Source organism: Athene noctua, chromosome 1, assembly GCF_965140245.1.
Source record: "Athene noctua chromosome 1, bAthNoc1.hap1.1, whole genome shotgun sequence".
NCBI classification, from domain to species: Eukaryota; Metazoa; Chordata; class Aves; order Strigiformes; family Strigidae; genus Athene; species Athene noctua.
In genome coordinates this window covers 81,410,674-81,554,852 of record NC_134037.1, presented here as the reverse complement: position 1 = coordinate 81,554,852, position 144,179 = coordinate 81,410,674, and positions in this window count along the sequence as shown.

The window sequence follows — 144,179 nt, the reverse complement described above, 5'->3', positions numbered from 1 at the left end:
GAAACATATCCACAGTTCAGTTCTAAGACATTCATCAGACTGCAGTTCTGGTTCCAATCACTACTTTTGGAAGGATGAACTTAGTGGCTTAATCTTATTACTAAAATAAGGTGTTTAACCGTGTCATTCCCCTTGTTGTAGCTCATTACAACTTTTTTAAGGCTGAATGGAAGGACATTATGGAATATTTTCCTGAGTAGCCATTGCTTTTCTGCACACTTTTTTATGTGCAAGGCATTTAAGAAACTGCTTTTATGTCAATATTAAACAGTGTTAGCTGACCTCCTTAATTACTGTACCTCTGAATAACATGAGATGGAAATCAATCTTGATGATTTTCACATTCACCTAAGGAGACAGGGAGACATGAAGGGTTGTGTGGTCTACTGTTTTAAAAAGAAGACTGGGACCTTACTTCTGCAGCTGGTAATTCTTAGTTTAGCTGCTGCCTTACCTTGTGATTTTAGGGATTATTGGGTTTTACTGTTACTATGTTAACTCAGTTTTATTAACTGTCAGATTACTTCTAGAGATTTTCAGGACGGGAAGGTGTGCATATGCACCATTTAGTACATTTAGGCTGCACCATGAAATTAAAATGGCCCAGAAACAGATATGGGCATGGGAATTCATTCATCTTTACTGGTAAATTATTAGAACAACTCTCAGGCATAGTTCAGGACCTGGCCATGAATTAGTCATGGACTATTCCTACTGGTTAATTTGGATGCCACTGATCTATCTGGGAGAACAAGACAGTTTTATGATATGGATGTGGATCACTCCATATCAGTTGTCTGAGTGCCAAAGAATAACATATTTAGTTTATTAGCATAGATGTAGCCTCAGTGTCCAGTGCAGAAGATATGCAACACATCTGCTGCAGCTGCAGACGGACCTCCGTGTGCTCAGTCATTCTCATACAGCCAAGATATATGCAATTAGTCTGCATGCTTACTGATTATGCATTTGATGTACAAAGGATGCACGGGGCCTGTGTGCATCCGCTGGGCAGATGCATAGTGTGCAGATTTGTTACACAGGCTGCATATGTGTAATAAGATATATCCACTTATAGCACGCATATAACTGGTTTGAGATGTCCTATAAACATAGATTCTTTGCATGTGCTATATCCTTGGTAGACAGATATTTACTATTCCCAGGCAAAAGGCCAAATTTACCAATTTCAGTTTTCTTTTTCCCCATGAACAACTTTTCTACATAGAAACAGAGATGTGTTAAATGCATGTTTTTGATACCACCACATAGTAAGTCAGGTTCAGGTGTCTTTGCTTCACTCAGTCTGTGACTATGTCAGAGTTAGAGAAACAAAAGAAACAGGGTATGTCAGGAGACAAGACAATCCTGATAGTTGGCAGTCCAGGTCTTTTAGTTGGAACCTACTGAGACCTTAAGCAAAATATATGGTACTGCACAGACCTTGTGCTCATTAGAAAGCCTAATTAGATACAGTATAACTGCAATGGAACTCATAACTCAGCTCTTAGATGAGATTTCTGAAAATACTGAAAGGAACCATGTCCACAATTGCCATTGAAAACCAGTGGGAAAATGGCAAGCATCTAACTTACCTCAAGAACTCTTGAAAATATTGTCTTTGTAACTTTTTATAGCCTTGTATACATTTCATAGTTGCAAACACTGTATCATTTCACTTCATAGGTACAAATATGCTGCAGAGACCATAAAAACTTTATCCAGTATTGTATTTCTGAGCTGTTTGTTTCTTTTGTCACAAACATGGGAAACACAAGCTACAACAAACATAGTGATGATAAAGGCACAGGAAAAGATTGTCACAACAATATCTACTGCCAAATGCTTTCACTGAAAACAATGTGCTGCAAACTTAATGAGATTTACTGTATTTAAAATTAATTAAAAGTCTTTAAAAATCTTCTCCCAGTTAGTTTTATAAAAAAATGATGAGACTACTAATCCCTGTAAGAATACAGCTGGAAAGATGTCCCTGAAAAATATTTTTAAAGCAACAAACCTGTAATTGGTGTAAATAACATGCCCAGTAAATGTGCAGTTACAAGCTTCTGGCCTCATTACTAGAGTATTTAATTACATTTCTGTTGCATAAGATCTTTTCTCTGTCTGTCTTCCTTTGTGTTGAGGACTCCTCTGCACTTGTGTGTATCCATCTGCCCAACCACATCCTAAGGGACCCAGAGAGTGAGAGAGAATGAGAGACTGTTTTATGTCTATGTAAGCAGTTGTTCCACATCTACTCTTCTCTGCACCACGCTGTAACTGTAAACCTATTCATTTAAGTCTTGAAGTATATATTTCAAACTGCATTCATTAGCAATGAATCTCCTTTCCCTTTCTTGACCGCATTCTTACAGGGCTATTGAAGCTTGAGCACTGAGTTCAGTCTTGGCAGGTCCCCACCCCCCGCTTCGAGGTCCAGGTTCAAGCTGTATTTGGGTTCTTTTTTGCTGATGCCTGCAAATTCAGCAGGGAAGTTCAAGAGAGGATAGATGAGACCTAACACTGCCTAGGCCAGTCTCTATTTCAGAGATGAAAGGTGACAAAAAGTGCAAAAGTGAAGCTGGTCCAGGAAGGTTTTAAACAGCAAGCCATAAATTATCTTTTTTTTCCCCCTTTTTCCATTCTTTCCCCCTTCTCAAGAGAAGGCATTTCCAGTAAAAGCTAAATTTGTCTCAGAAATTGGCTCTGTTCTTTTCAACACCACTGAATGCTTCACTGTTAAGAAGGACCCCTAGTGTTTTTTGTCAGGTTTCGTCTCTTTCACACTTTAGTATTTTCATGTATAATATACACATAAATACATAAATAATTACATGCATATTATATACACATCATATACATATAAATGTAGACAGTGCAGGGTCAATTTTTTTCCACAGTGGGCTCAAAGTATTCATCTAATCTATGTCTGGATCTGCAGGGCTGGCTGTTTTCAAAGGCATACTGCATCCTGGGGAAAGACAGTTTTATAATCTAACAATGACTGTAGACATGCTGCTCAGGAATACTTGGTTACACCATGTGCCACTCCAACAGCAAAAGGCGTTTTGTCTGAGAGACATGCCAGCTCCTAAGGATGACCACTGAGGGCTCAAGCTTCTGAAGAACTATAAATAAATATCTATGAGAAAGGTTCGTGTACATATTCTGTTCAGTAATACAGGGAATACAGGGGAAAATACAGGGAAAAAAGATAAAGTGCATTATTTAGAGGTGGAGTAAGTAGAATCATATCTGAGGAAGAGGCAGCTATAGGCTGAAGGAGAAGGGAATTTCAAAATCCTTATCAACTTTTCTTAACAGTGGTACTTGGTCCTAATCATGCCTCTATCCAAAGTAAAGGCCAAGTAAGAGCTTTTCCAACATAAAAAAGGCTGTTTCAATAAAAGAAGGTGGGTTGAAAGAGTTTAGCTGTAAATTGCAGCCTTCAGAAAAGAGAGCACAGGTTTGGGGGGGGGGGGGGGGGGGGGGGGAAGTGTAAGCAAGAAATATACCAGAAAAAAAATACTATGACATTTTTGGTGCTATTCTATGGCATCCTTTTACTAGGAATTTTTAAGAGGATAAGAAGAAAGATAACATAAATCAACAAAAGACTCTGTGAAAGATGCCCATTTAGTGACAAGAAGGGACAGCTGTCCAGAGATGGGCTGGCAATTCACTTAAGCCCACACAGGTGTGGGGGCTGTGGGGCTGTATAGCCCCCACTAGGGAGAGGTGCGCATCTGGTGGGGGCTGCACCCTGCTATCCCTGGGGTCGAGCCCAGCAGCCTCAGGCCCTCGAAACATGCACCTTTCCCAGGCTTACCTGGCACAGGCACAACTCAACTGCACCAGGATGAAGGCAATGCAAAACTCTGGTGGAGGAAGCAGCAAGTTGGCTCTCTGGGCAGCAGGGTGCCAGTCTGCAACGGAGCCTTGGGATGCCTGGGGAGCCCCTGTCACCTTCCCCAGTGAGTGCACTCTGAGGAGTGACTGCAGGGCTGATGGCCTGTACCACCTGTACAGATGCTGTTTCTACACAGTCAAGACATTCAGCTGTATCAGGCTTAGATGTAGTTTTTCTCTGTTATTCACTACACGCAGATCACTAACTGGGCAAAAATTGTTTAATCGGAGTCCTTAGATATGCCTTACATATTTTGATGAATTTTTTTTTGACCTGAGAAAATACCAATTAGTCAAAACAGAAACATGCAGAAAAATGAATTTTGACACACAGTATATATTCCAAATTGCCAAAAAATTTTGACCTTTTGTAAGCAAAATGTTCTCATTTTCCAGCTCAAAATGTTTTAACAAAACAGTGCACACTGAAAACATTTAGAAAGGGTGAAATTCAGTTATAACTGTGTCAAAAATAGCTAAAAAAATTAAAATATCTGATCTAATTAATTCTGACATTTGGTCATATAAATTTTCAATATTTAGTCTTCTTCTGCCTGTGGTTAGTGGCTTTCATCCATATGAAATTTTGATGTGTGGCTTCTCCTAATTTAGATGGGAACTTCTTCTCCAGTGTCTCGATGAGATTTTTTTCATATATATCAGTAGTTTTCCTAAAGTGAAGCCTGTTTTCTAATTATGAGCAGTGCCCACTTCTGAAATTTAATCTTAACTAAATAAAACCACTTAAAATTTTCCAGTAATTTTCCAACATGTAAAGTTTCATCTTGTGGGCTAGAAAAGTGATAACTTTTTCATTAACTTGACTACAAGAACTGTCTACTTAATTATATCATCAGTAAAAAAGGAAATACACATAAAAAGGTGAAATTTCTGTGTCAAATCTTCTATAGTAAAGCTCTATTACCCACATATTGGAAATCATCTCCTAATTTATATCCATGCAGGCAGTAAGACTTTTGACCCAAAGTTAATTTCTAAAGACATCTTAGCAAATGTCTCCTCCTCAGATCACAGCTTTTTCCTGTGGAAACAAGTTCATTGTTAATTTTCTGTTGACACTAATTAAAAAAAAAAACCCACACAAATGAATAATTAACTTATACACAGTATAAAGGCACTTAATTACCTAGCAGAAAGCTTCTGTTTCTCATTATCCTGATAGACAACAAACTCCTGTAACACAGTAAGATAACTAATCTATTCTTGTTCCCAAATCCATATACATACAATAAAAGTTAGCAACTTTGTTGGAGATATTCAAGGAATTTTTATGCTGCCTAAACTCATCTGTGTTCTGTAAGCCACAGTGCTGGAAAAATAAGCATGCAATAAAAAACAAACAAACAAACAAACAAACAAACAAAAAAACCCAATAAGACAAAGTAACAGTAATACATTAACTTTTGCAGTATATGTTGTAACTCTTTCTGCAGGTAAGGTGGCTCATCAGTGTCACAATCTCTTGTCACAAGCTCTTTCTCTTCTGCAAGTGCTCCACTCCTAATCTCTGTCAGCCCTAGAATCATATACATATCCTTTTATCCAAAAGTTTTTTCTTTCTTGACCATGAGAGTTGAATACTGGTATTAGGGAAGAACATAAGAAACAAATTTTTAAAAAGCTTTTGGCTGATAAGAAAATGAACAAGAACCAATCACACATGTCTAAGTATAGCATATTTATTAAATATTTCTATGTCGTGTTGACAGGAGATTGTTAGATCACCTGTACCTGTTTGGTAGCTAACTCACTAATCATTAAGTGAGAATGGACTAAGTAAACGGACCACCTGAAATTTTTTGGTATTTGTCACCAAATTTATTGGTGTTTGTCACCTAGTATCTTAAAAGAAACTACAGTCAAATAAATTATGAACCTCTGATCTACTACTTAAAATACAAAGTCTTGACTGAGCACAGTGTCTATATACATGTTTAATCTGAAGTCATGAGATTTAAGAATATGCTTAAAGCTAAGCACATGGTTCCTGGGCTGATCGAATTAGCCATCTACTTACCATTGATTTCCATGGCAGTTTAGTACTGTTAACACTTTGAAATGTTATGACAATTGCATCACCCTTATACTTATTTGAAAATTTGTATCATTGGTTACATCCATGCTCGTAAATTGAGTAGTAACCCAGATATGTTCTCTGGCCTTATGACCAAATGGCACACTCTGGCCACATCCTCACAGCTAACCTCTCCAAATTCAAAACTGTGTATCTGCATCCAAACTGGGTAATAGGTCTCTAACAACACTAACCCCCCCACATGATGCCTATGGATTTGGGAGAAAATCAGGTCAAAACTATGCTTGTTCTAACATTAATGGGTCAGAATATTGTGTTTCACTTCCCAGTAATATTCCCCAGCTCTGTTTAATTTATTAATATAGACACAGCCTTCATGTCCTGAATTTTCTGCAAGATTTCTCATAAAATCCAGCATTGGATACCCAAAGGGAGAAGCTTACTTTCTGAGCAAAATCAGGCTGTTCATCCTTAGATGCCAGCTATCAGATGAAGAAGTGTTGATTTCTTTGGCTTATCAGATGAATAGTTGGAAGTGGGCTAGGAATGTCTTACAGAACTGGTATTTGGGGAGCAGTGATGTTAAAGCAGTGCACATCTAATGAGGAAGAACTATTAATTCCTTGCTACAAAAACTATGGAATAATTTTGCCTAGTTATTAAAAGTCCAGCACTTGGGTGGCAAAGATGCTTTGAAAGTCCTAAAATCTGTAGGCATCTGTAAAAAAGAGTACACAATGTCAGCCTGAAGGAAAGACGTGCTTTATGAGAATTCTTCACTTCCCCTAAGCAGCAAAATTAGCCAATGTCAGAGACCTCGTTCCAAACATAATGGAAGCATAATCACATCTAGTTTAATAAATTTTATATCCTTAAGTAAATTTTTTGAGGATTTTATTTCAGCTGTTGGATTGTTCCACTTCAACCTTTGTTTCACATTTAATTTATCTTTTTTTCTTCCTTCAAAAGTAGATTGATCAGGCAGCTGACCTATTTTCACAGGAACATATGTAATATAGAGCATGGCTATGCATTTTCTTGTTAATGAGATTACCTAGAATAGAAATCAAGGGAGCTAGTGCTGCAGCTTTTTTAACAATACCTCCAGCGTGCTACTGGCTTTTAAGATATATTTAGAGAGTGGAGAGTGTGCCATCATATGGAGCAATGCTGTCAGCTGGCAGACCCTGAAGAAAAGAAACCGTTTCATTAATCATTCCCAAACCCACAGAAAGTATCTGCTTCAGAAAGAAAAGCCTGAAATCTAAAACCTGAAACAATAATATAAGTGCTCAGCAAAAGAGGATACAAAAAGCCAGTAACTTTCATTTTCTAAAGACCTCAGGGGTTTGGATGGACTGAGATACCTCAGCTCTTTCCTGGAAGGCAAGAACATAGACAAGACGAGGGAAAGCGAGAGAGGAACAGAAGCTGTTACAAGTCTAATGAACATTATTTGACTGAGTCATTGTATAATTTACAAAATCAAAATCATGTGGGTTTTGTCCTTCGCCTACAGTTTGCAAATTTTTTTAATGTGATCACAGAGTTCCCATTTTTTAGGAAACCTAAGTGCTTTCTCTATGTTTTTCACATTAAACCAAATGAAATTATTTTACTTTCCACTGACATTCTGTGCTTTCTCCTTATCCTTTTCCCTCCCGACTTTTTGGTAAGCAAATTCCCTCTGACTTTCTGGAGACTTTTAAAAAATTATTTTCTTAGGAACTTAAATTTTCCAGATGTCAGAGATTTTAAAACATGCAGTGTATAGTGATCTGATCAATGTTTTAGTAGTTTAAAAATGTTGACATAATATGTAGAGAGAATACATGATGGCATGTGGAGATATAAAGATTTTATTGGCATTAGGTTGTACTGGCTGCATTGCTTACATGTGGTGAAGTCATGAGTGTATTTTGTTAACCCTATTTATTATTTATATAGTGCCAAGAATGTTCTCGGCAGCACCTTGTTACGGATACAATAAAACCTTTTTTACAACATGGCTATCATGCATTTATATTAGACTCTGTTTTAGAGATATTTCAGAACACACGGTAGAGTTTTAAGTTTGTGTTGGTTTTATTTTCCAGTATCCTTCTCCTTCTAAATTCTGGCTGCCTTTACTACTTTTTTTTTTTCTTTTTTTTTTTCCTTTCATCATTTCTTTTCCTTTTTTTTTTTAGCACATTAAGATTTACTTTTGTGGTGTTAACCACCAGTACTTTGCAATTTGCCTGGAATAAACATTGGTACATCTTGCTACAAAGCTAGGAATCTAGATATCCACTGGGACTGACCTAGTATTTCTAGTTTAAAATACCTAATGCTCCCAAACAGAAAATGTCTGGTAGTAGATGGGGGGGGGGGGGGAAGTCTAGTTTTCCTACTTTAATACAGGAAAAAGAATAAATATGCCAGGGTTTTTCTCTGTTGGCTTTCCTTTTTTTCAAAGCAGTTAGCTTTTTCTTATAGTACAACCATGCACACTTAAGACAAATGGTTCTCCTTGTTTCAAAAATGTGTTTTGTGTATGACCAAAATATTCTTAGTAGTAGTGCTGTAGTGGATGCGTGCCATGGATCCTGTATATGAGTCTCTCATACAATAGAGTATGAGGTTGTGGTTTAAGAGGAACACAATAAAATTAGGGAAGAAAAGGTAACGAGAAACTGTGGTGATTGCTGCTCACACTTCATTGTCAGAGCTGCAGGGCTAGTGGTAAGCATACAGAGGCTGTCAAACATTTTTGGAAAGAACCTGCCTGCAGTATAGCTGTTTTACAAGACAATTCAGACAAAGTAAAACTGCAAAGGCAGTGAAGACATGTGGTGAGGGAGACCTGGATGTTGATTGTACCTTCACCCTAGGCTGGGGCAAAAGGGAAGGAGGTTGCTGCCCTCGGTGCCAAGTAGATCTAGGGAATTAATTAGGTGGTTCTGAGTGCAGTGGCGAGGAATCAACACCAGAGAGGGGACTGCGGAATTTCAGCCAGGAGCAGGCAAATTCAACTGCAATCAGCAAGGCATGAAGATCATTTCAGGAAGTAAACTGGAAAGGCAGCGGTACGAAGGAGCATGTGCACACAGCAAGCCGTGACAGGGGAAGCATCAGTACCTGTGTGCAGCGCTGCACTGGACCGTGCTTCAGTGACTCTGAGACTGCATACCTATAGCCATAGAGATACCTGCTGTATTCCATTTAAACATAAGGGACATTGCTTTCTGTGAGTATCTTCTGACAATTTTCTGTCATTAATAACTACTAGCTTAGTGAGGTGTGAAAAACAGGTGGAAATTTAGAGTATGTGAAACAGAAGTCTCTGACAGCTCTAATATGGCAAGAGTGCAACTGCTTACAAAGAGTTGGCAATGGGCAAGCCCCACCATGGGAGATTCCGTGGGGTTTTTGCTTTCCTTTAAAAATCAGGTTGTGCCTGATTTTGCAGCAGCAAATGTTTAGCCTACCCATCTCCAATTTTGATAACAAACATTTTAGTTAAGTCCAAGATAGTTCTACTTTCAGGCCAAAGGCACCTGCTTGTCAGCATGAATGTGCCTATCTCCTTAAGCTGTTTGTGCTTATGAAAAATGACTGACTAGAAAATACTACTTTTGAAAAAGTAGGTATCTGTGTATAGCAGCACTGATGTTAAAATTCTTTAAGTGTATTAAGAATTCATCATGTTACAGAATTATTTTTTTAACAAATTCTAAGAAGAGTAGTAGTAATTCACAATAATCTACTTCATAAAACCATAGACCTCAAATCTACAAGGGAGTATTTGACATTATCTTGTCTGATCTTCTCTATACCATATATCATAATGCTTCCCTAAATTAAATTGTGCTTGTCCTGGTTCAGCTAGGATAGGGTTAAGTTTCCCCAGCAGAGAGGGGGGAAGGGATCTCCAGCCAGATTATTCATACCATGCTGATGTCAGGTCCGGTGTGGTAGCTTGGGAACTTTGTCCTTTGTGGCTTTGGTCACAAAAAGCACACGCGGCGGGCTAGCCGTGTCCTTGCAGTATTTCTCTGTATATCTTTTGTCTTGTTTACTGTTATTGCTGTTTACGGTTGTTATCATTGCTACTGTTGTTGTTCAGATTGCTTATTACACTGTTGTATTAAATTTCTTCTTATTTTAACCCGGGGTTTGTGCCCTACTTGTGTCCGAGAGTGGGGGAGGGACAACAGCAATGTGGTCTCCGGTCCCGGCAGGGCTTAAAACTATCACAGTGCTTAAATTAAAGCGTGTCTGTCTCTTTCTCTCACACTCTCTCTCTGTGCTCCCCTCCATGCCCGATTCAGTCTGTGTTTTCAAACTATTGCAAAGAGAGATAATCCACTGCAAGTTGAGGTAATTTGTTCCAGTGAAACATTCTTTCCCTGTTAAAAACTTGCGCCTTATTTATTGCCGAATTAGTCATGTATCAGCTTCCAACTATTTGATTTTGATCCATGCCTTTGTCTGTTAAGCTGAAGACCTAGCTCATTGCTGAAATTATTCTTCCATGGAGGTGCTTATTTACAGGCAGTGATCAAATCAGTTCCTAATTTTTTGTGGCAAGGTAAATAAAGTTTCTGGAATCCTTGACTAGAAGGCATGATATTCAGTTATTTATTCATTCATTGGAAGGAACATCATGCAGTAATTTAATCATTCTTATGGCACTCCTCTAAAATTTTATCTATCCACTAACATCCTTCTTGAACTATGGTCCTCAAAGTAGACGCAGTGTTGCAATAGCCATCATCTCAAGTTCAGGGTTATGGCAAAGTCTTCCCCTCTCCTATTCCATACTCCCTGTATCCCAGGACTGCACCCAAGGATGCTGCAATCCCTTGGGAGATAACATTTTTTCTGGTATGAACCATGGACCAAAAACTCTTTTCAAAATGCCATCTTAATGATTATGCTACTTAACTTTAGCCTAATCATAGGGAACTAGACTCTAGAAGTTCCCTGTATTGTATATGTGAGTGAGAATTTCTATGGAACACATCATAACATAACTGTGCATCTGTGACTTCTTCTTGACCATACAGAACCTAAGGAGGTTAAATCCTAATTTAGGCCCTTAAAGCTAAACAGTGTGAAAACCATCTGCTTCCACAGCTCCAATTGTATCTCATGCAATAAACGCTATATTCAGCCCATACATACCATCCCTTGGTTAAAATCCCCTTTAAACCCACTCATTAGTATTGGTGAGGTAGTATTTAGCAGTGTAAGTAATCTACCTGAAGCTAAACTCATTTTAGAAGTTCACTCCACTTAACACATGAGCAGCCCTGGCCACTCCTGAAACATTCTGTAACTGCTGACCCGCAGTTTTCACATTACATGCACCCAGCAGGCATCTTCCTTGTAATAATAAACCAATTTGCACAACGAACTGTGCCTTCAGTGCTTATCTCTACAGGATCTAGCACATTGTGTGCTGTCTGAAAGGACTCAGACTGCTGGGTTCTGTTTTTTTGGTCTAAGATCCAAGCTGGAAATTGCTCTTTCGGACTGTGGAAAAAAAATGACACCCTGTGATTCTTGTGTGGAAACTGTGCTTGAAACTCTTTGGCTTCATATATTTATAGTAATAAAATGTGTCTCTGTATGGCTAATCTCTGTTAAGGTCTGCTTCATCCTCAGAATTGCTCTAAATTATTTTCAGTGGTTAAATTATTGCTAGAAATTAATATACAGCATTTAATAATATATGACACGTGTGTTCCTTTTTTCTTAACTGCATCTGTGACGTGCTGAAGGGTGCTTTGTTTTGTAGTATCTTATGATATAGGGTTTTCCCCCAAGAGGCCCACACTTCAGATGGTGGGCGGCGTGGGACACTTTCCCTTGCTGACTCTCATCAAGTCTGAGAGAATGGAGGAAGAGAGAGGACCAGTGTGACATTTCCATCTGGTTTCCTCTGAGATATGTTGTGCTTAAGAAACTCCATTAATCATGGCGTGGGGCTGGTCAGACATTCATAGTTTAGTAATATATAGACCACAATGACTGAAGGTATGAAAATTACATTTTAATTTCTTGAAACAGTTTATAGTTTCAGGATGAATGATTGTAGAGAGGTCTGTGATGGAATGCTAGACTTGAATTTCTCCCACAGAGTTTGCAGTAGTTTGGATTTGGCTCTATATTAACAGTGAAGCCAATGTATGATCTTGAGACTTTTCTGTCAGAGTCTGAAACAATTCAAGCTAGAATCACCAGGGCCAGCACACTACACACACACACACATATCCCTACTGAACTCCGCCTTAATGAACTTTACAGCTTGGATCTGGTTTAGGAAAACTAATGTCTCTTGTCTTCCTGGGAAATGTGGTTATTAGAACATCTTTACAACAGTGTTTGACCTTCCGCCCATGATGAGCACCTAAGGTATATATTAATAGAACATCATTTTGGTACTAAAATCATAAGCAAATTATTTTTAATTTGCAGCTCAAGGAGTAGTATCTGAGGTGCACTTTTGGAGTCAAATACTCTTACATCAAAACAGATTCTCAGTTTGGATTAAGTTCCCTATAAAAATGAATCGTTGTCCCTGTGTCAAATAGTGCCATTAACTCTGAAGAAGAGTTTTTATTGAACTACTGACATTCCTATGAAAGCTAAGGTGCTGGTAGGATTTAAGAACTGTGCCCAAGCACCATTTTTTGAAACACTAGAAATTATAGTCATAATAATTGCAATACAAGAGTCTGTAAACTGGACTGCCAGTGCATTCAGTTCTTACCAAAATGTGCTGGGAAATCATTTACTGTTCACGTGTTTGAAACATTCCCAGGAGCTTAGCTGACTTTACACTGTAAATTATGTCCAAACACTGTAAATTATGTCCAAATTTGTCTGGTGTGTACTGGCTAATGCATGCTCTGATGCCCCACAGAATGGCCAGTCCACATTTGCCATTTCTTTGCAGGAGGTGGGAAATCCTTCTTCTTAAATGCTGATTCAGTTCTGAGCTGGTTGCAAAGACTGGATGTGTCAACAAAAGGGAGAGAAATACTTTATCTCAGCGGGCTGGCAGATGATGACAAGCAAGTCCCATCACACTCAATGTAGTCATACTACCTCGCTGCTGGGGAAGGTGCTGTGACTATCATGAAAGAGGAGGACTGTGGTAAGACAGCCTCTAAAAAGACATGTGTCTATTCTTTTTCTTAGTGAATTAGAAACCAGACTAGATTCATATATGCACAATTTAAACATACATACACATGAAGTCCTAAAGGGTCGACCATTCACTTGTTGGTAATCTTCTCATTTACTTCTTACGCAGTGCACTTCTTAAATAAAATTTTAATATTTGGGGAATCATTTTATGGAAATTGTTAGCAAATTAAAATTTAATTTTTTATACTAGTAAAAACATACAGTATCAGCTTAGATCAAGAGGCTTACTTGAGTAAGTAAGGCTCAATCCTTACTTACATAACATAGACTTAGCTATATAAAGATGATGCAAACAATTCAAGAACCTGGTCTTTCTTATTTGGCAAGATAGATGTTTACTGCACACAGATAAAGGTACAGTTTATATTGTACACAATTCTTTTTGTGTTTTGTAGAGAAGAGAACAATTTCAACTTCTCTATGTGTTAAGAACTAGCTCCTTTTTTTAGCAATTTCCCAATGTTTGGCAACCCTTCTGTTCTTGATAATGAGCACTAACAGATTTAGCTTGTGCTGAGACAGTTCTTCTCCTGGACTGATTTAATTACTGTTGTTATTGTGAAGAAATAAACACTGACTAATGATTGATATATCTGTTTGTCTGTTCAAATCTTGTTGTTTATGAGCATACTGTTTAATCTTCTTGCTAGTTGCAATTTTTAAAGTTGATCTCTCTGAAATCTCTGGATTTCCGTTTCTTCCCTACAGCAGTCTTATTTGGGCTCTTATTTTTCATCCTGTTCCTGTGATTTGTGATAGTAGAACTCCTTAAGGTAGAAAAGCTTGTGTTAAATATAACACGTTTTCTTGCACTAATTTACTTTTCAAACATGTAAACTTTTATAATTTTAAATGTCCTGTGGCAAAAAGTCACGTGCTTAAACTATGAATTATGTAAAGATAAACCTCTTTAGCTTTTATTTTGAGTGTTTCTCCAGATGATCTTTGTGATAGCTTCTAGTTCTTGGATTGGAACCTGTATTAAAAACATTGGTAAGTCATTTTATGGTTAAGTGCATAGAGCTGTCCCTGAGTTGGTATAACCATGTCCTCTTTACAGTAGTATCCTGGAACTTTTGCAAACATGATATCTATTTACCTTCTTCTGCAGGCTGAAGTCCTGAAAGACTCAATGGGGTGGAAACATGGTGTAAAAATATAAGAAATCCATCAGATGTCAGACATTGATGTATCTGTGTGGGTGTGAAATAAAAAAAAAAAACAAAACCAAACTATAAAACATGCATAGCTGACTCTTTCTTTGAGGCATTGAAAAGGCTGTCTTTTTCCACTTTCTTTCTTGCACTAATTAAGTATAGATAAGGTTTCTTTCTTAAGAGGTTAACTTTCTCTCGCTTTTCAGATTTATTTTCATATATAGGTTGTTATAAATGTACCCAGGCGTCATCGTTAATTGTGCAGAGAATATTATTTAGCAAAAGCCACATTGTTAGGTCTCTTGTTCTATTTTCCCAAGCTATGAAGTGATTGAAATTGACTTTTTGCAGGACTCTTAGGAGTCCCGTTAGTATGTAAAATTGTCACATGCATTATTTGAATTATTTTGGCAAAGCACCGGTCTAGGTTGAGGAATCCATGTTATTAAATTCACAGAGAAGAGCTATTCCTGAATCAAACAATTTGCAATTAGAGAGGAGTATTCAAGGACCAGTTAAAGATTCCCAGAAGATAGCCTTGATTTGCATTGAATATATACGTTGTTGAGAGGCTAAGTTCCTTGCAGATTCAGGCCTAATTTATCTTTATTACCCTAAAAAAAGACACATCAGTAAATATATAAAAAAAAAAAAAAAAAAAAAAAAAGTTGAGTATTTTCTTAGCAATCATATGGAGGTGGGGTGAAGTTATGGTAAAAAGTCCTTACCGTGTTTCATTTTCAGACGAGAGGATGGTAACATAGTATGACTGATATAGAACATTTGCTCACCATGGGAATTGCACACTCTACAAATGTGTTATGCTCTTTTGCAACGGTGAATTTTAAAAAAGTATACTCTGCTGATACTGCAAAACTGCATAATTTCAAATGACAGAGACTTAGCATTTATTTATGTAAGAAGTAATTCTGATGTGAATGAGTCAGATCACACTGAACTGTACTGATTCTTAAGACTCCTGAAAGATACTGGATTTATTGCTTTGTAAGAAAATGTAATTTTTTGCACTAAAAAAAAGTAAAGCAAAATTACCAGTGGTAGAATGGTATCTCTGTATAAATGAGAAATACCCTCTTAACCTGTAGATGCCATGTTTGTAGAGAAAATCTAGGTAGAGGCAAGTGACGGTCCCAATGTTTTCTTCGTTGAGCTGAAAGCTTAAGTTGGCAGGCCTGGGGCATAATGTCTCTCCCTTTTCATTTCAAAGAGTATTAACTTACTAAGTTTTTACTTCTTTGTTTTGCTGTTCATAATAATAAACTAACAAAGAACAGTACATTATGGACACACAGATGTTAACCTCGTTGTTCTATGATTTGAAAGATGGGGAAGAGAGTCCCTGAGTATCATGCAGGGGTGTTACCAGTGGTGGGGAGTGAGGCAGGGTAAAAGGAGAGCTGGGCTGATTGTGATTTTTGGCTGAGAGTATGCTTAGATTTCCAGAGTTTAGAAAGTGATCCTTTGGAAAATACTACCTACTGGTTGTCTCTTAAGTCTGAATTGAGAATTTGCAGGTGTTATGTAGGAAGATCATATGCTCTGTGTCTTTAAAAGCTGTAAGTCAATGAATGGCATGTATGCATCGTGTTGACTAGATACTATAACCTTCATTTCCAGGGAATGCCATTATTGTTATGAATAAATTTCTGTATGTCTGCTATTTTCCTGAAAAAATAATAGACATATATTTTCAAATAAACAAATTGTACAGTGAAGCCCAAGCTAGACACTCCAAGATCCTCTCTGGAGAACAAAAAATAGGTAGGGAGTAATATGGTTGGCATGAGGATGAGATCTAAGGGAGCAGGTGTATCTTATCCTTAAGCAAATAAAGTTTAGGGCCTCTTACAGGCTTCCTGGGCCACAATGAGCTGTCATTTCTGGATAGTGATTTGAGTAATGAAGAACTGATCTTCCTAAAGCCAGCAAAGATACTTTTGTTGTGACAGTTTTGTTAGATGTTCAGAAGTTGGTGAACATACGCGGCAAACTCTGAAAGCAATTCAGCCCCACCTCGGCAATGGAAACCTAACTCCTGCATAATAAACCACTTGGCTTGGTCACTTTTTTGGATGCATGTCCGTCAAAGAAGAGCTCAGTGGGTTCTTGCTTCTGCTATAGACTAATTTCCTACAGGTTTGTGCTAGAAGCAAGCTCTAGCAAAATGTTGCAAATTTTCTGGTGATGAACAACTTCCTCAAATCCCCTAATCCTGGAAAACCCCTTCAGCTCCTTCTCTGTTTTGCCAGTGCTTTTTGTGTAACTGTGTTCTAAATTCAATTAGAAAAATAAACCATGTTTAAAAAAAAAAATCTTACTGCAGGCTTGCCAGCAAAACAATTGCAACAGAGAACCACTGCCTGAGGCTGAAAGCTATAAAAGTGAAGGAAACGGGAAGTTAGCAAACATGACAGCATACATAAGTGAGAACCTGTAGAGACAAATGCATGGCCCCAAGTTTGGTTTTACTTTGTTTCTGGTGATAATTAAGAAGACAGAAATGGCAGCCATGCCAACAACATGTGGAATATCAGATTTGTTGCAGGAAATAAAGATGATAGGATGTAGGAATCCCAGAGGATTGGCAATGCTGCTGAAAGCAACAAAGATCTCTGTACAGGGCTTTGGGGAGATGATGGAAGAAAAACCTCTTAAGGTCAAGCATAAAATTGCAAAGCTGGAAATCACATCTGTGAAAACAGGTCTATGTGACACATAGCTATAGGGTGAGCACAACAAAAAAAAGTAATAGTGTGGTTATGTATTTTGGCTGGGTTAGAGGTTAAAGCAAGCAATATCAGATCATGGTTAATCCCCCAAAGAGGAAGACGACAACGAGTGCAAAGAGATACAATGGAATTCAACGAGGAATGGTGTTCATGTCCTTTAGACATATCAGAATAAAGTTCAGACAGAAGACAAGCTAGAAAACAGAAGTCAAGAAAGTATATCCTCACCAATAATAATCAGGTCTAGATTACTGAGGGTATATGTATAGGAAGAATATGAAACAGCTCTATAAGAAGCACTGGGAAATAGATGCATATATTGACCTGAGGCTCAACAGGGTTATATTGGGAGTAGTAAAGAAGGCACAGATGACTAATCCTAGTGAACAGAAATGTTAAAAAATAAGGCTGTAAGAAATCTAGGGGAGGATAAAACAATGAATGTAAAAAGTTATGTGGAGGTGTTCATAGAAGATTTTGAAAAAAGAGGGATGGAGATTGTCTGATTTGTTGCACAGAAATCAGTCTGGTTCTTGAGACCTGTCAATTTTATTTATACTACCTTACTATAAGGGCCTAGGACACTGAGGATATCTTTGACTCTTCTGTGTCCTGTGATAGCATTTGACCTTTTATTGCAGATTGTGAGTTTGTTATAGACTGCCGAGACATGCACTGAGGCCTAGGATGTGTAGAAAAATGCAGAGCACCTATAGAGTGGCTTTCTGGAACTGCCTGGTAGCTTCTGACTGTAGAGGATTAGACTTACTAACCAAGGTTCTTCAAAGCATTTATTCCTAAATATATGACTGTTTTCTTTCCTTCTGTTTTTTGTTTGGTATTACTTAGCCTGTGCACACTCAGAAATATTCTTCACGAATGGAAGGAGTAATACCAACATCCTAGTACTTGCAGATCAGTTAAGTGTACCATATACATTTGTTTCCAAATACATGGTTTAAACTTCACATTTACATAAAAATACAGAGGATAGAAGAAAAATATAAGGTAAGTGGTGGAAGACCTATCAATTAAATTACATAAAATATTACCCCATTTAAATGGTTCAGGCATATATTGTAGGGAAGAGTCATACATTGGCCAGGATAGGACAAGATGACCTAAGAGCCCTTTTATCTATAATTACACGATTATGTTCCCAGTGGTTTCCCATAGTTTAGTAACAAGACAAACATGCTACCGGATTTGATGTCCAAACAACCTTTAAGACGTTAAACATGCTGTCTACGTGAATAGAAGAAATATAATGTATATTTATTGTAACAGATCTTTTACCCAGAAATACCATACTGAAAAAAATCAGACATGTTCTTAGTATCATCTGATTTGCCAAGTTCATATTGTTACCTATTCAGTAATACTTTAAGTCAAGTTATGGTGCCTATGCTGTAACTTGTGGATATATCTGTATATGATTCTGTACACATGTACATACACCTACACACCCTGGTAGTAGAACTACGTGTTCACTGGGGTCCTGTTTAGTGTGATCTCTGATCTCTATCATTTTCTACAAACCCTGCCACCAATAAGTCTAAACAGAGGGAAATGATTAGAATTTAAACTACTTTTAATGAGAAATACAAGAACACAGAACTATTAAAGTAGAGACTTATGATATCAAAACTCACCAAACCTATTTGCAGAAAAACTTTTCCAGTAATTCCTTTCAGAAATTTAGGAAGATTCCCCTTTAAAACTAACTAGGTTTCCTTGCTCTACTATAATCAATGTAAAGTTGTTTCAGAACTGTGCTTATGAAAAATGACACTCCTCTCCATTTGTAGAGGAAAAGCATTCATTGCTAATCCCTGTCTGCATGTTTTAGTTGCCATTTTTGGAAGATATTTTTCTTCCCATGTCCCATTTCTTTCTTTTCCCAAATGTCTGCAGAAAAGAATCGTATCTTCCTTACCCTTTGTTGTGACAGGCTATGTGCAACACAGATCTATCCTTTCACATGTTTTCTTTGCTTTGGTACAATCAGTACCATAACTTTAAATAATATTAAGATAGCAACATACTTTATCAAAGCACTAGTAAAATTTTTAAAAATATGGTCTTCTGTCATGGTAATGGCAATAAGATAACCAACAATTAAGAATCGTGACATTTCATAGGCAAAGTTCAGAAAGTAAGCTTGATTTTTAGCAACTGTTATGTTAATTTTCCTTAGCTAGAAACAGATGAGACTGTACTAACAATTGGTGTGTTTGTTTTTACAGATTAGGGAACAGGTTGCTAGGAATATCTGCTTGATTTATCAGAAGTAAGACAACTACATGTTTGTGGTAAAATAACAAAACCAGCACTGTTTGGAGGTGCATTCCTATGGCAATAAATCTGTGCTCATGATGATTTCCCACCTGCAGCTGCAGTACAGCATGAATTGAACACTTTTCATTCTGCAGCCAGTCAGTACTGCCAGATCTTTTTTCTGTGTAGTCACTTTCAGCTTATGCTTATTCAGTTTACAGGATAAATTCTTATTTGTTCTTTCTTGCATTGACCTTATCTGCGTACAATTTTTTTTTTCATCCTATTTCCATCACTTTTATACTCAGGTGCTTCCAGCTCATGATATCCCATGCATTCTCTGGACTGGTGATGCTTCCTGGTTCTGTTTCATGTGCAAATCATGAGCTTATTTCTGCTGTCTTTAAGACAACATCATTAATGCAAAAGTTTCAAGATCAATCCCCAATCCAGTCCTGAGACACCTCTCCTGGTAAACTCCTACACCTGGATTCAGCACTACTCTTTTCATGTTCCTCTCATTAGTCCCTTTTTCATCAGAGAACCTACTAATCTCCAGTTAACTAATGACTTCCCATATTAACTGAGATCTATATTTCTGCCTTTGGTGAGACAATCAGCTGTTTCATCAAGAGAAAACACCAATCCAGTGTTACGTATTTTACCTCTGATAAACTCATGTAATTTTTTTTTCGCTATTTCTGTCTTATATTTGATTATTTCTTGAAAATTTGACTCCAGACCTGATATACTACGAGGAGTTAGGCAAACAAATCTTTTAAATAAGTGCACAAAGCTTGCTGCTCACAAACCATATGACATTACCCCATCTTGAAGCAATAAAAAAAATGGCAAAATATATTCTGATAGCTTCCAACAAACTAATGTAAACAAACAGTCCCAATATTCTCAGGCTCATACATTTTCTCCAGAGATTTACATTCTTTCTCATATAAGATAAAATTGGTGATAGGGAAAATATGTTGGCAAGAAAATTATAATTACTTTATTTTAGCTATTAGAATTGGATAATCCTTCAGTCCTGAATTAAGAACATTCCCTTTGTAGAGTCTGGCAGAGTAGACTCTCCATATCATGTATTTCCTTTCAAGTTAAGGCCTCAGGCTGATGCCTTATTACATCAGCCCATCCCACATCTGGGCTCTGGAATTAAACTTGCACATCAGGACAGGGTCTTAAAGATACTCTTATGGGTACATTGTGTATTCTGGAAATGCTTGTTATTAAAAAAGAAATTATGAATAGACTCTTTTTTTATTAGTTCTATTGTCTGTGTACTGGTAAACCTTTCACAACTGGGTGCTCAGAAGCTCTCTGTGTTTCAGTGTTATTAGGTCAGATTCAGCTGTTCTTAAACTTTGCAAGGACACCAATAGTGTCTTTTCCTTTGGAGTTTCTGGTACACTTGTTTGTCTCATCTTGTAACGCTCCATTTTGGAAATGGTACCTTGTGGTTCTCAGGATGCATGCAAAACCATCTCTTGACTCAATTTATGCAAGAACAACTTGCCAAAACCCAGCCTTTGTGTGTATTTGGTTTAATATGCCCCTTTTCAGTTTTCTTCCTTTTCCGCTCAGTCCCTGGTACCTCAGCTCTTTCTCCTTTATTTAGCCTCTGTCTACTTTAAGACTAATATCAAGTTTCTCTGTTTCACAATTAAAGGAATTTTCAGTCCTTCAGGCACAAGATATTAGCAAGGAAAATGGTGTTTTCTGTTTTGCTGATTTTCTGTGCTCATCAACCTATGAGAAAAATATACAATTTCTTCCAGCTATATCTAGATTCAATGCCCTATCAGGCATTGTTCACCCTTATAATGCTTTGTTTCTAACAGACGAACATATTTTTTTCTAAGTAGAAGGAAAAGTTTTACATATTCTCTACAGGTGGAAATACATATCTACCGGTTCTCAGTGAGAATTCTTTTTAACTTCTCTAGGTCTTTCTTTTTTAAGGTGAGTGCAAAAATAATGAATGCTTCCTTTGTTCACCTGAAACGAAGCACTTCAGTACTGTATCTGAAGTGAATGTCTTAGTGTGAAACTAAAAAGGTTATTTGTTCTTAACTTAAAGATAGTTAATTTTTGAAAAGAATTGTGGAAAATGGCCAATTAAAATGGAGAAGTGTGATCCAATTTATTTTTTTTTTCTGTAATCCTAAAAACTACGTTTTGGAAAACTCTTGGCAAAATATGTTCCTCATTTTGAAGAGCAGACAGCATTATAGAAAATGTTTCTGCTTTGCACTGACAAGCAATTACAGATACTCAGTGTACTCTAATTACACGGTACATTGAAACAATTATATACATATTGTTTCTTTATCCACATTCAGAATCTCACACTAATTTACTTATCCAATTATTCTTAATGCTCTTCTGCTTTATATTTTCCAGCACACAGAGCAATATTTAGTTTACAAACTTCAGAGCTAGGCATTAAAACAAATGTTTAAAAATACCAAGTATGGAAGACATATTGCATCAAAGCCTGGAGAGTTCTACAGTCTAGATGCTTCTATCACAGCTAAGAGCTGCTGCATCTGCATGTGCAAAAGCATCCTCAGGAAGCCCCTCAGCCTCTGATCCACAATTAGGTCACTTGCTTTCCTAATTCCAGAAATTTTCTGGATCATATGATCTGCATATGAATGGCCAAATTTTGATCCTTTTAAGCCAGATTTATCACACTGTTTAGGAAAATCAAAACCAGACCAAATCCTCCTAAAATTTGGTTTATAGAACAATGAAGGATGGTATTATATACTGTCTCATAAATAAATGCTCAGGTCACTGGCTGGTAATTCTCTAACGTCAACTCATTTTAGATGTATATTTACTATCAGAGAATGACAGGTTCATTCCAAGGGTCATAATCCTAAAACCTGACATATTTAGGGTTGATTATTATTTTGCTATCAAATTAAAATAGGAGTTTTGAACCAAGTGAAAAAAAATGTTCCTATACTTGTGAAAGTGGATATAGAGGCTTAGCTACTTGTTCACAAATATTTGTCACAAAAGAACCACTATAATCTGAATTGCTTGATTTTTTTTTTTTTTTTTAAATGTAATTTCATCTTTGCATATATTGTAAGCCAAATGTAGACTGGGGCTTTTAGGGGGTGGGTTGTTTGGGTTTTTTTAACAGGTATCCATTGAGGTTTAACTCAAATCTGCTTCATAACGTGAAATTCTAATAAAAATTTTAAGAATTAAAGAACATCATCTTAAAATATAAAGTGTGCAAAGCCTTCAGCTTTGAAAAATCAATTTGCATTTTCCTAGGTGATGTTTTTTAAAAAAAAAACACAAAAGAAAAAAAATGTCCCAAGTAAAGGCAATTTAAGCCACTTCTTACAAATATATTTTAAGAATATGAGTGGTGTTTATAGCCCATATGTTAAATTTTATTCTGATAGACCTGAAGATTTTGGCAGTGTAAACTCATTAAAAAAAAAAAAAAAAAGTTCATATCAGAAATTCTGACACACTTGTAATTTTTGTGGTGGTGCTGGGTGTTGCTTTAATGTGCTTTCCATCACACCAGACACAAAATACGTTAAAAAATGGTATTTTATCTGCTGAAGTTCCAATAGATTATTAATTCTGTGGATTAATTAGCTGGATCTTTTTTTTAGGTTATAACTCTTCACATAGGCACATAGCTGCAGCTGCATCCTCCTTTTAGAGTTTGCAGCTATTCTGTTTCCTATGTCTAGATGTAAACTCATTCCATAACGGATTGTCATGGAGCTCAGGTAGCCCTGAAAATAGTTCTTCCTTCAGTTTGCAGAAGTTGGAGGGTTTGTCTTTTATACTTTACATGTGGTTTAAAAATATTTTTTGGTCTATTTTCATAGACAAATGTCTCTTCCTTTTCAGTCTTTGCTTACTTGATATTTTCCAAGCCCACAATAAAACAGCAGCTTGTAATAAAAAGGAAAAAAAAAAAAAAAAAGAGGATAATTGAAACTAGTCAGGTAAACCAGGGTAGGCTTTCTGTAGGCATGCATATTGTATTGGTCCATAGGGCTGCCAAAGGCCCCAACTCGGTTGTCCCACAAGGCATGCAAACACGCACTCATATTTCAGTAGCCACAGAAAGTGTGCTTTAAGATTATATGTCTTTAGAGAAGAGAATAACTTGCATTTTATTGATATGGGTCCATGGTATGGCACATTTTCTTACATGAAAATACTCTCCCAGAAGTGTTGTGAGGGAATAGTGGGAAAATCATATTACTAGGCCTTTTATAAAACCCAGAAATACTTTATTTTAAAATACTTTTCTTTCCTAAAATTATCTTAACTGAACCAATGAGCAAAGAGGCAGAAAATCGTTCAGGGGGTTGTGTGTCCCAAAGTCAGTTGAAGTGAGTGAACACATATTCTCTTGAATAATATCCACTGTATTGCACCAGTCTCAAGAACTCCTGAGATCAAAGGTCAAGAAGATTTCTGTTCTTCTTTCTTTCATTCTAATAGATTTTCTCTGAGAGAAAAAAACTTGGTACAAACATTTTTAGAATCAGCTTGAGGCCACAGTTCTGACTGAATATAAAATATGAATAGCTGAAATGAAATAAAATAAATGAAAGGCTATTACCATTTGGATTTTCTTACTTGGCCTTAATATTAGCTATTTCTAACAGTGTAAATCACTATCACTAAATTGATAGATTACAATACTACCATTTTTCATTTTCTATTGCTCTTTCTTTCTTATGAGAAGTAGATATTCATTAAAACAGTTATTTCATAGATGTCCAGCAAGAAAAATCTTAAGTGCTTTTTACTTACAAAAATTTGTATGTTCATACTGTTTAATCACTTGAATGATTATTTAGATTTTTCCATTTTCTTGCTTAGGTACAGCTCAAATTTATAATCTAGGAGCATAACAGGGTGTACTGTCACAATGAACAATCTAAGCATAGTTAAAAAATTCTGAGCATTGTGTGCCTCTCTGGTTTCATGTATATTTACAATTCTGATGTCAATGCATGCTTTAAATGTTAAGAATTTCCATTTGTGACTGCCTTAGGGCAGGAAGGTTGGAAGATTTATAGCAGACAGTTAATCAATTTTCTTTTTGTAGTAGTGTTAAATGAATTAAAAATAAATCTGTTTACAGATTTAGTTTTTATATTCCTGTGTTTGAATTGGGTAATTTGTAATCTGAACCCTTATCAAAATGTAATTTGAGTAGAGTACATATTACTATTATTTGTAGGGCTGCATTTAGTCCCATATGGAGTTCAGATTTGTAATAAATTTTTGTCTGCCATGGTAAGATAATATTGTTTGATCCACTTATTTTTATTATCACTGGCTTCTCTGCAAGGATAAACAAACTGTTTAGCTTCTGTCTATCAATCTCTTTATGATATAGAAATAACAACTTGAAAATTAATTTCCAGTCAGACCCAAGCCTGGTTGTTTAGCTTTACCATTATTCTGGTATGTGGCTTCATAAATCATACATCACTACAAAAGTCTAACCACAGGCATCTCAGAAGGGGCATTTCTATGTATAGAAAAACTTCTTTAATATTAATTTCCTTTAACATAAACATTAAAAAAATCTATACTATAGCTTTTTAGTGCTACAATATCATCCTTATTTAGTTGTTCACAGGCTTTTACTATACATCTGTGTACTCAGTCGCACAGTCCCCTCAGGCAAAGGCAAATTGCCCTGGCAGAATTTACTTCAGTCTGGGAAGGAAACGGGTCGGTGGGTATTGTTGGTCACTATGAAAAGCTTCAAAGGAGCAAGATAGCCAGCAGTGAGCAGGCAAGAGGGGGAAATTAATCCCCGATCTCCTTCTGGAAGAAACGTACATCCAGTAACAATAAGACCTAACTAAAAAAAAAAAAAAATACGTATCAGACCTTGTAATCAAGTTCTTTCTGTTTTTACGTGTGTGTGTGTGTGAACACGTCTAGTGTTTTTTTGCATTAAATACAATTTTCCTTAAATGTTGTTTTTGGGGTTTTTTTGATGGAAACACAGAGACAGAATTAAGCTTTGCTATACTTCCATTTATGTCAGTGAAATGGTAAGGCTTAATCTGGCTTCCAGTACACAGTTTTGAAAAAGGTAAATCTGTGGTTGATCCCTGCTATTTTCAAGTTCCAGAGAAGATGCAAACCATCTGTATTTTAACATCAAAACTGCAGTGCAGAATCAGCTGTACTACAGGTCAGAGGAGGCCTAATTTCAAGGAGAACATGCCTGTTTCCCCAGTGATTTTTGAAACCTATTTCTATTTAGCAGCTGGTGGGTAGATTGAAAACTCAAAATGCACTACTGGCCTGGACCAATGGTTCATCTACTCTTAGTCTCAGGCAAAGCCAAATGGAGATCACAATGGGTAGAGAGCAAATGCTCTCATCGTTTCATTAGACATATTAGAGTGAACATTCCTGCTTTGTGTTTTTAATATCCATTTCCAGATGAATTTGTCTAATGTCTTTTTTAATGTGCTAACATTCAAATCTGCTTATCCACTGCCTCAGGCAATAAACTCCAGAAATACCTACTAAGTAAAGACATTTTCTACTTATTTGTGTCATGGACTGCCCCTCAGTGTTTTATTGCAGGTTTTGGTGAATGACAGCTAGGTATCCAGATTATTCACAGCTTCCATGGTTACATAAACCTCAGTCTTATCCTCATGCATGTTGCCCCTGAGACTTTTCCTCTTCAAACACGAGATGATTTTGTACAGCTCTCAGTGATTACACCAATACTCTTCTCTGATTGTAACCCTTTGTTCAACACTGAGTAGGCATGGTTTAGACTATTTTCCCCTAATGTATTATTTTGCTTGTATCTACAACAAGATGTCTCTGCTTTTTGCCCCTCCTCTGTTTCGTGAAGTTGGTTCCTCACCATCAGCACAACATCTGACTACCCAGAAGAATTCAGTATCACCCACAGACTTGGAGATTTCAATTCTCTCTTTCTTTTCCAGATCAATGATGAAGATTTTAAAGAAAAACAATTCCAGTAACTAGTGGGCTAGGACCAAACTTTATATTTTCTCTTCTCTCATCTCCAAGACTCCTGCTTGCTTGCTTTCCTAGTGGCATGGCTTCAAAAGAAAGTGGAGTACAGTCTTTTCCACAGATTGGCCCAAGGCTGATTGATAGACAATAAGTCTGTGTAGATCCCCAGTCACTTAATTCTTGAGTGAATCTTTTGTGCAAAAAGGTCAATATACTACCACTATGCAGTGGCATAGTTTGTTTTGGTACTCCTTGTGAGAAGCCATTAGACAGATCCCTAAATTTTCCAACTGGTTCCCTACACTGTAAATGGAAGTGATATATGTCTCGATAAAGTAGTTAATCTGGGGATACATAATTTTCTCTGCTTATGTCAGGTGAGAGTAGGGAAACACCTACTTGAAGCAGATAGTTTGTGGATCATCCAGGAGACATGTCATTTGCTGCCTTCATAGGGCAGGTAGGTGTTGGAGAAACCATGATAAGTACTAGCCTAAGCACTGCAGTGGAGCTGGATGGTTCTGCCTGCAGGGTTTTGCTCCACATGGAGGAACATAGGCTTTTGTTTAACATTAGCACTTCTGATGATTTGATCACATATGAAAAACATGACTTTGTGGATAAATTCAATGCAAGTTTATCTCCAAAAGATGTGATGGTGATGTGAAAGTTGATTTATTGTCTAAATTAATCACAGGGTGATAATTATATTTATCAGATCATTGCACATATGAATCATTCTGTCTTGTTTATCATTAAGTATTGTTTAGTTCTGGTCTGCATTATGTTTTCTTGCTGCTTTCAGATACTGCTTCTCTGTTTTGATCTGGAAGATTATTGTTGAGTGATTTATTTAGTTTCAAAGGAACTTCAAAACATTCTTGTCAAATCTAACAGTGATTTGTCAACACTGAGTATGTCAGAGAATTAGTGCTGCTGAAACTATGATGATTTAAAGGTAGAAGTGAGAAAAGCTTTTCATGGAGGACATCTTTTGTTAGAATATTTAATCCTGACAGAATAAAGCAAGCACTCTTTTTGAGTAAAATGAAGTGCACACTAGCAAGCTGATGTTTGCCTAGAGATAGCTGGTGGGTCTCTCAAAACTGCCTTATTTTTTGGGCGTCGGGGGGAGGGGGGGGACGGGACTGGGTTGCTTCCAATCTATACCGCTTGTCTATGAAAACATTCTGTTCCTGTGAAGAAATGTCTTCATTAAGACAGACTAAGATCTTCTATGGGAAATGTTCTTTAGAAGTAGATATTGCACTCGGTTCAGTCAGTTCAGACAGCATGAACACTGTATTGTGTTTGAAAAAGGCATAGTTTTACATACTTAATATATACATATTGACTTTCAGTTTCTACCTGCCCCAGAAAAAGATGTATGCATAAGGGTGATAGTGCTGCTAAAGTTCTGCAGTGCTGAAATAAAGATGTTGAAAGGCGAGTAAAGGATACAGGATGGGAAGTACAATATAGAAGAATAGGAGTTGGTGACTATTTTTGTAGAGGGCTGGCACCTGGAACAATGGGGCTCTGGATACAGGCATTTGATTGATGATAATCACTATTACTACAGAATACCCAAGAGACTGCAATAAATGAGACCCTTGAAAGCGGAAGTTCAAATACCTGAAAACTAAACAAGAGGTTAGAGACAATAGGTAGATTCAAGGGAACATCAGAAAACTCACAAAACCATCAAAATGCAAGGACATCACTGCACAGATAATGTAATTGGTGTCAGGGTTGGTGTTTGGTTTGTTGGGGTTTTTTTTAACCCGTAATAAAGATTTGTATAAGGAAATCTGAGTGTGTTTAAGGAGGTTAGATATTACTGGGGAGATACTCTTGAATGGGACGAGTCACTGGAATAAGCACAAAGGTGCATGCTGCTATCACCACTAGAGGTTATAAGAAGATGGCCGGTGTTACAAGTCACAAAGTGTAAGTTATAGGTTTTGTTGCTCTGAACAGTTTTCAAAGTACAGCCAGATGCTGGATATTTGATGCTTTCCTCAGAATGACAGGACAGGATGAAACACTCCGAGACAAAGTCAACACCTGCAACTGCCTTGTCATAGCAAAGGGTATTTCAGACAGTGCCTGAGAGATGAGAAGACCTTCTGAGAGATTTTTACTTCTATGATAGATAAGGAAGTCCCCATTTGCTTGTAACATGTTGGGCATACAGGCTTTGCAATGTTTAGATACAGCTCAAATGTGATCACTTAGGGCAAGGACCAGATTCTGAGCAAAGGATGATGCCTCAGGGATTGTGGAGGAGGTTTGGCTGAGATGTAAGAAAGGGTGAAGGCTGAAGGTGTAGATAACAATCTTTGAATTTGCCAGCAGCTCTTCTAGACTTCCTAGTATACAGCTGTGCAAACAACTGATTTTTCAGTTAGGTGTATAAACTCAAACACAGTCAACATGTAATTTCCACTGATCCAGAAATGAAAAAGCTTCCAATTACCTTATAAAACTGAGACCCTCAACACTTTTCTTACAGTTTAACGAAACATTCTCTTTGGCTAAAATGAAATTGCTCATTTGGCTTTTTTATTCTGAAAAGATTTAAAAATCAAACATAAGTGCATGTGGTCTCAATACACCACTTGGAAAAAAACAATGAAACCTTTCTTACCCACATTCAGATCTTATTACCAAATTAGATATGAATTTGTGAAGAGTTTCAGTGGTCACAAAATTGCTGATTTTAGAGAATGAGCTACATGGGAAAAACAAACGTTCACTCAGTTCCTATTATAATATTGACTGTTAGGGCATGAGCCTGCTCTGGTGGCTTGGTGTGGGCTGGCCTTCTGTCAGTCCTGCGGTAGCTATTCCCACACCGGTGGGGTAGAACTCCTGTTGATGAATGGTTGTGATCCACATTTCATCCTCTCTGTTTAGATGGGGTGGATAAGCCATAGACCATCCACTGTAGTAATGCACATGCAAGACCTCATTGAGCTCCATTTTCTGTACATTTCAAGGCTACAAAGCTGCCTCTCTTGGCAGGTGATCATTTCCCAATACACCTGTTCTGTAAAGACTTGAGAATGGTTTCCAAGTATCATGAAAAGTGTGGTTTAGATATTGTCCAGAAGTAAATCTATTGAAAAAATTGTCTGGCAGAATAGTTTACCTTTTAAACAGCATCATCAGCCTTAAGCTGGTGTCATGCAGTTATTGATTTGGATTCTACTAATTTGGATTTACGCCAGCTTGCTTGCACAGTACATAGTATTTAGTGTAAGTAGGGTGATAGACCCTGGTCCTTGAAATATGAAATGTTTACATTCTTGGGAAGTGATGTAATGGCAGCTTGAATTATGTTTATTAGCATGTGAAAGCTTTAGCAATATATCTGTCTGTTTCCTATTAGAGATCTGTATGCAATAATAAAAGATGTCCATGGATAACAAACTGGAAAATGTATGCATACTTGGCTGCCTGTAAGCATTGGGGGGACTGAGGGGGAAGACACACTGGTTGGGGCTGGGGGGAGTGTTATGTGTTGTTTTTTAAAATATTTTCCAGTGAGAGAACAAGATTTATGAAGGTGCGGTAGATAGACAATACAATTCTTTAAAATAAGAAAATAAAAAGAAAAAACTAAACCTGAAAGCAGCCCTCCCTTTTTTGGCATGTGTTGGGAAGTACGGGTACTCACCTGCATTTAGATTTTGATAAAGCACCATTTCTTATTTGTTTATTTAAATTACTGAAGGACATGGGAGCTTTTTTGCTGGATAATTAATTGGTACATAGGGAGGGTTTTTCTTCTTCGTGGAATTAGTATTTTATATCTGTTTCGCTAAAAAAGAAGTCAAGGTGTCTGATGTCTTTCTTAATCTAGGCCCTACTACATCAGAAGACAAATATACCACAGAAGAAATGCACTGTGTAGTTAGAATTTATTTACACATTCATGTATAGTTTTATAATGTTTTTTTACTGATTTTAAAAACCAAAACAAATCCTCAATAAGGTAAGCATTTGAATATTATGAATGCTGCTCTTCTTTTCTGCATTTGACACAACTTTTTGTAGTGTTCAGGTGTTTTGCTTGTAATTTTGTTTGTTTGTTTGTTTGAAGTAATTTCTTCATTTATAAATTCTTCTCTTTGATTGTAAACATTGCATGTCAGGAAAGCATATATTGTGGCTTTATGTCTGAACAGTTATCTGGTTTTCACACCATAATGATCTTGGAAAAATCAAATATTCTAAATCAGAAAAATGCATTAAACAAAATCAGACATTGAAAGGAGATGTTCTGCTGAAATGACTGGAATGCTGTTGAAAGTCCTCCTTTATAGCTGATAAAGCATGAAAGATTACGAGGTTTAAGCAATTAAAGTTAAAACTGAGGACAGGAATAAAATAATGTAGTATTGTTCACTGCCAATTTAAAAGAAATTGAAGCTTCAGGACATTTTCTAGAGAATCTTTGGGTTTAGTACAGCTTGTAACAGGCAAAGATCCATGTAGTATGTGAGAGGTGATGGGAAGATCTGGCAGAGGATATAGGAAAGATATATATATATATATATAAATGGGTCTTACTTCTTTTATAGATGCCCTGGAGAAAGACTTCTGGAAAGAAATTTTCTTGTTGGAAATTCAGCCAGGAAAAGAGTTTATAAAATAATTGTTTTCTGAGATTGCTTTTTTTAATTTACAGTAATAGATGATTCATAAGTCATGTGAGCTGGAAAATAATGGACACGCATCAAAGTCAATGTTTAGGAAAGCTGGATGGAACCATTTAACTAGAATTTAGATCTGTGATGATTACATGGAATGTAATTAGAGTTGGGGATTATAATTCATCTGTAAACGCAGTCAACAGAAATTACTGCTTGTAAAAGTAAAGATATGTCCAGGTTCCACAGTGTAATGAGGGCAATGTCAGCCTTCATCTCAGAGATTTACCAACATTTTGCAATGGTGTGAGAACTTATTTGGTAAGACATGTAAGCAAAAAATCCCTCACCAAAACCCCAGTAATTCAGAACCTCTAAAAGTTTTTCCAAATGATCCCAAATCTTCTGTTAATAATAGTGAGACTGTAGGGAGCAAGAGAGGAAAGAAGTTTCACAAATGAGTAGATGAAGTCGCCAGAGGAGCAGCGAGGGGAACAAAGCCTCTGAGGAAGACACTATTGGTTGGAGGTGTCCACACGGCACAGCTGTGACGCCTGCCAACCCTGTAACATGGCCACTCGCCTACTGAGCCCCAGTGGAGTTTTTTTCCTCATTGCTCAAAACATCTGTGGAAATATCCTTAGTCAGGATGTGATGAATCAGTGAAGCATTAACTGCAGGATCGTAATGGAATCATGTGTGATTGTTTTGTGATCACAGCTTTCCCACTGGTTTATATTTGGACTTCATTCACAATTAGTTTATTGCCATCTGGAATTTCTTTGTGTCCTTGAAAAGTAAGGCAAAATTGCCTCCTTCAACAGTATTGGAATGTATGTCAAAGACCTAAGAAAGAAACTTTGCCTTATATATTATCTAGACAATTTTCTCATTTGTTCTAATGATTTTTCTCTATATCTTAAATGTAAGGATTATTTTTTATGTTTTCAATACCATTCCGAAGTAATTACAGCTGCAACTTTTAGGAATTATTCTTTACAACTGGGGAGTCATTTTCCCACTGAAATCCACAAGATAGAATCTATTCTGGTCTTCAGTTCAAGAATAGATAGAATTATTCTGTAGTTAACTGTGAAACTCCTTTTTTTTTTTTTTTTTAATGGGGAAAAAGTGTCTGTGCAGAGGATGATATTCCATCAGTGATAACAGAGAGGCACTACACTGAATTCATCAGGGCTACAACTTTGTTAGTCTGTTGAAGTCTTAATGTGTAGAGGTAGCTACCTGGTAGAGGTAGCTTGTGACAGTGCACCTGATGTCACCATGAAATATCTCTGGGATCATTTGGAGAGGTAAAAATTTTCTGCAATTTTGTGTACAAAGACAACATAGAACCATAGAATGGTTTGGCTTGGAAAGGACCTTTAGAGGTCATCTAGCCCAACCCCCCTGAAATGATCAGGGACATCTTCAACTACATCAGGTTGCTCAGATCCCCATCTAACCTGACAATGTTCCCAGGGATGTGGCATCCACAACCTCTCGGCAACATTTTCCAGTGTCTCACCAACCTCAGAGTAAAGAATTTCTTCCTTATATAGAATTTAAATCTACCTTCCTTCCATTTAAAAATGTTACTCCTTGTCCTATTGCTAAACTTCCTGATGAAGAGTCCCTCCCCACCTTTCCTGTAGCCCCCTTTAGGTACTGGGAGGCCGCTATAAGGTCTCCCCAGAGCCTTCTCTTCTCCAGGGTGAACAACCCCAACTCTCTAGGCCTGTCCTCATAAGGGAGGTGCTCCAGCCCCCTGATCATCTTCATGGCCTCCTCTGGACTCGCTCCAACAGGGCTGAACACAGTACTCAAGGTAACACAGTACTCCATGTTTCAGTACATGGTAAGAATCATCTTGTTTACATGACATGTCTTTATTATCAGGCTGCATATGAGAAGGAAATAACAGTGTGCAATGACTTTGAAGAACTTAATGAAAGGTAGATACCTGATTTATCCTTTTTTTTTTTTTTTTTTTTTTTCTGTTGTTTTTTGTTTGTTTGGTTTTTTTTTTTACTCTAGTCCATAGTCACCTCCAAAGATTAATTGCTGTCTCTAGAAGACCTGTGTCTCAGATGGCAAGGATCATCTTTTGAAATTTCCTATCCCTTTCCACTGGCTGCCAAAGCAATCTTGATGACTCATTTGAAAATGCATGTTACAGGTAGGCATGGACCATACCCATCGTGTTCTGCTTGGTGGGAAAAACATCTGTATCCAGGTATCAACTTTTGCTAAACTGATTGTCTATGTAACAATCTTCCTCTGTTAATTTCAGAATTATGGGAACAGTTCTGCAGATCATTCACTGATTATTAATATCTTGAACAGTGACCTCCTCCCTGTTTATTTAGGGTATAACAAAAGTGTGAGGTGATTTAAAAATTGGCCTCAAGTTGCTCTAGAAGTAATGGAGAATTAATCCAACTCCTTAGCATACAACTTTTGGCTGCACGATTATTGCAGGAAAAGCTAAATAACCCCATCAGATTCCAAATAAACTGTAATTCTGCTTTCTGCTTTTGAAAGTATCCACAGTGTTAATTATGAAGCAGGCAGTAAAATGCCTGGCAAATCATACTGACACTGATGAAAGAACTTAACTGAGCTTGACTAGCAGCAATATTGTTTTTTCTTGAACTAGAGGTTTATCCTTCAGAGTTGAAGAGATTTGATCTGTCAGGAAAACAGATAAATGCTGCAGTAACTCTCAGAATTAGCAGTCCTCAGAAAGGATTCACTTTGTGAGAGTGTTGCTGTAGTGTTTGTGTGAGACATTGGACCATTTTATAGGTAGAGAAAATCTTATGAATATGGTGCAGAGACATCTTCTAAAAGCTGCTGGTTCTGTGAAAAAGTCAAAAGGTACTTCCATGTATTGAAACCTATCCTGAAGATCAGAGTTGTTCACTGGAGAAACAGGTTTGAAATAGTCGTAGAGAAGTTCACAGAACAGAACAGAACATCCTGGCCCAGTCTTTGAACTTGCCCAGAAATGACAGCAGATGAAGATGTCATACCAGTATAAGAGACTTGGAGTAAAATTCCTGATTTCTGAACTCACTTGGAACATCAGATGTTCCACCCTGTATCAGAAATAAAACTTCTCAGTGGTATTATGTTTCTATGTGAGAAGTTCCTGAAAAAAAAAAAAAAAGAAAAAAATCTCCACCCACTAGAAATTCAAAAGCAGTTGCATAGCTTCATGAAACTTTATAATGGGAAAATTAACTGTTAGAGAATAAGAAGGACACATAGTAAGGTGAAAAAATGATATTTTCTCCACTGAAAGATGTGGTAAGTTGCCATTCTCACATCTAGAGAAACAGGGAAATGGAGGAAAGCATTTTCTATCTGTTAATTGACTCTTTTTTTGACCTCTTTGATACAGAAAGCAATAAGAGAGGTCACCTCCATATGGAGCTCTGCCTAGCCCAGTGGAACTATGTATTCCAATGATGTGTTCTATGTGCTGAATGAAGAAGCCCTTATTCCCACCTGGGAGTCTGCTTGACCAGAAACTGGCATCCCAGCTTCACTGAATCTGGCAGCGGCATCTGTGTATCAAGTTTCATCCTAAGTACCTATCTTTAAGTATTAAATGCCAAACTGCAATTACATAAAACACCAGTTCAAAAATAATTGAAAGAAATGTTAAATTATGGTCTTAAGGGCCTACACCATGCAGAAGACAGAAAAAAAAAAAAAAAAAAAGTTGCAACATCTTCCTTGAGAAATGTGGAACTACTATTGATATTGATATTGGAACATTATTTGACAATGGCTATTAATGGAATGAAATGTGAAATACCCAGGAGTGTTATGAACCACACAGAATATAGAATTGACTTGTGCTGCAATACAAATTTTCTTTCTTTCAATTTATTCCTTAACAGGTACTCATAAAGTAGAATATATCTTACTGAATGGATGAAATCCTCAGTTCTTCATTTTTGGCTCTATGGAAAAGTTGGCTTTTTGATAAAACTTCTGAAAGGCTCAGAATTTGTTTAACTTGGGTTCTTAATGACCCTACAACTCTGGCATGGAAAGCAAACCAGTGTTATAAAGAGAGAAGATGGAAAATCGGAGAAAGCTTACTTTTCCATAATGGAAGATCTGAAAAGAAGTTAATACTCAAATACAAATTAGTAGTTTTATTGTACTGCAAACATCTGTGTCCTGAAACCAATTTTTCATGCAGCCAGTGGAAATGAACACTTCCCATGTGTGCTGGCCTAACACTAGAGAAATGTTTAGAGCTGTTGGACAGCTCTGGGATGAAACACTTTCCTTTGGAAAATGGCAAGCTGTTGAAACAGAGGCTTTTTAAGAATGGGTTTCTTTCAAAAAACTTTTGATTTTTGAAAGTATTGACACTGCCAAAAAAATTCTGGCTTAACTTTTTTTAAATGCAAAGATTCCATTTTTAGTTCAAACCAATTTCTCATTCCCCTAAATTAATTAATGTGTGACAGTAATTAATTAACTTCAGATATAACTATGTCAACATTATCTGAACAATCTGCTCAGTGTGTTGCTGCTAGAGGATGATGCCACAGCAGAACAGAAGAAATATTGTTTGCATATTTTAACTGAATATTCTAGACCATGGACTATCTAATTTCAGTGTAAAAAAATGTATCTGGAAAAATAATACATAAATATTAATAGTATTTTATAATGTAAATGCTTCATAGCAGGAATTACATCTAGCATAACGTGAACAGAACTGAACACAAATAAACACAAGTAAATCAAATAAGATAATCAATCTTACATTATGATTTTTGCTGAGAGCCAGCATCTTGCACCTTTCACATTTCTCACTTCCACTGCACGAATGCACACTTTCCAAGCATCATCATGTGCTGAACTTTGTCAGTTTAGGACCAAGTCCTCTGCATGTCTATGTACTAATTATCTGTTCACCCAAGGCATCATTTTCTGAATCAAAATCTATTCAAATAAATTATGTTTCTGTAGTCATACACATGACTATGGGGGAGTATGCTGGAGAGAGAGAAAAAAAACACCATAGAGTGAAGTGTTTCTTTATTTACATTTGGCAAGTACACAAGATTGTTAAGTAGATTAGATAGAGGAAAACTAAATTAGATTTTCCTGATCATCTCTCACTTTATTCCAGCTCAAAAATTGATAGCTATGCAGCAGGCAAAGTCTTAGATTATTTAAGTTGTTTGGAAACCATTTTAATGTGTCTCAGTTTACTGAGCCCTGAGATGATGATTTTCAATTGCTATTGTATAAAAACTGTTCTAGGGTGTTTTTTTCCTAAATCTGAAATACACTAGGGACCTTTCTCATACTGGAAAACCTTAACAAGGAGAGAGAAAATAAATTCAAATTAATAAACACACCATGTCAAAAAGTATTTGCTCTGTATGCATTTAACCTAAAATGAAATTTAAGCAGCCCTATGGGATTACAGAAGACTAAGTTTTCTTAGGATAAGAAGAAACTTCTTATTGGAGAAGCAGGTGCAAACCACTGTGAGCACAAAGGAATTGCTGAGGCAAGACGGTGCATTTCATGCCGGACTTGAGGAAATGTGTCATATGGTCATAATTAAAAAGCAGAATAAACATCAGTTAACTAAAATTTAGCAGTTGGATTTCAAAAACAGAAAATAAAAGATAATTCACCACATAATTTTTGAGTCTTGAGATTTTTTGATCCTATGAGAAATAAAAAATTCCACAGTCTTAAGTCAAAGAGCTTGGATAGCCCTTAGGTTCTATGGAGGAAGGTGTTCATTTAGTACTAGAAGTGTAACAACTGGAAACCTGACATATTGGAGAATATTCTCAAGGGGATGTGTTTAAATTAACACATGAAAATTCCACAAAAGTATGAGTTAGGCATATAGGTGTCTCTGTGTTCAGGATCATCCTAGTGTGAAATCCCTAAGTGTTTTCATACTCATAACCTCAACTCTATCAGACTTTATGTCAATAGGTTGGTCTGCTGCAACACAAAAATCAGACTAAGCATTCACAAGCTTCTGCTAAAGATATATATCTTAAACATTGCTCCATTGATAGGTGCTACACACCTATTTCTAAATAAAAATAAAATAAAAGCTTATCTGTGAATCCTGAAGTCTTGATATATTACCAAACAACTACAACTACTACTGATATCCTTCCTTCCTTCCTGGCTCTTAGCAAATGGATCTCAGATGTCTTGCTGACTGCAATGCTATTCTATGGATAACTGGATGAGTGGGAAAGGTTTTACATTAGTTCAGAACCTTTCTCATTGTTCTCATTCTTACTTCCCTATTATTAGCTTTAGTAGTTGGGTTTTTTTCTTTATTTTCTTACATAGTGGCATTTTCTGCTGTGTATATTTTTGTCTGTAATAGATTTCATTATCATATATTTCCATTCTATTTAAATTTTATTCTCTGATAATTTTTATTTCATCTTAACTGGTGAAAGTCGAATTAATAAGGCAAAAATTGTTAACCATTCCCCTTCCCCTTTTCTCCTCGTCACTTACACTGGGGTGCAGAGAGAATGGCAAGAATTGATTATGGTTTTTTTTCTTTCATGGACCATTACAAACAGAAGAGGACAACTGCTCAAGTTAATATTTTTAGAGTGGCTAATAAGCCAAATTCAAAAGACAATGGATGTTATGTCCTTCTGCAATAATTGCACGTATTGATCTTGCAGAGATTTTTGTGGGGATTCTCATTAATCTCATGAATAGCCTTCTGTGTGGGTAGCTAAAAATTCATACAACTTAAAAAAATGTATTTATTGCCTTTGGAAAGGGCTGGTAGCAAGGACCATAGATTTTGAAAACTGTCTGATGCGCTTAAGCATCAGCTAGCATGCAGTTCTTTGCCTAAAGACACCAGACACCATAAAGTTATGTGCCTAAAATGCCATGTTTGTTATGTCAGCCTATTTTATGAATTAGAAACATTATCAAAGCTATTAAATGAGGCAACTAAACAAATTTGCACTGTCTTTTGTTCATTGATCATAAGATTTCAGTTGCTTTTCTACTTAAGAAAAGACAATGTAATTTTATGTAGTATCTGCTGTGAATGAAATGTATTCTTCAGCCCCTTTTTCACAATTCCTGCATATACTTTTTCCTTTACAATAAACAAACACTGTTTTCTGAGGCTCTGAAAGCCCACAGCTGCTTGTGTTACATGGAGAAAGCATGCCTATTCTTGCTCCTACAGGAAAAAAAATCGTTAGGTTCAGCATGCTGATAAATGTAAAAATGGTAATATTCCAACGTATTGTGGTTATGACAGAGACAGCTTGTTAAACATATCAAAGCATACCACAGATGACAGCTGAATGAAGCCGGATGGTTAGAAATTGATTGTGGTTGAAAACATACTTTCTGTGCTTGAAATTTAACTACATCAGTACATACCCCACTAAAATATTTGTTTGGTTTCTGTTTGGGGTAGTGATGCATAGGAACAAAAGCTAAAGAACTTCATATGTTCAGAAATTGTTCAGAACAATTAAACAAGATGTCGTTCACATTCAGTTGCTGTGACGAGGAAGAGAACAAAATGTGAACCGCGTGCAAAATATTATTCCTCTTCTGTGAATCAGAATTGGCTTGCAGGCTGAACAAGTGACATGGTTAGTTGAGTGACACTTCATTTCCAGCTAATTCCTGGCATCTGATTCAAAGCAGTCTCTGTACAGCTGCACTGACTGACATAAGCTCTACTATGGGATAAGGTGCTGTTAGATCAATGCTTTGGAGAATCCTATAAAAACCTTGCTTTCCAAGGTAGAGGACAGATTAAGCTTTTTTCCTTCTTTTTTTTTTTTTTCTTTTAAGCTCCAAGGACTCATTTCTGATCTCATTAAAATCAATGCGAATTTTAACATGAAATTCAACAACATCTGTAATTAGTTCTCAAATGACAATTTATATAGTCTTGGGGCTTTTCATGTGTTGTACTGGGAAGCCACATTTGGGAAACCAAACACTCCTTTGGTTTTAACCAGTCTCTGAACACTTTAAACATAATGAGTTAAAGGAAAGCTTTGAGATTTATGTGGATGATTGAAGTAGGGGTTAGGATGTGATAAGAGGCAGCATCATCCATCCATCTCTTCTTCAGGGACATCATTTTGATTTGGTGGTTTCAGACAGCAACATTAGTGTGTGCCAGCCAGTGACTGCCCAGCAATGCCATACAGACAACAGAAACCTCCATGCAGAGCTCTCTGTAACTCTGTCCAGGTACACATTAAAGTATTGTCTGACATCACTAAACATTGACATTGCTTTACGGACAGCTCTGGAGACGTGTGCTGGAACTCAGTGAAAAAAAAATCTGGTTTGAGCTCTACAGCTCTTCCGAAAGAGTAGTAAAGGTTTATATAGTTATATCATCTTTAAAAGTCACTCCCTTATAAAAAGTTCGAGGACTGTTTGGTAAATCACCTGACATCTGTAAATTTGTGTTGCCTATCACAGCTATTATTGTCACTCCGGATGAAAACTGGGAAAGTGAATTTATTTCTATTGTGCTTAAGTGGGCAAGATAGAGACACATTTCTAGGAGCACAGACAAAGTTAGTGCTCAGTACATTTTGGCAGGATATTGAGTAACTGCAATAGCCACTTAGATCGTGGCATCACAACATCATTAGAAGAACTGTTCACGAGCTGACAAAGTGAATGGCAGTTTCTATCTGCATCTAAAATATCTCTTTCCCTCTGATGTTTAGCAAGATATCACACTTTCCACAGATACTAGTAAGATGAGCACCAACAATCTGTAACTCCTGAAATGCACTGAAAATATGTCAGGTAAAATTGATAGCTGCTGCCAATGTAATGACAGTCAATTATAGTTCCTACGGTACCTGCATTCATGTCTTTTAAGTTTTTATCAACACACAAAGTGAAGGCAGGAGGTTTTTGCAAAACCAGAAAAGGTATAGTATTTGCAAAACTTTTGCAAACAAAACTAAGCAAGGTGTACCCCTGAGATAATAATAAAGGTATCTAAGTCACTTTCTTTCATGTAATTTTAAAATTAAACTAAAAAAGAATACTCTGAAGTGGTGTCAGAGTGAAGTCTCTTCTGACATGCTATTGCAGATATGACCAAAATAACACTTTAGGAAATATGGTAAGCATATATATATTTTTATATATTTAGCTATATCAACTGGTTGACCTTAAGTTCCAGAACTTAGATTCTGGGGGAAGAGAAACCTAATTTTTCCAGATTTCTAAAGATAATTGCCCATATGTTCTGTGCTGATATGCAGGATCCAGGACATCCTGGTTTTGCTTTTGGGAAGTAGATTGGACATTTCTTTCCATAAGTCATTGCTGGACCACAAGGACCTGATGGAGGGAGAGAGCTGCTTGATGGAGCAAATGTCCCAGTCCATTAATGAGTGGCAATATGGGGTGACCCTAATGAAAGCAGCTTCTTTTCCTCTTGTGTAGTATATGCCATATGTAATTGAAGGTATTAAAACAGTAGAGAAGGAGGACTATTTGATAATTGCCATTATTCTGCTAGAACGCTAATAAGATAATAGTGTTACGTGATAAATTTTATTACGGGGATCTGTTCTTTTTATATGTCATATGCTTTTAACTGTTGTTATTGCTATTAGCTTGTGGATGACAGAGATATTGTCTTAGATGAAAAATGAGGGCATCAGGACACAGCTGATTATGCCCTGAACACTTCATTAGACTGTAACTCAAGGAGAAAAGGAGAGTTTTCAGCTTTTGGAAGCAGGGGCTAGCCACTGACAATGATTACAAAGATGCTGTGAGGCTATGCAGGGCAGAAATCAGGAGGTCTAAAGCCCAGATACAAAGTAATCTGGCTTCAGCAATCAAGGATAGCAAGAAATGTTTCTATAAGTACGTCAACAGCAAAAGGAAGACCAGGGAGAGCCTCCATCCCCTGCTAGATGTGGGAAGAAACATGGTAACGAGTGCTGAGGAAAAGGCTGAGGTGCTTAATGTCTTCTTTGCCTCCGTCTTTAATAACAAGACTAGTTGTACTGAGGGAATCCAGCCTCCTCAGCCAGAAGACAGAGACTGGGAGAATGACCCCATCCCCCCAGTACAGGAGACGGTCAGTGACCTGATGCATCACACAGACACACACAAGTCTATGGGACCAGATGGGATACACCCGAGGGTGCAGAAGGAGCTGGCTGGGGCGCTCGCCAAGCCGCTTTCCATCATTTACCAGCAGTCCTGGCTGACCAGGGAGGTCCTGACAGATTGGAATTCAGTCAATGTGACACCCGTGTATAAGAAGGGTCGGAAGGATGATTTGGGAAATTACAGGCCTGTCAGCCTGTTGTCGGTGCCTGGGAAGCTGATGGAGCAGCTTATCCTGAGTACCATCACACAGCACATGCGGGACAAACAGGGAATCAGACCCAGTCAGCATGGGTTTATGAAAGGCAGGTCCTGCCTCACAAACCTGATCTCCTACAACAGGGCGACCTGCTTATTGGAAGAGGGAAAGGCTGTGGATGTTGTTTACCTTGACTTTAGTAAGGCCTTTGACACCATTTCCCACAGCATTCTCCTGGCGAAACTGGCTGCTCATGTCTTGGATGGGCACACGCTTTGCTGGGTAAAAAACTGGCTGGACGGCCGGGCCCAAAGAGTTGTGGTGAACGGAGTTAAATCCGGTTGGCGGCGGGTCACGAGTGGTGTCCCCCAGGGCTCGGTTTTGGGGCCACTCCTGTTTAACATGTGTATTGATGATCTAGACGAGGGGATTGAGTGCAGCCTCAGTCAGTTTGCAGATGACACCCAGTTGGGTGGGAGTGTTGATCTGCTCGAGGGTAGGGAGATCTGGACAGGCTGGAGCGATGGGCTGAGGCCAACTGGAGGAGTTTCACTAAGGCCAAATGACGGGGGCTGCCCTTAGGCCACAACAACCCCCAGCAGCGCTACAGGCCTGGGGAGGAGTGGCTGGAGAGCTGCCAGTCAGAGAGGGACCTGGGGGTGCTGATTGACAGCCGGCTGAACAGGAGCCAGCAGTGTGCCCAGGGGGTCAAGAAGGCCAATGGCATCCTGGCTTGTGTCAGCAATAGCGTGGCCAGCAGGGACAGGGAAGGGATCTGACCCCTGGACTCGGCACTGGGGAGGCCGCACCTCGATTCCTGTGTTCAGTTTTGGGCCCCTCACTACAAAAAGGACATTGAATGACTTGAGCGTGTCCAGAGAAGGGCAACGGAGCTGGGGTAGGCTCTGGAGCACAGGTCGTACGAGGAGCGGCTGAGGGAACTGGGGGTGTTTAGTCTGGAGAAGAGGAGGCTGAGGGGAGACCTCATCGCCTTCTACAGCTCCCTGAAAGGAGGTTGCAGAGAGCTGGGGATGAGTCTCTTGAAGCAAGTAACAAGTGATAGAACAAGAGGTAATGGCCTCAAGTTGCACCAGAGAAGGTTTAGACTGGATATTAGGAAGCATTTCTTTCCAGAAGGGGTTGTTAGGCGTTGGAATGGGCTGCCCTGGGAGGTGGTGGAGTCCCCATCCCTGGAGGTGTTTAAGAGTCAGGTTGGCACAGTGCTGAGCAATATGGTGTAGTTGAAAATGGTTAGTGTTAGCTTAATTGTTGGACTAGATGATCTTCAAGTCTTTTCCAACCTAGATGATTCTGTGATTCTGTGATTACTACTGTAGCCTTTGAACAAAAACGTCAAAACTTTCCGGCATGGGTATAACAGTGTTTTGTTTACAGGGTCTCTTTTCAGTCTCCTCTCCTCCAAGATGACAGTGAAGATAGTAACTTTTGTTCTTGAATGAGGAGCATTTTTCATGTTCAAACAGGTAGTTAGGCAATACCTGAAGACATTATATCTGCGGAACACCAAAAATATTAATAACTATGATATTGATCTCTGTTTTATACTGAATAAGTCATTACAATTAAAAACTTCACAGCATGAAGTTGTCTCCAAGCAATTAGATTAATAATTTCTCCAATAGGGGCTAACTTGCACTAATGGTTGTAGCTAAACTGACTATTTTTTGCAGAAGTCTGTCTTTCAGTTTTCTTAACAAAAGTCAACATGTTAAAATGCAGCTTCTACTGAATTGTATATTATGTTAATTTTTATCAGATTTTATGGAAGGAAATAACTGCTTATCACCCAGCTAAGGTTAAGCTATATATATATGTAGCAATGAAACTATACTTTAAGCTCTATAAAAACAATCACATATTCAAATGGTGACGTCATGGTTTCTCCTGTGGAAGAATTCAGTGGAAATGTTGGTCCTTCTGTCTCTCATGGAAAAACTCCCAAGCACACAGCTGTTTTCTGAGGATCAAATGCAAACCACACAACTGATATTTGTATATTGCATCTGTTTCTGTTTTTTTCTGCGAGCTGCTGACAGCTTAATAACACTTGAAAATAGCTAAAGACTTCATAATTACTGGAGAAGAATGGGATTTATTGCTCAGTCCTTTTCCAAAAGAACTTAAGGAAAGCTCTGCCTAAAAAGGTGGTCTTCATTATTTGTTAGCTTTCTTTGTTCTTTCTAAAAGAAAGTTTTTCCTGGACAGCTTAACCTTCTTCCCTCCCAGGCTTCTTGCCCATTCTAATTAAGCCAGATAATCAGGAAAGTACAAGAGACAGATGATAGGACCATGGCCATTGCACGTAGTGAAGACAGCGCTTGCTGGAAAAGGGGCCATGTCTTTTAACCTGTTTCACTGGCTGCTTATGCTTCCCTGCATACCCACTCCTGGCATGAGACATCAGAATGGCAATGTCTTCCCTCACAATGGTAAAAAATCCTTGCTATCTCTTGTTTATTTTTTAATGGAGCTTAACCTGGGGATCTATTTAGGCACTGCTGCACAAGGGAGAATTAAACAGTCTTATCCTACCAAAGACACTATCCAGCTCTTAGTTTAACATTTCCTGTGTGGTCTTCTCCAGACTGCAACTTCAGGCAGCTGTGCAAGCACTGAGGTTTGCAATCCTCACTGCTGGTTACATGCGGGTGATGGGACCCCATAATGCCTGGGGTTTTGCTGCTGCTCACAGTGCTAAAATCGCATACAGCCACCAGCCACTCGTGCCGGGGCAACAGAACTGCAGTAACAGAGCTAGCACCTGGTTTTTACTTAATTAAACAGGATCTGACTTGGTGTGGCCTGGGGTTACACAGAGCACATCATGCTCAGCCTCTGATGTGGGGGAGAACATCTCTCCAGACTTGATATTGTATAGAAGATGTGTGTAAATGCTTGCTCCAGCCTTATTTAAGACAGTGGCAGCAGGCAGCAAGTATCTAAAGCCATGGCCAAAACAGCTGAGTGTGGCAGAATTTATAAGGTAGTAAACCCTTTGTTAAAGCAATGTACAGCAACATGTATGGCTCGCTTTGACAACAGTACATTGTTCTAACAAATAATGAATAATAAAATAGAACTAAAGAGTATTTATATTTCCCACCTCTAAAACTTCTCTGCTTCGTATTAATTAGCAAGTGAAATGCAGTACGTGTACATGGAATATACTAGTATAAAACCACAAAAAACTTATGTATGTTCTTTTTGTTTCTATCAGGAATCCTGGTGCCTGTTAGTGATTTTAGCCACATCCTTTGAAACGACTATCTGTAGTTAATTAGAGCATCCAAAAATCTTGAGTGCATATTGATAATATTAACTTAAAATTAAGCTGTGCCCCCCCCCAAAAAAAAAAAAAAAAAAAAAGCAGCGGTGTCAGTGGTGTAACGGTTTTTCTTGAATTTATCTTCTTTTCTATTATTAAAATATAAAAGCAAAGCTGAGCAAACATAATCCCCAGCCAAAGCAAACTCATAAAAAACTGTATACATCCAAAATGCATGTGACACACTATCATTCCTTCCTTTGGAAAGAAGATAGAAGAATGCACACTTCTGGCATGGTTGATGTTAACTCATTTAGCTGTCTAAAAGTTGGCTTTTTCAACTAAGTTAACCTATTGCTCTACAACCAATGGGTTATCCTAGGGGATAGGATAAGTCACCCTGTGTTAAAATAGGTGCTGAATATAAACAGAGTGAATTATGCCCTGATCATCAAGCCTCACTGACTACTGAAAAGGATCTTAGAAAAACAGCTTAGGCTTGACACTGTGCTTTTAGATAACTGTGTTAAGGTACTGAGATAGTCTAACAAGCACTGTACAAGGACCTTAATAAGACACAATGGAATTGCTGGCATACTCAGATATTTAAGTAGTTTTGGAAATGTATTACTTCAAAAGTAATATAAATATATTACTTCAAAAGTTGTTACTTTCAGAGAAATGAAAAGCATTACAATAGATTTGCTATGATCACCATAGCTTTTTGGAGCAGGGAATATAACCCCAATATTCTTTGACACAAACTTGCTCAACCTCTTATAACTCAGTTCTTCCACTGTATGGGTTGTTTTTTTTTAAAAACGTTACTTTATTTTCCATAAGCATCTCTAGAACACAACAGATAGGATCAATAGTGACTCCTAGGATCTCACTAGGGTGAAAAAGCTGGGAATGTCATGTCCAGAACACAACTTTTAGCCATCTGTTGTAGGTTTGCAACATAAAAGTCTACTTCTATGAAGTGAGAGAATATAATTATAGAAAAGATTGAAGTCAGAAAGACTTTGGCCTCTGTAAATGACTTGCTATAATAAAATCTTCATTTTGTTTGCAGGATACCTTGTATCTGTAAAGGGTATAGGGTTGGGTATTCACAGCAGGTTCTTCAGAGAGAACAAGGGATGGCATATTTTACCTCAGTTCCCTAATGTAAATCTGTTGTCTTCAAAAAATTGGAAGTACAGGAAGGGCTAGAAGGAGTTGGGAATCTGACTTTACATTTTCAATGGAAGTAGTCCCAACTATAAACATGTAACAGGTCGGCTGGCCCACAGGTTCAGAAAGTGGGTGAATGGGAATATTGGCCATGTGAGTCTACACCGTGTATTATAGAGACTGACATGTTATCCACCCTTGACCAGTATTATCCTACTGAGAGTAAATTTGGACAAATATTAAGTATACACAAATGTAATACAGAAATTACTAACATATACTAGAGGGGAAAAATAAATCTGTTTTGATCAGTTTTTCTGAGAAAATCTTTTTTTTTTCACTGGCAGAAGTTGGCTGTTGGAGATTACTGCTGGTTTTATTCAGCTCTGCTTAAAAGATTAGTGGCATAGGGTGATGATGCATTTGCATGTCTGTACAAGATTTACTGAGATTTCTGGCTGTCTCTAGATCCTTAAATTAGATGCAGCTGTAGCAGCAAAACCAGGGAGAATATTGCTAGCTGATCCGCTCGCAAGTTATTAAAAATCTATTGGAAATTCAGCAGAGACAAGAGAGATCTGAATGTTAAAAGGTAATTATACATTTTCCAGACCAAATCATTTCTTAAATTCTATTTTACCTGAGATAGAATTATGTAAATGCTTACTGGACTGAGAGATGAACAGTAAAAATAGACCATGAGATACTTATAAAGGAGTCTAGAGTAGCCTTTATAAAGCAGAGGTATCTGTGGCAATAACAATTCAGCATAGGATTTACATAAGAGATGCCAGTGATGAATGTGCTCACAGAAATTTCCACTGGGATTATGTGATGAGGAAACCAATTTTCACTCTTTGGATAGTAAAAATTCAAGCTAACTGCTATTAACAGGTAAAACATCACTAGACTTAATGTTTATAAAGACTGATGGTTAGTAAGTATGGTTTAAATTCCAGTCAGGCTTTAAAAGGGCACAGTTTGCAAATTCAGCTCCAAATTCAGATATTTTTCATATAGGTCTGAGAAGTCAAAGAGCAATAGGATTATTTCTATATAAATTAGGGGGGGTTATATGCAAGGTATTAGCAAACATGCTTCCCCATAAGTGTGCAGTCTATTTCCTGGAACAGCAAATCTGAAATTGAAACCGAATCTAATTTTTTTGGATAATGATATCTCTGATATCTTGAATTCAAAGTGCTACAGAAGCATTTTTGCTTTTGATATTCTTTACAAAGGCTGAGAAATTTTCTGGTAAGCTACAAAGTCTGGTACCAAGGAATACAGGAAATTGCAGTTTCTCAGGAGTACAGGTCACCAAACCTAATAATTTCTATTAGTTTTCTGTTTTTTCTCAAGAGCCATCAGATTTGCTCTCTGATCTCCTGTTGCTACTTGGAGAATGAGTTCAAATCCACATTGCCAGCACTAGAACAAGGGTTCCTGTGAGCAGCAGAGCTAATCAAGCCTGGTTACATTGATTTGTCTCATGTTTGACTGCTTTGCTGCCAAGCAGATCATGAATTCTGCCTGAAGAGTTTTCAGTTAGTAAGGCATTCATAACAACTCTTTCCCTTGTCAGTTCAAGAGCTGAACTGATGCTGCAGTCTTACTCTTAAGAGGATTTTTCCCCTCTCCCCTCCCATCAAATACTTTGGAATGTTAAATCTTCAAAAATTTTTTTTTTTTCCCTAAGACATCTTCAAATTAGCCAACAGATTCAAAATGCGTTAGGATGAATAGACATACACAGAATCACAGAGAATCAACTAGGTTGGAAAGGACCCTGAAGATCATCCAATCCAACCGTTAACCTAACACTGACAGTTCCCAACTACACCAGACCCCTCAGCGCTAAGTCAACCCAACTCTTCAACACCTCCAGGGATGGGGACTCCACCACCTCCCTGGGCAGCCCATTCCAACACCTAACAACCCCTTCTGGAAAGAAATGCTTCCTGACATCTAGCCTAAACTTTCCCTGGCTCAACTTGAGGCCATTCCCTCTTGTCCTATTGCATGTTACTTGCTTCAAGAGACTCATCCCCAGCTCTCTGCATCCTCCTTTCAGGGAGCTGTAGAGGCCGATGAGGTCTCCCCTCAGCCTCCTCTTCTCCAGACTAAACACCCCCAGTTCCGCATCTTGTACGACCTGTGCTCCAGACCCTGCACCAGCTTTGTTGCCCTTCGAGCCCCTCTCCTCAGCACCTGAGCTGAAAGCACGGAGACAAGGAGTTTAAACTGCTGTCGTCACTCCAGTCTCTGCCCACTCTGAGTCCCCGCTGCCCTCAGCAGCAGCAGCTCACTCTTCCCGCTCAGGGAGGGCGGTGACTTGAGGCTCTCCCTCTTCCCCGGGCTTCTGCCTTCATGTCTTGCGGTTTTGAGGCAGGTTTTTGATGCTTCCAGGAGGGTCCCCTGATGCTGTCCTCCTCCTCACAGCCCTCTCCTCAGCAACATGTGCCAAGAAACATGCAACATAATTGCATAAATCTAATTTCCTTCAGAAATAATGCTAAACACTATGCACCGTACAGTGCAAACAGCAGTACCTCAGTCCCAGCGACCACCAGCAGCTGATATAATCAGAAGCCTAAAGTTTATGGACAGCATTAACTCCAGCATTCATGGTCAAATTAAACAACTCGACTCAGATCAAGCTTCCCCCAAATATGAGTTTAATTCAGGATGCTCTGCTGATTCAGAGCCACATGCTTCTTCCTCTTGTAATTTTCAGACAAATGCCTCATGGCAATGTTAAATCCAAAAACACTTAAGCAGAATAATGCTGATTTCCCTCTCAAGGACAGAAGTATTTTGGGTTTGTTCCACTATTCACTTCTTTTTCCTTCCTCAGACCAAAACATTCAGGTAAGGTGCCATTAAAAACAAAGACTAGTAGCACAATAGGACACATCCAGTGTAACCGCTTGTAATATACTTACTTAGCATAGTAGTGCTTCTGCATGTTCCTGTATGAAATCAATACCCTTTGAGTAGAAACATTTCCACAGCAGGGATTGCTGTCCATGAAGAGTCCCCCAAGTCTACAGATCAAACCAGTAAATGCAGTGGGAAACTTCAATCTGCAATTCCTATGCATAAATATTGTGCAGGTTTGCCCTGGAAAAGTTTCTTCTTATATATTATTTTCAAATAATTTTGTATTAATTAGAAATTAATTATTCAAATATTTTAAAATTTTCAACAAGTTTTTAAAATTTGTATTTCCATTAAATTTGTATTATAACCGTAATGTTAATTTGGTTTTGCATTCATAAAGGTATGTGGTTGTGTTTCAGTTCACACAGTCTTCTGAAATTTCTCTGGAATTTGCTATTCATTATCTCCTCTTTCCTAGCCTTTTTGAGACTTTGCTTTGTGACTGTGAAATGAAAATCTTCTTGTCTTCTGCCTGGTTAGTCTTTTGTTTGGTGTCCATTTCAGAGCTGTCTCAGTGTGAAGGGCAGAGGGATAGCAAAGAATGATTGAGAACATGAATGCCCTTGCACCAGGCAAGACATATCATGACACCTCCCCTCTCTCCTGTCACTACTCCCCCTTAGCTAATCTCCACGAGACGTTGCTATCCCTTTCTTGCCAGACTGTTCAAATCCCAGACAGATTTTAGTCTTTGGATCAGCGGAAGGGAGATATTTTCACTTCTGTGTGATCCACATATATACAATTCTCAGCACACACAGCTTCTGCCCTGTACTTTCACAAAAAAAAAAAAAAAAAAGTCGCCTTGTAAATCTGCTCAGTATGAGAATTAGTTTTTGAATTAAACTGGTATGAGATGACTCTTGCTAGTTGAGGCAACATACCAGTGCAGAAAACTAAGTAACCTACTTAAATTTCCAAGCAATACTGACAAATCCCCTGGAATGACTGGTACCAACCGCAGTGATTTGAGGCTTTCACCGTACTTATTCCACTCTTCCCAGTACCATTTCTCTATACAGAGAGACATGTATGCTTTCACTTTGTGTTCCAGGTCATTCAAAAATACACAACAAAGTTACCTATGTATTCACAGTTTCCCTACTGACTTTTTTTTTTTTCTTTGCTTGTGTTTCTTCACTTTGTTTACTTTGTTTACTTTCTCAGGTGTTTCTAGATCAATAAGAATGTGTCCCCACATGTTTGTTTTCACCATACTGGCCTGAATAGGTCCCTTCTATGAAACACAAACTTTCATAAACATCAGAGTTAATATTGCTCATTTCAGACATCGACAGTATAGACATTCATAAGTGAGCTAGCTTTTGGTATTCCTTCTACAGTCAGTGGAGAAAAGTGGGCATTTTTTGGGTGCAATTAATCTTGTTTTGACAGAGATATTTACTACGTCAGATGAACCCATTGAAGAATCATTTGCCCTTCTCCATTTGCCCTGGTCTACATGTGACTATCTCACAACTGCAGTTTAGATGTCTAATATTACGTGGGTGAATCACATAACTCACATTCCACAGCTCAGGTTTATGAAAGGAAAGCACAGTGCAGAGTGGAAATGTGAATAAGCAGCTATGCAAGAAACTGTAATGGTTTAGGTATTGTGGAACATCACATGAGAGGAGGGACATCTCAAAACTTAGGATTTTAGTAAAGTTACAAATTTCTCAATAGAGTTTTGGAGAAAAAAAGAGTCTTCAAGTACTCTTACAGGTAGATTTGAAGTTGTTTTGGTGAGATAAGTGACCTGTAAGTCTAAATCCCTTTGGATAAAGAAGCACTTGCTTATGGTACTAGTTGTCTGGACAAAAGAAAAAAATGTGATTTTTTTTTTAGTCTTGTCTTTAATTTAACTAGCTTTCATTTTAATTACTGAAAATGAAAGTGGAGAATTGTAAAGTGATTCATTTTGACACTTTTTGTATTATACCTTTGTATGATGCTTCTCATCTTTCTGATGTGGGTCAGAACTGTATGGCAAAATAATCTTAAATTCACTAACTGTGTAGACTCTGTTGAAACTGCATTTTTATTAAAACCCTCCTCACCCCAACCCTGACTGCTAGGAGGCTGGGACAGCTTAGAACACATTTAGAGTAAAATTTACCTTGACAGATGTCTAAAAAGACTTACACAAAAGTTTTAAAAGCAATGTGTATATAAAAATGTGTTATTGTTTCTACACAGTAAGAACTGCTGCAGAAGTTCTGAGTCAGTTGCCTTTGAACACTGTAGCATTTGCCCTGTTGATTGAAAGAAAAAATTAAACATTTCTGGGATATCCTTTATTACGTTTCTGGCACAGTCCTAGTCTCTTTTTTTTAAAAAAACTAAACATCTGCCTTTGGAAACCACAAATAACTATGATAAAAATCAGAGATAGTGCAAGTTCCATGCTACCTCAGTAGCTCTCATACATCTCTTCAGCTCATAAATTTTCCCTGGCCAATCAGTTTTTTCCAAGCATCACTAGTGACACCATTTACACTGTAACACAAGGAACAAACTTTAATTTTTTTACCACCCACAAGAAGAAAAAGTTGAAAGAAATCCTGCAAAAAGCATTCTAGTCTACTTTTAAGACTTTTCAACAGTTTTCAACAGTTTTTCTGATCATATCTAACTGTTCTTATGGCCTTAAAGAGCTATTGCATTTTCCTTAAAGCAAACATGGCTTTTTAGATTTGTCATTTTTCATGTTCTTGTGTTTTAAACTAGAGTGTTGAATATGACTTGACTCAGTTGTGACTTGTAGCATATGTCTCAATAATTTTTTTTTTTTTTTTTCACAGAATATTATTTGACATGTTCTCGGGTACTCCTGGATAAAAAATTGCTGTTTCTAAGCTAATCTGATAATTACTATGTGGATAAGTCTGCAATATTTTTGTTTGGTTGTTTGAAATAGCTGTATTGGTATTAGTTCCTGAGTTTTTAGAAGACTTTTTAAAAAATTAACATACTTGAACTAGGCACTGTCAATGAAATTCAAGTTTGGATCTTGAGCATAGCTAGCTGGTCAATGGAGGTGAATGTCTGATGCTACAATGCACTGGGGTGGCCCCACCTCGAGTACTGTGTGCAGTTTGGGGCATCTCAATATAAGAAGGACATCAGGCTATTAGAGTGTGTCCAGAGGAAGGTGACCAAGATGGTGAAAGGCCTCAAGAGCAAGATTTTTGAGTAGCAGCTGAGGTCACTTGGTTCAGCTTGGAGAAAAGAAGGCTGAGGGGTGACTTCATTGCAGTCTACAACTTCCTCAAGGGGGGCACCAGAGCGGGGGGTGCTGATCTGCTCTGTGGTGACCAGCAATAGGACATAAGGAAATGAAATGAAGCTGCTTCGCGGGAAGTTCAGATCAGACATTAGGAAAACCTTCTTCATTGAGAGTGTGGTGGGTCACTGGAACAGAACCATATATGGTTTCATGTATGAGAGTGTTTTCTATTTTGTAATAAAAGATTAATTTGGCACTGTCATTCCTTTAATACAACTAATATCTTGGCATCTCAAGAAAAACTAAACTTATTGTGTTCCATTACTACAAAGATACTTTCTAAAATAACTGAATGACTTAAGGAAGTATTGTGTGCTTTAAAGTCTGAACAATTTTCCAGCTACAACTTTCTAATAAATTATATTATCTCTACACATAAGGCTTGTCTTGCCTCTGTCAGTCTATTCTGAGGTTGATGCTACCACTGAATCTACCTTAGGTCAGCAGGAGATTTTTAAATAGTCAAATTAGTGCTTAAGAAATGTTCCAGCTTTGGAGCTGAAATGCATTATCTAGTCCCAGAAAAGACTGAGGAGTCGACTGAGGAGTCTATGCAGGTCTCATCATATTTCTCTCCCAATGCACTTTTAATCTTTCCAGGAGGCAACCAGTGAAAAAATGAATTGGATCTTATTTTTCCACATCTTTATCAGTGTAAAATTTGGCATTATTGTGTTTGGCCAATAATATCAAAGTTAGGATGATTTCTTTGTGACATTGACTCCTTTAATATGGGAATCAACTAAGACTACAAAATACACATCCCATAGGCCACTGATTGATCTTTAGACTCTGACAGAAGAACAGAAAATAAAAGTGCTCCTATGGTGAGATTAAAAACAGCCATGGGAATATAGCCAAGATGTATCTCTGTGAATAATTCTCATGTTAGGTCTGTACTAGTACAAATGAAGACAGTATTTATCTACACTTCTTTCAAAAACACATTGCTGCCAACTAGTGTTTTATTTTCCATCAAATGGTGTAACCAGCAAAAAGAAAAAAAGAAAACCAAAAATGAACATATGGAGTACATCTTAGAAATACAAAGAACCTGTAACATGCAAGGTTTTTTAAGAACATACCTGTCTGCTATTGAGGATGTATTAGATGTACACTATACTTTGTGTGTCATGTAAACTTAAATTCCTAAAGCTCTTGTAGAGTATCAGAAAATCTCAGTCTGCATGTAAAAACAAAAAATTAAGCACTACAAATCAACAGTTTTTCTCGGTATGTACGTTACATACAGTGCTTTATAAAACAAAGAAACTTCTTATAGATACAGAATACAGATACAGAACCATCTAGGTTGGAAAAGACCTTGAAGATCATCCAGTCCAACCATTAACATAACACTTACAGTTCCCAACTACACCACATCCCTAAGTGCTATGTCGACATGACTCTTAAACACCTCCAGGGATGGGGACTCCACCACCTCCCTGGGCAGCCCATTCCAACACCTAACAACCCCTTCTGGAAAGAAATGCTTCCTAATATCCAGTCTAAACCTTCTCTGGTGCAACTTGAGGCCATTCCCTCTTGTCCTATCACTTGTTACTTGCTTCAAGAGACTCATCCCCAGCTCTCTGCACCCTCCTTTCAGGGAGCTGTAGAGGGCGATGAGGTCTCCCCTCAGCCTCCTCTTCTCCAGACTAAACACCCCCAGTTCCCTCAGCCGCTCCCCGTACGACCTGTGCTCCAGACCCTGCACCAGCTCCGTTGCCCTTCTCTGGACACGCTCAAGTCATTCAATGTCCTTTTTGTAGTGAGGGGCCCAAAACTGAACACAGGAATAGAGGTGCAGACTCACCAGTGCCGAGTCCAGGGGTCAGATCCCTTCCCTGTCCCTGCTGGCCACGCTATTGCTGACACAAGCCAGGATGCCATTGGCCTTCTTGGCCACCTGGGCACACTGCTGGCTCCTGTTCAGCCAGCTGTCAATCACCACCCCAGGTCCCTCTCTGACTGGCAGCTCTCCAGCCACTCCTCCCCAGGCCTGTAGCACTGCTGGGGGTTGTTGTGTCCCAAGGGCAGCCCCCGGCATTTGGCCTTATTGAAACTCCCCCAGTTGGGCTCAGCCCATAGCTCCAGCCTGTCCAGGTCTCTCTGCAGAGCCTCCCTACCCTCAACCACTAGATCATCAATAAAGATGTTAAACAGGAGTGGCCCCAAAACCGAGCCCTGGGGGACACCACTTGTCACCGGCCGCCAACCAGATTTATCTCCATTCACCACAACTCTTTGGGCCCGGCCATCCAGCCAGCTTTTTACCCAGCAAAGCGTGTGCCCATCCAAGCTACAAGCAGCCAGTTTCGCCAGGAGAATGCTGTGGGAAACGGTGTCAAAGGCCTCACTAAAGTCAAGGTAGACAACATTCACAGCCTTTCCCTCATCCAATGAGCAGGTCACCCTGTTGTAGAAGGATATCAGGTTTGTCCAGCAGGACCTGCCTTTCATAAACCCATGCTGACTGGGCCTGATCATCTGGTTGTCCATTATATGACTTTTAATGGCACCCTAGATGACCTGCTCCATGACCTTCCCTGGCACTGAGGTCAGACTGACAGGTCTATAGTTACCTGGATCATCCTTTCTGACTTTATTGTAGCTGGGTATCACATTTGCTGCCCTCCAGTCCAAAGGGACCTCCCCAGTTAGCCATGACGTCAGGTAAATCATGGACAGTGGCTTGGTGAGCACATCTGCCAACTCTTTGAGCACCCTTGGGTGTAACCCATCCGGTCCCACAGACTTCTGTGCATCCAAGTGGTGTAGCAGGTCTCATGACATCCTCTTCAACCATGCTGACCTCAATCTGCTTCCCCTCCCCATCTTCCATGTATGAGCCAGTAGTATGTCTGTATAAACCAGTGATTCTCAGCCTGAGAACTCAACTGTTCCTTCTAACTATCAGTCAGTCTAAGAAAATATATTATCTCTCTCTGTGAATTTATCATTAAATTTCTGGCAGCTAACACTTTTCAAGCGTGGTGCCTACAGCTATGTTAAAGACATGCCCATATCCAAGAACAATATACACTGAAGTGATTCCATGTCATGTAGCACAGTAAGAGATAATTTTGATCAGAAAATAAATTTGTAGTGTAACACCCATTTGCTCCACTTTTATTGTCCACTTTATGTTTTTTATCCTACAGCACATTGCATTGGACAGTTCACATAAAGATGGTCAAGGTTACAAATTATTCATTATTTCTTTGTATGCTGAAAAAGGACAGTTGGCTGCTTGTTGTGTAACACTTTTTGCTCTTTATGTCTATGAGTCTGTACAAATTTTACTGGACTACACGCTGTGCTGCAGTTATTGCTGCAGCTATTTAGTGCAGAATTCCTGCGCTACTAGCAATAGCATGGCTTTCCTCCTTTCTCTGTTCTGCAAGACTGGAAGGTACAATGTTGTCAATATCTGCCCTGATTATTTAAGAATTTGTTCCAACCTAACAACCTAAGTCATTGGGGAGACACGTGGCTTACATGCATGGTAAAATCACCAAAGCATAAGGCCTGAAAAATTACTTCTGAATGTATGAAGACTTGTGCATAGTGATCAGTGTTGTTCACTGACCACAAAAAAATTGTTGGTGACAATTGATAATATCGATTATTATTATAAGGGAGAGAAATGCACATTATAGCAAGATTCTTTGGGCAGCCCCTATCAAACAGTAAGTCTCATTCTCTACTGATCAGTACTTTTTATAGTCATATGTCGTGGTACAAGCTGAAAAAAGATTGACACACTTTCATCTCCATTTTTTAATGCAAAAGACAAGGCAATGGAGGCCCAGTCCAAGTATGTTTTATTTTTCAAAACCTCGCACTTTAAAGGGAAATAACTGATAAATTCTAAATCGTTCTTTGGAAAAAGATGGGGTCTTTTAAATTTCATTTTGCAAAGAATGAAAACATTGAAATTGAATTTGTATGAAAATGGTGATAATAGCCTTTTAATAGAGTGTACATTTGTGGCCCAGCTTCATTTTTATTATATTTAAGTTATTTCAGTAGTATCCATTACAGACAGGCCAAAATATGAAAATTATCCAAGATATTTATCTACACAGATTGAATACTGGATGAAATGTTGATTCAAAAGATGAAAAATTTTGGACGCTTATTCTCTTCTTCTCCATCCATTCCAATTAAAGTCTTGAAGTAGATAGCTCACAAATTTATCTCTCCAGATATGCCTCTTCTTTAGTTCTACACTGTGTCTTGTCTTTCAAATATTTCTCCCTTTTGTTAAACCACCATCTTAAATTCACCATGGCAAAGACCAATTTACTTTCACTTCTTACTTGTCTTCATTACTGCTCTTCACCACCCTCCTCCCTATTCCCTTCCTTTGAAAACTATTGGTGTCTTGATTTCCTGCCAAGCTACTTTTTCCATTTTCTCAAATTTCCTTTGTCCCATAATCTCTAACAGGTGTGGCAGGCTCCACTGATAATGTCTCTACCTCTGTCTCTAAATCAATCTTTTCCTTGCATTTATTTCATGTTATTTCCTACCAAAATTAGTCAAGAAAACCTTATCCCTCAGATCCACAGATGTCATTATGCCTGTGGTTAAGGATTCATTCCCACATCTTTAAATAAATTTTATCTTCTTTAATTACCATTTGAATCAAGATTATATATAAAGAATTAGTATTCTCAATTTCATGTGTAAATTTGGTCTTAAACATTAAAACAGATTTTAAGAATGGATAACTTGTACTATAGTGTCTTAGAATCAGTTAGCTATTCTTTCTCTTCACAGTTTCCTTCCTCTTTCCCCTACCTCCAGTCCTGCTGATTTTTTTGTTAAACAGTAGATTGTGGCTTAATAAGCATGTAAACTCTTTTGCCCAGGCATAGTCCTTCTTCATATCTAATAAAATGCAGGTAAATTCAATGCAAAATAGCACTACAGAGACACTTTTAACAGGGTGTGTAGCCCACTGAATTGTCATCTTGCATAAGGTCTCAAAATAAAAATTGAAAATATATCTTAACAATAGCGCCCCAAAATTTTTTAAATCAAAATGCTTATGATGTTGTATCCCAGAACAGACACAATACCTTGTGGTGTATGAGAAAGATGTTGGTAAGTGCAAATTCCTCAAAATTTTGGGTTCCTTTCCTGTAAACATTGCATTGGCTTAAAAACCCCAGTGTTGAAAAAAAAACCAAACAAAACCAAACATATTTTGCATTGCCTTTGTTTGCTTTCCAGACATTAAGCATTTGGGGTGCACATGAGACAAATTTTCCAGTGTAGTTCCTAAACCATGAGCAGGGGAAATTCACTGGTGTCTCTTGAATAAAAAGGATGCTGATTTCCCAGAACTTACATAGGAGTTGCAGACTGGAATAAAAAAAATGTTTCTTCCCATTTCTTCTCATCTGCAGCGCAGTGCTTCTGTTTGAGTACCAACAATAATGAATCTTCAGTAACATTTTTTACTGAGGTCACTTCTGTAGCTAAAGCAATTGCATTTCCCGACTATCAATAAAGTTCAACTGGTTACTGGGAGAAAAAAAAAAGTGTGGAATGAAACTGCTAAATCTCAGGTTTCTCTGGGAATTATTTTTCTTTTCTGTCAGGATAAAAAAAGAGCTTTCTATATAATAGTGCCAGTCTGAGTTACATCTGGATTACATCATACAGTCTGCATCCTGTGGACTTGATGAACCTAAAAAATTCTTACCTTTGTTTTGTGAAACATTTCTAAACATCTTTCACTCTCTCAAAGGTTCTGCGTAAGGAGATCAACTGCAGGTTTGGGAGTTGCTTTAAATGCTCGTCTTCTGGGACCTTAGCAAAAGAAAGTTTTTGCCAAATATCCCATATGCTATGGAAAAGGAAGACAACACAGTCTTTCAGAAAACACATAAAGCCTCATTCCTGGACAACAGAATGAGTCTGATCCTGCGGGAGCTATGGACACGCAAACGACCAGTATGATCAAGCAATGCCAAGTTATTGAAGGTAAGCAAGCCCTTTTATAGCTTTCTCCTGTGCACGTGAACAGTACGTGGTACAATCCTTATGATTGGACAGTTAGCTTTGTCCACGCGCTTCAAGCCTTCTCCTGATTGGATAATAAGCACCACACTCAATGTCTTTCACCGCCCAACCCATCTCCTCGAGTTGTTTGTTTGCTGAGTTCTTTGTTCTATGTCCTTGTCATGTCCTTGCTGAGGCATGCACACGTGTAGGATTGCTCACATGTCCATTATCTCCCAACAAGATCCCCTGTCACAAACCTCCATTAAGTCATTTCTTCAATCATAATATCAGCTGGATTAATAGAAATCAGACTTTTATCATGTTTTGAGGAAATATTTCAGGAAATATGCACATAGAACACTGAAAGTCAACCTGAATGCTGGTCAGCAAAGTATTAAGATGTATTTAGCAAGAGACCCTTGGCCCTTTTCATGACTTTTTATGCAGAAATGTAGTGACATGAAACTAAACCACTACTGAATGCAATTCACTCTAACAAGTGTAAGCAAACAAAATAAAAAGATCTGACTCTTTCTCACTCTGTCAGTTAAACCTGAATTACATTACTGCACAGGAACAGGGAATTAGGCTAAAATACCCTCAAAAAGATAATATTTACCATGATACAGATTTACAGAATGGTGTGTTCCTCTCTTAATCAGATGCCTTTTGGTCAGTGGAAAAAAAAGTACAAATAGCAATGCCATCAAGAAAAATGATTCTGATAAGGCCCTGTTTAAAATATTTACCTTGGACTCTCTAAAAGTCAGGAATGTTCTAATCCAATATAAACACTGAGTTAATACTAATACTTTTGTCCAATTCAAATGCTGAGCTGACAGAAGATTAGGAAAAAAAGAGGAGAATTAGTAGTGCAGCATCTCCTTTATGTGCATATCTTTCCACTCCTTTGATCTTGAAGCTTTTTTGAAATTACACCAAAGTTTATTTTTTTCCCTCAGTTTCAGTGAGCTTATCTTTGGTTCATTTGGATTCTGTTTAATTATTTTAACAGGTCACTGTTTAAACATTATAATGAATGTGACATTGCAAATAAATATATGTTTTGATAACTGTAACAGCAACTCATTTAGGTAATAAAAATCTTCCTCTTTACATCAAGAAAACCAGAGGTATCTCCCTTATGTATTAGGATGCTAATAATTATAAATAATAATTGTTGCAATTATGAGTTCTTAGCATAACACCCATTTTCAGTAATTTCTAATATAAATTAAAAAATATAATATGTAGGTGCTCTCTTACACTCAAAGACAGCCACAGAGAGGTCCATTATAATTGAAAGATTAGGGTCAGAAATTATTTTTTAAAAGTAACTGTATTTTTGTATCATCTATTCACAATATTTCTAGTTAAAATTTAGATACTGTGATCTTGTAATAGATACAAAACTTTTGAGAATGTTATTGATCCAACTCTGTAAAATGAGTGTTGAATGATAATATATGTCATTCAGCTGCTGTGTGCCTTCTCTAAGTCAGGAGAACATGATTTGCATGCACTGCATGTGCTGCTCTCTGCAGCAGGTTCCACTAGGGAAAGTGCTCTTCCATTTTTAAAATGTTCCCCACAAGCTAAATCTTCTTCCTCTGCTTTCATGCAACACTTCAGTTTGAAAAGTTCATGACATTGTCAGAGAACTTTAAGGGTGGCATCACACACTTTAAACTCTGGCTGAGAACTGAGCAGACTCATAAACCATGTAGCTGTGTCAGTTGGGTGCTAGCCTGGAGCTAAAATGTCCCTCTGGGACTCCTCTTGTATCTGTTTCTGAAAGGTTCAGTGCTGAGCTGTGAAAGGCAATCCAACTCAGTCTGGCACTTCCCAGTGGTTTTTGTACCACTGTCTGCTGGATAATATGGCCACGCTGCATATTACTTGACTCTGTAAAAAAATTCAGGATTTATTTTGTGCAGGAGAGGTGCAACCACACATTGCCTGTGCCAAAAAACAACTAAACAGGAAGAAACAAACAGCACAAATTAAATATAAGAGCATGGAGAAGTAGCAGGCACTCAGTAGGGAGGTTCTGAAAGTGACTCACAACACTTGCAGCAATAACAAAAGCACATCCTTGATCCTAACCTTATTCTTTGAAAAGGAGCATTTCTGATTTTATTGAAATTGAGTCCTGTCACCACTCTTGACTTGCAGACTCTTCTCTAGCACCCTTTCCTCCAGTTAGTAAGAATATAGGCCGAAAAGTTTAAGAGATGCATCCCATCAACACCCCAGATAACAACTTCAAAATGAAAAAATGTGGTGAAAATATAAAAAAATTAATCTACCAGGTATGAATAAAATTCACCCCTTTATTATCCCTCAGTGGACTTTGAGAATAGCTCTGAAAGCCATTGTGTCTTGCTGTTATATCTGTGTTGTGTGGGAGCAGGTGCTATTAGTCACATATTGGTCTAGACAATGTTTCTCTCTAGATGAGGTTTTGTTTTTTTTTTCACAAGTCATTTTAGTACATCTTTAAAAATACATCAATGAACAGAGTCCTTAATTTTTTTTCCTCTTAAAAAAAGAGGGATTTCATTGTAGAAATTAGACTGTAGACATTCATTTCACTTAGATATCCACAGTGAAATTTTTATAGATTAGCTTCTATTATGTTAATGTCTTCTTATGCAAAGAAACTAATTTTTCAGATTACAAATTTTGAAGAAATCTAACAGCAGCAGCATAGTCTGGACAACATTTTCTGCTATATGGACAAAAGTATTAAACTTATGAAGAGTTTAAGTAGTTAAATTCACATGTTTTCAGTCTTTGCAAGTTCACTGAAATCCCTTTGGCTGTGGGCTTGTTTTAACCATACCTGGTAAATTACAAACATTATGTTTTTAATGTATTTTTAATAGTTGACAATGACTAAATCAGATTGCTGAAATTTCTGAAATACTTTACCCATCCTCCTACACAATGAAAAAATGTTTAAGATGACATTGATATTGAGAAATCAGTGTTACTTTCAGGAACAGAAACATAGGATAATGTCCAAAGGAATCTGTGTTTGAAGTTTATTTCATTTGTAGAATCCATACTTAGAAGTAGCAAAAGTTACTGCATGAATGACAGGAATGAGACTGACCAGTTCATCTGAAAGAAAGATATCTCTGGTGACAAAAAATACTAATCACCATTTAACCGGATTTTTCATTTATGCCATGGAAGGTTTGGTGTGACTTCTGAAGCGGTACATGGGGGTTTTTAACTTGCTATTCAGAAGGCTGAGTTTGGTTCTGCAGTGTAGTTTTAAAACAAATGATGGCAGGATCTTGGTGGTAATGATCTTGGTACTATTTTCCTGTTGTATGGTACTATGGTACTATATTACTGTTCTAACATAGGAAGCCAGGGAAAGGAAAATTCATTTAGACTGACCATTACACCTGTAGCCTTCTTGACAAGCCTGCCAACTAGAGCGTCACATCCAATCTGCCAAGACAAGTCTTAATGAACATTTTTGTAGTTCTGTTGGGAACTGAACTGAGATTACTTGTAAAATTCTGGCATGCTTGAGCTCAGTAACAAAAAGCTTGTATGCCAGAATTTTATCCATTTTGAGGTAATTTGCAACTATCAGTCACATATATCCCGGAATGAGAATGAGCAGCGTACTGGCAGCTGATGGTCTGCAGTAGAATTTTTCTGCTAAAGAGGAATAGTTACATATTTAAAAGCTAGCTAAAGATGACAGTTTTTATATTTTTTAGAAGTACAGAAATCCTAGCTAAGTTTTACTGAACTTAAATGAACTTTGCCTTTCATTTTTGCTGCTGTTCTGGCCTAACATTTTTTAAGGCATTTGAACATACCTTTTCTGGTGGGTTTTTATCCTATCCAGGATTGTACTAGAAAGGTTATTACTTTTGAAGGCAATGAATTACTGGCTCTCCCAGAAGATATCACAGAGTATTTTAGATTTATCTACAGTTGCAGAATAAGCCAGATTCTCACCTGAGTTACAGATTCATCTTTGAGAAACCCTGTCTGTAATAGCAACAATCTGCATGATTTTCTGTTATTCTCTTGTCCTATTGCAGTTGTGAATGACACCTCAAGGTGACTTCTGGAACATTCCAAGTGTAGAAAGTGAGTCAAAGAGTTACAGAGATGGAGGGCATGGATGACACCATCTGAGCTTGGTGGTATTTGGCATTGTCATAACAAGATAGGTCCTGAAGGCTAGACAAAGAGGGAAAATAAGCAGAGAATGTGCAAATTTTATCTTGACTCACTTTCTCCTGCAAATTTTCTTGTTGGAGGGACTTACTGGATCAAAGTCGCCAGGGAAAACTGGATGGGGAAGATATGAACTGCCAGATGCCTCATGGAAAAGCTGGACTCAATTGTGTCAGGGGTTCCCTTTGCTGATGTCGTTTTAGTGCACTTTTATATTTCCAGTCACCAAGATCACAAGCAACATTTCTCAATGAATATGAGGAAGATGTTTAATGGCATTCTAAATTTTACTGTGTGAAAACCAAAAAATTGAGGGGTGGGGCAAGGGCTGATTTCAGTAAGGTTCTCTGCTCTTTTTGAAGGCTTAAGGCATTTGTATGGCTTGCTTATTGAGCATCTAAGATGATCCTTGAAGAGATTCATTTCAGTTTGGTATAACCAGTTGTTACACAGCATTTCCAGCAAGCTGTGCTCCCAGCTGCAACTGCAAAATGAGTTGTCCTAACTGTGCTTGACTGTGGATGTGGTGCCTCCTTACCTTCTGTCCCAATCTCTGCCAGCTGGGCAGAAGTGATGTTCTCAAAAACAGCAGCAAAGATGGAGATGTGAGAAAGGCTAGAGAGGTCTGTGAGTTTGAGGGAAAGGAGAGAGTATGAAAGGGATATTTTTCCTAGTCATGCATTTGGTATCTTTGAAAGATCAGATGGACACTGGTCAAGTACAGTTTGGCAGAGTTTAAGCTTGATCTTACATGTAAATTGAGCCCAGTGACACCTAACTACAACCAGGAAGAGGATCAAGGTGTGCTCTGGGCTGTTTTCAGAGGTACGTGTTTGTTGATTCCCTGGTTGGCATGCCAGCTGGCATGCCTCACCTGCTTTCAGGTCACGTGCTGTCTTGTATGGCTGAGTAGCAGATGGAGAGCACCAGAGGGGGAACTCTTCAGACCATGTGGTGGTTTGGGGGGGGGGGGGGGGGGCACTAACTTGGCTCTTCTGCTCTTCAGTAGATTTTCAAATGCTTAGTGCTTAACGGGTGTCCACTTTTTTGCCAAACTGAATTTCTCTAAGGTGGTTGAAAATCACTTGGAGGGAGGAAGAGGGGAAGACAGGAAGACAACTGTCAGTGGACTGACAATACGGGGACTTGAAAAATGTATTTTTTCCAGGAATCAGAGCTCAGTGAAAACTGTCCCTTTTTACAACTGCTTGGTCACGTATATAAGGACTCTGGGTTTAGGCATAGGCCTGAATTGTCCCATTTAGCTAAATCCCAGGACCATTCTGAAAAATCTGTTTACCATTACAGGATAAAACCATATTCAAATCTGTCAGATTTTAGGATAAGGTTAGTCATCTGTAAATTATTGACAGCTCAGAACTGTGCTTGTTGTATGCCCTGTGACAAGAGCAGGGCTTCTGTCTGTGCAGAAGAGTGCTTCAGTGAAAACCCAAACTCTTAACATCTGTAATAGAGGGAGGTGAGTCCCTGGGAAGCCCTGCCTGCATGGATACAGATAGATGTGAGATTGCCTTGCTGGGTACAAGCTAGCTCTTCTTGCCAGGAGGCACTTCCAGCACTGTGCCTATGAGCCCCACTGTAATGGAAGGGAAGAGACTCCTACAAATCCTGTTGTTTTTTTTTTTCTCATGTGCCTTTAAATTTTCAGAAAGCTGAGTTGAGCAAAATAGAATTAACTGTTCTTTTAAGCTTGAGGGAAGAGAGAGCTGGTCTGCAAGACAAAAGAGTATGTTACAGAGGAGAACACAGTGAAATGGAAAAAAAAAAAAAAAAAGAAAAAGAGGTTTTAGTGTTCTGAAGTGGAATAGGATGAACGTAATCCAGACAAGGGAAAAAAGAGAATATAATTTAGAAAGGAAGAAACTGCAAACAAGGAGACAGTGCACGCAAAGATTTTAAAGTAAATAGTGTTGAGCATGTGGAATAAATTACCATAAGCATAAATATGTTCAACAGACAATTTGGTTAAGTGTTTCAAAGTCTTTATATATAGTGATATGAAGAAATGGAGAGGGAAAAAGCAATGTGATCTCCATTTACTATTTGTCCTCCATGGTTTTTTTAGTGTTCACCTGTTTTGCAGCTAATTTTGATCTGATGTCTAGTGTTAAAGAATTGTATATGAAATTAAACTAGTTTAGACCTGTGTAACAGAATCCATCTGCTCAGAGATGGATTTCTAAAACAAAATCTGAGATGAAAAAAAAACCTTACATCTTTCAGTTACATTTTTTGTTGCTGCTGCAACAAGCAAAACCAAGAGATAAATCTTGTGCCATTGCTGTTCTTCCCTCCCCATTTCAAGAGGATTTAGTGCCTTAGAGCAGGTAGTACTGGAAGCTGGTGTATATTTCTGGCTGTTCCCATGCTGAACCAAAAGCAGACAAATGCTTGGGCTGTGCTGGGTCCAAGTGTGTGCTGAACCCTAGTGCATGCCCATGCTCATGCTTGGATGGGGATCTAAGTGCATGCAGTGTGTGCTGCAGACCAGAAAGGAACATTTTGTTTTAGTAACTAGTACTTTAAAATGAGATATACACATTGATTGAAAAAGGGGAGAGGGGCAGATTTACTAGGGTATTTGGGGAGCTTTAACTTTTCAGTTAACACCAACTGGCACAGGATAAACACAGGCCACAGGGTAAATGGTCAGAAAACACTTCCATTACAAATCATGGCTGTACTCATTTGAGGACAAGATGTCTCTGTGCTACATCTCCTCCCAGAATCAGCAGCACTTAAAGAGGTGAGAGCTTTGCCATGCCATGTTGAGGAGTATCCTCTCCTGGTTTCTTTATTGTCTGGAGTTTATGAGCCTGCTCCTTCCTCTGTGGCTTTCCATAGGGGGAAACTCTTTAAGAGAGGATTAATCTTCTGGGTCTGTGTTTATACAGGATCCATCACATGGGCCCATGTGAATGACTGTGGGATACAGCAGTCATGCAAGTAATAACATCCAGCGTGGGGAACACTTACTAGGCCTTGTAGACCACAGACCCATAATAATCTTTGACTACTAGCCAGTATATCCAGTGACTAATACTGCCTTTTGTGGCACCTACAGACCCTCCATAAACCCTAAGTAGTACCCTGGGCTGTAATCTGCACCCAGTGCTGTATCTAATGCACAGCTGCTCAGCAGAATGCCTTTTTGATTTCAGTCCTGGAGAGAAAAATCTGCAGGTTTTTTTGCTGAGAAAGAAAGAAACAAAGGCCTTTGCTACCAATCACACAAACTTAGCTAGTAAACAACCCTCTCACGCTTTCTGCCTCTTGCTGCGATCTCTGGAGCAGCAGGTACACTTGCAGCTGCCTGAGCACACCTTCCATGATTGCTGGGGGGGTTGAAGGGCAAGAGTTTCCACTGCTGCCCCCAGAAAGCCCAACTGAAAGGGCTGACCCCATCTCAGCTGAGGGTTTGGTGCTGTGGCAGTTGAGACATGGACTCTCCATGAAATGCAGAAGGAAAGACCCTTTATTATTATGATAGTACATATTTATGCTATGGTTAAAGCTCTTACTTCATAATTAGCAAATTAGCAATTAGACAGCTATCTATCTTTTCTCCTATCAGCATAAGACCACTCTAGCATGGGCTGTGCAGACCAATCAACTTCTTGTTCACGTGCTGTTCATGCAGCGGTAACTTCTCACAGTTCAGTGTGTTGTTTTTCCCTGCCACCTTGGCACAACTCAGCAGTTTCTTACCTTTCTCCCAAGGCCTGTTTCTCATCAAAGCCTTGCTGCTTCTCATGGGGTGCACAGAGCTGACAGGCCGATGTCGACTTGCCTCTCCCACACGGTGCGAGGTTACGAATAAAGGGCACGCACTGGGATGGAGCGAGAGATTGGAGGGAAAACAATGATATGAGAGATGGTAAAGCAATACAGAGGATGAACTGAAGTGGGTGGAGAGGGGAAATTGCAAACACTTGCTCAATAGAGCTACACGGTTTAAAGGAAAGAGATTAAAGTGACAAAGTTACTTTGTCAGCAACTCTCAGGGAGAAGAACAGGAGTTCAAATGTGTTTGGGTTTTTTTCTGGAACTGAGTGTATATTGTCCCAAATTTTGCCAGCCTTAGAGAAAGATACCAAGACTGGAACTGAAATATCTCTACTCTCAATTCAAGTTTTATCAGATGCAAGGCCATTTCTAACTGAAAGGTGTACACATTTAGATCAGAAATTTTAATACACACACAGACACACGCATTATATAGACAGGTAACAGACTACCTATTCACCTTCAGTTGTTGGATGCGTAAAGTTCAAAAGTTTCTTCAACAGAAGTGCTGATGACATCCATTTGTAATGTATCTGATAAAAGTGATATTTCTATTAGTTGAAAAAGTTATTTTAAGAAATTATAAACCTGCATGTTAAGGTCTTTGCTAAAAGTTCTTCTGTAAACAGTTTTGTATCAGAATATAATCCAAATTGTAAATAACTCAGAGGTAAAACCAACAATTTTTAATTAACAGTGACATTCAAAACTACTTAATTTTTAATAACTGAACATTAGTGAACTAACATGTAGCCACTCTAGGAGCATATAAGACTATAATATTTACATTCTGCACTGAATTGGTCAGTTAAAAACTGATCTTGAGATGGAACTTTAAGGTCAATTTATGAGATGTATAATGTAGGTACACTTCATTGCCATCCAGGTACAAAAGAGATAACATGGTTTTTTTAACTAGTAATTATATTTAAAAAAAAAAACCAAAACACCAGAGTTGAAAGAGATCAATTCTAACTAAATTTTCAGGATTCCTTAGCTAAAACCAAGGTAATATAAATAAACCTTTCTCTAAAAGAAAGTTGTAAATCAAGATAATTTCAACTATTTGAAAATCAATATCAAATTTAAATGATACATGATCAAACTTATTCTTGAGAATTTTGTGGAGCTTTGTAATGTCATTTGTTAAAAAAATATATATTTTTAATTAAATATATAAATATATTCTGGGATTATAAGGCATACCTATTTTAAGAAACAAACTGTCCTATGTCCAAGTCTCTGTAAATGCTATTACATAAAACCATTTTTGCTTGTAGACACATTTGTCAGAGTTATAGAAATACATTGGGAAAATTTCTTGCAAGAAAAAATGTGCAAAGAAAACTATTTAAATGAGGTTTCAGTATATGAATTTCTAGCAAAAACTTGTTTATGAAAGACAAACTCTTGTCAATGGATGGTGTGAACTTGAAATCTTCTTCCAGTGTATTTACTCAGGAAGCAGAAGGTATAAGCGCGTTAGAGATTAAATATCACATAAATAAAAAAAGCAAAGCAGAAATACAGAGTTCATAAGCAACGCAAAACCTTCACAAGTGTTGGTTCTACATATAATCAGGAATAAAACAATTATTAAAGAAAATTTCTAGAAAATATTCTGTTCATGGACAATTCACTGACAAGGAAGATGTCTGTATTCATTGAAAAATTAATTAAGTATTAAATTATTGGACATTTCTATAGTCTTGAAATTTTAAAAGTTGGCTTTCTAACACATTCATGATGTTTTTAGAAGGGTAAGAATAAAGAAAGTTAATTTTGAATCTGTGAAGGTTTAGTATTTTGCTTCTTCCTAATTACCTTGGGGTTTTTGCTTAAGTATCTTCACACCCTTCACAGAATCACAGTATTGGAAAAGACTTTGAAGATCAGCCAGTCCAGTTGACCCGACTCTTAAACACCTCCAGGGACGGGGACTCTACCACCTCCCTGGGCAGCCCATTCCAACGCCTAACAACCCCTTCTGGAAAGAAATGCTTCCTAATACCCAGTCTAAACCTTCCCTGGTGCAACTTGAGGCCATTACCTCTTGTTCTATCGCTTATTCCTTGGTTAAAGAGACTCATCCCCAGCTCTCTGCAACCTCCTTTCAGGGAGCTGTAGAGGGCGATGAGGTCTCCCCTCAGCCTCCTCTTCTCCAGACTAAACACCCCCAGTTCCCTCAGCTGCTCCTCGTAGGGCCTGTGCTCCAGAGCCTGCCCCAGCTCCGTTGCCCTTCTCTGGACACGCTTGAGTCATTCAATGTCCTTTTTGTAGTGAGGGGCCCAAAACTGAACACAGGAATCGAGGTGCGGCCTCACCAGTGCCGAGTCCAGGGGTCAGATCCCTTCCCTGTCCCTGCTGTCCACGCTATTGCTGACACAAGCCAGGATGCCATTGGCCTTCTTGGCCCCCTGGGCACACTGCTGGCTCCTGTTCAGCCGGCTGTCAATCAACACCCTCATGTCCATCACTGACTGTCAGCTTTCCAGCAACTCCTCCCCAAGCCTGGAGCACTGCACCCTTAACAAGTTCTTTTTAATTTATGACTGTGGATGACTAATTATCTTTATATTATTAGCAGAACCTGGAGCTCTGTAGTGAATCATGTGTCAAAATTGCTACAAGATGACAAACCAGGGAAAAAATCTTTTGACTGACTCTACTTCAGCCTGAAGTTTCTCCTGTGTTTATTGGAACTGTATGTTGGAAGTGAAACGAAGCAGTGCCAAGTCATCAATGATGTAAGAGATAGGCATGAAAAAATGAGCTGAGGAGAGGAAAAAGAACATTTGGGAGCTTGAAGAGTGAGGACAACGTGAAGAACGAGAGCATGCTTCCTCTGGGATTTCTGTAGCAGAAGGTTGGAGTAGAGACCTCCAAGGGGTCCTTTAAACCCAAATTGTCCTGTTATTCTCTGGGAGAGTGCTATGAATTAGTGAACAGAGAAATTACTTATGCTATATTGCATGTAGTTATAGCATTTAGAGTATAAATTGGGAGATATTTTTATAAAATAACTTAATTTCTCCATATAAAAACAATTTCCTTTACCTAGACAAACTTCTATCACTTTTTAACTGGTTTCCATGGGCCATTTGCTTGCTGTGTGAGTAGAAAACATGACAGAGAGTGGATGCCTATAGGATGCACCTCTCTAAAAGGTAGTGCACAGAAATGAAAATTATTTGGGAGCTTCTGTGGCCTATGTTGTACTTTATGTCTTTAGAAAGGCAGTATTTTAGCATCTGAAACAAGCTGAAATAAAAAGTCTTCTGCTATTTTACCCAGTTGCATATCACACCTGGGTCTGAGGCCAAATTTCTACCCTAATTTTCTGCTTCAAACACTATAAAATCCTGCAAACTTGACCTGTATTGCCCCATAGTGTTCCAGAGCCTGCAGAATACATGTGAAAGCATATGGTGAGTCAGAACAGGGGTGTGCTTGCAAAAGGTCTGTCATTCAGCTGCTGGGGACCTCCTCAACATGTGACCTCTCAGGAAGGGATGGACAAGAACTGTTTTGGATTGCAGGCCATGGAGTTCTCAGAAGGCATGCTCCATCAAATGTGTGTTGTCCCTGGTTCTGGTGGATGACTATGAGCATCGAGAAGTGCTGCTGTCAGTGGGGCTGCCTGCAACAGAGACTCTTTGCATCACTTAAATGCTAGCAAGGAGGAATGTTTCTGTTCTCAAAAGATTCTGCAGCATAATAAAAACCACAGCATTGAAGAAGCCCGTGTTTATGACTTGCTGAGTCTCATTCATGTGAGAAAGGCTTTATTGGTTATTTTCTTAGACTGCTGCTCTTGAGAACCACAGCATAAGAAATTAAATTAAACTGGAAGACTGCCCTAAAGTTCTTGAATTTTTCTTCTTTAAAGCAAGCTTAGAGCTTTATCCTGTAAAATGATTTCTATAAAAATTTTTATGAACTTACCAGGTTGAAAAGTAGATTTCCCTTTTTAGGGGGGAAAAAGGTCAAAGAATTTAAAATTTCACATACAAATTGTTCAGTACTTTTACAGATCCCCAAAAGTGTAGGATTAAAAAAAAAATGTTATCTTTCCTTTTCCCAACTTTTTTTTTTTTTGCATGAAATAGAAAGAGGAAGACAAAAGAGAAGAGAGGGGGAAAAAAAAAAAAAAAAAGAGATAAAAACATTGGGTTTTGTTATTTTTTTAATCCAAAGTATTTAGGGGAAAAGAAGTCCTTATACCTTTTGATTAGGAATAAGAATGACAGTTTTGTTTTCAAATGAAAAATAAAAATAGCTTTCTACTAGCTTTTCTTAGAACAAGCTTTCAGGTAGCTCTCACTTCTAAGAGATTACCTGTATGAATACGAAATAATTATATGAAAAGTTTTCTAATCATTCTCCTAGTTTTCTATTATTATTGGACCACAGTTTTACATATTATCTGAATATTCTATGTTAATCTAATTATTTTACAAAAAACTGAACCTTGCTTTTTTTTTTTTTTTTTGTTTTGTTTTGTTTTTGTTTTTGTTTTTTTGTCCCCAGGCTTTTTCCATCAAAGCACCTTAATTTTATAACCTTTCATTGTTAGCAGAAGCCAATGATGACTTTAAAACAAAACCCATCTGGCTTGCCAGTTTTAGACTAAACGGTGTTGAAAATTCTCCAGTGCAGCAATATCATTATATTATGATAATAAAAATGTTTCATTGTCGGTGAGTCTTCATTGAACATTGCTGAAAAGGGGATAGAGAAAGCAGTCCAGACTTCATAAACAACTCTAAGAAAAGGATATTTCAGAAAGAATTATCCAAAAATATCCTACAATATCCATTTTATGAGGGATTATATATGGTAGCATAGAGAAGGTGCAAAGAAATAAATACTTTTTAAATCTTTGGCAGAGTTGTGCATTTCATACGTGAATTTTTTCCTGAGAGAACTTTTGGAAGAAGAATGTCTCAAAACATTCTGGTGACATTTGCATTCTCTTTCAGGTTAAAAGGTATTTAAGGCTATTACTCTTTTGGACAATCTGCTGTTCTTGAGAAGTAAATTTCATTTAAGTAAACTGCACTTTTAGCTTCAAACAACTATGCTTCCAAAATTCTCCAGAACTGAACTGTGAATCAAAAAAAGTATAAGAAATTAACACACAGACAAGCTATACAATAATATTTACAAACTGTAAATAAAACATTAGTCCAGTAGATTAACAAAGTTACCTGTGTTTGAACTTCTGGTCATTGATTTTCAGACTATACTATAGTCTATGGTGTGAGATAAAATGTGTGTCAAGAAATAACATTTGATGAGACCAATATAAAAACCCCAGCATCTAAAAGGCCAGCATGATACTCTCCAGCAATACACTTTCGGTGAATTGTTAGATATGGCAATGGTACCCAGAGTTTGTTGAGATTAAATTCATTGATCTGTGCAATCAACAACTTAAGGTATCAGTAATAATAATTGTGTATATTAAATGACCATGATTTGGTAGAATGCTATCTTTTGTTTAGTTCATATTGTGGCACAAAACCTTTTAATCAATACATGTAGTCACAACAGTCCCTCGTGTTACAGATTCAGAGCCCAACAGTATGTATGACATTTGATATTTGAATGATATTTTAAAAGTTATGGCAGGCAGATGAAGTCCCTGGGGACTGGAAAAAGGGAAACATTGCACTCATTTTTAAAAAGGGTAGAAAGGAGAACACTGGGAACTATGAAGCTGTCAGTCCCACCTCTATGCCTAGGAAGATCATGGAACAAATCCTCCTAGAAACTATGCTAAGTCACATGGAGGACAGGGAGGTGATATGAGACAGCCAGCATGGCTTCACCAAGGGAAAGTCTTCCCTGACCAGACTAGTGGCCTTCTATAACGGAGTGACTGTATCAGTGAACAAGGGAAGAGCTACGAATGTCATATATCTGGATTTCTGTGAGGCCTTTGACATGGTCCCCCACAACATCCTTCTCCCTAAATTGAAGAGATGTATTTGATGGATGGACTGTTCTGTGTATGAGAAATTGGTTGGGTGGTTCATCTAAAGAGTAATGGTCAACACTCCATGTCCAGATGAAGACCGGTGATAAGTGGTGTCCCTCAGGGATCCGTACTGGGACTGGTACTGTTTAATATCTTCATCAGTGACATAGACAGTGGGGTTGAGTGCACCCTCAGCAAGTTTGCAATGACATCAAACTGAGTGGAGCAGCTGAGATGTCTGAAGGATGGGATGCCATCCAAAGGGACCTGGACAAACTCAAGAAGTGGACCTATATGACCCTCATGAGGTTCGACGAGGTGAAGTGCAAGGTCCCGCACCTGGGTAAGGGAAACCCCTGGTATCAATACAGGCTGGGGGATGAAGGGATTGAGAGCAGCCCTGTGGGGAAGGACCTGGGGGTACTGGTGGATGAAAAGCTGGACATGATATAGCGATGTGCGATCACAGCCCAGAAGGCCAACCACATCCTGGGTTGCATCAAAAGAAGTATGGCCAGCAGGATGAAGGAGGTGCTTCTCCTCCTCTACACTGCTCTAGTAGAGCAGCACCTGGAGTCCTGTGTCCAGCCCTGGAGTCCTCAGCACAGGAAAGACATAGACCTGTTGGAGCAGGTCCAGAGGAGGGTCACAAAAGTGATCAGAGATCTGAGAGTTGGGGTTGTTCATCCTGGAGATGAGAAGGCTCCAGGGAGACCTTACTGCAGCTTTTCCACACATATAGGGGGCTTATAAAAAAGATGGGGACAAACTTTTTAGAAGGACCTTTTGTGAAGGACAAGGGATAGTGGTTTTAAACTGAAAGAGGGTAGACTTAAAAGAGATGTAAGGAAGATATTTTTTACAGTGAGGGTGGTGAAATATGGGAACAGGTTGCCCAGAGAGGTGATAGATGCCCCATCCCTGGAAACATTCAAGGTCAGGTTGGACGGAGCTCTGAGCAACCTGACCTAGTTGAAGATGTCCCTGCTTATTGCAGGAGGGATTGGACCAGATGATCTTTAAAGGTCCCTTACAATTCAAACTATGCTATAATTCTATGAATCTATGATTCTATATGACTAAATTTTTTTTTATATACATCTGTGTATAAGATAAATTTCTATATGAAAACATTAAATCAGTTGTGTATCACAGACAAATAGCATGTCAGACTGGGATCTAGTTGGCTTCTTAGGCATACACAGGCAAACATGCTCCCCCAGCTAATGGTATTCACAGTACTTAAGCAATTTATTGCAGGTGCAAAATTACTCACTTAAAAACACTCCCTTGAAAAACTGTGATTGCTAAATGCAACAGTGACCAGCTTCTGAAGATGTAGGCTGCCAGAGCAGCCAACACCTATACAAAACTAGTTAATCAAATTTTTAGAATCCTCAAATATAGTACATAGATTTGGCATTATTTAGGCAGCTGTCTCTGCAAAACCAAAGTATCCCAGTCCAGGGTAAATACAAGGTGATGATCCAATTCCAGAAATATTATTCTGTAGGGGCAATTAGAAGTCTGTTTTTTATTGTCCCAAACTGCGGCACTGATTAGGCTCATGCTGAAGTCAGCAACAATCTACTACCGACTTTAGTAGGAGCAAGGATTAATCCCAGATTACTATGTGTATAGAATAAAACAGTATTTGATTTTTGTCCATATTCTAAATTGATGATATCACTCTTATGGAACAGTTAACTTGAAAGAGCATCCTCCTTACAAATTTTGTCTCTCAAGAAATGAAATCCATATAGCACCGTACGGATTATTTTATGTTCAATGAGTTTTCCATTGTATTATGACTGATTACACTGAAAACATATTAAAATTAATAAGATATATGGCTTTAGAAGAAATCCACAGCTACAAACATTTTTTTAGGTTGGCAAGGACAAGTCATTAATAATTTCAGAATTGAGTTGTTAAGCAGAATTCTAGTTAATACTGCCAGCTCCCAAGAATTTACACTTAATCTGTCCTCCTTGTTTGACTTCTACCTTTGGCAAAACTATTACATTTCAGCCAGTGAACCATTTCACAAATGTTTAAAGTTACATTTAAGAGTGGGAGAAAGATGAAAGCAAGTGGTGTTTCCAAATTACAGATTTATTAATCTCTATGAAAAACCCAAGTTAGCTGCCTGAAAAGATTTGCATTTCTTACAGAACTGTAATATAAACTGGCTTTGAACTTCACCAATTCAGTTATCCAAATTCAATAGGTTTGGGAATCCTGGCCCTATACTCTCATAGCAAGATGTTTCATTAGTGGAAAGCCAGTGTCATTATTTACGTGTGCACAAGCTGGAATAGATACCTGTCACAAATCTTCCCTTGTAGGTTTTCCCATGACCAGCTAAGAGACTTCCATTCTGGTAAATGTGTATAGGCCAACACAGGCATATACCAAAATTAAAGGCTCTTGAAAGACATTGGTCCTCAGTGAGTCCAAATCTTCTCAGTTGTCTCACCTTGTGTTTTACTTAATTGAACATTGCAAAACTTATGTGGGATTTGATTCTTTCCTTTTTTTCAGCTTCTGAGAAACCCTCAAAAATATTGTCATTCTGAATGACACTAAACAGAAAGTATTATTTTCCAACAAAAACATGGATAATAGAATAATTCTTTAGAATTGGATAACGATAAATGAGAGGAATGTAGTTCCAGAACATAATAAACATAATAATATATTAACTCTTATCTGGTAAGTAACACAATCAGTTGGTAGCGTTGAACATTGCAATAAGTCTTTAAAAAGCCAGCTAAGGGGCTAATTTTGTGTGGCACTCTAGGAATCCTTTTCTGAGTGTATATATATCTGTTGTGTTTTCTTCACCAAAAATAGATAAATAAGGAAAGAAAATAATAAAAGTAGGGGTGAAGGAGGGAGATATTCAGAACTTCAGCAGGTTTCTTGCTATGTTTATTGTACTTGAGAAAGGGTTAAAATTCCAGCCACCTGTTGAATTGGAAATCATACTCAAAAATCTTAAATATTATCCATTTACTTGAAGACATTAATGTGAGTTTCCAGGAATATTATGTAGTTTGGAAATACTGTAAATCTCCTTTTGCACAAGGCTTCTTGTGGCAGTTGAATTGAACCCTTGAAACGGGTGTTCTCTTCATCTGAAATTGAGGTTAACTAAGTTTCCATGGGCCAAATGGAAAAGCTGTTAGGGGAGTTGAAGCTCTGCCATATCAGCTGATGTAAAAGAGATAGTATATGTAATATATGCATATGCTATATTGGCTGGTTCCTTGTTTTTGCTGTTGCCCTAGTCACTGCCATAGCAATCTTCTGACCATTTTAAACAAAAAGCTGCAGTCAGCCCCACCTTTATCATGTCTCTAAAATAAATCTGTTGATTACAGTATGCTTGAAAGCACATTGACAGTTTCTCAGATATCATCTCTGAGGTAAGCATGTTCCCAATTTATCACATTCTTTCACAACGTTTCTGCAGCAGGTGAACAAATGACATGGACAGCTGCTCAGGGAGAAGAAACAAAACTCTGCAAGCAATCCCAGCCTCACCCTGTCTCCTCACACCACCCTTTTGTTCAATATGACATTATGTGGGAGCAATCTTTTTGACATGATGATACAATTCTCATGGAACACAGGAAAGTCTGAGGGCAACACTTTTTCCTAAGTAGTTTTGTTCCATTACTCAACAGTATCTCCGGAAACTTACTAAAGAAGGAAGCAATTAGTGTGTTTTCCTAAGACTACATTTACAATGCAAAGAATTACTGAGGTCTTGAAATCATTCTGCAGTTGATAAAAGTCCGTACGATATATGTACACATATATATATATACATATATAGGTCAAATATAGATTCAGATTTTAATAGTCTAATGATAACATATTCATATGTAAAACAAAACATCTTATGAGTTGAATACAATACAGTTCTCGTTCAGTGACGAGTTAACTGTGATTTTTAATGTGAGTATATATAAACTGAACATCTCTGCAATACTACCAGTGATCATTTTTATTTATTTTTTGCCTTATACCTGATTCACAGGTATAATAAATTTTTGTGTTCTGGTAGTTAATCTGATTTGCTTGAATTTATATATTCCAACATAATATGGATATTTGAAGATTAACTGAACTATTGAAGTTTTAATTATTGAAGTGGATGCTATATTTCGGGTTTGAATTCTCTTGGTAATTTTGCAAATGTTAAAATTAAGCCTTGGAGATATATAATATTCTGGTCAATTACATTTAAATCATTATCACCTATTATGGCAATAATAATGTTAATCTTTTTATTGTGTTTCTTTTTTTCCTCATCATTTATCTGTGAATCCTCTTCTAGTTTAAGTGTCAGTACTGTTTTGGTTATAGGGACGTTGAACTAGAGCAATCATTGTTTGAGCTCTTTCTGGTGCTGGCAAAAGATTTGAATTATTGGAAGATGGTTTGATTTCTTTTAAATCCAAGTTCTTCCATCAGTGTTCCATTCAGCCAAGTTATTTCTTGCTTTCTGTGTTTGTAAAAACAGATGAAAAAGAAAAATGGAGAGAAAAAAGGAAAATAAATAAAAGTTATAAGGCAATTTTTATTCCTCTCTTGTTTCAGAACATCAGCTGAGTACAAGTTCTTGTCAGTGAGCTAAGGAATGGTGTATTTGTGGCATATTAAACTGGGTGGGCAAAAGAGTTGGCAAGTCATTTAGGGAAAATACACGGTAAGTCTATCAGAGAAATATTATTTAGTTTTCAGAGAACAAAAGAAACTGTAAGATGTGTTGGGATGAGAAGCTGAGGAAACTGTCAGCTGCTTCTTATCCTGTGCCGGACGATGGATAAATAAAAGCTTCCATGACTAGATACTGTGGGTTTCTACTTTAATTCAGTCTAAATTCAGTAGATACAGAAAAAAAACCCAAACTCTTAAAACATGTCAAATACCTTAAAAATATATTAAATATTATTAATTTTCCACATGAGAAATGGCTTTTGAAGATTTTTGAACTCACAGTTTGAGTAGGTTGTTGCTTGGTCTGCATATAAATTCAGCATGTACATGTAAAACAGTTTCTACCTGCAGTAGTGATAATTGCATGGGCAAATGTAAGCATGGAAATGCATATGTTTGAGGAATTCAGTGGATAATATTTTAAATTATTTTAATAGATATATAATTTCCTTTTATTTTAAACTCTGGAAACAATTGAAACCTAGAAAAGGCATTCAAAATTTCAAAATTTGTTTTACAATTGTCACAGAAAATCATTCTTCAGCAAGTAACATTTTATAGATTCTCTACTAATAGAGCAATTCAAGACTAGAAAATAATATCTGAGTCAGAGAATTCAGTCTTTTGTTACTGGTGGAAATCATACCTCTAGTAAATGTACAGCACTATAAAATATTATCATTTCAATGTTGCTGTGAGCTTTTACTGGCTTTTAATTTAAAAAAAAATAAATTATTTAATTTTATTTATTTTTTTATTTATTTTTTTTTAATTTTTTTACAATTCTAAACAAAAGCAATTGAAATTTAAGATTTTAATTGTAATCACAACAACGAAAGCTGTTAGTACCAGTTGAAAGAATTGCTCCAAATGGAAATGGATTAGGTGGTTCTAAATATAATTACCAAGAGAATAGTGCCCAGAATTTCTATGAAAGATCTGCAATCTGTATCTAAATATACGTTCTTGGTATTTCTGAAGGCACCACAAAATGTTACCCCTAGGCTCATGAGTACTCACAAGCTTACTTTGGATAATCATTTAAGGTCATTACATATGAATTCAAATTAAATAACTGCTATGCAAGCGAAAATACTGTAAATTTGCCTGGTTTTCAATTTTTGTTCACTGATTTACAAACAGAACATTTTCGGAGCTCTAGGGAAGAGGATGTAAAAGAAGATTTCAACCAGAAGTCTGGAAGGGACTCATAGAAATTCCATTTTTCAGCCAGTTACAAATGCTACCTCATTTACTCTCAGAGATATAAAAGCAAGGAAAGCTTTGTGGCTAAGGTCTTGCTAGACTGACATATTTCCAAGTTTCTAAGAAAAATAATCCTAAAAGGAACATTATGAGATGGAAACTCAAGCAAGAAAGATACTGCTATGCTATGATTAGATTCAAAGAGTTTAAGATCTAAGTGTTTTCCAAGTTACAGCTATAGGTAAATCTCTCCTAAAAGTAATGGCAAGAGTTTGTAAATAAATTAACAAGGCCTTATATCTGGGACACTGAAAAATGAGAAAGCTTCGTTTTGCCCAAAAGAAAAGTGTTTCTATGCATTTATCCATGATTAAAATATCTGAAGAAATTCAGGTGTTTGTATTTATTGTCTAATCTGCCGAAGCTACAGATTATAGTTTAGATTTTTCTTCTTCAGTGATCCATTTAACTGTTTATTTGATAATGTTAATTACACTGCAAATACAGATATTCTTGCATTTTGTTACTGATTTAGTTTGAATAACTACGAAATTTCGCATTGTTCTCTTCCAGAATAAATATGTTGATACCAACATTTTTTAGGAGTGCATTGTTATCACAGTCACTGGTGAGTAAAATGGTTCATACAAAAAAATCCAAACTATAATTATTGAAATATAAGATTAATATATCATGGCTTCAAGGTTTATGGAAATGCCATCTTTCAGTAGGTACAAATGTACTTTTGTTTATACATCCATTTTTAGGAGTGTCACTCTTTCCAGAGTTCAGGTGTGACAATAAGTCATCCGTGATCTATATTATTTCCTTGACTTAATAATATGAAATTAAATATGGAAAACAGGGCATTTCTGGGCAGTCAAGCCACAAAAAGTCATTATATTGTGGTGGCACAAGGGTGCTGACCAGTTGCTCAGCTAACCTCTTTAGTAGAAATAATAATATTTTTCCTTCTGGTCTTCTCAGATCTCTGAGGTATCTCTTCGTTCTTGTTTCTGCATTCTTTTCTGAATTCCCATGCCCTTCAGGTATTTGTGTCAGAAACTTGCCTGTGATGAAAGATACAAGTGTTTCACAACATCTAGATACACAGCATGGGTGGGAGTTAAGTTAAAATATGTGTATTTAAACAGGAACATCCTCTACAAGTGTTAGCATGACTTCTGGCTGTCACGCCCTGAGGACAAAAAAACTCAAATAAGATCTGTCTGTAACAGTAGATTTATTATGGCAATTCTTTTCCAGATTCACCTTAGATTAAGTATCTAACAGATGTATAATTTTTCTCAATGGTGCTTTTGGACACAGGCATAAAATAAAGTCATAACTGGAATGGAAAAAAAAATAATCAAACTTCAGTAAAAAAAGTTACTCCAGACTTCTGACTGACTTTTCTAATAAGTTATTCGATTTCTGTGTTTCAGTGAAGGCTAAGGGCTAGCAGCAAATGTGACAACAAAGTTTTCCAGTTGTGATCCAACCCAAAGCAGAGAGTATTTAAATCTGATTTAAAAACTTACTTGTTTTAATATTTCAGTCAAATTTCTCAGTACTGAATCTATCACACAAACTTTGGATAAGCTTAAAGTTACTATTACTTGAAATGGTGCCACAGAGCCCACTGAGGTCTTATCATTACCTTGTGTTGTGATTTAACCCCAGTCAGCAACTAAGCACCAGTGGAATGGGGAGAGGAATTAAAAAAAAAAAAAAAAAAAAAAAGTAACACTCGTGGGCTAAGACCAGTTTAATAACTAAAAAAAAATATAATAATAACAATAATAATTACTAATAGTAATAATAATGAAAGGGAATATAACAAAGAGAGAAAACCCAAGAAAAGACAAGTGATGTACAGTGCAATTGCTCACCACCCACTGAGAAATGCCTGAACAGCGATCTGCACCTCCTGGACAACTGCCCCCAGTTTCTACACTGATCATGACATCCTATGGTATGGAATATCTCTTTGGCTAATTCAGGTCATTTGTCCTGGCCATGCTCCCTTCAAGCTTCTTGTGCACCTCTTTGCTGTCAGAGTATGGGAAACTGAAAAATCCTTAATTTAGGATAAGCACTGCTTAGCAACCAGTGTGTTATCAAAATTACTCTCACACTATATCCAAAACACAGCACTGTACCACTGCTAGGAAGAAAATTCACTCTGTCTCAGCCAAAACCAGGATACCCTGCAGCTCCTGAACTGACCTGGATCCACAAAGCACTGTGACTGTTGCTACAGGAACACTTGAAACTGAAACACAGATTCAAAATATCAAACAAAGTTAATGTTTTAACATATGCTTAGATCCATTTCTGGTGAACAACATCCTAAAATATGTGTTTTTTATACTAATGCAACTTTGTTGCAATGATGGGCACGTAAGTATTATTGATCTGATCCTAGATTGTCCCACAATAGAAAAAGAAATGGGAAAAATACCTTTTATCCTTAAAACTGGGAAAAAAAAACCACCTACTGACTTTTTTTTTTTTCCCTTTTTTTGTGCTCATTCTTCTCCCTTCCAGTTGCGTTTCCATTTACAGAAGAAATTTACTGAGAAATTCAAGGAGAAAATTTGGATTATCACTGAGTAATTAAAAGTAATTTTTTTTTTATTTTTTTTTTTTCAAACTGAAGAGTGTATATTCAGGAAGCCCAAATAACAAAGAACAAGACTGACCTTGTCCTGTAGTATTTCACAAGATTTAGAATTCAGATCGTTGAGGAACATGAAGAGAAACATGGTGGTAGGCTGAATTTATGAAGGGAGACATAAAAATGGGTTTTATAGGGGGAAAGAGAAAATAAAAAATTTTAAGCTGTTAGTGATATCAAGATTTATTTGGACACTTTCTAATTTTGAAACTAAAAATATCATTAATTAAATATTTTCTTTTTCTTGACAACAGCTAGAAAGAAAGTTTGGGAGGAGACAATGAAATAAGGTAGAAATGAATGTGCAGAAAGTGTTGATGAGGAAACTATGTGGTTAAGTACCTTCATGGAGGGAAAGTACTGTTTCCTAACTGTTAAAGCTTTCATTCAAAGGGAAGAAAATATAAGATGATGATTCACATATATACAATTTGGAAACAGGTCACAATTTTCTAATAAAGTTAAATAGTAAATGAAACGGCTTAGAGAGAGGCAGGGGGTTCTCCAGCTGCTGATGCTTTCAAATGAAGACCTCCTGTGGAAGATATGATTTAGTCACACAGAAGATATCGGGCTGACAGGTTCCAGAGGGCATCCAAGGAAGAGAAGCTAATTGATCATGAGAAAGACTCTCTTATTGTCTCTACAAGCTTGTTGCCTGAAGATCTGACTCATTCAGAGGAACTTTAGATAAACATCTAAAGAGTTGGGCACTTAGTGAAATTAAATTGGAACTCTAAGTCATTTGAGACACACCCATCTTTATTGGAAACTTTTGGAACACTCTCATTTAACTCTAGTAATAGGGGAAAGTCATCATTATTTCATTTTTTAAAAATGGTTTGAAAACTCAAAATGCAAATAATAATTTCATGGTTTGGTAAATAAAAAATAAAAAATAAAAAGCCGGTTTTGGTTAAGTGTATTTTAAGTAACATCTAGTATTTGTTTGGATAAAAGCCACACCTACATATAGTAACCCTAAATATGGCTCTTATCTCAAGAATTTTAGAAGTTCATATCTAGGATTCCTAGTGTTAATGATGTCAGACTGCTGCTATGTCTCCATGACCACTGGTCAAGAAAGCTATGTTCCCTCTCTGTGCCCTCTCAGGTGGCTGAACACCATCCAAATGTGATTTGAAGAGCAGTTGTTTCATTCAGCACTGCTCTACGTGCAGGTAGCACTATAAACCCTGCTGAAAACACAGTACCACATTAACAAACCTGCACAGCTTTCAAATCAGGGCTTACTGGTGTCATTTTGGTGTCTTAGAGCCTGTGGGGCTATATAGCACCTTGCAAATGCAATGGTGATATTCATTCCAGCGAGTTCCTTTTGGTGGGAAAATTCTATTAAAATATCTTTTGGTGTTATATGAGTAAATGCAGTAGCACATGGACGATCTGATCAATAGAAAAATATTTACATCAGGAAGGACAGAGAGTGTTTTGAAAAGGATGCCTAGAGTACAGACACACACACATGCATGTGCACGTGCACATGCACGTATTCACAAGTACCATATTACAGCACTTTTTTTTTCTGTAATTATAAAGAAATTTATGAATGTAAAGAGTATTAAGGTGAATATTAGGCAAAGGTGCAAAATTTAAGGATAGAGATTTAGTCCTCGTTGCTTTTGTGAATTTAGGCTCCAGTCCAATTAAGCACTTAAGCATACTCATAACATTATGTATGTGGGAGACATTAATACTTATTGCTTGAAGTTATGCATGTGCTTAAGTGCTTAGCTGGATTTGGGCCTTAATGCAATTTAGCTTTAACATGTCTTTTGTTTGCTGTTTAACTACTTTTGTATTGCCTTTCAGAGCAGTACTAATAAGAGCAGTATTAGATAATATTCTAACATACTGCATGTATTATACAAGGTATTATTATAGCTATTACTTCCTGTATATCTATTTAGAAACAGAGTTAGAGAGTTTCAGAGATTTTCTGTGGGTGCATAACCATCCCAAGATGGTATGTAAAAAATAATTCAGATCATTTGCTTCATATTCTCTGTTCTAACTACCGCTCTGTGATGCCTTTCATTCCTGTGAAACATTTAAACAGGTTCAAATCTTCATCCCAAATTTGGCAAGCTAGATTGAATCTGAAGCCATGTCAAGGTCTGAAAATTCTTGATCAAGTATTAAAAAAATATTTCCACTTCTGCTTTTTTGGTTTTAAGTTGGAACTAGAAGTGGAACTCCTGAAATAACATGAGAGCAAGTGCCAAGTTCTCTATGAACATCATTTTTTAAGGTGGGAGGCAATTCCTATTGTGATTTGTCAACAGTTCTAAATAATACTTGTTGACAGGTAATAAAAGCTTGACACAACCTGAGGAGGCTGTGCAGATGGGCAAAGGGGAGTTTCAGGGCACTTTACCAGGGCTGCTCTGAGTCACACTGGTGACTCAGTACAGTGGGGAGGGCTGTGAAGTATGATGGTGTTATGCCCCAAGCGTAATTACTGCAGCCTTCAGGATAGCGGTCGCATGTGCCACCTGAGGATTCACTTGCTCTGAAACAATCTTTGTACCTGGAATCAGGACTTTACAACACTTATTCGCCAATGTACCACAGATTTAAATTAAGCGTGATTCACATATGTAAGTCTATAGATTGTGCAAGCTTTACATTGCACTTTTTGACTCTAAATTAAATACTTACAGCATTAAGTGCATCCCTAGGAGTGGTTTAGCAGAATCTATTTCCAAAATATCCAGGAAGAATGCAAATAAAGTACTCTAGCATTTAAGACAGAAAGAGTGGGGAACAATCCTATCTACCCACTCTCTGGAGATATTACAGGGTTGAATATCTATGCAAGCAGGAGAAAGAAATATTTAAATCAAGTAAATTTGTAAATTAGGTGTTTGAAATGGCTTTTGCTCACCATCTTTCAGGCATCCAAAAATGTAATCTTAGGATGGCTAAAATACTTGACAGAGGGAACACAGCCAGTGCTAGTCTCTGGACCTGTTCTTGGTAAGGGTGGAACTGGAACACCAATAAATACTGGAACCAATATTCTCACATGAAATTATAGACCACTACAAATTTTCCCACCTTTCGCTGCAGCATGCATGAACCTTGCTTCCTCTTATGTATACATATAACAAGATGACTGACTGGTGACAGTGCTGCATGGAGGCCTCAGCCAGGTCTGACAACCCTTTCCTTGGGAGCTGATTAACAATCTCTCACCCTTGGCCTCATTGGAGATAAACTGTCAAGGCTGTCTTGACCCTGCCTGTCCATATGCCCTGATGATCCCAACCCTGACCAGGTGGCTGACTTCCCGGCCTGACCTCAGTCATCATCACGAACCACCTGGTTAATCACCACAAAATTACCTTGTGATCTGGGCTTTGGCCTGACAATTTTCCTCTGGGGAAAGAAAAATAAAATAAAGAAACCTCCTGGAAAGGCTGAGCTGGAGGAGCTAATGTGTATGTTTTTTGAAACCAAAGCCAGTTCCTAAACTGCTTGTTTTAACCAACTTAAAACAAGCTGCTCTGCCCTGCTGTTTAAGCCATGCTTTCCATCACCTATTCTAACCCCTCTTCTGGGAGCTACATTTTTTGTCTCTGTCAGGAAGCTCTTCTCTGCTCATTCCAGCAACATCTCTCTGTCTGCTCAGTCTTAAATCTGGAAACTGCTTGGGATGAGTGTGTGTGTGGGATAAAGGAAGAGAAGGGCAATATCTACCATCTTTTCACCATACAGTCCTTGAGTCCCCCTTCCTTCTCCCTTGCTAGGTGATAGACAAAGGACAGTGCAGATGTGTGAAGATAATATCTGTATTGCTTACCACATCTGGAAGGTGTTTTTCTACCAGGATTAGGAGGGTTGTAAAGAGAAAAGAAGGGAAGAGGTCTGAAGGATACACTGCAATTCCCAGGCCAACCTGCTTCAAGCATCTGGAAATTCAGTAAGAGTAGATTTTCTTGTGGTATTTCTTCAGCTCAGGTTGGAGCGCTGTCTGGAAATGGGAACGTAATAAAACTTATACAAACATTCCAGTAATACAAAGAGAGGTTTGGTTTAACAGTGGTAATGAAAGGGACATGTATATGGGCTCTTATTTTATTCAGTTTGGCTTGCCCTTTTTTACCAATTAAGTGTCGATTGACATATGCTTATTTGCCCAGTAAGAGTTAAATACAGATCACCTAATCTTTTTCATAGCAGCTGCTCTTTAAACAACAGGAGATAATAGTGACTTATGTGTAGTATAGAGTTAGATTCATCTGAGTCAGTGACCAAGGCATGAAAAATACTCAGTCCATTTATCAGGATAGTGAGCCATTTAGTCCCTTAAATCTCTACAGTAGAGTAATTTCCTGACTTCAAAGATTACTGATAATTATCTGTTTACTCAATACAAATGAGCTAAAGATGTTTTTGGACACTTAACTCACAGCGGATCTGGCGCTGGTGCATTGTATGTAAGTTTACCATATCTGCCAAGAAGTCTGGCAATTGTTTTCAGTATGAACTTAAATGCATACCACAGTGCACCTGAATATGATAGATCATGTCAAAACCAAGTAAGGAATCTTTCCTGATAGGGTACATATAAACATGCTTTTCTTCTAAGTAATGTTGCACGTCACAAGCCAGAGGACATCATTTTAGTGAAGACTGCCCCTTCCACTGGAGTTCTTCAGAAACAGTTTCTCTCCTGCACAAATCTAATGAATTAAAAATGCAGTCCCTTTCTTGGTGTGTGTGGTTTATTGTCTGAGTTCAAGGTGTGATATTTATTGGCTTTGACATCTGTGTTACTTCAGATCTTGGAGCAAGCTACATTCTCGTCATTAAAATATTTCAAAACCATAGTTATAAATCAAAGTAAATGACAGTTCAAAAATAGGCACAGATGAAATAGGTGTGTTGTTCTATCCTGAGCACAGCCCATCATTATTTCCTTTCCACTGCAGCTGGCCAACTTGCTAATTTAATGACTTCTTTTTCTTCTTTCCCCAAAGAGTGAAATCTATCAAAAGATCAAGGTCGGTCAAAGAATCTCGCTCCAAAGCTAACAGAATTAAGTGGGTTACTTTTACAATGGGAAAGGGACAGCTTAGCTGCAGAGCTCATGGTAGAGTTGTGGGGGCCAAAGCAGAGGCTTAAATGTTGACTTGCACCTACACACAGTTGCTGCTACATAAGTTAGCCTAACACGTCTCCTCTCTTCCCCCATAGCCAGAGTTAATACTGATCTGTTCTAATACTTAACACATAAAAGGTTGCATCAAAACATACCATTTCTAGAAAACACTGATAATGCACATTTTTTCATCAGTTCAGAAATGATTGAATGTCATTTCAGGCTGCTTTAAATGGAATGAATTCATTTTGTGTACGGATAAAGGAAGGGATAAAGAAAAAAAAAAGACATAAATGCAAACCACTTTAAGCTACATATGTTATTCAGTGAGTCATATTCCCACTTTTGAGGTTCAAAAATATATATCTGTTCACTGTTTTTCAGTTTATTACTCCTTAGGCTCTAAGGAAATGGTTCTTCTCTAAAACCGCTGCGTAGATAAATGCATACCACTCTTATGTTAATTTAAGACAGTCTGTATTCAGACATCAGCAAAAGACCTCAATTTTCATGAGATTTCTGCTCAATTTCCAGACCAGAGAAGCTCAAGGGCATTTTTCCACAAAACTTTGTGCAATACTGTCTTGTTTATTATCAACTCTCAGGAGGCAGCTATTATTATTTTTAACAAAGGAATGTGGAAAATCAGTTGTCCAACTTATTTTAAAATGGTCCTTTCAATAACAGTTCCCCTGAAAGGTCTCTGTTCCCAGTTTTCTTATCTGGTTGGATGTTTCAGAAAGGGCTTAGGACCTAAATACTAACTTCTGAATAGGTGCTTAAATAGTTCTTGGAACAGCTGTACTGAAACTTGAGTTTGCTGGAAGTGGCATTCAGAGTAAGGGACAATGGCACACTTCATGACAACTGTTACTTACAGAAGTATTATCAATGCCTGGGAGAAGATGTGTTTTTCAAGTTCAGACCTAGGATGGGATCTCTAATGAGAGGAGACTAGTCCACTGTGAACAGGGCTTCACAGAATGACAAATGTATCACAAGCTCTGAGGCTCATTTGCAATGTGAAGCCATGTTAACAAGTCTTTGTTACCCCTGTTGACTGCCTCTTCTTTCATACATCTTCATTTAATGGTGGAAAATACCAGGTTAGTCAGTTAAGGTCCGAACGGGAGCCTAGCAAAATCACTATGGCTTCCTCAGGCTTTGGAGCAGTTTTAAATTCTACATCCCTCTGCCAGTCCCTCGAGTTTTCCGCAAAACTTTTGCCCAATCAGGTTTGAAATAGCTAAGGCATCTGTACAATAATGCACACAAGACAGACATGCATTGTTTAAGCTAAATTAAACCAAAATCCTTTCAGTCTTCATCATTGATGCATCATGTGCTAGAATAGAAAATAAGTTTGTGCCTGGAAACTGCTGGAAAATACACTTTCTTAAAAGGACTCAGGACCCTGTCAGTTAAAACTCAATGAAGAAAATCTCCAACTGCTTGCCTTTAGGAACCTCTGTGTGATGCTGGAGCAAGAAGCTGCAAACAGTAGCTGCCAACCTGGCTAGAATTCCTAGAGCAATCTCCTGAGATCAGTGCTCTGACAGGTCACATCCTCCATCTGGCACCACCATTCCGTATTTTCATCAGGGCTTTTTTTCCATTTTTTCTTTGTTCTTCTTGCTTGAGCCAAAAGAAACAAGAGGGCAGTAAAGCATAATTTTAGCTGAATATGAGTTTTATCATTTTACCACTGCATTACACCACTTACCAAGTATTTAGGTTCTGTTCTGCTAGGAAAAAAACACATGTCAGGATTTAAAGGAAGGCTGTGCTAAGCTTTAGCACACAGACTATAAAGTGTACATGTGAATTATTATTCCTTCAGTCTAAGCAAATCCATATGACATTGTGACTTCATATAGTCTTCACCAGCTTCTTGTACAATTCTCAGTGGAAAACATCATCTCTTTTCAAATCTTTGTCCCTTTATCCAAACCAGACTTTTTAACAGCTCAAAAATAATTGTAAAAACAAATATGTCAGTGAAATGCTGTTTCTCACATAGTAGAGAAATCAACATTTGAGAACAACTACTTCAATGGCAAAGATAAACTAAGTTGCAGCTAGGTCATAAAGAAGCATATTTAGTGTAACTTAATTGAGATCCATTTTTAATTCCTTTACCTTTTCTTGAGAGTGGTCAGTCTGATGGCACTCAGACCTAAACCTTCATTTCCTCATCTCCCTTCTCCAGCTCAGCCTGGGAGGTAGACTCTGCAGAACCTTTCTCCCACACCAGAGTTCTTGGAATACATCTGTGCATGAGGCTGAGAAGGTGTTTACACTGAAAAATTTATTTCTAAAACTGACATGGCCAATCTATTTCACAGCAACCATTGTAATTGGAAGCACAATGGAGAAAGACGGTACAGAAATGTCTACCTAACTACTGTCTGTTACTGAAATGGAGTCCTCCTCTTCCGCCCTACCAGTATGCTCCTACAAATTTCTTTGATTTGCCATGGACCTTTTAGTCGTGAACTGGTTCCAGAAGCCAAATTAGTATGACGCTAGCCTTGAAAAATGAGGTATGTGCTCTTCTGCAAGTTATGTCCCAGAAACTGGGTCAAATAAATCATTGCCTGAAGGAAGGGTGTAGAGGGAACCCAAAGTGGTAAAGAGGAGGGAATGAGGCTTGCTTATTTGACAGCAGCTTGCTGTTAAGTTAGCTAAGTTATGCCACAAAACTGTCCTCCCTCAGGGAGATTCAACCCATGTTCTAACCAGTCTCCATAGGCTGCCTGATGCAAAGAAACAGACAGTTCCAGAGCATGCTTCACCTCATCCCAAAGTACGGATCTAAAGTAGGGCACATAATCCATGCTCAGATGGTGCCCTTTGATGCCCACTCAATGTAAGGAGAGCAGAGCTACTTCCCTCAGTTGCACCCCTCTGCACTGACACTGTCCAAAGCCAGGTGAGGCAAGTCACACCCGTACTGTTTCAGATCATGATGAAGACCACAAAGTAGCTCAGGAGAGGGAAGGATTTTAATAAAATTAACTTGACACCACTGAAGGCCAGATGTACTTTGAAGTTGGTTTTGTACTTTGTCCAAACATTTGATGTCATGGAGAGAGACACTAGAGGAGTGAGGACAACTGTCTGTTGCAGTCTTGCCCACCTCCCTGGATATTCGGTGAAGGATCAGGGTTGGTGCTGAAGACTGGACTATCTCACACCCTACCACCCATACCAGATCCTTTGCCTGACAGATTAGCATGAACGGAAGGACTGGAAATAAAAGCTACCAAGAGACAACTGACCAAGAGCTCGGTTCAACTACCTCAAGTAAACTTCCCAAGAAGGGAAGAACTTTGAGAATACAGGAAGACTTTCCTCCAGCCACAGGGCCAAAAAAGATGGATTCTGGTATCCATGAAACTGGTTCTCATCACTGAAGTGACAGTGACAGAAACATTGTGACTTCCTCTCTCCTCCTGTCAGAAGAAAGGGAAATTACTACTTTAGACCAGGCAGGGGGAGTTGGTCCTGAGTTGGTCTGATGGCTACATGGTTGTGACTGTGTCTAAGGGATCAGATGGAAACTTTGGAAGAAAAAAGACTCCTTAATGCTTTCTAAATCACTAAACAGTGTTGAGAGAGATTAGTAGCACACAATTTATCACTTGAAAGAAAAGATAGAATTTTATAGCCTTCCAGCACTTGGCCAAGCCAGCTGGGGAAACAGGGCAGATGGAGAAATAGAAGGTCCTTACACAGTCAAGACAAGACAGTATTTTATAAAACAAATAGCAGTACAAACCCAGCAAATCTGATACCATTTTGTGAGACCAGTGAGGTTTGAGAGACCACAGAATTAGACTGTTATTGTGAACACCACGTGTTATGAATCATCTCAGCCAATAATAATATGGCATCAAGAACGAGTATCCACGCTTGCCATAAAAAAATAAAAATAAAAACAACACGAACAAATGGCTAAGTAAGTATAATAATTTGCAGCCATAAATTAGAGATGAGAAAGCATTTGCTACCCCTCAGCTCATCAGCAAAGATGCAGGATTGCTCTCAATGCTATGATCACTAGTTATGCATCCAAGCTAGAGCTGGCCAGAAATAAATGTTACCTTAAGAATGCTTTTGAGAAAGGAGAGCTGCAATACCCATGCTTCACCAAGACAAATCCTTTTAAATACAGAGTCTGAATACAGCCCAAACTGTTGGCACACTCAGCTGCAAGGTCTTCTCCTGTTCTCTCTAAATTTAACCGGAAGTTTCAATCTGGGGCAGAGAAATTATTTCCTAAATAGAGGACAACGAGGGAATAGTCTTTCCCCTGTACACCCAGCTTCTGGCAGTTCACAATTTTGAGACTTCTTGAGCCAGAGTCTAGATCTGAACTACAGGTTTAATACTCCCCAGTAAGCCTAACCTTCACAAATTTGTCTAATCTCTTTCTTGGTATTTTTGGCTTCCACCACATTCTCTGTCCAGGAGTACCTTAGGTAGTTAAGTGTCGTTTGAAAAGATGTTCTTTCTGTTCTTTCTGCTTGATTTAAATCTGATTCCTGACCTTTCTTTTAAGACAAGAATTCCTCATTCCATTTCTTTGCAGCCTTCATGATTATCCTGTTTCAGTCATGTCTTTTCTATACCAAACTGTCTTTCTACATGTGAAATCTACAGATAGCATTCATACCTTGAAGTGGTCTTGCCACTTATCTGCAGTTTTTAAAGTTCTAGCCTATTATTTTTTCTCCCGCGTTACTACACATGTGTGTGTTACTCAAGACACAGGCATACCATAGCTTTGTTTACTGTCAGGGTTATATTTTCTGTTTTGTTGTCCTTTGTTTCTTAATAATTTATGTTTGCCTTTTTGACCATCATTGAATGTGGGGATGATTAAGAGGACTATCCACAGTGAGACCTCCCTCCTAATGAAAAAAAGGCCATGTAGCACCCCACTTAGAAGTATTTTTGGACCTGACATTTCAATTAATCACATTTCTTTATCCCCTCAGAAATAATCTTCTCACCAGTCCAGATTCTTCACATTAGTGTTGTCTGAAAAACAGTCTTCCCTGAAAATATTACATTCTTGTAATGTTTCTGTCTCAAGTTAGATTCAGAAAAGCAGTAATACATACCAGGTGCATCATCTTAATACCTAAGAGGGAATAAGTAACAGGATTATGGTTGAAAAACAGCAATGTCCTGGGCAGGCTTATTTGCCACAAATGAAATATAGCATCTGGAAAAAATGAATAAGCAGGGCTAATGAATATGCATGCTTTTTGCAAGGGAAAATATGTTCTATCTAAGGAAGGGGTCATGTGTATTTAAAAAGAGCGTTTAAGGTTACCTGTTCTGGAATTACAGAGTATTTCATGAGCCACATGAATGTTGTTCTATGGCATAGCTAAGTGATCCCACTTAGATACTTTCAGGGCTGCACAGTTGAGTCCCGTCAATTCAAGAGAAGATAAATTTCATTATGCTTATATTTTTAGTATATCCCCAAACCAGAAAGTATCCACTGACCATGAAAATCAAACAGAAACTCAGGGGAAAATATTCTTGAAATTAAAGGAATGCTAACCCAGTATACTTGGTCTGAAGCTCTGACCAATAAAATTTTGACTTTTAACAAATGTAAGCTTCAAGGTTGTGTTACATGCACTACAGCTTCAAAACACCTTTTTCCTTCTTTTTCGAGATTCAGAGATTTCTGCTCAATGGGCAAAATGCACTAAAGAAAAATCAGTTCCTATTTTGGCTGCTAAAGGAATAGAACAAAATCTGAGCTTTATACTGAGCAGTGAGCTGACTGTCATTGTTTAGTCAGGTAGCTGTGCAATTTTGGTAGGCATTCCACAACTAATCCATTAAATTTTTAATATCAAACAGCAATCTAGGTGTATGTCAATGGATGCTGAAACTAGTGAATATATGGTCTGAATGCTATAAATCCACCCTACCGATTTAGAAAGAACATTACTTTGTATGCAACTGATATTTCACTATATCAGTATACTAATTTTTAATACTTCTCTGATTTCACACATTCTCTGATTCCTACGAGAATTAAAGACTGGGAATGGTAAAGGACGGACATGGTAAAAATGAACAGCCAAAACTTTCAGCTGTCAGAACATCTTAAATTTAGATAGGCTTTTCCTCACTGAGGACTGTGGGGCATTGTTTTCTACAAAGTATTTTTAAAATGAAGGTTAATAATAGTTCTGTCTAAGGAGAAAGGATGTGTGCTATATCGTTGCAATGGCAGTTCTGCAACTTCATATATAATAACATGATATCGATAACAGCAAAACTGTGGGGTGATTGTATCCAGGGGATCTTTGTTGCTGACCTTGTGCCTCGCCCAGTATGGTGTTCCTGGACCTGCACTCTTTCATCTGCCTGTCTGATCTCCCCTTTTTCAGCCCTGACTGCCTGAAGCTCACTGTGATAATTCGCCTGCTTTGGCAGGAGAGAGAGGAGGGACACTGCTGCCTCAGCACCCTCATCTCTATGTCTGGGAGCATACTTTCCCAGCTGGAGCAGACCTGCAACCTCCATGGAGGTGATGGGAGCCACAGATAGCATGAGACAATAGGGAAGTCCCCTGTAGCCAGGGGTGGTGGAAAGACAAAGGTCCCTATGCACCCAGTATAACCCTTCATTGCACCTTCACAGAGAGAGCAGCCTTTCTGTGAAATCATATTGACCAAGATATAGAGATGTGACTAGCTACTGACAGAAAGAGACAGTGAGGAAGAATACTGTTTACATACACCTCCCTCCAAAAGTGTCCAAAAAAAAAACCTTTCTCAATATCAGAGTCACAGACAATTCAAATGGTCTGAACTCTTCACCTTGAAACTCTAAAGATCAATTATATTTAGACAGTTTTGCCGAAAACAGAATTTGTCAACACAGTGATCATTTAATAGAGCTTCTGATATGTGTTCTTTTAAAATAAATGGTTCTGCTCAGGACTTGTAACAATACATCTAACTCCTGAAGCTGCTACTTCAGTCTTTAAAATCTCAGCACGTATAAAAAAAAGGTAATGGAACATGAGAACATCTGTAGCTATTAAAGTTATGGGAGATACCAGTAAATCAAATGAAACAAGGTACTTAACTTTTCATAAATTCTAAAAGTATTGACAGAGTGTTTTCTTTGTTTGTTAGTAGTAGAACTTTCCTCAGGACAAACAGAACTATGTCTTCACATTTTGAGTTTGCACAGACTTCTCAGACACTAGTAAAAATGATGTGCAAATATTACCAACCATTCATTGTCTACATGAGGTGGGGAAGGAGAGAGGTTCAAACCCACAAATTTCATTAACAGTGATACCTCATTTCAGCAGCACACATAAATCAGCATTTGCAAGATATCAGCTTTAATCTTGAGAAGTTCTACAGAGCTTGTGTTTATATTCATAATCCCTAAAGAGCAGGCAATTACAGGAAAACTGCAGTTATTTTCTCAACAGTACTGGGAGTGTCATCTAACTTTGGTGATCACACAGGTGGATTTTACTTTGTCATCAGATACTAGAGTATCTTTTTTCGCCTTTCTGCCCCTTCTGCAGAAACAAGAATAACAACCAAGGTCCTAGGGCAGACCAGTTGCCCACCAAGCAGAGTATCAGTCAAATGATAGTCAAATGATAAATGCTTCTAAAGCCAAATACAATCAAAGCAGGAGTTTTTAAATAGTGGCACTCTAGCAGTTTGTTGTTGAGGGACTTCTTCAACTGCAAGTTTGTGTCTGCAACTTGTGTGCAATAAACCCTTGGGTGATTTTTCTTCTATATTTTGTTCTGGACTCTTCTTGCTGATGTGTGTCATCATCAAAGTTACATTACTATGCATCTTCTTTTTCTGATTGTTTATTAGCATCTTCAACAATCCAACTCACTGATTTTCTATAACACTATACCTCTAAAAAGTCTCCATTGGGAAAACTAGCAATTTCGCTGTACCTTTTGCCACTTCTTTTCATTAATTACAAATCAAAAATCACATCTTCTTATACACATAAATAACATTTTTTTTTTCCATTCTGGTATGAATTGCAAGGACAAAATATGTTTTCCAGGTTAGAACAAGACCTTTTCTCCTTTTTCTTGCCTCTTCTCATCCATTAGGGAATGCATGTGAAATAAGCCCGAAGCAGCTCAGTCAGGTCTTTGGGATTCATCTCCACACAGTTTGACTCAGGTTTTAAGACTCCTGTGAATGATCATGTCAAAAGAGTTTCCAAAGTCCCAAATATCTTGTATCAAACTGGTTATCCTTAGTGCCATGTTTGATAATTATTCAGAGCTCTCTAATAAACTTTCCACAAGGCATGTTGACTCCCTTCAAGATATCTATGTATCTGTATATTAATCTAAACCTTATTTTGCTTTGCATTTGCTGTATTGGTATGGAAGTCAGTCTTACTGCTCTGTTATTCTTTGAAACCCTTTATAAAAAAAGTTATCACTTTTCACTCCTCCAATACAAAAGTATGCTAAGTGGAATGTATTCATTCTTACTTTCCCTTATTTTTTAAATTCCAGTCTTTAAGAGTTATTATTGTTTACTTAATTGAGTCTTTCCAAAGGGTCTTCTAATGACACTGCAATTTCACATAGTTCCTTGGTCACTTTTTTAAAGGAAAGTTCAGTGTAGGAATGTCTTTAAATTTCTTCACTGTAAGTAATAACAATAACCTAGTTATCTTTTCTCAAATGGCCTTATCATTTGTGAATCTTCTTTTCATGTCTTAGTCATTTACCAGTGCCACTGACTCTGTGGCAAGAGCTCTTCTGTGTTTAAGAAGCAGTATTCATTTGGTTTTGCTTTTACTAAATTGTCCCTCAAAACTCTTTTTTGGTCTTCCTTAGTACAGTTTTATTTTTAGCTTGTCAAAGGGTTCGGTGTATTGTTTTTGTTTTGCTTGAATTTTCTTCATTTGGACACAAGTTCAAAGTGTTGAAGGATTTTTTTTTTTTTAATTTCTTATAGTTTCCTTTAGTCTGAAGTTTAACTTTGCCACAATTTCTTCATTGTATTACTATATTTTTTCATAAAGAATACACATTTACCTTGAGATTAAAAAACTCTATACCACTTAAAAATGTTTCACTCTTTCAACTGCTCCTTTGAATTCTCTTTTAACACTTTCACATATTTATGCTGATCTTTTAGAAGCTGATGTTATTGTAGTGATTTTTTTGTGGATGGAAGATAATTAATTTCCCTAAAGACTTTTAATATACGTATGTTACAATTGCTGCTACAGAGAAGCTCTTGATAGTGATATCCTGATAGAGGGTCTGTCAACAGCCCTGCTTCCAGAATTTCTTACGCCTTTGTGCATTCTTTCACTGTTTGTCTCTGAAAATAGTTAGAAATGGTAGGTCAAAATTTATTGTTTGTGTCATGCTCTGTCACAACATTTAGCCAGTCTATCTTTGGGATCCCTGAAGCCTTCTGCCGCCACCACTTCCCTTTCACTCTTCTGGTCACAGTCATATACCTGCTATCACATCCTACCATTATTTGCCTGCTGAGGTAGATATGGATGTAAGGATTCCGAGTTGTCTGTTGACAAGGCTAATTTTTAAATGACTTTAAGTTATGTTTACCTAGAGTATTATTCCTCCTCTGGCAAAACCTATGTTGTTATTGCTTTGTCATTTACACGCTCTGTTAATTGTCCTCTTTCCATTGATTTTCTCAGATGTCTGTTCTGTCACTTAAAATTAGGCGACCTAGTCTAGCCATCTCAGTGTTTAGACTTTCAGCATTTATATAGAAGTAACTTTATAATTGGCATCTCATGTGATTGGATGATAGAATTTACATTTGGGGTTTCCTGCTAAGCTCCTGGTTCTCACATCTGGCACATATTACTTAATTCAAGGAACAGGAATTGCTCCATTAATTCACTAGATCCTTTCACATTCTTAAATAAAGCAAATGTATACTTGTTCACAGAAAACAGTTCTTTTTCTCTACAGGCCTGTGTGACAAACTACCACTCATGCATGCTGTCATTGAAAAAGACTTAAGAATTCAGTCAAGAGATGTGTGGAAAAAGTAATATGTAATAAATGACGGATCATGCGGCTGCAGGAATGAGTGCCAAAGTCTATAGCTACTGTTAAAACTTCTTTAATGACACATCTGTAGAATATAAAGCAAAAAATCCTACATGGAAAAGGCACTTCTAGTCCTCACTGTCTGAAACAGTGGTGGGGAGTGTTTATTGCTGTTCATGGAAAACCATTACTAATTGGCAAGCCAAAAAACATACCAATTTCTGCCAGAAAAACTCATTTTTATCCTGACGATGTATCTCTTCCATGACTTTGCTTATGAAATGTGATTTGGATGATCCTTTGCCCGCAGCAGGAGAATGACAACCAGTCTGAGTAATTGCAAAGCCACTGCAGTAAACGGGAACTTTAAGATCAGTTTGAGGGGATCTATGTTTTATAGATATTTGTGTCTATGTGCTGCAGAGTTCACAGTTTTTTGCTTTTTATCTAATTGCTGTCTGAACAAAGTCACACTTACCTTAACATATTCGGTTAAAACCTCACATCTGTTTTTTAAATCCTTAGTGAAACTGATCATTCCTTGTGTTTTGAAATAGCTTGGAGCAACCTCTACTGGCTACTTAGGTTCAAAACAGATCTTGACTGAAACTACCAATTTACTCTTGCACAGTGTATTGTTTATCTGTACTGTCAAAGAAGCTGAATCTGCAGTACCTGTACATTCAAAAACTGAATTATAGCTCAAGAAGTATCAGCATTTATTAAGATGTTTGTGATTTTTCAAAAAGGATGCAATGGAGACCTATTTCAGTTCTATTTTAGGCAGTCTTCACATATTCCATTCCAGGCTTTCACGGTGTTCAGTCCAAAGCCCAAGGAAAACAATTAAAATAATTCAATATGTTTCAGAGAACTTTGGATCTAAACTCAGATTTATCCCAGACTGTATAAATATACCCAAGAGGAAAACATTTTATTTTAGAGATTTCTTGGGGGCATTTTATCAAAAGTACAATAGAAATTTTTTAAGAGAGAAATATTGATAGAAGATATAATTTTTCAGAGAAATCAATTTTGAAGCTGTGAAATTAAAAATATTTATAGCATATGCTGTCCTAACAATAAGCCTGCATAGCAAAATATTTACTTTTCTAATGTATTATACATTAACTCGTTCACAGTAAAGAATATCTTATGCAGCAAAACTGTCCTACTGAAATAATGACTAAGGTAATATACAGACCATACAATGTAGCCTGCAAATTTTTGCAAAATGGCATAAGGACTATTTTCACCTTTCTACTTCTTCCTTCATACTAATATTTAAATTATTCCTGAATCAATTTAAGCCAGCTGGAAAATACTTTTTTTATACTGCTGCAAAAAAAACCAAGATTGGCACACAAATCTGCATTTAAAGGAAGATTTAAACCACCTGAGTTGTCATAATAGACTAACTGTGTGATCAACCACATCCAGAACAACCTCTTAGATAATTTAGTGTATATAGAGAGAGATTAAAGGAAGTGGAGTATCTTAAATTTTCACACCTCCATATTTTCATATATCAGTAAACATTTTCCAGTTTTGGCTCAGACTGGGAGGCTATTAACATAGTATATACAGTTGACTCACCTGTACAGTCAGCTGTAGCACATAATAAAAACCAAAATGAAATATTTTCTATTGAATATTCAGGCCTCATTTTCTAAAATCAAAAGCTCTTTTTAAAGAATGCTTAATTTCACTGTGAGAGAAATAGGACATGAGCTACTGCTCATAGGTAAATTTATTACCCCTTGGGTAGGTAGACTAGTGTCAGGAGCTGATCATATAGTTCCTACTGTAAGACTAAAGTGAGATTAAATGAAGTCATTAAGAAAAAATATAAGACTTCTACCTCTTCTTGAAGTATTGTTAAATTGGTCTGCCTCTGAAAACTAATTAATTTGTAGTGGAACTCAGAGCACTGACTATTTTTACTAGTAAAAATGAGAAGCTCTTATTTAAATCCTTGCCCACGGTTTAAAAATACAGAATTTAAGATAATTTATAAAAATTGTTTCTGACTCAATTTAGATCAGTATTTAATAGTCAAACAATTTAAAATGCAATCAAGGTAACTACCAATGGGTTATAACCTAATGCTTCTAAACAGAGCCTTGGTCCCAACATGTTAATCTACAATGTTTGAATGCGGTATCCATGCACGAATGTAAAGATCACAGTTGTGGAAAGAAAGACCTCATGATACTCTTCAGACCTTTAAATATACATATTTGCCTAGTTGGTGTCTCTTTTCATGGCAGAGAATAAAACCTGTAATACAAATACTTGTAGTGTAATAATCCCAGTTTCATAACATTAGTTTTTTTACTCAATCTATGTTTCTTGGTATATTCAATAGTATGTCATCATCAAATTTGTTTCATTAGACAGAGTCTCACTGTCAAAGTATTATAGTTATAAGGACTAAAACAGCAGAAAAACAATGATCTCAGAATATTGATTGCTTTTCCACGTGGTTTATTAAATACTTGGCTGATGGATCATTCCAAAAGTATATAATTAATCTCAAAAATCAGCATAAAATATTAATAATCTGCAACTCATTGTTATAAGACAGATGGTTAAAAGAATGAAAACCATCCCAGACTAATAGACTGATGAATTATTGTGGTGTGGCTTTGATTTTTCCAGTGTTGGCTGCCACTTTAAAATTTAAACACAATCAAAGATAGGTTTCTTAAAAGTGTAAAAATTATCCTCCCTTGGTACATTACTTCTGGCTGGTGAGTACGTCAATCTGTTTCTCCATGCACTTTGAGAAAAAAAAAAAAAAAAACAAAACTAAACAGAACAAACAAAGCAACCCACAAAAAAGCAAAGGACTTTATGTCAAGGATGATTCATAAATACTGAGGTTTCATTGAACATTTAACAGGAAATAAGGCATGCAGTAACAGGCATATAGGATCATGACACATCATCTTAAGTGCTGGTGTTGACACTGATTTAAAAAAAAATCAGGTAAGTAAAATGCGAAGGAAGATGACAAGAGAACAGCCCCTTATGGTATCTCTTTTTTGATTTCCAGCATTATATCTAGTTTTATGAAAGAACTATGTATAGTAGTGTTGTCCTAAAACACCAGAGAAAAAGAAAATTCTGTGGATGGACATATTTTTTCTCCTTTCTACTTGTTTCTCAAGGAAGTAGAATCCCCGATCAAGACAGTAGATTAAAAACTAGAAGAGACTTAGAAAAAATTACTATTCCCCCTCCGTAAAGAAATTTATAATACAAATTGTCATGTTTTCCTTCTTTCCTCCCTTCATGTCAAATTCCAAACATTTGATCTAAAGTTAAAATTTTTCTGAAAACTGAGATATTGTGCTTTGTGATGCATTTGTGAACCTTACTTGTTTCATAATGTCTTAGGTCCAGGTCTTGTAAAGTGATAAGAAAAGAATACCACTTTTACAGAGAAGGAATCGAGCTACTGTTCAGTACTCAACAATATGCAGAAAATTCCATGAGCTCCTTAAAGTTTCCTGCTGAAAATTATTCTTTGTGTATCTGGCTATTCATCAGATTCAAATTAGCAGGAAGCAAGCACTTTATATACGGCAGATAAAATAAGCCTTAAGAACCTAACATTAGTTATGAACAAACGAATCCATATGGCCCACAGGTGTACATTCAGAGATATTCAAACAGGTGAACAGGTATTCAACAGGGGTACATTCAAATATGAAAAGTATCATGAAAGAGAAGCACCAGCTTTCACAAAGTCAGTGAATGATCAAAGACAGTCCTGCTCATCAGGAGGGCAAGGACACTCACTGATGAGGCACAAACTAATTGATATATGCCAGAAGGTTTATTAGGTTACTAAAACTGGAAAGGAGCATAGTGACAAAGGAACAGATAAACTTGTTTGTGACTGTGAAGTGCTTCTGATAGGTGCTAAGACATTAATTAGCTTTGTAATATAGGACCTTGTAGTTAAAGTTGAATATCCTGACTGCTGAACAGAAAGACAAGGGACTGGGAAGCCTCATCTCAATCGATGAGTACCCCTGTTCTTTGAGCACTCTATTACATCACAAATTCATATACAAAACCATGGATTTGGCCAGATGGCTATATAAAATTGGATCAGTCACATCTGCAACATGTCAAGGCTCAGGCCATCTTTTCAAGACATAAAGGTATTCCAAGCAGCAGATATCAGCCACAACAACAGTCTTTGATAAACTGGAAGTACAACTGAGAAAGGTCAACACAGAGATCAGCAAAGAAAATCAACAGTGCAAAATTGAAAGCAAATGAGCAAGTACAAGAAATTGTAGCTGAATCTAAGGAACAGATCAGATGTGTCTTCAGAACAGGAGAGTGAGACTGAACTCAGACTGAAAGGAAATGGGCAGCAGCCGTAGCCAAGATGATTTAAGCTACAGAGGTGGTGGCCAGATATTAACATAGAAACTGAACAAGCCAAGAGATGCAGTGCTTCACTGAGAAAAGAACACTGGAATGGAAAGCCTGTAGTACAAAGACCTTTTGAGTATCAGAGAAACACAAGAAGGAGTGTGAGAAAGTGAGCAAGTTAAGCAGGAGCAAGAAATATAAAGATAGATGGAGTCATGTTGTAAACATCATGGCTGAAACTGAAGTTATGGCTACATTAGGAAACCTGGGAGCTGTTTAGTAGGTGACTGAAGCTCTGTGTTGAAATTCTGAAGTGTCAACGAGGTGATCAAAAGAAAACATTAAACAGATGAACAAGGTGGGGGGTGGTGGGGGTGGTGTGTGGAAAGTAGGTCTGAGTCGACCTACCCCCATCAGAAAAACAGATCACTTGGGAAACTGATCAAGATGGTATTAGTCCAACAGTGGCACCACAGGTAGGTTTTATGTCAAGTTAGAAGAATAACAAAACAGTCATAAGCAATTCACATCAGAAATGCTAAATGCACTTGCTTCTACCATCATCACCTAGATGAAATTAATGGATTTTATCAGTGAAATCAGGAGTACAAAGAAAGGAAAGCCACTATCCATCATATTTAAAAAGTCATGGAAGTCAGGTGAAGTCCCCAGTGACTGGAAAAGGGAAGTATTATGCCAGTTTTTTAAAAGGATAAAAACAAGGACCTTGGGAACTATCAACCAGTCAGCCTCACCTTTGAGCCCAGTAAGATCATGGAAGAGATCTTCCTGGAAGATGTCAAAACATATGGAAGGCAAGAAGATGATTAGAGACAGCCAATGTAGCTTCACCAAGGGCAAATCATGCCTGACTAATCTAGTGTTATTCTATGATGGAGTGACTACATCAGTGGACAAGGGAAAAACTAAAGATTTCATCTCTACATTTCTGTAAGACCTTTGATATGGTCCCCCACAACATTCTTGCCTCTAAAATGGAGAAGTACTCATCTGATGGATGGACTGTTAGACAAATAAGAAATTGACTGGATGGCTGTGCCCAAAGGGTCAGTGGCTCAATGTCCAAGTGGAAACCAGCAATAAGTGATGTCCCTCAGGGATCTGCACTGGGAACAGTACTATTTAATATCTTCATCAATGACATAGACAGTGGGATTGAATACACCCTCACCAGGTTTGCAGTCGATACCAAGCTGAGTGCTGCAGTTGATTTACTGGAGGGAAGGGATGTTATTTAGACAGGCTTGAGGAGTGGGCCTGTAAGAACCTCAGAAATTTCAACAAGGCCAAGTGAAAGATCCTGCACCTGGGTTGGGGCAATCCCCAGCAGCATTACAGACTTGGGGAGGAAGAAATGAGAGCAACCCTAAGGAGAAGGACTTGGTCAATGAAAAATTGCACATGAGCCGGCAACCCGATCTAGTGAAAAATGTCCCTGCCCATGGCAGAGTGATTGGACTGGATGATCTTTGAAGGTCCCTTCCAACTCAAACAATTTTATGATTCTATGAAATCTTATTCACTTCTTGAAGACAGAAAATACAGAGTCCCATCAGGATACCCAGGAAGAACTCACTGACTGCAGTATGACTGTGCTGTAGGAAGAAAAATTTGTCATGTAAAAAAGGGTGGAAAAGGAAACAAATGCAGTTTAGCAAGAAACTAAATTCAGCTCCAGCAAACCCTGTGTAAAAATGTGCCCACTGAAGACCATCATGGGTTATAGAGTGCAAATCAATATCCCTTTCACTGACTGTGTAAAGGCATCTGATTGGCTCTGCTGACTTAAATTATGTTCACCAGCTCAAATTCACCATGAGCTCAACTGACATAATTATCAGCATTGGGACTAGGAACCAGTCAATGGAGTATTCTGCTAGGGTAAACTAGAAAACAGCAGTCACTCTGTCTTAGATTTTTCTCATCTTTTCTCTGGCATTGTCATACAGTAGGAAATGGACATGTTCGTATATCATGCAAACAGTGGGGCAACATGGAAAGAGGACCACTTTCTAGAATATCCTCTAAAGGAATTAGAGTTTATTCACAAGAGAAAGTGGGTGGCCACTTAAAGCACAGATATATGGAGCTTGATGTCTGTCAATTTTTATTTTATTTAATTCTTCTACTTAAAGGTCAAAGTCTGAAAACAGAAACATCTTATCTCTCAAGAAAAGTAATGATGAACAAGGAGAAGAACTTCTTAAAGGAAAACCTTGTATCTAGTAAGCCTTTGAAATCTAGATAGATGGTCTTGAGAATCCTCTACTAGAAATATGAAGTAAATATCAGTATTTGCCAAAAGGACATGTGCTTCCAAAATGTATACTGCTGTGTATGCAGCAATCAGAGAGAGGAAAATTAACTGAAGCTGTTACATGAGTAGCATTTCTGACTGGAAAAAAAACAAGCAAACAAGGAACTTGCTATTAAAGGACAACTAAGTTTAGTGAGCGATGATGTTCTCAAGGGAACCTCTTAACGAGTGAAGGGAGCCAGGCTTTTAGTAATCTCACTTAGCCATTCATGTACTCTCATTAACAATCTGTTTAGCCAGTCCTCTAAGTTAAATGAAAGAGCAAACTGAACTGCAAAACTACATTCATATTGGACTCTGGAGACTGGGTATGTTTGATAATATTGTCTTTGAACATTGTAGTTCAAAGTGTTTTGCACTGGAGTGCCATAACCCTCTATTTTTGCATTCTACAAGCTCATGTCTCTGGGACTTAATTGCAGCACAGCATGAACTAGCAAGATCACCTGTACTTACAAGAGTGATTGATAGGTTAGAGTCTTCCTCACCTCATTGATAGACTGCAATCTGGAAACTGGATACAAAACTGAATCAGAAATAAATATATTGGAAGGAAAGAGAAAAAAGTATGATAATTTTCATAGTAAATACTTCCATACCTATCCACAAAATACCGTCCCTAGGCAGATGAGAAAAATATCTGAACATAATTCTTTCTTGCAAGAGACCTCAGTAATTCAATTACTGAAGTGCACAAGTTCAGCAAAAAAGGAGAAAGATATCCCCCAAAAGGGCAGAAGAGGACTCAAGATTATCTACTAGGTTCTTATGTCTTCTAAAGGGAAAGGAATTGTGAAAAGGTGTCCAGATATTGAGAAGTCTGACTAATCCTGCTAACCTAACAGAGAGAAGAGGATTCTTATAACAATTGCTAAACTAATTTTGAATGTGTGATATCTTCATGACTGAGTATCAATCTCAAATAGACAGAATGGAAACCTCTATCAGTGGCAGATTCCCATCTGTTACAACAGCAGGAAAAAATTGCCACTATATTCAGAGGCAGTTTCACTTTGGGAGAGAAGGAGTGGGGTGAGGTTAGGATAGCACCACTGAAATCCAGTGGCATAGTAATAAATTAAAAGATTGGTAAATCAACTGAACTGATGTTCCAGAGGTGGATAATTTCCCAAAAGGAAAGTGGTAAAGTAATATTTTCTGCTTTTTACCCTTGACTAAGCTACCAGTACAATTTGTCCATTCTTTTCATTCATTCAGTTTCAAGTCATAACTGAATGATTACAGTGCATAATTGCAAAGGTCTGTGCAAATAGCACCAGAGGTGATGAGAAATATATTTCCTTTGCTACTAAACTGTATTATGCAATGACATGGTTCTTTGACAGTTTCATCTTGAAGAAAAGTAAATCACATCTATATGTTCTTAGTTCCATTGCCCCAGCAAGTTCTTGATGAAATGACTGCTTATTCAAAACGATTCTCAGAGGAGGTGAAGTCTGCATGGTTTTGAGCGAAGGTTCCCAGGTTTTTGTGCTTGCTATTCAGTTACTATGTTGGGAAGATTTGTTCAGCATGAAGGTACAACTTTTTCTGTCATTGGCTGGAAGGGTTGTGCTATATAGTGCCTTGATGAAAAGATTTTCCTGACTTCATTCACTGATTTTAGGTTGTCTTCTGAAGCATGAGGATTAGTTGCTTTTCTAATCCTATGGCAAAAAATGTACATGTTCTTGATCTACCTTTTCAATATATATCCGACAGTATTTTAAAAGTAGATGCCTGAAACAAAAGGCAATACACTGAGTAGCAGTGAATTCCATAAATTATTTTTGATGAAGAGTTCAGTGAAAAATATTTGCAGTTACTTCTGTTAGGTTGTTTTGTTAGCAGATTTCCTCTTATTTTTGCGTAAGGGGGAAAGGTAAATCAGGAAGCACTCATAGGCTGCTATGTATCACTCTTTTACAGCTTCTCACTCTTCTCAACAGCTGTGTCCTAGGATTGCTTCTAAGTAGGAGCAAGCTGAAACTGAGCACTGTATACTTTTTATGGAATGAACAGCTTCATTTGTGGATTATTCTTTAAGATCTGAGGCTTTTATAGTTTCTAATAGTGAAATTGATCTCAGAAGATCTTCAGTAAACAGAAGTTGTGTTCTTTGAGGAAAGAAGTGAGCTGCCTTATTTATAAAATATCAGAAGAAAGTTATGAATAAGAAAAGTTTCTATAAAGCTGAGGTAGTAAGTTAAGGTGTTCATTAGAATCATAGAATCATAGTATAGCTCAAGTTGGAAGGGCCTCATACAGATCATCAAGTCCAACACCCTGCTCCTCACAGAACTACCTAGAACTAAACTATATGACTAAGCATCGTCCAGACGCTCCTTGAACTCTGACAGGCTTGGTGCCATGACCTCTTTCCTGGGGAGTCTGTCGTTGGTCACCACAGAGAGGAGGTCAGCACCTCCCCCTCCATTGTCCCCCTTGAGGAAGCTGTAGACTGTCATGAGGTCACCACTTAGCCTTCTCCAAGCTGAACAAACGAAGTGACCTCATAAATCTTGCTCTTGAGGAATTTCATTGTCTTGGTCGCCCTCCTCTAGACACAGTCTAATAGTCTAATATCCTTATATTGAGGCACCCAAAACTGCACACAGTCTTGAGGCGGGGCTGCACCAGTCAAATCAAATCATTATCAAATGTTAGCTTATATAGTGTACTCTTCATCAGATGTCTCTAGGAACAATACGATGTACTGATAATGATAGAATTTATGTCCCACAATGTTTTGTTCTTCTTGGTCCAGAATGCAGTACATTTTAAAGGTCTTAAGAGAAGCATAAATTGTGTGGCATTTAATTATTTTTCATCAATTAGTAGGATATGCTGATCATTACTCTCATCTTTCTAAAGTATTTGCTAAAATAATTGGACAAATGAAATAGAATAATGAAGCTATAGTAGGCTTCTGTGAGCAAACCAGTTTCCCACGGTTTGCTGTTTTGCCATAAGTAAACACTTATGATCATTTTTATTCCTCACTGAACAATGTTTTGAGAAGGAGCCATATAATCTCCTATCATTTGCTATGACTGCATCTTGGAAGGTCAATATGAAACAAGATAAAGTATGCTATGTTGAGACTAAAGTCCAAGCCGAGAGGTCTCTTAGAGGACATGGAGCTGAAAATCAGAATGGAAACAACTTGGCTAGTATATGAAAGTTAAGAAAATATTCGAGTTGGGCAGGAATGCTTGAAACAGCTTCTTGACATTATTCTTCTTTGTACAACTATGCAAAAATGGCTCAGATGCAGAGAAAACTATTTCCTGGGGCTGTATTAGGGGGAAGAGGGGAGGTAGGGAAAGAAAAAACAAGGTACTTTAATAATTAACATCGCCAATGTATCCATCCAGCAAAAATAACCACAGCCCTGGACTAGATGACATGCAGCCCTTTGCATTTCATGGGAATAGCGTGGAGCCTAAGAGTGAAATTTGCAATAGCCAGGACCTGGAGCTCTGAAGCATTCTGCATCCAGCTTTCAGTATCCATATCAAAATTCTGAGCTCACACATGGATTTTCTCTGACTTTGCTCAATATCATCCTATGAAATTTTACATGATTCCTTTCTTTTATTCTCAACTTCTCTTTTTCTTCTACAGTGTGAGATCTATCATAGTGTCTCAGCAGCATGTTATGAATGTTAATGTTGTAATATTTTAAAAACTCAAAATCAGGTTTGGCTATAAATTTAGATTCTTTCCCATAAAGAAGAGAGGGAAATCAGAGTCCACAGCTGAATGAGAAAAAGTTGTTACAACATCATTCAAACTGTTTCAGGTAGTGATCTCAGCATAGATTTCATAATACACTCCTCAATTCAAAGCCTTTTCTTGATTCATCTTTAACAGCTCTGAGTTCAGTCTCTCAGAAGTTTGCTAAATACTGTGCAAGAGAAACCTCTCTAGCCATTACATTTTCCTAGACCACTCTGAGTTAGTCCTCAGAGTTTATCCTTCTCCTTTTTCATTAAAACTTTTTTCACAGAGAACTTGAGATCCTGTTTAGTCATCAAATTCCCAAAGCTTTTGATCACTAGGGATCCTGAATTTCAGCATTAATAAAAAGAGAAAAATGTTATTTTCACTCACATGTGCTCGATTCTGGCCTCAGGTTGATTTCTGTCTCTGTCAAATAAAAATTACATAGATCACTGACACTCTGTTGAGGAACCCACTGACCCTGCAAATTCCTTTTTGCATCAAGATTTCACTAAGGAATAATATGATCACCTAGTATCCAGATCTAGTTGCAATTTCACTACCTGCAAAAACATTCATATTAGATCTCATTCAAAAATGTTCATGAACTCAGTTTGAACTGATTCTGGAAATGTTAATGGAGCTTTAATTAAAATCTAACTCAGCCATGATTGTGGGAACCGCCTTTCCTCAGCCCTTAAGGACTCACCAAGGTTACCCTAATCCCTAATTTGCTGTTAAATGTGTGTTTATCTGAGATACTGAAAGACTTGAAATGGTAAAATACCTTCTGAGATCAGGGGCAGGGGGAGCTACAGAAGCCAGTGGTCTGATCTAGCTCCCTTAAAATAATACATTTACATGCTTCAAAGCCCCAAGACTTAAAACTACTGCTCTTTCAGATGAATGAGCTGGGTTCTTATAAAGGTTTTATGATGGAAGTCATAGGATTTACAAGGGACATGATTTGGATCTATTCCATAGTGGCTGTATAAAAATAACTGCCACAGTCTTATCTCTGTCTTTCTTCTATGTGTCCAGGTGCCAATGGAAGACATAGCTATGCCAATCCATGGGCACACTTGTGAGCAAGCTAGTCCTGCCAGCTCTCCCCTGTCATCTTTCCCCTGGCCTTCCTTTGCAAGGATGCACAGTTCTCTGGTACTTCCAGGACCCTTCCTTAAGCAGAAAGGACAATATTTTCCTGTGTTTCTTCTCACAACAGCTCACTGTGGGGTGAGAGGGTGCCAAGGTCAACAAGAGGCAAGTGGCTGGGAGCTGTGGCCAGGGCAAGGAAGGTTTGGAGTGTCTTTTAGTTACAGCAAGCTATGGGCTTAGCTCGTGACATCAGCCAACAGTCCGCTCAGCATGGTGAAAACTCTCCTGCTTCCCTCAGGCTTCTGCTCAGCATCAGCTGGAAAATGTGCTCCAGTGTGTGGGAACAGAAGAAAGATTTTTTTTCTGCCAATTCTCTAATCAATCTACTCTTCTTACAGCCCCATTGTGAATCTCTTGGTTGACCTAAAGATGAGGTGACAAATTTTTCTGAAAGTCTGTTTATATGATCACATGCACCTAGAAACAAATTGACGAGGTTATACGAGAGTAGGGACAAAGCAACTCAGATTTTGACTCACATGCAGTCTACTGATAGAAGCCAAATATGCCATGTCCTTGAACGAGTGAAGCCATTCCCACAATGTTTGCAGGGCATTCCTACAATCCATTACAGTATTTCCTGAAAGTCCAGTATATTTTATGTCCTGGAAGAGTTCAGACTTTACCTCCACTAACTCTAAGCTTTTGTTCATTTTCTTTGTGGAAATGCTTATCAAGGAAGAAAGCATAACCTTCAAAGGCTGAAGAAAAGTTAGGATTGTTTTTGTTCCATGTACCCAGGTAATGATATAATCCATTATGAAAAAAAATTCCTGTGTAAAATGGCATAAATATACAGGATTGTGTGGACATGATTAAAGCCCTCAATATTTTGAGAGATTGCTTAATTTTTGTTGTGAAAGTTGTCCTATTGCTATTAGGAAGGTGTATTATGACAGAGTAACACGACAATATTTTTAGATTATCTGGGTAATGTTAGATGCAGGATGAAGTATACACAAATACTCAAATAAGAAATAAAACATAAGTGCCAGAAACTCACATGATGCTTCTGTGTTAGACATTTTTAGATAAAGAATTTGTCCTGCAGAGCATACAATCAATCATTCCAGTGGTGTCCTACAATAATGACTTTTAATAGTCATTTGACCTCAATATTGTTTTCGTGGTTCATTTTTGGGGTCTGGGGCTTCTTTTTTTTTTTTTTTTTTTTTTTTTTTTTCTGTAATCACATGAGTGTACTGCAGAGTTTAAAGAGATCCATGAACACAAACTGCATGGAATGTAACTGAAGTATTAGGAGGAAAACATTTAAAAAAAAAAAAAACCTACTTATTTTCAGAATAAATAAGAACCAGAAACTCGCTACTAACTCTATAAATGAATCAGTTTAAATCAATGATAATCCTTAAATTAAACTATTCATAAAACATCTGATATTGACTTCTGTATAACAACTAATTATGGTAGAGACATTTTCTCAAATTTCAGAAAGCCTACTCCCTGCTTAATCCAGACATTGTAATTATTCTTTTTGACGGAAAAAGACTTTTTATTCTTGGCAGTTTGAACTGATATATGGTGGCCAAGTGATTTCAGTTTTGTTAGGTCTTTGGAAACTCCTCCTTGGCCCTTCCTGAGAAAGGGGAAATCTGATTATTTTGCCTGTGCTATGAGTCCAGGAAAGACCACAAAAAGAAAGTATCTACTCTGAAGTCAGAAACTTCAGCATAATAGTAAAGACTAATTTATATTTTTTTCTCCTCCATCATTAAATGTAGGTTTAATAAATTTTGAACTACGCTTTTTGTAAAACAATACTTTTTTTTTTTCTTTTATTACCCCCTGGATTAATATCCTATCTGACCAATAGGTTTTGCAAGTTCCATCTCTACTGACTCTTGTCCTTTTCTAGATGCAACTGTGCAATCCACCTTAAACTGTTCATCGGAAACCCTGCTACTTCTGCTGTTTGAACAAAACAAATCTTGTAAGTGTTCTCTAGCTTATTCTCGTCAAAATAAGACACAACTGCTCAAGCTGTTTCAATATAGTCTCTCTGCCAGTTGGCTTATTTGGACTGAAGTAGAGCAGAGAGTCATCACACTTGATGCCTTGATTGGTGGATTTGCAGGAGTAGTGATCTCAAGTGATGCTGTGCAGCTGACATTGGGCTAGAAACATCTTCAGCCACACAGCTGGAGCAGGAAGGGTGCGTGTATCCACTACATTGGTGGATGAGCAGTAATAAGGAAATTTTGCAATTATATGTGTCTTTTTAATATATCACATGAAGTCTGAGGGAAGACCAAAATTTGGACAATGCATTTGAACAATGGTGCAGTCTCTTTGGTTGGAAGAATAATGGTGGAAGAATGTTTTCTTAATGCTTGAATTTCTTGGTAAGTAAAATATATCAGCCTCTTAGTCTGGGAGTTCAGAACAGAAGTACCCTGCAGCGAAGGAGGCTGCCTAAGGTTGCTTTGTAACTCACAAAGCTGTGGTATTTTCATGCACTTGGTCTCTCCTTGGCAAGCTAGTGTATGTACCTGCTGATGGGGAAAACACTATATTTACTATGTCTGTGGAGATACTTAGGATCTCTGCACAGGCTGAAAAGAAGTACCTTTCCTCAGACATTAGCAGGAAGGTTCACAGAATCGCAGAATCAACTAGGTTGGAAAGGACCTTGAAGATCATCCAGTCCAACCATTAACCTAGCACTGACAGTTCCCAACTACACCAGATCCCTCAGCGCTATGTCGACCCGACTCTTAAACACCTCCAGGGATGGGGACTCCACCACCTCCCTGGGCAGCCCATTCCAATGCCTAACAACCCCTTCTGGAAAGAAATGCTTCCTAATATCCAGTCTAAACCTTCCCTGGCACAACTTGAGGCCATAACCCTTGTCCTATTGCTTATTACTTGGTTAAGGTTGAAAGAGGAAAGGAGACTACAGGAGACAGAAGTCCTGTTAAAGTGTTTCATCCACTTCATGGGAACAAATAAAGTGCAGCGGGGAAGGCTTGATCAAAAAAACTTGAGATAACACCTATCAGTTGTTCATGCTTAGTTTTGCTTCTTGTCCTTAATGCCTAATCTGCTTACTTTAAAAAATTTTTTTTAGAGAAAAGAGATAGTCAGCAATCTTCAGTGTACAGACTTGGCAGTCAGATGTCAGATTCGATCTCATTCTGGGACACATCAGTTGCAGCTCTGTTAAGCTGGATGGAAGTGTTTCAATTTTGCACTAGAGAGACTGAAAAAAATGTAGCAGTCCATGGAACTGAAGTAGAAATAATATATTTTTTTAAAAAATAGGAAAAAACAGAACTATATTAACTTGAAAATCTTCAAGCAACCGTAATAGTCAAAATACAAACTGAATGGTTTAAAATCAGTTTCTTTCTCACACTTATGTATCTCAGTAATATGTCACATACAGAGGCTCCGTGTTGCTTTTCCAATTCAGGGAATTATTTCAGGGGATTGTCTTTGACTTCGATAACTTTTTGTTCTTCTAATTTTTAATTTTATATACTGTTCATTCTTCTCAAGAGCTGACTTCAAAACCTTGAAGGAATAGCTATGCTTGGGTTTGTACACTAAGGCAAGGCTCAAAGCAGCCCTGCTGAGGAGCCAAAACGTCCGTGAAGGGCCCGTTGAGGCCCCTAACGTGGGTTCCTGGCCCCCTCTGGTGGATGTTCTTACTCGTACAGACAGAAAAGAAATCCCAGTTCGGGCAGTTCAGCGTGTTTGACACAGCTGGGCAACTTTTCAGAAAATTGACTGGGGGCATTTCACAACCAAATTATATTCAAAGGATATGTCATTGCTAAGTTTCATAATTTACTTTTGTATCTCTTAAAATACAAAACTGGAGTGCCGTATCAAGATATGTATTGTGTTACACCAGGTACGGGTGAAGAGAGACCATGACATACATGCTCATTTACTACCTTAATGTGGTTATGGAGTCTAGGAGGATAACATGAATTGTCAGGAAAAACATTTTGGTTGTCCAGCTACATACATACTCCAGAATTTTCTTCCAGACATTAGTGAGTTGACGAGGCAGATACAAAAATTTTTCCAAGTTGAAAGATACTAAGGGGCTTTAGTTGAGCAACAGCTTTTTATCTCCTTAGTCACCCCAAAAACCTTGTTTGGTACTGGAAGATGTTCAGGGTCAGAGGGCTCCTATTTTATGTGTTTCATAGTAATAAAAGAAATTCACGTTTGTTTCTAAGGGGTTCACAGGACAACTCATGTCTTTCTATATACTGCTAGAGCTGGTTCCCTATGTTCAATACATAGGTGAAGTGTTCGTCTCATTCCAGCCAGGATCGGGGTGACACGCAGAAGAAAGACAAACTCACACCTGTTTGTTGAAGGGGGAGCATTGCCAAGAGCAAATGCTGCTGCACTGTGTGCTGGCTCCCAATTTATTACCACCTGTTTACTTGGTTTTACTTCTACATCCTACTGACCTTCAGGTTTTATCTGTTTACTGCTCACACGCTCACCATGCATTCTGCAAGCAGTGTTCCAGCCTGATGTTTCTGACACAGTGTTCTGAATGCTGCCTCAGTTTCCCACAATCATTCTTCTAACCTCGAGGTCAGTTTACATTTTGCTAACCACCAGTTCTTAATCCCCACAATAAAGTAGCCCTCAAATGTTCCCCAGGTTTAACTTTCTGTCTTGGTCATAGCGCATACTAGAAAGTTCTTACAAGATGATGGAAGTTGCTTCTAAATATAGCAGCTGAGGAAGATTTTACAATATAAACCACCACCAGCAAAGGCGGAATGTCTCCCTGCTCAAATCCCAAATGTAAACCAGATGAAAAAACAATTGTCTGATGGCTAAATACTATGCAAAATTCCTGTGCAAATGCCAACAATATAAACTCTCTTCTCATCAGATTTGGCTGAAAAATTCTTTCAAACTAAATGAAACCATTCTCCTAAACTCTGGCAAAACCTGTCCTGAAGTTAAAAGTATTCAGTTAATTTCTTTCTTGTTTTTCTTTTTCACTTTATCCCTTTATTTCAGCCCAGCTTTTAAAAAGAAGTAGCTAAGTATATCTGATATGAGCTATTTCTGATCCAATAGGACATGGAAACTTTTTCAAGAATAGATGTTGTTTTGATTACAGCAGTATGTGGTTGTTAGATTATGAATTGAGAAGTTTGGATTTGCTTCTAGGAAGCACTTGAGTTTTTGGCTCCTTCTCCATCTATGCCTTTGGAGCAATATGTAGACCATGCTGACACATAATATAATTTCATTTTCATGTGATCTCTGCTGAGCCATCTGCACTAGCTGGTCACATAGTCAACAAGCCTTTTATTTTTTTGTTGATAGTTTGCATGTCACATAGCTTTTACAAGACTATTGGTTATGAGATTACTGAAAATAAGCTTAGGCCTCAAATCCATCTACCTGAACAGTTTGTCTGAAATGCTACTACTCCTCATGCACACAAATAGTCATCACAGGAAATGTTTCGTAATACTGGTGTCACTATGTAATTAATCATTTCTAAATGCAGGTACACTTCATCTTCAAGTTCTTTGGTTAATACTTGAGAAGACTTCTTCAGTCTGTTTTCTCTGTTTCACATGATTTTGCAGGCATTACCAGTTTCCATTCAAGCTTATGATGATGAGTACTCTTTCTGTGAAAAATAGTTAGTGATGTAGTGATGTGGGAGAAACATCACTGATTGAGTACTGTAGTATTTAAAAGCCAAGGACTTCACTGACAAAGGAAGATTCCTGAAATGCTGGTTGGTGTCTCCATCAACTTCTTCCTGCCTGGAAGAAGGACAGAGAATAACAACCATCAGGAGATGCATCTACCTGTCTCAAAATTGATACTGGGAGACTGGTAGAAAATAAACACATATTCCTGAGATTCCTAATCTTTTACTTGATAATCCAGTGGGGACCTCAAAAAGTTTCAGAAAAGTAGCACTGCTTGTGGATTTGGGAATTCTGAGGACACAGCCTATTGTAGTTAATCAAAGTGTGTCAGGGACTCTCTTGGGCAACTTGATTATCTGTACTTTAACTACCAGCATAGTTTCTGTCTCAGCTCTTGGTCAAGGTAACATGCAATTCCCAGAAAGCTGGATACAGGCCATGGACCACTATCAACACCCATTTTCATGCATCCAGCCTTGTTTGGGGGCTAAAAGCATTTAGCAGTATGGAGACAATCTGACTCTGCCAGTTGGCCACAGGACTACAGATAGGGCCATGGCTGTCTTGTTTATCAGTACTGGTACTGAAAAACATATGTAGTGTTTGTTAGAGCTGCCTGAACTCACATTTCACATGGCATCAATCTGAAAAAGAAAACAAATTCATTTTTGAAAAGGCAAGGTTAAAATTTTGGTTAGCAAATTAGAAACAGTTACAAAAATCAATGTAATAATATATATGCACTGTTACATTTAAGTCTGTAATTAAAAAGGAAGTTTTCTATTTTGGCTGATTTTGTGGTTTACCCCTTTCTATAATCTTAGTGCATACTCATTGCTTGTCATGTTCTCTTCAGATTAAATTACCTTGCTTGCCTTTTACACCATTCCCAAGGCTGTTTTAGAACTTTACAAATCATGTCATATGAGAAATACTCGTGTCAATGTATCTTATATCAAACTCAACATCCCTGGTTTGTATTTTAGCCTTCCTTGAAATCACACATGACATATTAAAGTAACACAGACGACAGACTTAGTAGTTATTGCTGTCATTCTCTACTCCATACCAGAAAGCTGTGCAGGAGATTGTCCAATTGAAGAAACATAGTCTACTCTCAAACCAGCTGTTGTAAACTATGTCTTGCAATCTCTGTGTCCCATTGCTGTAGCCTTCTCTTTTGCCTCTTCTCATTTTCTAGCCTCAGGGTTGAAAATTGCAGTTGATCCAGTCCCACCTGCAGGTTGCCTGGATCTCCCCAGGTGCTGGCAGTGTTAGCTGACAGCACTCAGCATATTGGAAAGGTCTTGACTTTCCTTGTACCAATGAAGCAGGCTAAATAGATGTCACCTTACATTTTTCTATTTTGTGTGCGATGAGAATATGAATGTTAATGTCAGAGTAATCCCATCCACTGGCTGAGTTGATACAGACTCGTTTTCTTCAATAGAAATGTGTTAATTTTTATAATCTCTCATGTTTTCTTTCTGAGGTAAAGGAGAGTCAGATGAGGATGAAACGACAGTGTGCTGAAAACCTGATAGTAAACTAAACAAAACTAAACTAGGCAGAAATAGTGTCCTGAAACTAGCAAAAAACATGCAAGGGATATTGATGGATCAGTAATTGTGGTAACACCTGTGAAAGGTTAGCCTGAACTTAGGACCTCTAAATGCAAAAAGGTGCTGGGGACATCAACCCATCTGAAGTGCATGTATAGCAATGCACACAGCATGGGTAGCAAACAGGAGGGGCTTGAAACCATGATGAAACAGGAAAATTATGATGTAGTGGCTATTACAGAAACACGGTGGGATGTCTCCCATGACTGGAGTGTGCCAGTTGATGGCTACAAGCTCTTTAGGAGGGACAGACAAGTAAGGAGAGATGTTGGGGTGGTGTTGTATGTTAGAGACTATGATTGCTTTGAGCACAACTGTAGTGAAGACAGGGTGGAGTGTCTTTGTGTTAGAATCAGGGGGAAGGCCAACAGGGCAGATGTTGTAGTAGGAGTCTAATACAGGCCACCCAACCAGGATAGAGAAGTGGACGAAATATTCTATAGGGACTTAGGAGAAATCTCATGATCGCTTGCCCTTGTTCTTGTGGGAGACTTTAACTTCTCAGACATCTGCTGGAAACAGCAGAGCGGGACCAGTCCTGGAGATTCCTGGAATGTGTGGGAGATAACTTCCTGACACAGATGGTGAATGCACTGACAAGAGGAAGTGCCCTGCTGGATTTCCTCTTTGTGAACAGAAGACTGGTGGATGATGTGGTGGTTGGAGGCCAACTAGGGCATAGTGATCATGAAATAATGGAGTTCTCTATTCTTAGAGAGGCCAGGAGAGGGGGCAGCAGGACTGACAACCTGGACTTCCAAAGGGCTGACTTTGATTTGTTTAGGCACCTGATTGACAGTATCCCTTGGAAGATGGTCCTGAAGGGTATTAGGGGCCCAGGAAGGCCAGGCACTTCTTAAGAAGAAAGCCTTAATGGCTCAGGAGCAGGCTGTCCTCAGGTGCTGTAAGAGAAGCCAACGCCAGAGAAGACCACCCTGGCTGAACAGGGAGCTTTGGCTGCAACTCAGGGAGAAAAGGAGAGTTTACGGCCTTTGGAAGAAGGAGCTAGCAACTCACAGTGATTAAAAAGATGTTGTGAGGCTATGCAGGGCAGAAAATGGGAGGTCTAAAGTCCATCTGGAAATTAATCTGGCTTCACCAGTCAAGGATAACAAGAAATGTTTCTATAAGTATGTCAACAGCAGAAGAAAGACCAGGGAGAGCCTCCATCCCCTGCTAGTCACAGGAGGAAACATGGTAACAAGTGATAAGGAAAAGGCTGAGATGCTTAATGTCTTCTTTGCCTCTGTCTTTAATAACAAGACTAGTTGTTCTGAGGGAATCCAGCCTCAGAAGACAGAAGACAGAGACAGGGAGAATGACCCCCCAACAATCCAGGAGGAGACAGTCACTGACCTACTGCACCACGTAGACATACACAAGTCTATGGGGCCAGATGGGATACACCCGAGGGTGCTGAAGAAGCTGGCTGGGGTGCTCGCCAAACCACTTTCCATCACTTACCAGCAGTCCTGGCTGACCAGGGAGGTCCCGACAGATTGGAAATTGGCCAATGTGACGCCCATCTATAAGAAGGTTTAGAAGGACGATTTGGGAAATTACAGGCCTGTCAGCTTGACGTCAGTGCCCGGACAACTGATGGAGCAGCTCATCCTGAGTACCATCATATAACACATGCAGGACAAGCAGATGCTCAGGCCCAGTCAGCATGGGTTTATGAAAAGCAGGTCCTGCTTGACAAACCTGATCTCCTTCTACAAGAGGGTGACCTGCTTATTGGATGAGGGAAAAGCTGTGGATGTTGTTTATGTTGACATCAGTAAGGCCTTTGACACCATTTCCCACAGCATTCTCCTGGTGAAACTGGCTGCTCGTGGCTTGGATGGGCACACACTTTGATGGGTAAAAAACTGGCTGGATGGCCAGGCCCAAAGAGTTGTGGTGAAGGGAGTTAAATCCAGTTGGTGGCCGGTCACGAGTGGTGTCCCCCAGGACTCAGTTTTGGGGCCACTCCCGTTTAACATCTGTATTGATGATCTAGACGAGGGGATCGAGTGCACCCTCAATAAATTTGCAGATGACACCAGGTTGGGTGGGAGTGTTGATCTGCTCGAGGGTAGGGAGGCTCTGCAGAGAGACCTGGACAGGCTGGAGCCATGGGCTGAGGCCAACTGGAGCAGTTTCAATAAGGCCAAATGCCGGGGGCTGCCCTTGGGCCACAACAACCCCCAGCAGCGCTACAGGCTTGGGGAGGAGTGGCTGGAGAGCTGCCAGTCAGAGAGGGACCTGGGGGTGCTGATTGACAGCCGGCTGAACAGGAGCCAGCAGTGTGCCCAGGGGGTCAAGAAGGCCAATGGCATCCTGGCTTGTGTCAGCAATAGCGTGGCCAGCAGGGACAGGGAAGGGATCTGACCCCTGGACTCGGCACTGGTGAGGCCGCACCTCGATTCCTGTGTTCAGTTTTGGGCCCCTCACTACAAAAAGGACATTGAATGACTCGAGCGTGTCCAGAGAAGGGCAACGGAGCTGGTGCAGGGTCTGGAGCACAGGTCGTACGAGGAGCGAGGAGCGGCTGAGGGAACTGGGGGTGATTAGTCTGGAGAAGAGGAGGCTGAGGGGAGACCTCATCGCCCTCTACAGCTCCCTGAAAGGAGGTTGCAGAGAGCTGGGGATGAGCCTCTTGAACCAAATAGTAAGAGACAGGACAAGAGGTAATGGCCTCAAGTTGCACCAGGGAAGGTTTAGACTACATATTAGGAAGCATTTCTTTCCAGAAGGGGTTGTTAGGTGTTGGAATGGGCTGCCTCTGGCGTCAGTGGTGACCCCTTACCTGGGAGTTTTTAAGAGTCAGGTTGACATAGGGCTGAGGGATCTGGTGTAGTTGGGAACTGTCAATGTTAGGTTAATGATTGGACTTGATGATCTTCAAGTCTTTTCCAAACTTATAGATGATTCTGTGATTCTGTAGCTTATTCAGATTCATAAGACTATAACGTTAGAATGACACATTTAAGGTTATTTGTGTGATAGAGTACTACAGGATGTCATATCAAGATCTGCTTTTGGGGAGTATAGTGTACCCTGGGTGACTGAACTTCTGTGATACAAAATCAGTCCTGATTATAGATCATCTTCTGTCTTCAGAGCCAGGTTCTGCACCACAGGCTAGTCACTGTGTAGTCAACAGAGGATAATAAAAGGAGTCAATCCTTCCCTTGCAAAACGCATCCACATCAGATACAGATCTGAAAAAACTGTGCTTTTGTTCCCTTGGCAACTTTCAGCCTGAATTTTGTGGTTGGTGTCTATACTTGAGTGCAGTAGAATCATCTTCAATCACATATTAGCTCTATTTTAGAGATTAAGGCAGAAATTATAGGTGCAGCTTCAAAGAAATGGAATTTGGGGCCCTAGATTTCAGTATTAGGCTTTGGCTGGAAATCTTTAAGTGCTTTTTACCCACACATGCATGAAATTTCTTTTCACCATTTCTTATAGTGAACTTTCATGTTTGCTTTTGCTGCTGTTGAATTCTGTGACAAATTCTCTGTTGAGGGAAGACATGTGATAAATGATGAGAGGAAACCTTTTGGACTGCATCCTCTGAGGGCCAAGTGTTAGTTAGGCCATGTGTAACAAGTACCAGAACATCCCATTTTAAGTTCAGTGTAGCAGGGACAAGTGAGAAGGGATCTTTGCCTCTAGCCCCAGTTTAATGCATCATAGCATTCCATGCAGCTGCAGGTTACTGAGGAATTAATTTCTTTCCACTCTGTTCAGGGTGTTCCCTACACAAAAGGAAATATTAGGGAAATGGTTGCTGCTTTATCCAGAACACAGGCTCTGATGAGCTGGCAAAAGCATGGTGCACAGGATTTCACTCAGTGCAAGTCAGTCTTGCTAAATCTCCTAGTCATTCCTCATACAGACTTATACAGGCTTACATGGGCTCTGGAGTAAAATCACTGTCATAAAGATGGGTAGTCCCATCTATTTTTCATATGAAAGAGGAATCATAGGTTATACAGGCGTCAGAGGTCTCTTTGTAATTAAAAGAGTCAACACAGTTCAATCTTAAGGCCAGAACTGATGCCTACAGTTTGGAACTTAAAGTTTAGCATCATAAAATAAGTTATTGCTACAGTATATCCATGATTTTATTTCAGTGAGCACTCTCCAGTAAATATTAGCTTAAATGTCAGACCTTCAACCCACATGTTCTGTGTGTCTATGAGAAGAGATTATTAAAGGACTGACTGAAACTACCATAGACCAAAGCCATCTTTGCTGGTTTGCATCAACAAAAAATACTACCATACGCTGCCAACAATCCCCCAAACTATTCCAGAGACTAATGTAAAAACCTCTAATGTTGAGGAAATAAGACTGAAAAGTGGTCCTGAGAGCAGGGTTATCAAGAACTGCTCCAAATTGGATCAGTGACTCTATCTGAGGTTTGCATTAACCTGCAGTTTTTCCTTTCACTACCCTCCCAAAGTACAATTCCCATGCAAAAGCCTGATGTATTCTGGATCAAGCTTCTAAGTTGTGTAGTTCTTACAAGTCTTTGAGGTATCTCAGCAATTCTAGTGGCCTCTGAAACATTTAATGTGCATAAGCATCAGCAAGCATTTCTGCATCTTGAATGAAAATCTAGCAAAATCTAAACAGAAATGTAACTATTTAAAAGTAAGTTTAAGAGCATCACTGCTCCTGATTGTGGGCTAAGAAAATGTTATCATGGGTTGTCCCATGTTTTGCAGAGGAACTTCTGTTAAAGAAAGTACAATACATCTTGTAATCTGAAAAATAAATCAGAAATGACTAGTACTCAGGAATAAACCCTAGGAAACATTGAGAGGAGGGAGTTTTATGATTAAAAGAGGTTAAGAACTTGGTAGTTGAAAGACAAAATTATAAGAGAGGAAAAATATTTTTTTTCAAGACCTAAATATTTTAATGTAATCAAACTGATTTTTTTTTCCCTAGGTTTACCTTTAGCAAGAATATCAGGTGACTCCTAAAATAAACAATATTGAATTTTCATTTTGTTAATGACACATCAAAACAAAATATGTTGACATGTTGAGAACAATTCTGGGTAGCTTGCTTTCTTTTTATTGATCATCCTGATGGAATTTGTGAATACTTTGAGGCCCATTCTGCTTAATTTTTATCATAATTAACGAGATTTCCACCACGTTCATATCAAACAACCGGTAGGTGGCAGAATTGTTTTATTTACTGTTAAACTGAGCCCAAATACTGCTTCTCATTTAGAGAATTATAACCCTATAGAAAAAAAGTGTTAGGGCTATGGACTGCTGTGTGGGTCTGGCTATGTGTGTCCATTTGTATTGCAGTTCTTATCTTTTTAATTTTATTATTGAAAGCTAAAATACTGACATGCATGCTAGGCTTGGTTTTGCGGTTTATTTGATCTTGGTTTCTTCAGCTGCAACATCAAGTACATCAGTGTACGAAGGATTTAAAGATATGAGAGGGGACAATACTGATCCTCATCAGCCTTATTGAAAATCTATAAAAAATCCCATCTTACCTGACTTCCACCTTACCTGCAACTACAATTCTTGTTAGCATACATTGGTTGAGTATATTTGTACAATTTCTGAAACCTGCCCTGGTAATGAGTATCCTACTTCAAAAAGGAACATTTATTGATTTTTTGAGACACTAGTTTTGTTGCTTCTAAATTAGATAGAACCGAAACCTGTAGAAAGCTGTCAAGATCAATTTTTAAATGAGAAAGCAAGAAAATAACTGTCGTATGGCTATTAGCCTTGGGTGGGGTGGAAAGTCCAAATGCAAGTTCCTGTTCTGTCTGACTTGTATTTGGCCTTCAGTTATGCTGGGCTGGGTTTATCATGCTTTGTCTGGTGCTTCCATGGGAAATTCCAGCCTGCCCATAAGAAACATCACCACTTGAAAATATGATTTAAATTGTTATAGGCCTGAAATGAGCACGTTGCGGTTTGAAACTCTCAAGTGGTGCTCACTAAACCACTGACTGAGGCTGATCTATGAGAAGATTCACAGTGGACAACTAAAGAGAGAAAAGTCCCCGATTTCTCCTCTCTCTCTACTTTGTTTATCTCTGAGGTTACCACCCGAACAGTGGTGTTTTCCTGTTCCACGAGTCAACAGCCAGCCTTTTTTGCTTGTGATCCCAGAAATTCTGCCTTAAAAATACAGTACGCCATATCATTTACTCTTAGAAGAATGAAGGAGCAGTTTTATTCATGTATTTATTTGAGAGGAAAAGCTACCACTGAAAAATAGGATATTTTATAGCAGCTCTTTCATAGGAGCTCTCATTTTGGCACTCTTGAGATTTTGTTTTTCTTTCTTTATATTTACATTAACTATAGCCTTCTAGGCTTGGTGAGGTGCCAAATACATAGAGATTAAAGCCATGAGTGGGTTTGCAAATCAGTGCTATTCTTTTAAAGGAGCACTGGTTTACTAAGTATTAAGATGATGTTTATTTAAGCCTAATGAGTGACAATTGTAATATACAGTATGGTAGGGCCATGAAAATACAGGTCAGATTATAATCTTATTAAATAAAAAGAAACTGGTCCAATATGAAATAAGATCAAAATCTGTCCCCCTCTCTTCTGTTACAGGTTGCGACTAGATACACCAAGCACTTATTCTGTTGAATGATGAACATCTGAGCACTTAATTAGGGCTATAGCAACATAATAGAAATTAAATTGGAAGTTATCTTCCTACAGAATTTAAATAAAGGCAGGCAAGTGGTGCCCAGAAATATCCCCATGCACACCTTGGGCATGTAAGCATTTGAAGGGCCATTCCCATCATGCAGCTTTCCTACCTCGACAGGGCTTTGGATTCTAGAAGGTTTATGAGCTTCTACATGAGCTGCAGGGTACTTTGTATTGGTTTGCCACAGCGTCTGGAAATGTTCCTGGGTGTGTTGAATTCCCTAGCCTAGAGCAAAACATAATTCTAGCTCTCAGTCAGACCAGACCATGAGGTGGGTCAGGGGCCTCTTGGAGCTGTTAGGTCTGCTGTTGTTCTGGGGATGCTGACACGCAGTGACATTTCATAAGGCTGTGCTTGTGGTGCCTCTGTATAGCCATAATTAGCAGCTGAGTAGGAATTTTAAGTGCTAGGATTTTAGATTGAGTGGCCTAGGGTTGACTTGTCTCTGGCTTTAGGGCTTTAAGTCCTTTACTGGGCTTGGCACCCAGTTTTTAGGGCACTCACTTGGCTGTGGGACTTAGGCCATGGCTGCAGCACACAACAAAGTCTCAGCCCTGGTTTTCCAACAGAATGTCTCCATCCTTCCTTCTCCTCCTGTTTGCCTTGAGAAGAAAGGAAGGAAGACAAAACAAGGGCTCAGAGAGGACAGCTACCCAGCCATGGGGGGTAAAGCTCAGAAGCCCTTGCTTTCCCTGGAGGAAGCTCCTTTCATTGTCAGCAGATGGGAAGGGGAAGCAGGGAGTGGGGGCAGACTGCTGAGGGATGCTTTGATGTTGGCCTGTTTGTTTGCCTTCTGCTTCCTGGACCCCTACCCGAGGGGCTGGGACTGTCAGTTGTGGAAGAAACATAACAGGATGGCCGTCAGCAGCCCACAGACAAGACGGTAGCAGATGTCAATAGGAGTGGGTGGCATCATCTTAAGCAAAACCAGGGAAAACCTGAAAGGATGAGATGAGGGAGTGAAACAGAGATATAGGGAACTATGGCACAGTGGTAGGTGCCTGTGGTGAGACAGCAATGGCCATTCAAATGGAGAAGGCATAGGTGGAGACTATTGGGAAGCTGTGCGGCAGAGCCTTCCATGAATTTGTCTGAAGGTTATTAATTTTCAGTCCTGACACAGGTCATGTTCACCTGTTTATAGGTGAAGATATCACATGCTAACAGAGTATGGCCTTACAAGCCTTCAGTCAGCACAAGGCTAGTGAGTGCTAAGTAACATGTCCTTGAGGCCACAAAGGCTGGTATGGTGGGCTCCATGTGGGCACCAGCTCACTTTGGCTATTTTGCAGGCAAACCAGAAACCATGACACCTTGTTAGGATCTCTGCAACATGGCCTCGGGCAGACCTGCAGTTCCTGAAATATTTTCAGATGTTTGCAGGCTTTTTTATCCCTTAACCTATTTGCTGTTATGGTTTCTCATGGTTGAAAAAAGGACATGACCAAGATAATCTCTCATTAACGGTTAAGAAAGTAGCTCCTGAATCTGAATATATTCAGATTATTTGCAAATCCACTGTGATATCACACAGCTGGTCTAATAAAATAGAAGGTAACTTAGCTCCAGAATTAGTCAGTCAGAATTGCCATCAAGAGGTTAATCGTGAAAATGGTCACCTAGGTTGACCAAGATGGTACATAGGATGGAAAGCCACAAAATGTCAGTCTGTATTTCATAGTAGCAATGGAATGCCCTGGTCTTAACTAGTCATTTAGGACTTGCCAATAGACACCTGAATGCAATGACCCTACTCCTATCCTGACAGATACTTGCTGGAAATAGAAGGCCCACATTTTGGGTCAACTCTAAAGTGAACAATAAATAATGACAGCTTTAACTGTGGTTTTCTATTAACAGTTATTTTTCTCCACAAATGATAAATATTGTCACTCCAGACATTTGTACCTTTATTACTCAGTTGACATAGCCAGCACTATAAGACAAAGGTAGGTAATATGCAAAGTAATAAGAAAACGTGCAGTTCAGTGTAAAAGCATTGATCCCCTGTAAAAAAAAAAAAAAACAACAACAAAAAAAAACCCACAAAAAAACCCCAACAAACAAACAAACAAAAAAAACACCAAAAAAACCCTGAAGCCCTTCCTGCCGGCGGTACTTCCTGTGAGAGAACTCGGGGAGATGCGCATGCAAACAAACAGCACTGATCAATCCACTGTGTATTTGCCCTTTCTGCTATCGGTGATCCTGTCTTGGCTGCAGGCAGATGTGATGAACAGTGTGTCTTTGGAGAGGCTTCTGGGATTTAAGGGAACATATCTCAGTTTTGATTCCACCAGAGAGAGGGAAGCTGTATATATCTTATGTCAGGAATTCAAAGGAAGGCATATTGCATGTCTGATACCTGAGTTATGGAAAGTACACGCCTACGTTACTGCTAACACTGCAAGAAGAATTAAATTACAGAACTGAAATGAAAGCCACTTCTGTTACATGAAAATCACTTTTCTGCGAGGGAAAAATGGGAAATAGAACACCAGAGAGCACTATTTCTTTTTGTTAAAAGCCTGGTTGCACTGTCCAGTCAAAACGGAGTTATTCGGGATTCTCATTCTCTGTCCTTTTTTTTTTGTGTGTCTTCAAGCTTCTTGGAGAGAGCTTGTCTACTTTAAGCGAGAAATAATATTAAATGGCTATTTTCCCCTGCATACAATTCAACATTGCAATAATTAGTGACATACAGTACTAAGCATTAGGACCAATCCTGCAATGTTTCTCAAGAAAAACACTGGTGAGCAGCTGGATCTTTGCATTCAAGTGTCTCTTACATTCAAGTCTCACAGGCTTTTGAGACCCTAAGGTACAATCTCTTCATCACACTTTGCAGGCATTTGAGAAATTAATATTTTCTGTTTACAGCTCATGATGAAATGATTAGATACAAGGCCATTAGTAAGATGATGAGGTAGGCAATGAGATTGCAAACATCATATATGTGCATGCCAGAGCTATGCATTTGTAACAATGTGTTTGGTTATGCTGTTTTTACATGTCAATCGGGAATACAGGACTTAACAAGAACTCTGGATACAACGTGTAGATGCCTGATGGGGAACACTTATTGTGACTTCTATTGTTCTAATTAATTCAGAGTGTAAAATGACTCAATCTGTAGAAGAGGATGGTTGAGGCAAGGAAACCAACTTCTAGGGGGAATTAACTCATTAGGAAATTCATTTCCCCTTTGCTATTGGTCATAAGGCCATTTAGCATGATAACAAGCACAAAACACATATCAATCATATCTGCTGTCAGCAGTGTATTTTGTTCATTATATAGTGATTTTATGATCAGGCTCATTAAATACAGAAAAAAAAAAGGTATTTACAAAGTTTTAACAACTACATTTTAGGCATGACAGGCAAATTAGATGCAGCCTAACCCAAATAAGCTACTTGAAGTACATTAAAATTAATTCATTAACTTCTAACCATGACTTTGTAAACCATATCATCATTTTTAAGCAGTTTAAAACATTTAAATTTCTAGTATGGGGGCTGGACATGAATCAGAAAATATCCACATCTACAAAATGAGTAATTGCATACACAAACAAGGTTTGTGGATTACAATTACCCTTTTTGCATAGTCATCTAGCATGAATGCATAGATCCAACTTGAGGCCACAAGACTGTCTCCAAAGTCTGATGGAAAATTAGAGATATGAACAAGTTTGAATGAACATGCAACAATGCAGCTCACCCTGTAAAACCCAAACCAACCCAAATGGGAAAACAGATGGTGAGAAAAGATAAAATTTATTCTTTTTGTATTAAATAAGCATTTCACAACAAAACAAATCACAGGCCCTAGAACTCTTGTGCTTCTTGTGTTTGGCCAAAGTTAAAATAGAAGCAACAGAACAGTTGGGAAAAAAATCTCTTTCAGAAGAACTGGTCTGAGCAGACTGATTCTGGGCTCAGGTGATCAAATAATGTCATGCTGAGGCTCTTCAGTTGAATCTTACAGGAGAAGGACCAGTGAGTTGACTGGTCCTCTGACTTCAGCTTTAGAGGTTTTAGTGTGTCTCTTGCCACCACACTGCACTGAGTTTTACATGTGACTGAGCATTCTGGTGGCATGGGCACTATATTCTAGCTGTGTCCTTAAAATGGCACACATGCCCCAGTTGATCATCTGGTCCTAGTCTTGTTTCCCATAGTCTGTCTACTGAAGTCTGTCTGTCTACATAATTTTTTGACCTCCAAATGTAAATTAATACTGTGGGCACCTTTAATAGTCTCCTATTGCCTGTATTGTGACCTACCAGCATGTTTAAATAAATGTTATATTTTTTGTCTACACAGACGTTAAGGAGGCCTTGCAGTTATATTATCTCATCTGTGGTTATTCAACTGCAGAAAATCCCCTTTTCTATGGTACAGTTGGAGCCAAATTTACCACACTCCAATTAACTACCTCTGTTAGTATTAGTTTTCATGTGGTCCATTGCTTTTACCTGTGATGGGCTTTTTTGAATGCAGAGCCAAGTGGTTAGCCAAAGTTCAGGATCTTACAAGTTTAGGAAAAATTATAATGATGTTTATGGACAAACAGCATATACATAATCCTGTTTCCCTAAACACAGTAAAAATGAAAAGCAGATTATTTTCTCAAAGTATGTAAGAAGTCACATAATATCAAGAGTTTTCCCAGAAGTCCTGTGCTGAGGACCATCTCTGCTTCCTCTCATATTGACACTTTTGTTCCCTTTGCCACTGAACTGGAGCTCTGCAATGGAAAGCTGAAACTTGGTCTTTCAGACACTCAGTCCTTCAGATCTTGGTTCTGACCTGACCGTTTCCTTTATGCTGAACTTTCCTAGGATCTGTCTGGGTATCTCTACTGTAAACAGCCTTTTACCTCACTTGAGTTGTGCAACTTTCTGTGTGGACCCAAGACAAAGTCAGCGGCAGCTACGAACATTGTTCAGTGCAGCAATATAAACTAAAAACCAAAACCAAACCTCTCCTGTGTTCAGGTTTTTTTGTCATAAACTAGGCATTACTGAAGGGGAAAGGAAGGATTCAGAAGAATATAGAAAGGATGAATGTAGTTTAGAAGCAATCTCCTGGACAACTAGGTTGATCCACTGTGAGTGCTGTGCTTTGGTAAAGCAGTATATTGCCTTATTTTCTTCATCCTGTAAGTCACTAGAAAATCAAATTAAGTAGAAGCTAATGTATCATAAAATATGCTGTCTTGTTCGTTCTTATTCTCAGAGTGGTTATACTAAATATTGCACTATTTCAAGCTTCTTCATTATAGGATCCACACACTCTCCTGGCAGTGTATTTCATGAGCTGACCCAAGTGAATAGAGAGTGGTTCTTTCTCCAAATTTTTCTGCATTGTAGAACCAGTCTCTGATAAAAGCAATGAGCAAGAAACAATATTCACTCTATTCTGTGTTTTGTTTTTCTTGTTCAAATTGACGGTATAGCTGTGCATACAGTTTGCACTTTTTTGGCTGCTTCCCTTAGAAACTGCAAGGATATTAATTTCACTTCACTGAAAAGCCATGACACAGCAGATTTCCTGCACTACAAATTAGGCTCATGTTCTAGAAATAAGAGTCTGAGAACAAATCACTTCCTCTTAAACTGTTGCTCTCTGCAGTACTATTAAAGACTGCTCTGTCTACGTCTCATAAAATTTACCCTTGTTCCGAAAGCCTACAGGATCCTTAAGAAACAATCATGCCTTGCAGTGAAGATTTAAAGACTTAAGAGACGCTCAGACCTTATACTGGTCCTTTGCACGGGAGTCACGTTTCATCCAGTATGAGATTTTTTACAGTAGAACCTAGTTTTAATAATTGATCTTTCAGATTGATTAAAAACTCCTGTTCCACTTCAGCTGTTAATCATCATCAGAACACATTTATGTCATCATTGCTTCATATACTAAAAACCAGGTGAGATGATTTCTTAGGTAACCACAGTATTGTATGTCTGTTATAACTTCAGGGGACAGTGTAGCATCAGTGTTAGTGGTGTCCTTTTTCTGGTTCCAATCTGGAATCAAGCACCTGCTTGTGGTTCAAAGTGGTTCAGGGGCTCACTTCTGCCCTGAGGGATGGATTTTTTTCTTTTTTTTTTTTTTTCTGTGAAAGAGTAGTTGTGATGGCCACATCTGGATTTTCAATTCTTTTGAAGCTGAATTTCAGTGTGTACAGTATCACATAATATACTTATTCCAGCTTAGTCAAGACAAGCACTTTTAAAAAAACCCCGACACTTTCTTTCTGTGATACTCATTGCATATCTTCCTGTTTTCATAACTGCAACAGATCTTTAAAAGAGAAATCTTCTTTTTGTTAGGTAGAGTGACCAGCACATGGCTGTACTGGTATTGATGCTGAAACCTGGTACATTAGAGATAAGAATTGCTTCCAGGTACAATAACAGTCAAAGCTTTCTCTGATGGTAAGGTAATGAATTCATATTTACATAAGGAAAATCAGACTGGAACAGAATACTGAGTGAAATCTAATTTCCATATGACTCTCATGATGAGGTTTTGTTTTTTTTTAAATTCGTCCTGTATTTTAATATAAGCAAAGTGTTTTGTTCTTTTTCCATGTGGTAAGATTATTATGATGGTTATTTCAATCTTCAGTCATTTACTGTTTATTGTACAGAAATGAGAAGTCATGAAAAATTAAGAATCTGAGCAGAAATGTTTTCAAAATGTTTGGGAATTGGGCAAGCTTTCTGAAGTTCAGATAAGGTGTTCAGAAATCCTTTGTTCTATCCAGTTCACCATTAGTGCCAAGAGCTGAAAAAGCCCAGATTCTGTTGTTCTTTCTGCTTCATTCATTTATATATCACATAGAACTTTTTTTTTTTTTCATAGGAAGTAGTCTCAAATCATTCCTGCAGCTATTAAACAGCTGCCAAATTTTGGACTGAACTTCTTTGTGTCTGTATTACACTCATTTATCAAGCCATGACCACTCCAGCTGAAATTATAAAAAAATTAATTAAATATGTTATTACAAAACATAAAATTGATCTGAAATTATTATAAGTTCTCTTCAAGACCTGAGTTCAGGCTTCTGCTATTTTTATCTTGTAGTGACTGAAACCTCATCTGTTGCTACATATTTTATAATAGCATACAAAGAATACCAGTACCTCTCACTTCAGTCATTATGTCATTTGTGCCCTAGGAAACATGCACCCTCAAATCCAAGTTCTGGAAGTCAAATAAAGAAGGAAATGAACTTCTTATTTTGACTGAAGAAGTATGTCAAATCCAGTCACACCTCCCACTGAAACCACAAGACAGCTTTTTATATGTCTCTACATATTAAAAATATTTACTATCAGATTTTAATGTATGAATATCCATGTAATACAAGTATTGCAAATGTTAAAATCATGTGAATGTAAAGCTAGAAGGAACCTTGAGAAATAGCAGAATTCAAAACCCTGTCTTGTCTGATCTATATGGCTGTGGTATCAGCATAATACTTTCTAGATCTTTAATACATTAATCCTCTAACACATCCATAGAGGTGAGAGGAATACAGCAAGTCCTGTTCATTGATCAGGAGACATAGGCAACACATTGGAATGAGTTTCCTGTAGACTTCTCTACTCCCTGGCTAGTCTTCCTATTGCCAAATCACTCTCCCTCTTTGCACAGATGTGACAGAAAATTTGAGATACAATCTCTCACCACCCTGTTGAATGTGTAACATGTCATCAGATTCACATGAATGTATGATACAGAAATAGGAGGATATATTGTGATTCCACAGTTCTGCCTGTCCTTACTATTCTAGTACACTAATGCTGTACCTTGGGACTTTTACTCTAGGCAGTTATCACAATCAGATTTGATAACTCCCTCTTGCCTTGAGAGATTCACTTGTTTGTAGACATTGGCCCACCAAACAGAGAACACAAATGCTACACCGACTGTATGCAATGCTGTAAAGCATCCTATATTTGCAGTGGCAGCCAAAGCTCAAAGCAAAAATAGAAATAAATTGCATTTATATGAACCATAACACCTTCCCCAATATCTTTACATGTCTTTGTCTCATTTGTGCAATTCTTGTTAGTCCCTCATTGTCCGTATTTTACTGTTCTCTTTAGGAAAATAAATACTGAAAATTACATCAAAGTACATAAACAATTAATCCTTTCTTGTTCTCTGCCAGATATATGGGCTCTTCTGTTCCAAGCTTTTCAGTACAGGCAAGATGAAGGGAGAAAGAAAGAATGTTTCCTAAGAATTTTTAATTACTGTAAATAAAAATATGATGCTGGAACCAGTACTTTCAGGTGTTTGGGGACAGTGTGGCATCCATGAACCAGTATAACAGCTGGAAAATGTCATAGTCATAGACCTTGGAGATCAGAGGATCCTTTGTCTGGGAGAGAGTTAATTTTCTTCATAGTAACTTCTATGGGGCTATGTTTTGGATTTGTGATTAAAACAGTGTTGATAACAGAGGGATGTTTAAGTTATTGCTGAGCAGTGCTTACACCGAGTCAAGGTCTTTTCTGCTTCTCACACCACCCCACCAGTGAGTAGGCTGGGGGCGCACAAGAAGTTGGAAGGGGACAGAGCGGGGACAGATGACCTCAACTGACCAAAGACCATGTGACATGCTCAGCAATAAAACTGGGGGATGCAGGTTGGCAGGGACTGCTGTTGCTCAGGGACTTGCTGGACATCGCTTGGTTAGTGGGAGCAATTCTTTTCTTTTGTATTACTTGTTTTTCTTGTTTCGTTGTTGGTTTTCTCCTTTCTCCTTATTGGCTTTTCCCCACCCCTCCACCTCCCTCCTTTTTTTTCAATCATTAAACTTTCTTTATCTGAACCCAGGAGTTTTTGCACTTTTACCTTTCCAATTCTCTACCCCATTCCACTGAGTAGGGGGGTGACTGAGAAGCTGTGTGATGCTTAGCTGCCTACTGACAAAGGGGATTGAACCAAAGCTTGAATACTGATGAACAGTACTGTGGTTAGGAGATTATGCTCCCTCAAACCTTACTATTTCCCTACTGTCAAAATGCTCATGATACCTAGTGGCAAACCACATTACTGCTGTTACCAATGATGTTGTTAGCTTTGTGTCAATGGCTTAAGAATCAAGAATGCCCTGAAAATGGTTTGAAGGTTTCTCCTGCTCAGAATTGATGTGGAAGTCAGTACAATGCTGGAAATAACTTTTTGATCTGATAACTTTTTTTTTCTTTTTTTTTTTTTTTTTTTTTTTTTTTTAAACCAAAGAAATTGGTGCACAGGAAGGACTTGCTCTAGTGATGCGTCATGGCTACTTAAAATAAAGCATCTTGAAAGCTCCCTTCATCTGCTCAGAACTGTAAATTTTCTGACACCAAGATGGACCCAGTTAAGGCAGCTGATGTTTTGGTGAGCAGTTCTTACCCCTGCTTCAGCTGGAAGCATCCAATACGATCTCATAAATCAAACTAATCAGTAGTGGTCATCAGTTAGACACTGCATATAAGTACACCTACTGAAGGGTTACATCTGAAGACAAATAGCCTGTGCATTCCCAGCAACACTGCATATCAGCTGGATCTGTCGAACATAGGTAAAGTTGCATAATACATTAAAAAAATTAGATACCTCAAACTTGGCATCTGAAATTGCTGAGTACTTCTGACCTTACTCTTGCAAGTCTCATTTCCTTGTATGTGAAGCAGGGACAATATATACCATGCCTCAGGGAAGTTCTGAAGATACACTAAATAATATTTGTAAAGTAATTGCATGTTTTAGAGTTATGAACACATAGAAAAGCCTAAGAGAATATAAATAATAGACACAGTGGGAAATAAAACCACCACTGAAATAGCTGCTAAGTAAATAAGAACTGCCTGTTCTTTGCACTGGATGGAAAAAATGCTGTGCAGTCACAAAATTAAAAATTGTATTATAATACATATATTAAAGGACACTGAACAAAAGTGTTTTCTCCCAAATTTTACATTTTTTACTTTTCATTTAATACTCATCTTTTTAATCTTGCTGTTTGTACAGCAATAAAATGACCTTTAGTTTCATTTGTACTATGAAGCACATGATTATGTCATGCAGCAAAAGAATTTTGCAGTCATTCATACTGTATCATGGGATTAATCACAGTAAGCAAAGCCGTAAGTGAATTATACAGATTGTATCAAATAAATGGAAGTAAAACATTTCCACTACACCACTTTTCACTCCCTGTACAGCACACCGCATAAACTGTTTTTAAACTCTTGAACAAATGTGGTAATTTCTAAGGAACCCCCTTCTTGCAAAACCAGGATTAGTTTTCCCTGTTTTCTCTAGTGAGATATTAAGGCTTAGGTGATGTGGTTTTAACTTAAGGAATAATATAGGTGACTGACTGACTTATGATGTAGTCTGTGGCCTGGATGAGAACATCCAAAGCATCACCTTTTTTATAAAGGCACCCTTAGGATGCACACACCTAAATGTGTTGCTAAGAATTTGATGAAAATGCCATGTGTCTTATCCTAGAGTACATCAAAACAATCTGGTTGTTTCTTTACTTTACTACAATCTTAGTACAGGTAAGTACACAAAGTATAATATAACATATACAGGGACTTAGGAACAAGAATTCAAAGATATACTGATTATCACTTTGGGCAACCAGGTCCTCAAGCACAGATTTTTAGGAAAGTCTGCCATGATATGCCCATGCTAGCCATCTTGAACTATTTTAAGAGTCACAATGGTTTTACGCCATCTTCAGCCCCTGCAGCCAATCAGTAGGCCTCTCAGCACTCCCTATGGTTTCCCCTGCAGCACAATAGCCAAATGCAACTAAAATAATTCTATTTAATGTATGCCTCTGGGTGCCCTAAGATTACTCAGATTCAAACAAGTCATTGTTATCCTTGCAAAGCAATAGGTGATGTTAAGGCTACAAAATTAAACCAGTTTGAAAATAGTTGACAGAACCTAGATTAGCTGAGGCAGAACTAAGCAGAGTTCAGCTTCATGGGCAAAGAAGAACCATTTTCCTTTCATACCTATTCAGAACCAGAGGTTAAGACAGTAGCTTGATGCAACACGAGAAGAACTGTCATTCTGTCACCTGCAACTCATGATGCTGCAAGGCTCAGATTGGTGCCATGCTTTGCCCCTTCTCACTGTCTCTCTGTATTCTCAGGTTTACAGTTACCATCATCAGGGTATTAAAGCTCTGCAGGCATCATCTACATCTGTCTGCACCTGGCAAATCCTGCATTCTCCCCCTCATATAAATCCTATTGCTGAAAAGTTGGTTTATAAATTCCATGCACTCAGGGTTAACCTTACTGTCTTAAAAAACTCTTAGCTCATGAGCTATATAAAGGGGAAATTAAAAATGAGAGGGAGGGAAACGGACAACAATTAAACACACTAAAATTAATTAGGCTTTTTTGAAATGTGCTGGTGACCTGAAGAGAAACATGCCTGTTTCTAAGCCTGTTCAGTACTTTCATATAAAATACGTTTTTCAGTTTCTCTGTTTTCTATCTCGTGGTCATTTTGGTCTTGAGTGAAGCCCCAGAGATATACCAGTTTATTCCAGATAAGCATCCATATGATTACTTGCTTATCTGAACCTTGTCCAGAGCTCTTTGTTTGAGAAATCAAACCATAAATCAACATCCTTGTGGTATTCTTAGGAATTATTTATTGTTGGCTAGGCTGGAGACATTGTAAGACAGTCTTTCTTGTGGTATTTTAGGACTTTAGATTATAGCAAGATTACTGTAGGCTCCCCAAACAGATATGAACACACACAAAAAATAAACAAAAAGGACCCACCACAAGTCTCAAAATGCTGAGTTACTTATGAAATGATCATTGTCAGGAAGAGGGAGCTAAAATCAGTTCTCTTTCCTGGTGTAAATGAGGAGTAATGCTCTTACCTTCAGTGGACCTTTCCTGAATCATCAGTAATTAAACTAACATCATACTGTAGGAAAACATCTTCAACTAAAAACATAGGTTGTGTCATCTTCACTGATGATGTTGCCTGAAGGAAGTTTCATGACAATGTAGAACTAAGTTAGTTTTCCTTTACAGAAAATAAGTTGGATCGAGAAGTTCCCATCTCCCGTTTCTCAAAACAGTCTCCTAATCATCTACATAGACTTTGAGGTCAATCAAAGTCAAAGATTATGCTAAAATGCACTAGGTTTTTCCAAGGTAATTGCATGCTATCATAAATTGAAACATTACCACTCCAAATACCCCGTGCATAAGAAGAACATTTCCCCATAGAGTGTTTGACTGGAAGACTATTTTCCTTTAGTGGTGGAAGTTGATTTGTAGTGGCTTGTACTGTGCATGTTTTGAATGTCCACAAAATTATCTAGCTGATTATGATGTACTTATTTGGGTCGGGTAATCTGAGATGATTTGCTTTCTGCTGTAGAAGGTGGTGAGCCAGTGGCTGTGGAGAGTCTCCAAAGCCCATTTTTTTGTTTCTAGCTTTGTTTTTTCAGAAAACAGCATGATGCACTCTGGAAATAGTGTTTGCAGGGAAAGCAGCAACAGACATAAAGAATCAAAAGGATCCTTTGTGTGGTTCACTCACCAGACTTCAAGATTAAGATCATAAATTTACTGGCCTGGTACTGAGTGGATTATTCACAAATGACCCAATGCTTCTTATAAAAAACAAAAGTGACAGGGAAGTCCACTCAGATGGGAATAGTGGGAAGACAGCTAATCCTGTCAATAGCCTTGTCACATCCTAGCCATGGACAGCTGGGTCTGCTCCAGGAAAAGTACACTAGGATTGAGCCATGGTCAAGAAGGTCTGGAGAAGGGGCATGGACCATGCTCCACATTCCAATCAACAGCTGTACCAATTACATTACACACGAGCTAGAGTACCTAGTGAATGAAGGTAGAAACAATGTTAATCTTATAAAATAGTGAGAAGGAGAGAAGAGGTAGGGAGATACTGGAGAGTGGGAACACAGTGCAGGAGAAATACAAAGGCTTTGGATTTGACTTCCTCTGATTGCTCAACCATTCCTCAGACAAGAGAAGAGCTATCTCAGACGCTAGCAAGGGTCTGTGGCAGGGAAGTGGGTTTTTGGCTACGGACTCCCAAGCTGCCAATGTGAGACTTCTTGACCAGTTAGATGTCCCTAATGGGCATGGTCAGAAAGAACCAAGGGTATGGGAATTTTCTTCAGAGAAAGCAGGAGATGGAGATCTCTGTGAGCTTCATGGGGAGAAGAAACTATGAAGAAAGCAAAGGAAAAATGCTGCTGAGACCCTGAAATGGGGCACACCTGCTGCACTCTGCTAACTGAATCTATGGAGCTTGCATAATACAGTCAGATTATGCTCTCCTTTGAAAGCAAGAAAGTTGGAGCAAATACCTTGCCCTCTCAGATGTGCTGAAAACTTCCAACCGCAAATTTCAGGCAAACTCATGTGAAGTTCCCAAGCTACAGGCAGCTTGCATCACAGAAGTCTTAGAAGTCATTAGACCCCCAGTAAACTCCCTAGAGTGCCGGAGAACTAGCCCTATAAAATCAGCATTAATTTCCCCTGTGAAGAAAAAGACAAAGGGTGAGTTTTGATCGACTGAATGGTGATGTCTATAATTTGGACACCTCCATCACAACTAGCAATTCTGTATTCCTTTTGCAGTCAACGAAGACCTGATCAGTTAAATTCAGTCTCAATTCATCTAAATCTCAGTCAGACATATTAAAGGTCCCTGACTAATCACACCCTTGAAATACCCATTTCTTTCCATTAGGTGTGAAATTAACTGAGGGTGACTAACTTAGAGGAGAGATACACCCAAAAAGTGAAGTAAAAACAAAAGGAAAAAATAGAGAATAAGGAAAATGAGAGCTGGAAATTCAAGGGGTCCCCCTTGTGGCAATGGTATACCTAATGAAGACCAGAACCCCCAGTTTTATTACCATAAGAAGGCCAAGTCTGTTGTGGATGGAGAGGGGCAGGAGGTTCCCACAGTAATGCAGTTCCCACAACTAAATGTGGAATTTGGCCTCTTGCATCAAAGTTTGTCAGCATGAGACTTCAAAATCCTTTTGAGTTTTAAGGTTTAACACTCTATTCAATTCCGATTTTGCCAGTTTCTGTGCTGTTTTATCTTCACAAATCCATATGCTCTGCTTCTTCACAAAGGATAGACTTTTCCAAGCATAAATATCTTCAGCTGTTAAATCCCAAGGAATCCAAGTTCAACTACAAGGCAGACACACTATAAAAAAGAACTAAGAAGAAAATTTCTTTTCACAGATGTCTTACCTTCAAAAATACCTAAGCTTTTCCGGAAGTAGTAAGCTGGAAAGGAAATAGAACATCTGAGGATTTCCTGTGATTTTCTAATACCCTGGGAAAAATATTTGCAGAGATAGGCATTTGAAACCAAGTGGGGTTCAGTGACATGTATGGTAATATCCAGAGTACTCCACTGTCTCCCAGTGTGGTGCTATGACACTGAGCATTCTTATTTTTAAATGGTAGTATATATTTATGATGTTTCACTGAACATATGTATTCAGAAAACATATAAATAAAAATGTTCTGTCAGTCTTATAAATAATTAAAAAATAATATTCCTCAGATTTTGAAAACATCCTCAGTCCCTGAGTGCTCCTCTTTGAGAAGGTCCTTTCTTAGTCATTTGGAAAGGGGGGTTAGCTGTCCTTCACATAAAAGACCCCTGAAAGCCAATAAAGAGCTTGAAGTTAGCTTTATTGAGGAGAAAGTGCATTTGGAGGACCAAAATCTTCTTCCTTCTGTTAGTAATCTCAAGATTACCTAAAGGAGGCAATGCAGTGTCGCACCTCTCCCATCATCTGAGTGGCAAATGTACTTTCCTTTAAAAGCAAGGCTTTGTGGATAAGGAAAGGCAGTGTTCAGCCTTCAGTGATGTGAATGATGCAGAAGAGGTTATTCACATGCTAATGAATAAAGTCAGCTTTGGGGCGGTCTCTCCTGCATAGCTGTGTATTTTTAGTTTTAACATGGCTTTCAGTCCTTATTCAACCACAGCATTTAAAGAAGACAATGCACCTTTTGATGAACTGAACTGAATTTCCACTGTATAATGGAGTAAAACTCTCAAAGTCATTAATGCCAAGAAGGCCAATGGCATCCTGGCTTGTGTCAGCAATAGCGTGGCCAGCAGGGACAGGGAAGGGATCTTACCCCTGGACTCGGCACTGGGGAGGCCGCCCCTCGATTCCTGTGTTCAGTTTTGGGCCCCTCACTACAAAAAGGACATTGAATGACTCGAGCGTGTCCAGAGAAGGGCAACGGAGCTGGGGCAGGGTCTGGAGCACAGGTCGTACGGGGAGCGGCTGAGGGAACTGGGGGTGTTTAGTCTGGAGAAGAGGAGGCTGAGGGGAGACCTCATCGCCCTCTACAGCTCCCTGAAAGGAGGGTGCAGAGAGCTGGGGATGAGTCTCTTGCACCAAGTAGTAAGCAATAGGACAAGAGGTAATGGCCTCAAGGTGTGCCAGGGAAGGTTTAGACTGGATATTAGGAAGCATTTCTTTCCAGAAGGGGTTGTTAGGTGTTGGAATGGGCTGCCCAGGGAGGTGGTGGAGTCCCCATCCCTGGAGATGTTTAACAGTAGGGTTGACACAGCGCTGAGGGATCTGGTGTAGTTGGGAACTGTCAGTGCTATGTGAACAGTTGGACTAGATGATACTCAAGGTCGTTTCCAACCTAGTTGATTCTGTGTGATTCTGTGTAATGGTAATTAATGACTCCCATGAAGTAATCTCTACAGGTGTTATCATACAAAAAAAGCCAACCAAACAACACTCCCTCATTTACTGACAGAAAATTTCACCACCTTAACTATCTTTGTTTATTTTACTGATTTTATGGTAAATAACAGAGTAGAAAAGAAGCCAAAACATGGTCAGGAGAGGCCAGCAAGAAACTAACTTCAAGAAAAGGATTGTTCCCAGGGAATATGGGTAGTCTTTTATGTTTCCCCTCCTCATGCATATTCAAGTTCTAAATTTCCATTTTTGTCAGTGGTTTTGTTATCTCTACCATGCCACTTCTGCAAACAATAAATACAATTGAGCTACAGGTTTCCCATGAATCTTAATTAATCTGAAAGAGAAGGTGGCAATATGCAATTCCTGTTCCCTTCCTTCAGGTGGCAAACACTGAATTTATTCAGATACACTTAATGTGTACAGGAGACCAAGTGATACTCATTTACCTTATGAATTCTGTCTCCTGCAAGCTAAGATTTAGCATAGATTACTAATTCTGTGTGTTTTGGGACTGTTTCAGTTTTATAGCCATATTTATGGTTTAGAATGTGTTGTTTATGAACCGGAATGCAAATATAACCAAGAAAAATACACCGTCTGTATTTATTTTATTAAGATTAATCGAGTTTGGGTTTTTTAAAATGAATTTTATAGATTTTTATTTTTATGTAAAAAATGAAATTTCTTCCTTGACTTTCCAACTGGTTCCTTAAGGTTGGTTAATGTTCCTATTGGTTGTTTCACCTGAGGATCTGCAAAGGCTCACCCATTATTGCCTTATAAACCATAAAGCATGCAAAGACACATGAGGAGAAACTTTGCAAGACACAGCAACATGCTCATTCTGTAGGTGAGGCAGAAATCCTCAGAAAGAATCAGAGCAACTTGAATTTTGTGCAAGAACTGAGAAGTCCTGCACCTAAACTAATATAGACTGTATTACATAGTGCAAAAGACTGTCGTAACCATGCATAAGTGCAAGAAGCACCATCAATGGTGTAATTTGAAATGTTCTTTTTTAAGAGCTCTGGAAGCCATTTGGTTTCAGTGAAGTTTCTCTTCAGTCATTGGCGAAGGACTTTCCTTCTGCAAGTCTCCTCTGCACAAATACCAGAACCAAAAAGAAACAGACAATTTGAAATCACATGTATGTCCTCATTTTGAAGTGTCTGTTCAGGCAGCTCAAAAGACAAATACAGAAAGCGCGTGTGGGCCAGGAGTGGGCTATCCATTTTTCCTTTCCTCAGGGGGGGAGTGGCAACCGCTGTTTCTTGGCATTCACTCAGCCCTCCTGCTTTGGCATAATCAGGAGCTGGAAATGTACCGTGACTAAGTCTCTTTTATACCAAATCCAAACATTCTTGTCAACACCAGGATTCAATTTGCATTTTCAGTGCCAAAGGTCGGCAGTCTAACTCTACCCTCTGTGTATTAAGTCAATCCCATAGATGAAGAGAAAGACCTATTCAGTTTAATTTAGATTACCAAGGGACAATTCTGAGACTTGCTACATAAATTATAGTGAAAAAATTACAGAATATGAGAAAACTGTCCTTTTTGTTTGTTTTTTGAAGAAAGACCTGTTGTGGCAGCGACAGTCTGAAGAAGTGATTTTTACCTTCAGACATGACTAAACCCATTCTCAGCTGTTTCTAAATGGAAATCCTACAGTAACCCACACACACAGCTCTACCACCACTCAAGAGTGGGTGATGCAACCATTATAGGATGGAGGGATTCAAAGGCAGTGTGGCCAGAGGAGAAGGTAAGGTATCAGATTGTTAGTATAGTCATGGAGGTATTTCTTCAGAAATAACATTTCACATAGCACCAGTTATAACTACAAACAATTACAAAACTTTAATAAACCAGGTAAGAGAATTTCATGATTGTATTACCTACCAGACTCAACTCTATCCTCAGTTTAACACTTGGCAGACATTTCAACTTTCTCCCCATCATTTGTCTGTCCCTCATATGCACTGTATGCTTTCTTGGCTCTCTCCTCATCATTGCTGTCTTTGCTCCTGAGTTTAACCTGTGCAGCATCTCTGGAGTAAGCACCATGACTTTGACAACATCCCATGCACGTGTAGCTTTTTTTTATAGACAAGCTTCCTTCTTTCTTATTTACTGTCATACTCTTTGCTGTCATGGGCTGACTGAGTCTCCTCCCTTCTGTTCATTTATTTTCCCCTGTCCAATATTTTTACAGTTTTTTAAAGGCCAGGCAAACATTTTCTAGAAAAATTCTCTGTTCTTTATTCCATTTTCTGTTTTTTCTGTTAATCATGTGAGGTCCAAAGCATCTCAGACTCCTGTTAGCTGTCTTCCCTGTGTCTGTCAATTTCCTTTCTTCATTCATTTTTCCTTTGCCTTACAAGTTCTTTCTTTTCACATCTGAACAGGCTTTATGATCCCCTCAACACCTAAGGAAATACTCCTCATGTCTACTTTCTTCTCCCTGAACAAGCAAGCTAAATCCTTAAATAACCTCTTACATTCTGCAAATACTTCTGTTTGTGCAAGCTTTATGATTTCTCTGTCCTCTTTACATCTGAGAAATGGTCTGATTTCACTAAGTTGTCCTCAACTTTGCATCTCTCAGGGAATATTTTCTCAACTTATTTGCTGGCCATACATTCAGCACTAAACTTAAGGAAGGCTTTTCCTTTCCTGTGCTCTTTAATGTAAATTTCAAGTGAGTTTCCTTCATCTGGTGGCTACTGCTGTCATGCGGTGTCAGGGTCTTATTCTATTTAATGCAGAGCAGGGCCATAAGGATGCTAAGGGTAATTGTTAGAAACAATTGCGTCTCAAGGGATGCCCACTAGTAGTATTACATGAGTGTGCATACTTTTGAATCACTGCATTATGATTTAGCATGCCTGCACAGATTGAGTGGTCAGGTTAAAAGAGGTACCTGGATCTTCCCAGTGAGGCAGTGTTGCTGTATCACTCAGGTGCTCTTAGAGATTTTCAAAGTGCCCAGTCAGGCATTGACTCCTTCTGTTAGAGATCTACCTGTCTGCTGAGGGTATACTTCACCAGCCAACTGAATGGCAACGGGATGTCCAAGGCTAGACTGACATTGTCTGATGTAAAATAAGACTGGGTAGTTAAGAGAATGGTCAAGGTGCAGGCAGGAACCATACCCCACTGAGAGGCAACACTTCCCACTCCCCTCCACTGATGGAACAACTGAGCAACAATCCCTCCACTCCATCAGACATGGTAACACAGATCTCAGGGTTCAACAGTTCATTCTCTTCCATCTCATGCTTTTCTCCTCCACCTTCTCAGGGAGGATTAGGTGATAAACTTTCTTTCTGAACAGTCTTCTTTTTCTAGAGGAGTGGAGATAATTGGCAAGGAGAATTGAGTATGAAATTAATTGGAAATTTAGCTAAATTCTGTAAATTGTTTTTCATAGGAATAAACAGAGGCAGAGGATTGGTGCTGTGTATTTTTTGACTTAGTTTTCTGACTTTAAAATCGGAAATTGACACTTACTGCAAGTGTGTTACAAGAGTTAAGACTCCACATGGCAAACACCATGTCTGCTTCTCTGTGATTCGGGAAACTCTGTTATGTTCAGTTGTGATTACAAGCTGGTTCTACCACTTGAATCTGAACAGCCCTGCTTTAAAACTGGTGGATTTCTATATGCATTTTTTTTAAAAAAAAAGAGAGTAAGAAGAGAGAAAAAATAAATATTGGCAGTGAGCAACCTAAGGGTGATAGAAAGGTCTCTATTTTGGATGTCTCTGGAACTGTCTATCTGGGTTGTCACTACCTGCAGCAGGCACAGGTAAGATCACAGGAACTTGCCATGGCATCTTCAGTGCAATGCAGCCCCATGTCCTGTCTCTGACAGTGACCAGCATCAGCAGGAAGATGTGGAAAAATCTCCTGATGATATATAGTCACAGCATGGATTGATCCTGGAAGTGGGAAGTTTAATGTCCCTTCCAACATTTATCTTAACTTTGATTATTTTTATTCCAGATATTCTTATGGTTCATGTAAATGCCCAAGATGATTAAAACAAATCCTTGCCTCCTCTATATTATATAGATTTTTCTCTCTTAAATGAAAACAGCACTGCAGTATAATGTTTGTGGACCAGAATAGAGAGCTCTGTGTAAGTTATTGCAGAGCAGATGACACAGAAATGTGAACTTGATGTTGCTGCTTTGTGAAGCTTCCACTCTCTTTTAACAGTATAACCCTTGTCAGAGAATGAACAGTTTGAACACTTCTCTTTAATGCAGAGAGTGGACTTTTGGAAGGTTACTCTTAGTTTAGTTGCTCTAGGTGCCAGATATGAAATACCTTAGAAGATATTGTTTCAGGCTTCCACGAGATGTGCGCAGTTTTCTGGGGGATCAGTAGTTTTAACATATGGAAAGTCTGTGGCTCAACATGTATTTGTTGGACTTGTGTCAAGTGCAGACCTCAGTGAAATTACTAACTCAAAACCTTCCTCAGATATTGTCAGCCTTGCTGATGCGGCAGTTATAGCTTACTGGCTTGGTGCCGTCATGCAGGTTTGTAAACTGAGCATCTTTTTCTGGTTGATATGAACTCACAGATTCCTGAGTGCTTCTCCTTAATCCTCTCACGCTTCCATATGTACTATTCTCCTGGGTAAGCTCACTACAACTTCAATGTCCCGTCTAATGCCTATTTTGCAATTTTGAACAATCTAATTGTTCAAATTCAGCATCTTCCTCTGTCAATTTTTTTCTCTGCCCCCTCCCCCATCCCCTTGGTTTAACTAATCAGAAAGAAGGGAAATTCTTGTCTTTCCTCCAAACCCATTCCCCACGCCTTTTCTTTCATCACTGTTGACGACTCTTCCATCTTCTCAGACACTCAGATTGACAACCATGAAACTATTTTTCACTCCTCACTTTCTAATATCCAGGTCTCCATCAAATTTTGTCTTCTTTGCCTCTATAATCTTCTAAACCTGCCTCTTTTTCTTCTGTGTCACTCATCATTTTGCTCTCATGGCCTACTTCAGCCTCCTTTTTGTGCATGCCCTGGCACTTAGCTTCCCCAGTGCAGCCTATCCAAAACTCATCAGATAAAATAATTTCATCTTCCTCAGATGAATCAGTGCTCTTTCTAGCTTTAAATTCTTTTTTCTCTTTCTACATCCAGTTCAAAAGGACTGACAGTTTTGTTTCTGCTGTATGCTCTTGTTTTGAATCCGGTCATGATTGTTTGTCCTTCCCACTCCTCTTGTTTTGTTGTTGTATCCTCCCTTCCAGTACTGGCATGTGGTATTTGGGTCATACTTCTTACAGTGTGCAAATTACCCATTTCTTTCATTTAAATCTTTGCTGACATACCACCCTTGCTAGTTTTGTACCCCATTATTTTTTCCTAATGTGCTGTTTACTGTTCCCCACTGGAACAGTACATGCTTCTCCATATCAAAAGTCACTGTTTGTAATTAGATCACTTTAACTTTTAAGATTGGTTATTGATAGAATTCATTTCTGTTTATCTCTGTCTTGTATTTCTTCATTTTAAATTGTATCTTCTTTCTCTGAAGTGGGTATTCTGGTACAGGAACTCTGTTTTATCAGTGATTGGGTATTTGGTACTTATGTGGCTAATCTCCAGTCAGAATCATTACAAATTCCCCCTCAGACGTTAGTGAGATGACAAGAATAATAAATATTTCTCTTCATGCTTCTGTGGGACCACAGCATCCAGAGTGACCCTTCTCTGTTCCAAACATGTTCCACCCCTCTGCCTTGTAAGTGCTCCACCAGGTTTCTAACTGCGTCCTTTGTTGAAAATACAGACAGGAATTTGCCAAGTACCTTTCTACAAGGCTTGGGAGAAACATTTCTGAAAAATTCACTGCTGTAGATGTTGTGTACCTTGTACATACAAGTTTTTTGAGAGTAATGTGTTGCAGAGAAAATACAGTGAGTGCTTAGTATTCATCTCTTTCACCTTTCACCCTTTAGTAGCAGTTTTCTAAGAAAAATGCTAATGCTTTTCCCTCCAAAAACACAGAGTATCAGATGTGTGTATTTTATATTTACACAATTTGGGGAAAATAACCAACACTGTTTTTTCCACTGACGAACTTGTACAGCTTTTTGAGAAACTTATCACTATATTGGCTTCATTTAACACACAACTCTTGCTGCATGAGAAATTAAATTGAATTATACACTCAGTAGTATACGTTATTCCCACACAGTCATAGCAAATGTAATTGCTAATGGCAGCAGCTACAGCCTTCACAGCTCAGTTTATGAGTGGTGTGATCTGTTTGTTTTAATTATAAAGGCTGTTATTCATGATAGGAGTACTGCTTTGGAACAAGCTTGTCAAACAGAACTTCTCTCTGTAGATATTTTCATTAAGAGATCTACTCTTCAAGCCAATAAAACTCCCTCCAGTCTAAAGAGGAAATGTAATAGTGTGTGGAGAAGTATTACTTTGCCTCCTCAGCATCTAGCTACATGATGTGATACATATATACATACATATTTATTTAGACATCAATCTCTTCTGCAAAGCAATGAATTTTGGCTGCAATCCAGAAATCTTTTGAGGCAGCTTTACAGATGGCTTCAAGAATAAGTGGTTTCTGCCTGGGTTTCAATCTGTCTCTTTCGTGGGTAATGCATAAGGATAAGGGTCAAAATACTTAAACTTTTAGCTATACTAATTAGAGCTAAGAAAATCAAACCCTAATTGAGCCACTGTCTACTTTGAACTTGAACATAAGGTTAATATTTTTCA